At 39.9% G+C, this 135,752-nt stretch overlaps 5 protein-coding genes across 11 annotated transcripts in view; 4 read left to right on the top strand and 1 right to left on the bottom strand.

Annotated features, from left to right (window-relative positions):
• Positions 1 to 15,565: 15,565 nt before the first annotated feature.
• Positions 15,566 to 62,329, top strand: LOC115377865 (RNA polymerase II elongation factor ELL2-like). 2 transcript variants are annotated; one of them, XR_003930072.1, is made up of 13 exons: positions 15,566 to 15,711; positions 16,399 to 16,446; positions 36,161 to 36,288; positions 38,414 to 38,577; positions 42,250 to 42,494; positions 44,255 to 44,379; positions 45,514 to 45,628; positions 46,115 to 46,604; positions 47,461 to 47,512; positions 48,263 to 48,434; positions 48,948 to 48,992; positions 53,545 to 53,850; positions 62,319 to 62,329. XR_003930072.1 is itself a non-coding variant. In XM_030077928.1 (12 exons), the coding sequence occupies exons 1-12, from the start codon at positions 15,574 to 15,576 to the stop codon at positions 53,653 to 53,655; spliced, it is 1,833 nt and encodes a 610-aa protein (XP_029933788.1). In that variant the 5' UTR covers positions 15,566 to 15,573; the 3' UTR covers positions 53,656 to 56,065. The 2 variants fall into 2 exon arrangements, 1 of the variants encoding a protein (XP_029933788.1); XM_030077928.1 differs by lacking the exon at positions 62,319 to 62,329 and having other exon boundaries at positions 53,545 to 56,065.
• On the top strand, positions 59,788 to 76,838 carry wdr93 (WD repeat domain 93). 2 transcript variants are annotated; one of them, XM_030077917.1, is made up of 17 exons: positions 59,788 to 59,836; positions 61,341 to 61,478; positions 62,252 to 62,513; positions 63,052 to 63,253; positions 64,225 to 64,289; positions 64,666 to 64,744; positions 64,848 to 64,933; positions 65,092 to 65,176; positions 66,390 to 66,564; positions 70,279 to 70,349; positions 72,535 to 72,621; positions 73,118 to 73,243; positions 74,337 to 74,553; positions 74,685 to 74,745; positions 75,713 to 75,869; positions 76,056 to 76,242; positions 76,399 to 76,838. In XM_030077917.1, exons 1-17 carry the CDS (start codon positions 59,799 to 59,801, stop codon positions 76,520 to 76,522), a joined length of 2,160 nt encoding a protein of 719 aa, XP_029933777.1. In that variant the 5' UTR covers positions 59,788 to 59,798; the 3' UTR covers positions 76,523 to 76,838. The 2 variants fall into 2 exon arrangements, with proteins under 2 accessions (XP_029933777.1, XP_029933768.1); XM_030077908.1 differs by having other exon boundaries at positions 72,532 to 72,621.
• Positions 76,839 to 82,380: 5,542 nt separating this feature from the next.
• On the bottom strand, positions 82,381 to 90,987 carry LOC115377874 (putative gonadotropin-releasing hormone II receptor). The gene is made up of 4 exons (XM_030077945.1): positions 90,869 to 90,987; positions 87,925 to 88,528; positions 85,656 to 85,860; positions 82,381 to 82,883 (listed from the first exon to the last, which is right to left on the bottom strand). Exons 2-4 carry the CDS (start codon positions 88,471 to 88,473, stop codon positions 82,381 to 82,383), a joined length of 1,257 nt encoding a protein of 418 aa, XP_029933805.1. The 5' UTR covers positions 88,474 to 88,528; positions 90,869 to 90,987.
• Positions 90,988 to 116,868: 25,881 nt separating this feature from the next.
• On the top strand, positions 116,869 to 134,454 carry sppl2a (signal peptide peptidase like 2A). Of its 3 annotated transcripts, XM_030048131.1 has the most exons (17): positions 116,870 to 117,073; positions 117,830 to 117,949; positions 118,499 to 118,681; positions 119,188 to 119,277; positions 119,666 to 119,799; positions 120,073 to 120,233; positions 120,328 to 120,424; positions 121,469 to 121,570; positions 124,729 to 124,810; positions 126,133 to 126,207; positions 126,545 to 126,601; positions 128,378 to 128,431; positions 129,874 to 129,973; positions 130,513 to 130,590; positions 131,622 to 131,782; positions 133,094 to 133,124; positions 133,902 to 134,454. In XM_030048131.1, exons 1-17 carry the CDS (start codon positions 117,020 to 117,022, stop codon positions 133,940 to 133,942), a joined length of 1,620 nt encoding a protein of 539 aa, XP_029903991.1. In that variant the 5' UTR covers positions 116,870 to 117,019; the 3' UTR covers positions 133,943 to 134,454. The 3 variants fall into 3 exon arrangements, with proteins under 3 accessions (XP_029903993.1, XP_029903991.1, XP_029903992.1); XM_030048133.1 differs by lacking the exon at positions 128,378 to 128,431 and having other exon boundaries at positions 116,869 to 117,073; XM_030048132.1 differs by lacking the exon at positions 133,094 to 133,124 and having other exon boundaries at positions 116,871 to 117,073.
• Positions 134,455 to 135,439: 985 nt separating this feature from the next.
• Positions 135,440 to 135,752, top strand: part of trpm7 (transient receptor potential cation channel, subfamily M, member 7) — a 52,394-nt gene continuing 52,081 nt past the window's right edge. For all 3 annotated transcript variants that reach the window (XM_030079302.1, XM_030079292.1, XM_030079311.1), the window contains exon 1: positions 135,440 to 135,593. In XM_030079302.1, the coding sequence (XP_029935162.1) occupies positions 135,591 to 135,593 (3 nt within the window). In that variant the 5' untranslated portion in view covers positions 135,440 to 135,590. The remainder of the gene's footprint in view (positions 135,594 to 135,752) is intronic.

Genomic DNA, 135,752 nt, shown 5'->3' with positions numbered 1-135,752 from the left:
TTTTGAGCCAATAAACTATGGGCTGACTTAGATTTGAAAATGTTTCTTGCCAAGAGTTTAAAATTGAATGTTCTGCCAAACCATTATCCATTTCAACTACATTTTGATACAAAGTTGTGTGTTAGGTTAAGAGTTGAAAATTTTTGTCACCCGCTAGTCTGCTGCTGGTAATTAAATTTTACAACCCAGACTAGAGGAAAACTGTATTCAATAGCTCCAGTGGTGGCTAATGGAGATGCTACAAATGTTGACTGCAGGCCAATAGCCCTGAGAGGGCAAAGGATTAAAACCAGCTTTCTTTTTTTTTTTTTTTACTTCATAAGTCTGAAATAATGTTGACTACAAATCAGTGCTCAAACTTGGAATTCCAGACCCAAAAATGCATTTTGCTTTAATTTTCTCACTTCCTATACCAACAAAACAAGTGACACTCCAGGTCACTTTGAAAGACAGATCTCCTCCTTAAGTATTTCCGGAGTGCCTTTTTTTTCCCCTCTTATATGTTTGTGTGTGTATTTAACCAATGCCCTAAACAAGCCTGACAATTTTTTTTCTTTTTTTCAAAATAACCATGCACCCATAATAAAGCTAGTCACCTCCTGACATGATAGTGTATGGTATGAAATGACTTTGATTCCAATCTTGTTATTACAAGCTGGATAGGTAGCAAATAATGACTCAAACTCCCAGCCAGTGCACTTCAAGGGAATCATCAGATTATGCTTCATGCGCGTGTTGTTACATAATGTGTTATGTAACAACAATGTAAGATTGCAAGCCTGAAATAATGTTGAGTATGCTTATGATACAGACTGTGTTAAGTATTTTAGAATGATGTACAAGAACTAAGTTACATATTGAAGAACCCTCGGGAGCAGCAGTGCACCTGCAGCAGCATACTGTGTCAAACTCCACCCTTCATAATATTTGTCAGTGCATGCCAGCCCAGGGAAAAGGCGCTGTGGATATTTGTTACACTCTGAACCAACAATAATGGCCTTTACTGTACAGAGCCTGTCTTCTCTACCCGCCCCAGCACCCCCCTCGTCCCAGAGGTCCCGTGCCTAGATGGTTGAGGGGGGCCCTTGTGTCCCACTCCTTAGCTAATTAAGGCCTGGTAAAGCTGAGTTGCCATGGAGGAAATTCCCATATTGGCGATGTTAATTTTAGTGTCATCCCTCTGGAAACACTGACAAGCTCATACTTAACATTTTACAGTTAGCTCATAAATGATAGGTCGAGATTTCCTTTTTCTGCTGATCAACGGCCTGTAAAATGTTCTTATATTTTTTAGTACAATAACAGACATGGCATGACGTGACATGAAAAATTATAACTCCTGCTCGTTCCACTTATCGAGCCAGACTTGTGGTGACTTGCCACCCTGTTCCCAGGGAAAATGACACCAGCCGAAATATAGTTGTAAATAGTACCTACATATTTCTTTTATTTTTCCAAGGAATTGCATTCATGAATATAATTGTCTTGACGACTCTGTGTATTTTGGCTTTTGAATGTTCCATGTGTCGTGCTTCACGAAGCTGCATGAGTGCATGTGGATTTTTTTTTTTTTTTTTTACCATAATTTGGAGGGTTGACTGAGCAAACTTACTCTTTTCCATCAGCATTCTGCTTCTTTAATGTAGTTCAACATACTTCACACCTGGAAGCTGCCCAGTACAGCCACTCCTCCTGCTGGCCCCTGAGCATGAAGGTATGAGGAGGATTCACCCTCCACAACCACACTTTCACAGACAGTGCTTCTAGTCATGGAAAAGTCGGTGGTTCCTGGCAACTGTTGAGTCTGGGACACACCGAGACAACTTCAAAGAACTCGCAGCAATCAAGGGTAACACTCAAATTAATTTGCACCACCAGAACATGTGACAGACTGTTGTTTGTTCATTTCAAATAGAGCCAGGATGCATGAAGCGATGAGGGCCAAGGGTAGCTGGTGACAAGATCTCAGCAAGTACATTACACAGAACTGACAAAAGTTTAACTTTATGCAAATGTGAAACGACATGGGGTTGGAACTGCCAGTTGGAGGGTAGATGTCTGTAATGTCCACTAACTTTAGTTCCTCAAAGTCCAGTTGCAGCATCAATAACTCCAGCCAGAGGGATAGAGCCAGGGGACCCTGCAATCACCACATCATCAAACTACATTTTCCCACATACGTTCGTCGAACAACATGTGATCAGTTAAACCCATACACAAATCTGATATATGGCCATATATGTAAACTACATATTAAATATATATGTCCATGTATGTCTCATACATATATGATAATTATATAGGCATATATGACAAATATATTTTAAAATATAGCAAAAATGGCCACTTTCAAATATCTTCCATATATATTTCCAGATATACGCATATATGGCAAATATATTTCTATTGCATAAATGTTAATATATGATTTAGTCATATACTGTTGATCATATTAAGGATCCAAATCATACTTGCCAACATTGGGTTGTGAAAAATAGGGAGATTTTTTTTTCTTTGAATGTGCTTGCCACCCTTGCGACCGCATGGACATGTGGTAAACCAGCAGCCCTATGCTGTTTGTAGGTTGTAGCTCTTGCTCTGGTGGGGAGTTGAACCCTGGTCTCCTGCATGGCAGGCAAAGACACTAACCACTGTGCCAGTGGGGCTTGTGTGGGCAGAGCCAGAAATGAGGCTCTATAAAGCACACAGCATGAGTGACCGTGGTGCTTGGGAAAAAAATCGCCTAAAAGTAGTGGTCAAACAAATGCTTTTACCTCAATAACCGTAAGTCTAAGCAGAAAATATAAGATATCATGAGAAAGGTAAGGCTTTGGGCTTTCAAACTGTGTCAAATTATTTTCAAACTCCCAAAAATCCGTGAGATTCGGCGAGTTAAAAAATTGTGTGTTTCTGTTTCTCTCCCCAGCTTGTGGGTTCCAGATATAATGGGAGTCTATGGGGAAGAGAGCTGGCACTCCTGTTAGCTCCCGATTCTTTTGTTGAGTGTCAATTTTCTGATTAAATATTTATTATGGTCACATATAAAGCAAGGCAGCGCTGGTCTCAAAGTGACAGGGCTCTCGCAGGATCTCAGTCAGAATGAGCCCTGATATTAGGAAATGATGCACATTTATCTTCTTGGGCTGGGCCTGCCCCGTACATAGGTTGGACTTAAACACAACCGAGAATAACTGGCCAGTTACCCGGACATGGACAGGCCAACCACTGTCCATGCCTTGTTCCCGGAATGTGTGATGCTAGTGTGTGAATGTTGACTGGGCGTGTATCTAATGCAACAGACCTAACTAACAAGATAGAGAAAGTACATCTGGCTTTTACTTTGTCTGTCCTCTGTTTAGCAGTCAAGCTGTCCTGAACTATGTAATCCATTGGATAATGCAAGAAACATTGAACTATAAGGCCAATTGTAACACTCCTGCCTCGTTAAGTGTCACCGTTTAAAAAGTTGAAGCTACTTTGCTTTTGTATTTACATTTTTCAAAGCAAAACTAGTTTCCCTACTACTTTATCCTGAATTTATGCACGTGGAGTGAAAACTGTCTCTCTGTCTCTATCCATCTCGTCTGAACGCTGAACTGAGCGGAAGACAGAAACCCCACCAGCAGTATCAATGCCACTTAGTGAGTGACTGAGTCACGTCACCGTGACAGGCCAGGGTCGCCAGATACTGCGACAAATACCCCCCACAGTCTGACTTGTTTCCTTCACTGTAAAATCGGGAGATTAGCAGGAGAAATTACTGACCGGGAGCATTGCGGGAGATAGGGTTAAAAATCGGGAGTCTCCCGCGTGAATCGGGAGAGTTGGCAAGTATGATCCAAATATACAACGCATGTATGTGCAAAACAAATACATCTGCCACATATTCACACTTAAAGTTCTTAATATATGTAGAAAATAAATAATCCAGTAATCCAATAAACCAGTATATGCACATATATGTTACCTTATGTCAGAGACCAAATATTTATGCCACATATTTGCACACATATCCTGAAATATATGTCCAAATATGTGAACTTATATGTCCCATTATTTAATATATATGTTCATATATGGTCAAATATCAGATTTAATCCAAAACGAGCAAGAAGAAAACGCATTTTGCTCCATATTTTCACAGCTATTTAGATGCAAAGCACCTCTATGAGCTTTAGGTGAATGAAGATGTCCAATGACGATTTCACCATGAATTATCTATATTATGTAGTGTTGGCTCAGGTCTGTAAAACTGGCATTTGATTTAATTTAATTTTTAATATTTAGTATATTTAATTTGGGAAGCAAGCTTATTCTCACATGCAACTAAAATAAAGCTAAAACTGTGATATTAAATTGACCACATGAACATATTTTCAGTTCTCTTATCAGTTGTCTGTTGAGTTAGTTATTTATGCTACTCATCATGTCACTGACAACATTTTAATTATGACAGTGGAAGTTTCAGTGGAGCTTTGAGTGCACTTATCTCGACTGCACCCAGCATCACCAATCAGTGCTCCCTGGAGGTGTCTTGACTCACCGTAATAAACAGAGAGGCTACATTATATTTCGCTTTTCAGATTTGGTTAATGCCAAAAAAAAAAAAAAAAAAAAAAAGCTCATATATCAATTAGCATTTTCCATGATTATTTCCCATAGGTGAACAGAGAAGCGGCATTCATTTCAGTTTCCAGATTGCTTTTATTCAGATGCCAGTACAAAAAGTCCTTGGGGTGTCCACTTACCATAATTAAAATGCCTAAATGTGTCTAATTTATTGTGTTTTCTAAACCAAAATACATGAAATTAAATAAAAATGCCAAAAAGCTATGTTTCACACATTAACCCTAACACAATATATATGCAAATAAATAGTAGTAATAAATAGTGCTTTGCATCATTGACAGTGTGTGTCACTGTTGCAAAGCACTGATGTTCTATCTATGTTTGTTCTTTTTTCTCTCTTTTTATCTGTGTGTCCCTCTGCTTCTTTCTCTCCCTCTCTCATCTCTCTCTTTTTCCTGGAGTGTCGAGAAAAAAAAAAGTTGAGTGTTGAACCTGAGTGTTGTTGAACTGTGGTAATATGAAGGCACCTGCCCTGAATGAGATGACGTCTGTGGTCTGTGTGAGTCATCCGGAGGAGCTGCCGAAGAAATCTGGCTGGCTGACTGTACTGTCCTTTTCCCCCCACAGAGCTCTGGGTGAGTTAGTTCAAATTGTCTACCTAATCCCCAAAGGGTGGAGGAAAAGACAACGGATGAGCAGGATTAAACAGGGAGATAAGACAGTGCAAATGTTGTTGTTTCTCAATCCTTTGACATTTAAGTGTGACTTGGTGATATGGCTCTTGACAATGCAACTGACTTTTCTTATCTCCAGCTTTAAAGGAAACAACATATTCATGCAATGACCACACACACACACACACACACACACACACACACACACACACACACACACAAGAAAACTGGTCTACCTTGAAGCCTCATCAATGTGTCAGCCAACCACAAGGCTTGCTTGTCAGATTCTTCACATAGTCATAGCATAATGTATTCATCACATCACATACTGACGTCATAATCACAGAATCAAAGGATGTAGTGGTAAACAGCTTTTGATCTCTATTCATTGAGGTGTAAAATCAGTTTTAAGTGGAGATACTCATCTTTGCATTGCGTGGAACAATAAAGTATTCATTAGAAGTAGATGCTTGTTCCTGCATCAAACCCTGAGGTCGGTTTATCTCCCTGTTCTATTCTTGACACATCTGTGGCATTTTGGGTATGTGAGTCAGCCTGTAGTCAGTTTTGCCAATCAGAAGTAATGTGGTAATACGCCTTAATCCTCTCTCGGGCCGAGGTAATTAACTCATAAATTTGTGCTTTTAAAGGATGAGTATAAGGCATTGTATTTTTGTAACTGCTAATTAAAACTTTAAAGCACCTTTTGTAACTGTTTTGTGGTTGGACAATTTCAAGACCATTCCAGAAAAATGCATTTATAGAGGGTTTTCATGACGCGTCATCAGCACGTCAACAGTCCAGAAGCCGCCATATTTGAGGCACAACAAACCATACACACATAGTAGATCCCGAACGTCGTCAAGAAAAATGGTTAATTATTGCCTTGTTTTAGGATGTACCAATAGATCAGACCGAGAAAAACATTTGGAATATTACCGACTTCCAAAAGTGTGTGTTTTTTGTGTGTCAGATCTTACATGATCGAATAAAACACTATGAAACTAACTCAAATAGTGCACAGTGTAGATAGCAAACTGCGGGTCTTTGAAATTAAAAATAAAAAAGATTGACAGTCACTTGGCTACACCTTGAGTATCGGAATTACATCATACAGTTAAAGTTAGGATGATTAGGACGTTATTGCATTACTTATTTTGGCCTTAACAACACAATGGACGTTGATAGATAGATATATCTTTATTGTCATTGCACAATCATATACAGTACAATAATGCAACGAAATTAGGGCTCAGTACTTTCGGTGCATGGGAGAATAAAATGACAATAAATAGAATCAAATTTGTTTGACCATTTGACTAATGATTTTTGGTGATGACTTCATACTGCGTCTCCCTCACCCATCCACACACCATCTGGTTATAGGCCTCCAAACCTTTGTAGGATTTAAGGTCTTTCGCTGTGTATGGGCTCGGTGAGAAAACCAGGTAGTTGACTATATCGGGATATGCAACTGAAGGAAGAATCATCGGGTCGTCATCCAAGAGGATCCAAGAGGGAGAAGAGGGAGCCCACTCGTAGGGATCTGCGCCACCAATAAAGCGTAATTTCTCGAAATATCGCACCTTTTCTTGTGGTCCAAGACCATCCCTATATGCCTTTGCATCTTGTATGCATTTTGATGAGCTTTTCTGTTGTTTTGACATGGCTAAACTCACTTAAACTATACCAAGCACACAAGTCTCCATTGCAGTCCGTTCAGTTGTTTACATCGAGTACCTCCAATATGGCCGCGCATCCGGGTTAGCGCCCAGAACGTGACGTCTGTAAATATAACAGTTTTTGAGGCTGAAAACAAGTTACCCGCTTGGATTGTGTTGAAGAGCAGTACATTTCTCACCACAAAGCTAGTGGTGAGCTTTTACTATGTATGATTATTTTAATAAGGTCTGGGTTGAAAAATGTTGAATCTATCCTTTAATGCATTAGATTTGCATTAATGACTGTCAGGTACAGACACCAAAACATCACCCTACTCTGTCCAAACTGGCTTCAAAAAACACAGCCACATTCTGGCCTCTTGATATGAATGCTTCAGTAGTCTGGTGTCTGACTTTTATTTGATTGCTTTGTCACTGCGTCGCTGTGGTTATTTACTCCTGCTCCTCCCAATTATGCAATCCTGTTCCAGTGAAGGAGCAATTCATTGTAATACCAGACCATAGTGAGATTTCAACCAAAAATTATTCAGGTGTATACTTGATTGTGATGTAAAAACACAGACTTAGACCCGCCACTGAGATTTTACTGTGACAGAGGCAGTTCTCTTAGTTGACTGTCATTCATGATTAGAGTGCTCTTTAAGCCCGTATGTGTTCCATGAAGAAAAAAAGAGGGTTTGTGGGGGTCCAAGAAAGGCGCAACACAGATAGATAGACAGTTGTTCAGTAAGGGACATACCATAAGAAATGTTCTTCATCCATATCTGAATGAAAACTTGTCATTTCGATTTCAGTATGTATTTTACAGCTGTTATGAATCAAAGACACCATGTGGCGACACAAAGGACACAAAGGATTCTGCCAATGATGTGAGGATTACTTTCCAGATCAGCACAACACAGAGCAACTCCACTTCCACTGCTGTCTCTTTTCATGCTTGGAATGATCAGTCACACCTGTGGAGTCACTGTAAAAGTTGTGGCTGAAAAGGCCTGTGATCTCAATAAAACACCAAACACCTGGGTCTGCTTAAGAGTAGGTGTGGTTGGTGTTTGTGTGTGTGTGCATGTGTGTGTGCATGCATGTGTATCCACAAGCTTGGAAGTGTCTGTGCGTAGTCATCATTCACACACATTCACGCACACACTTGCACACAGACAAAGGAAGGAAGCGAAAAGCTGATTCCAAACTCCAGTTGTGTTGAGTTATGAGATTTGCACCCACCTTCACTTTGAAGGCAGTGAAAATAAACCTCAGATCTGAAATCTCAGATTTGTGCACAAATCTGTAGACACTGCTGAATAAGCCTACTTTTATTGAGGTAAAAATATTGCTGAGCCCAGAGGGTTTTTTTCAATTATTTTTTTTTCCTTGAGAGAGAATAGGTTGCTAGTTTGAGCTAAGACATAGCTTCTTAATAACTATTTCTATGCTCAAGAATAAGACTGGCTTGATTGCATATTTTCTTATACAGTATGTTCTTTCAGTTTGAGTTTTCTTCAGTTTCAGTCTTTTCAGGTAAATTTTGACTCCACTTGAGGCTTTTTGTACTTCATGCAAAAATGTAATTTTAAGGTTCTGCACCTGATTTGGGTAGCAGCGAATACTTTAAGATGACAAATGCTACTGGACAACTTGATTTGTAACTATTTGTGCCGTAGACTTGGGTGTCTATAGTTAGCTGCTGGAGGCTCAGTGTGTGAGGTGGAGTCATCCTGGGCCTGCTCACTGCCAACATGCCATGGAAATAACACTCAACCTTCACATTCCTCCACTTGGCCACCTTTTGAAATACTGAAGGCTTAGCTGTATCGTGTCTTACTGGAGCAATGTTAATATTCCTCACATGAGCTGATTGTCTTTCTGTGGGCCAGAATATACAAACACACTATAATTCAGCAGCCAGTATAATTGCCAACAATTAATCCTAGAAAATGCCTTGGTAAAAATACATAAGAACAGAATCAATCTGCAACACTTCACCTTAGCAGATTGTTTTCTATGGGTTCACATGCCTCTGTAGGGGCTCATGAATGGTCAACCACCACTAATGAGGATCATAGTTATCACCACTTACTTTTGTTTTGAAAATCTATGCTGAAAATCATACTTGTTGAATCTCAAATGACAGCATGCATACAATAAATACACAAACTCAAAGGTGCCACCCATCTGAGAGAGGAGGCTGTAGAGGTGCATATACATGTAGAGTAATCAATTTCAATCAGAAAAAAGACTGAAAGGTGTAACTACTATGTCCAGTGAAAGATGCTGTACCACTGAAATCACTAAGACAGTCATCTGTGAGGAGTATCTTAGTGAGGAGGAGCATTCATGTATAACTTGGCTGCATCAGAGGTCATTGAATTTCTGAGAAGTCAGAAGTTAGACTTTTTTTTTTTTTTTTTTTTACATGAGACTCGAAAGATAGCTGAGAATCAATGAGGATGCCCAAATATTTAAACTCAGAAACAACTTTTGACCTGATAACATTACAACTGGTTCTGGTGGTACATGGCTACCATTTAGTTATTATGTTGAGGGCATGATTTATTTAGCCAAGCTGTGATGTGGCCCAGTGCATTATTGAGTTTTGCTGCAACCTGTTGTTTTGTGCTGCCATGAGCATAAATCACTGTGTCATCAGCGTATAGCTGAATCTCCACATCAGAACACAGCGCAAGTTGTTTGTAAAGAGGCTAAACAAAATTGGACCTAGTACAGATCCTTGTGGAACACCAGTGTGAGTATTTAGAGCATCTGATTGGTGGTTGTGAACCTTCATAGACTGAGTTCTGTTATTTATATATGATTCTGTCCCCTTTAGCGCATCGTGGGTAAAGTTAAATTTGGAGAGTTTGGCAATGAGTACCTTGTGGTTTACTGTGTCAAATGCCTTTCGCAGGTCCAGGAATACAGCCCCAACAGTACCTTCCTTGTCCATCATTGGCTTTAACTTTTCTAGAACGTGGCAGTTGACAGTGTCTGTGGAGTGATCTCTAAAACCAAACTGCATGGGATGCAATGAGAGTAGGATATTGTTGAAATGGGAAATGAGTTGTTCTGCTACGCACTTCTCTGCAACCTTGGACACCATGGGCAAGATGTTGATTGGTCTGTGATTACAAATAGCCTGACTTAAATATGGGTGATATGATGGCTGTCTACCAGACATTTGGGAATGCACCCTGTGAAATTGAAAGTTTGATGATCTTTGTAATGAACGGTGCCAACGATTATTTAAGGCATTTAAGCATGGCTGAGTCTGTACCATAAATGTCTTAAGTTGTGGAGGATTTGAGTGAGTTTAGAATCATTTGTACTCTGCTCTGTGTTATGTGAATAATGTTAAAAGTGGGCAAAGTGTTATTTACTGCAATGAGATTCTCACACATGTTAAAAAAAATGAAGTATTTATTGAAGGTTTTTTCCAATTCTGCTGGATCTTGCAATATTTTACCATTGCTTTTGAGTTGTAGTTGCTTATAGTACCTTTGAGCAGTCCCCATCAGCTTTTAAATCTATCTCCAAATTAATTTTGTGTTGCCTTTTGCCTCATTATGATACTGAAGAAAAAAAATTGCTTTAGCTTTTCTTATCTCTTTAGTAGTCTTATTTTATCATGAAAGAAACAGTATATCATGAGTTTTATGAGCCATTAAAACCCACAGCTGTCATAGTTCTGTGCTCAGACTCTTGTTTTTGAACTTTATGTTTGGACACTGTTTGTCTTCTGTTTTCTCCCAGTGCTGTCTTTGTGTTTTTGGTGTCCTGGTTTCCTGTGCCTGCTCTGTCAGTCTCATTTGCCCAGCTTCCCACACATGCCCTGAGTTGACTTGTTGTCCCTGATTGAGCTGTTCCCTCTGCGGTGCTTCCCTCAGCCAATCCTCTGTGTTCTCTAGTCTCCACATGTGCCTCAGTTCCCTGAATTTATTAGTAAATACTTGCCTTCTTCAACACAACATGCCTCAGCTCCTGCATTTAGGTCCACTCACCTACCTCCACATGACAACAACATCGTGAGTCTACGGTGTGCACCTTTGCTAACCGAGCCACTAAGACACCTTTGTCCATCTTTTAAACTAACAAACAGCATAATGATATGATTTGGACTTTGGAGATCATACTTGTGTGCAAAACATCACACATACCGCTGTGAAAATTTAATTAATTAATCATGATTGCAGCTCAGACGGCATCTACACACTCAATATTCTCATAGCTGTCGTTTCTTGAATGGGGAGAACAAACAGCTCCTGAGAGAAAGTACATCATTAGCACTCGTGAATGTGTGTAAATAGCAGTATGATTTAAGGAGAGAGCATGCTGTGTGAGTCATTGATACTGACTGGAAGTTGTTTTGGCAACCTTGTTTATGTCTTGATTTGTAACACGTCATTAAAATAGATTAACCTTCCTTAGGTTTGAGATGGTTACTCAGAAGGTCAAAAGGATACAAACTGAACAGATATTCAAGTAAGGTACAATGTATTCAATCTTTGTGCTAACAATGATAGCATTGTTTATGATTCTCAAGTATGATATTACAGAGAATTAATGAGATCCTACTCTTTAAGCCAAAAATATCATTTATGACCTGCTGTCAACTATAGTACAATATTCTTCTTCTAAGAAACAGCAGCAACAACTGTTTGTGTGATTTCCATGTTTTCAGGCACTTGCTATCTCTTGGCCCTCATGTCACACAACTAAAAATGATGATTCCTACAAGTGCAGATTATATTTACAGTGTAACCTTTGTGGCATAAGCCGAATATGTTCTTTTTGTTATTGCTTGGATAGGGAACATCAGATTTTTTACATCTAATTTCATTTAGATTGTGTTTTTAAGGAAGATCATGTATGTGCTGTAAAAACTCAATTTTTTGTGCCTGTAAAAAGCCGAACTAAAAGTGCTGTTGTGTTGACACAAGGCAAGGCGTTAGTCTCACCTGAAAACGTGTCAGTCTGTCTAACCCGATTCCTTTCCCAAATTCAAAAGTGCCATCTCACTCTGCTAGACCCCTACCAGCTGAAATAACAGTGTGTGTGTGTGTGTGTGTGTGTGTGTGTGTGTGTGTGTGTGTGTGTGTGTGTGTGTGTGTGTGTGTGTGTGTGTGTGTGTGTGCGCGTGTGCGTGTGTGTGCGTGTGTGTGTTGGTGTGGACGCCCACATGTGTCTTGGGGATTGGACTTTGATCATACACCCTTTCTAAGCCTCAGCCTTTGAGTCATTTGCACTGTCTTTGTGGAAATCTCTGTTTGGATTTCACAATGAAACATGTATTAACTGAACTATACAGGGTGTGTGTGTGTGTGTGTGTGTGTGTGTGTGTGTATGCAGACAAATGGTGATTTTGATGTCTGTTAATGTATGTGCTTGAAATACACTTATGTTAAAATATATATATTAGTGACACTTCCACTGCTACTCTGCTGAGTTGTTTTATTACATGTTTGGTGAACATGAAGTCGTAGATGTAACTAAGGAGAAGCAGGTGGGTAGAGAAAGCGATTTAAGTTTTGGGACTACTGAAGTGTGTATTGTGCGAAAAGAGCTTCAGCTCATTGTGAGGATCCTGTTCTTGCATATTCAGATTGTACTGAAATGCAGCTCATCTCATCCTATTTCTCTGAATTGCAGAAAGTATTTCAAAAGAGCATACTCAAGTGTTGTAAAGCTATTTTTATGCACAATGTTGCTGGAAAGGTGTATTTTGTCAGATTTAAGTGTATTTTTGGTTATAATACAGGTTAAAGCTATCCTGTAATACTTAAAACTGAATCAGACTGCCTGGGTATGTTTGGTGGTACTATAACACCACATAAATGCAGCCTTAATATACTGAGTCCAACATTAGTGGTTTCAGTTTAATACATTCTAATTACCTCGATTGCATTTGCATCCATGATGACACTGCATGTACTGATAAGTGTTAACAGCATACTTTGTCTTCCTCAGAGTATTGTCATGTGCTATTTGTACTGAAGCTGATATTGATACTATACTCCTGTAAGCCTCCCCTTTATTCACATTGCTCTCTTGTTCCCCTCTTCTGTCTCACACCAGGGCCATAGATAAACAGAGTTGGGCCATAGCATTTTTCACTGACAATAGTGTTATCTCCATGTTCTGTCCTGTTCTGTTCCATATTATCTAATCTTGGTTGGTTTGGCATTCGCCACGGTTATGCAATGGAAACCATTACGCATTTTTGACCCACACTACTTAGTTATGAAAAGGGGAACCCAATTTCCCCTCGGGGATCAATAAAGTATCTCTGATTCTAATTTTGACTGTGGTACAACTTGATCAAATTCACAAGTGCTTAGCGGATCTACTTCACACCAACTGCAGGTGTCCTGGGAGTCACTGACCTCAGGTGTGAAGCATCATCCCCAGGGGTGGGGGTGCATTAGCAGCTTCTCCTGCAGCAGATGGCAAACAACAGACAGTGAGTGGATGAGACAGCCGAACCAGGTAAAGAGGAGGGTGGGCTGAAACGGGTTAATCTCCCATTATTCGGTTGTTGGACAAGGGACTAAAACCTCGAGGACGTTACGACTGCTTTGCTAAAGGGCTGAATGCACCGTATTTATCTCTAGGTCCTGTGTTTCTAACTGCATTTGATAAGGCACAGTGTTGGAGAATTGTAGGGAATTACAACATGCCTGACGGCAGGAAGAAATGCAGGCCTCTGAAAAACTCTGATTCATGGAAGTGAAGCATGACGTGTGAAGATTCAGCACCACCTGTTCTGACTTACCCTCCGGTGACCCCCTCACCCATGAACTTTTATTCAGGGAGGAGCTTAGCAATTTAACTAAATAAGCTTAAATGTCAGAATCATCTGCTTTGCCGAACTCCGCCCTCAGATGTGCTTTTTTTATGCAAACACTAAAGTTGTTTAGATTGGCCATCATTCAGCTAGGTTATGTGTACAGTGTCTGGCACTGTAGTGTATGGGGAGGTCCAGCATGTGCATGCACTATGACACAAAGTGACAGATCAAGCACGCAGTAGGATTTTGTTCAATAACAGATTTAGCTTTTCCTATTCTTGGAAAAGGATCTCCCTTTCACTGGTGGGCCTTATCCAAGAGCAAAGGAAAGGAAAGTTGGACGGACTGTCAAAAAAGACGATAACTAAGCCCATTAACCCCAAGGATAAGCATCTTTGCTGTCAAGGATTACCGAATGCAGTCTAACCCAGTTCCTCATTTGGGCTAGTACTCAAGGGTCTAATCATCAACTGATTAATAAAACTGATTCATTGGCATGATATACAAAGACTACTGCCTATATTGAGAGGAATTTCCTGATCTATTCCCTCAATGTGTGTGTGTGTGTGTGTGTGTGTGTGTGTGTGTGTGTGTGTGTGTGTGTGTGTGTGTGTGTGTGTGTGTGTGTGTGTGTGTGTGTATCTCTGTGGATGTGTAATGGTATGCCTGTGGTTTTATGTGAAATACAGATGGAAATAACTGAGCGAAGAGAGAATGTGATCAGCTGATTGAGGACACTAAACTGAATCAAATGGACAGTTTTTATCAGTGGTCAATGACTTCTTTCAAAAGCTATTTGCAGGAATAATGGCAGCATATTTTGAAGTCAGCTGTCACACTGAACAAATCAGGCAGAACAAATTTCTAATTAGATAAAACAGTCAGTTCTCTTATGCTGGCCATACAATTAAAAAGAAAATTTCATTCACTGCATACATGGAGAGTGTGCCATGCTACTCAGTTTCTTCTACAACAAACTCGACTGAGCATCAGATGCTACAGATGAACCAGTGGTAAACCAGTGATACCTCCTAGGCAAAATGACCACTGTTATGTTTATTCTTGAAGAATCTTATTTCCATTTAACTTAGATATAAATGAGACAATACATAATGGATTAATTTAATGTACATAACTGTAACACTGCTATTTTAACTTTCAAGTGCAAAAACAATGGTTAATCATTTGTGTAATTATGTATTTGTGTACTTATAGGAATGTCATACTAAATTATAGAGATATACTATTGATATCAATAAAACAAAACTGAGTCCTTGTAGGAATATCATAGTGATACCAGGAGATTTAAGAAAAAAATTTAAAAAAAGAAAAAAAAAATACCTTCTACCTTGATTACCTTCTTCAGTACCACAGACACACTCTATCACCTCAGGAATATTATAAGAATATTATGGTGGCACCACAGAAAATTGAAAAAAAAAATAAAAAAAAAATACACAAATAGATATATACTTTTATTTTCCTCAAAAGGAAATTAATTATCACCATTTGTACAGAGCCTCGCATAAATACAATATATAATTGCACATTTATATATTTATATAGTATGACAAGATCACTGTAAAAATACTATAAACAAACTATAAATAAACATGGTATGAATATGAACTCTATCACTGTAATTAATTATAACGTTTTTATACTTGTTTTTATACTTGTTTTTATAATATAATATAATATAATATAATATAATATAATAGGTGATTTTTCGGGACATCAGTACTGTCTGCCCCGTGCACGCCGTGCCCCCTCTGACGTTCAGGTCACTGTAGCCCCGCCCACTGTGACGTAACCATGAAAGCTGCGGGGAAAGCAGCTTTAATTGTAGAGAAGAGAAAAGCCAGCGATGGCTTCGCTGAGGCAGGAGCACCACTATGGGCTCTCCTGTGGAAAAATTAACAAAAACAGCCCAAACAAGACGCTTTACCACGTCAAGCTCACCGACTCAGCCATCAGAGCGCTGGAAGCCTACCAGAACCTCAAGGTACGATATCTCCTCTAAATAAATCAGAAATTACTCCTTCACAGCTACTTGTCAAAGTTGTCGCCTGTTTCTTGTACATTTCTATACCGCAGCGCTCTGTTAAATCGGTGTGCTGTTGGCTGTTGGCTTTTTTTTTTTTTTTTTTTTTTTAAATTATTAATGTTGCTCCTCGTTAATTTTATTGCGACGTGAAGTCTGGCTTGTGTAGTGCGCAGAGATGAGATTCTCTCCAACAAGTTTGCCACCGCGACCGTTCACTGCGCTAAGCTCAAATCAATTGGCTGCATCGGTGCATACCAGAGTTCAAGCCTGTGATTGTCGGGAAAGACACGGCGGTCAGCTGTTCCTTAGCAAATCTTGCATGTGCTTCAAAGTAAAGCAGAAAGGCTGCACCGCTGCGCCCGGCTGACAGGGTTAAACATTTTGCCTCTCAACTAGTTTAAAGTCCAGTCCAGAGACCATCAGCGGCACGCAGGCGTCAATTATCCTGCAACTTTAAACTTCACTGTAGATCCCAGCGATTATTATTTGTAATCAGCCAATTTAGATACAAGTGCTTTGTGACAACCTGCAGCTGTGCCGCAACAAATGTTACTCTCTTTTCTCTTTCTTTCTGTTTCTCTCTCTCTCTCTCTCTCGCTCTCTCTCTCTCTCTCTCTCTCTCTCTCTCTCTCTCTCTCTTCTCAGGGATCCTTACCAAGTCAACCTTCTATCTGTTTCAAAGGAAATCAAGGGGTAAGACTTGGCTCCATTATTATTTAAACAGAGCTGTGTTACACGGTTTGGCACATTCACTTCTCTGTGTACAGTGGCTTAATCTTTCAGCTGAAGTTACACAATGTAGGTGAATAAAAATGTATCACCAACTGAAGTTTCATACGGTTTCATCAGTTTTTTTTTTTTTTTTTTTTTTAAAGCTTTGTTGACAAGCCAAGTGGTATGAATGTATATTGCCTTGTAGCTCACCAGGATTTGGTTGTTTTGTTGTAATCACTGAGAAAGGCATTTCAGGGTGGGAAAGCTTTGCTTTTGTTAACTTAACACATTATTTTCTGGTAAGTCTCCTGATATAAGGCTATATACTTAAGTTTACACCAACACGTGAGATTCCATCTAATTTCCCCATGGAGGTCACTTTAAATCTCATTAAACCCAGTTTTAGTTGCCATGAAATTGGTCTTCTGAAAAGCAATTAAATGACTAAATTCTTCCCAATTCCACCACCTCTGAAACCTTTTGCTCATCGCCCGTTGGTATTTACTCATGTTTCCCATTTTGTTGAAGCAGTGGGAGCCTTCACAGCTTTTAAATGAGAGCTTATAGCCAGTTGTCTCCAGCCGATAGGAGCCATGCAGGTTACTGGGTCAGGCTGGTGACTGTGGAGAGGCTTTGTTAAGTCTGTGAGCCGCTCAGAGAGAGAAAGAGGAAGAGAATATATGTCACTGGTGGAGCAGTGAGAAGCGGTTTCATGACTCAAATGAAGAGCCACCAGTGATGCAGGGTAATCTTGTACACCTTGCTCTCATTTAATACATACATACAGATTTGTGTATCTGTGTGATTGCATGCCCTTATAACCCAGTAATGCATTAGCAATATGCATGATCTCCTGAAAAGGAACCTATAATTTATGTAGCCTAAGCTAAAGCCAAATATGATTTGGGATTATTTCTCTTTTCATCTGATCTCCATACTAATTCCAGTTCCATGAACTACATGGACACAGTAACAACCTCCTTCCTATCTTGACAATGAGCTGAGCAGCGGAAGGGTTTGTGAGACGACTGGTGTTGTTAAGAGATTGAATTAAGCTTTATGGCGTGGGTGGTGGCACACTGTTTGTGTGTGTGTGTGTGTGTGTGTGTGTGTGTGTGTGAGAAGACAGGTGTGGCCTTTCAGGGTGACAGGCAAAGGTGGGAAGCAGGGAGAGACTGTCAACCTGGTGTTCTTTATTTCCCTTAAAGTATAATCAGTATCACAAACCAGAAGAGAGCCTGTGTTTTGGATAGTAACTAAGATGTAAGAAAATTTCCATCAGTAGAATTCAGAATTGCTTAGATTGCCATCTGAAATCATCCCTTGGGGCAATATGTTCCCTGCAGTAGTTAAGGTGTGCTGCCAAACCTCATCGCTGTTTTTTAGCTAATATTTAATGAGATTACTAATGGTATGTTTTCAGCAGAAAGTAGATGGTGAGGAATAGATTAGGAGGATTACTATGCATACTGGCTTGTCTACCGGCCTTTGTGTGTGCCACACCCTTGCTAAAGATTTTTTTGGCAAGGGTGTTTTTGCTGTATTGTTTTTATGGGCCATAGTACCACCTGTATCCCCTGACATATGCTAATAGCCAACTCCTGCCTTGTCTGAACTTGAGGTAGAGGCATCATATTAAAAGATTAGGCTACTTTTTATAGATGGAGGAGGTACTGTATCGGGGAAATGAGTTTTTTTGTTCTTATATTTTTTTCATTCTTATTTTCTGGGAGGTGGGACTTCCTAATCAGTCTGGGAAGTTCCCGTAAACACTGACTTGGCTTCTGCCCAAGCTGTTGTGATACCACAGGATTGTCCGCTTAAGAAGCAGTTTTGTGCTCGGGGGCAGGGGCTGGAGGTGAGTTGGTGGTGGGTCAGCTGCTGTTTTCCCTTGGCCTGTGCACACAGGGCACTTCTAACTGCCTTCCATACAAGATAATTAGATTAGAGACCAGGCTGCTGAAAAACATCTCAGGGAACCTGTCTGGCCCTGAATTTGGGAAATGCTGCAAATCTTATCCATAACATAAGGACTTTGAGGCTGAGCTGAGCTGCAGAGTGTGATTACTGAAGCAGTTGCTTAGCCATAAAACTTGGCTTGATACTTGGATTAAGTCCAGGTGATCAGAAAAAAACTCAACATGCCACAGAGTATTTTGGACTACAGCACAATGATTGCTTAGCTGTGAGACAAACATGTGTTCTGCCAAAATCCTATGTCTTCCAAAGGCAAAGCGTTCAAGAATGAAAATGGAGTGCATTTTCATATGGACACAAATCCGTCTATTTTGTAATAGATCTTCAGTTGGCTGGCTTTGTCCCATGATCCCTTTTATAAGGAGCAAATGTCAGCTGTCAGTTTACAAAAATAACAAGCTTGAGAGCAGCACTGGAAAAATGCTACGCCTGCGCTGTTTGCACATAGTGTTTAATATGTAGCACTCAGTACACTGGTCATCTACACAGCATCTTCTTATGCTAAAGCAAATACTGGAAAGCATAAGTAGATCATCAACAACGCTGAATGTCTCAGAGACTAGATACTCTCTCTTTCAGAAAATTTAAACACAATTCGCATTTGTTTTTATGCTTTGTTAGCATGGAAGTAAATGCATGCAAATGCAAATCTGACACTGCTATCTGATGTTGTGGCAGTCTATGCACAGACTGGCCAGCGCTCAGCTATAAATGCTTGCATTGCTGTAGACAACTACTGTGTAGTTACAGCGACACAGCACAGAGCCATAAATCAAATAATTAGTGACACACACACACACACACACAGATACAAACAGGCAGAGTGAACACCTAATCCCTACTTGTGCTTTTTGCCTCATGTGTAAAAATAAACACACAGATTTTGCATTACATTGGCTTCACGATAAACTGTTTCACAAGTTAGCTGGTAAGACTTGATGTCACACAGCAGTGTATCAAAATACATTAGTGTTATTTTCTTATGTATATATTTTGTTGTGTAATCCAGTTGTGAAATTACAAGTTTACAGTGTGTGCTTGAACTCATTCAACCACTAGAACGTCCAGTTCACTACTGTGACAATTTCAGCAAACCTGAGTCAGTCCAGAGTTTTTGTCCTGTCATCTGACATGTGGGATGAGAGTATATCTCGAGTTACTGACAGTCATCGGGTTCATCTTTTGACCTCTGGTGTTACTGTGATCGCCGAAGGATAGCAGGGAATTTCACATACCACTATACATATGGTGCTGAGAGAAGAGCCATTAGCCAAATGAATGTTTAGAAGTAATTACAGGACCCGCAGTGCTCTTGATTACAGCATGAGGAATCATGACTTCAGTTTGTACCAGCTTTCCCCATTCGCCTGTCTCAGACATTCGTAAATGGGTGTATATCGTTGCAGCTCAGTCAAATCCTGGCACGGTCTTGCTATAGTAATAGTTTGGCAGCTGACGTGAACCCTGGCCTGCTAATTTCCCACTGCCATTCTCAGGTTGGAGGCCCCTTTTCCTGTGTATGTGTGTGTGTGTGTACAAGAGAGGGAGAAAGGCTGCACATGTTGTAGATGTGGGTGTGTGTGAGTCTACACATTCTCTCTCTGTGTGTATATTCATGTGTTAAATATTTGTATGTCACAAGTGGGGGTGCAGTTTCTGCTACAGTTTGTGTGTGTGTGTGTGTGTGTGTGTGTGTGTGTGTGTGTGTGTGTGTGTGTGTGTGTGTGTGTGTGTGTGTGTTTATGTATGAGTGTATTCATGTCTCACCTCTTGTGTCCTGCCCCTTCTGCCCATTGTGCAACAAGAGTCTTTCTTTAGCCTGGCTGGAGCAGAGTGGATCTCCTGTGGATCCATCCTGTCTGTGAGTGTGTGTGTGTGTGTGTGTGTGTGTGTGTGTGTGTGTTGTTAGTTCTTGTGTGTATTTGTAACTGTTTTCAGTGTATGTGTGTAGGTTTCGACTGCCTTTGCTCAGATCCCTGGAGTGCCCCCGCCCCCCAGTGATTGTTTGCTGTCTCCTCAGATTTGAATAACAATGACAAGGGGAATGCTGGCAGAATGTTTGTCACCCCTCGTAGATCACCCGAAATAAGTGGAGGTTTGCAGCCCAGCCCGTTACAGTCAGGCCAGATGTGTTTTGGTCCGCTTTGGGGGTTTTTATGTGCCCATGATATACACTTCCCTGCTATGGACAAAATGCAGCAGAGGCAAAAAATGAAGAAACTGCACCTTTCCTCCATTGCTCCCAGTCGTTTATTAAACTATATGTGCAAAGTTTTCAATTTAGGCTTCCATGTGGTGTATGACTGATGTTTTGCTTCCTGTAATGTAGCAGGACTTGCATCATCCCAACCTTAGATATTAGAGCTGGCCAGGTATCCAAATGTGGAGCATCTTTAGTAGTGTTGGGGGGGGAGGGGGGACCACCCTTAATTTGTGCATAAATCATTTTGATACATTAAATTAAAAAGTACTTAATCACACAAGGGAAAATGTAGGGCAATTAAGAACACATGCGCACGTGCCTATTTTCATATTTCAAAGAAGCCTTGAGTGTGTCTCAGTAATCTCTCCAGAGTAGTGTAAGTATACTTTATATTACCAGGAACAAATGTAGGTGTTTTTTTCCCTCTCAGATCACGTTTAATTTGTGTGGGCCCTCAGTTGTTTTTTTTTTTTTTTTTTTTTTTTAAACCAGGACAAAGGGGGAATTGTTGAGGGATTATGATGTTTTAAACACTGGTGGTTCTTTAAAGACATTAGCCAAGAAAGAAAATATTGTTGACCGACTGGATTACACATTTATTTAGGGAAGGTTTGAGAGCAAGACAAGTGCAAGAACATGCATTCTCTGTCCGAGTAAGCAGCTTTTAGATACAGAACACAACATGGCTCACTGAGGGACATGTCCCGTCTAATTCCCACATGTGAACCTCACCACCACCACCACCACCACCACAAGCTAATGAGACATGAAAGGGTGCTTGTTGCCTCTGTATCTGTGTAATGGTATGGCCATACACCTCAGGAAAATCGCATTTTTTGGAGTCCATTTTGCTTGGGGTGCTCTGGGGGGGGGGGTCATAGACTCGCAATATGTCGAAGCTGACAGTTTGGTCCTCAGGCACCTGCCAGAGACATATCGTCCTTGGCATTGGAGGGGGAAACCTCAGGGGAGGCTTGTGGCACTGCACCCCCTTGGTCTCCTCCCCATCCCTCCTCCTCCTCCTTCACACCCAACAGCCTTCTCCTTCCACTCTTCCTTCCTTCCATCCATCCATCCTCCCTGCCATATCTCTCCCCCAGTGCTAGCACCAGTGCTAGCAGCCACCTGGCCCTCTGTGAAATTGCAAATGAAAAGGAATGGAAGGTGATTACAGGCTGGGGCTTGATTACATGCACTGTCTCCCACTCAAGGCAGCCACATTAATCACCCTGTGCCATCACGTGTAGCTCGGCTAGAGGAGGGAGACCGTGTAGCTGGAAGCGCTGACTGATTGACTGTGGGATTGCACAGACAGAGTCTCACACACACACACACACACACACACACACACACACACACACAGACATTCACATACACATTCGCACCCATGAACACAGACAAAATCTCCCTCTGTTTCTCTATCTTCACGTCCCTTTCCCTCTCTCTGCACACACACACCCTCCTCCCCTCTCTATGTCACTAGCCCAAAGACACAGACACATTGTGTTTTGTGCCGCTGTCCTCCATTGTGGATGCTGGTGGTCGGACGGCCCCTTTGTGGAGGGGACTCGTCGAAAATGGCATGTGTCAACTTGTGGCCCTGGGAACGCTTTGGCTCCTTTGTTTGTGATGAAATGATGAGAAGTACTGTTCACCAGTGTGTGGTGAGGATGGAGGGTGGTGGCTAGCCGTCTGAGTGTGTTTGCATGTATGTCTGCAATCTTGTGTATACGTGTGTGTATGTGGTGTCTCTCTGTGGATGCGTCTGTGTGTCTAAATCAGTGGCTGAGATGTTTGGCTGATAACTGGAGTTTAGTTTTTAACCCCCCATGTCTTCCATCTTATGAGTGGCAGCAATGCTAATGACACCCTGGTGAGAGGACCTGGAGCTGAGCCTCTCTCTGCTCACGCCGGATTAGCTCGCATACACACACACACACACACACACACACACACACACACACTTAGATTGTATTAGCACCCAGCCCAGAGTGACTTGCCTCCTGCTGTTAGAAGGCAGCGACAGGTTTCAACCTCCCCTCCTCCTCCTCCTGCACCTCCTCCCTGTCCTCCTATCTCCCAGAAAAGGGGAAGCAGTGCCATGGCATCCCACTCTGGAGCCGAGGAGGCCAGAACAAAAGACAGCCTGTTTTCAGAAGGCCATTACTCAGACTGCAGAGGATGTGGAAACAATAGCCTGCATGAGATCTACACCCAGACCCCACATTCAACCAAAAGTGAGCAGGAAACATAAGCCCTGTCCACCGACAGCAGTCTCTCACAGTTTTTGTTCAATCGACTTTATCATTTGATAAAGTCAGGAAAGTGAGCCTTTCCCGTCCCCGTCTCATAAACGTGTGGAGACATTTATGACGGAGTGTCGGAGTGAACTGTAGCTCATTAAGACTGTGTTGACCCACACATAAGAGCTGGTACACAGGGACAGACCTGAGCGACAAAACTTTTCACTGGTTTTCTCGTCATTTTAACAAAAAGAAAAGGTGTTCAGGTGGTGGCTCAGTTGTCTTAAGACCATATCCACACTAGGCTGGATAAATAAGAAAATGTTTTCACACCGTTTCCATCAATCTGCACAGAAATGTCAGGCTGGCATTTCCAGATTCATGCACTTTGGAGACCATTTTTGAAAAGCTCAGTTTTCAGTGGCAGAAAACGCCGGCTTAGTGTGCCTGGACAGCTAAAACGGATTTACCTGGCTTAGTGTGGACATGGCCTAAGGTGTGCACCATGTAAATGAAGTGTGGATTTTGTCTCATGTCTTCACCCTCTCTCCATGCCAAAAACGCAAAAACAAATCTTAACATTAAAACATTGAAATTGGGCTGTGAAAATATTGAAAAGAGACGTTTTTGAGTCTTTGAACCATCTTGTACTGTTATGAGGAGTACTTGATTACATAATATGTGCTTAGGAATTTGTGTCAGCAATAAAACACTTTATTTATACATGACCCAATTTCCCCTCGGGGATCAATAAAGTGGGACACGGTGAAAACTTTAGGTCTAAGTCAGTGTCTCTTAAACGATGGGGTTGGATCCAAACTGGGTTGTTAAAGGTCTCATATTGTCAAAATGCATTTATTTTTTTAGTTTTTAACTCAGGTGTGTAAAATAATAGTTGTGAAAATGTGGTGAAGTTGTCTACTATTTCTATCCCTGTATCTCACCCACAGGAAAGTGTCATCCTAGTTTCACAAGCGAGTCAGAATTTGATCCAGTATCTACTTCGAAACAGGATAACTAACAGTGGTTGAGCTCAAATTTGTATAACCTCACCCCTTCACCTCCCACTCCCTTCCCAAAATTGGCTCCTCGGCCACCTGGTGGGTTGATCTGAACTTAGCCAATCCAGGGTTTCCCATTAGGGTGTAAGGCATGGTCAGCCTGTGGGAAACACTGCAATCACAGTGTTTGCTCATGAATATTGTTTACTGATGGGCGGTTACTTCTGTTTAGCACTCAAAAAACTGACTTGTGTGTGGGAGGACAGAGAGAGGCCTTCAGAGTAGCAGAGGAAAGACAAATAAACACTTTTAAAATTGTTAAAGCCATTACACAAATGTTGAAGATGTGTCTTGCTTAGTGGAACTTGTTTCTGCTCTCTCGCTCTAAGTTAATCTTGATGAGAGTATAAGCAAAGTGCCTAACAGAAGGTGAAACTGACCTTAAATCTTTTTTGTGTTAAATTTTTTTTTACCCTGGAGCGAAGTCTTAAGCTTGCTGTCTCTCAGTGGTTGTCACACAATCTTTTTATAGACTGAAAATTAAGTCTTAAATGGATGTTAAGATGCACAGTGGAGCCAGTAGGCACTATTTGGTAAATCGATTTCAGTTCAGAGTTTCTTCCAAGGCACTAAATGGAGCTGCTTTTACTGGATAGAAGGAAAGACAACTAGCTATGTTAGATCGGCAAAGAATTAGACAGTGCTGGAAACAGGGCCGGCTCTGGGCATAGGCGGTATAGGCGGTTGCCTAGGGCGCCATCTGCTGGAGGGGCGCCGGCAGCGGTTGTCACTAACTGCATTTTCTGGATTAACATGTTCTTGTGTGGACTGAATAAAATTCTGCAAAACCCAAGTAGATAAACTCAAAACTGCTTTGTGGTGGAGCTGAGAACAAGGCTGCTCTCTTGCACCCGGAGGAGCTGCTATTGTCAGGCAGGAGGTGTACACCTGACAGCAACGATATGCTCACATGCAGTTTTACAAGTGCAGAACTGATTCAAACACGTTTCACAAAGCATGCATTAACACAGCAGCTAAGTCTCTTACTGAGGTCCCATGTAGCTGACAAACACAGGGAACTGTAGGCAACAACTGCTGTATTTGTCTTCAAGTCTTCAGCTGCTGCTGCGGTATCCATGTGCTTAAGCTTGAAGGGATTAATGCCTCCATATTTATTAAGCCTAATTTTTGACATGATTAATCAATCAGTCATGAATTTGCACAATTTTGAAGTCTGGAGGGAATGGCTGGGTACCTAGGCTATTTGTGTTTATGAGAGACATAAGGGTTGTCCTACTCACTTCAGTTCACTCTCAGGCCAGAGGGCAGCTGATTTTCAGCATGTAGCATGAAAGTAGCATTCAATACAGTTTGACAGATTTGATGATTTTTAAAAAAAAAAATTTGATTATGTTGCTTTTATCTACTATAGGTAATTGCTCATCTCTAGAGAAGGTTCAGCTTCAGCTCTTCATACACACAGATTCTGGCACATTATCTTTACAAAGGGTTTCACTGTGCACAATAAATTCCTTGGCCTTTTCCACATGGACTGATTCAAACAGTTCATGGCGCTGGTCGCTTAAAGGGCTCAAAACGATGTGAATATATGTAAAATCTGAATATATGTAAAAACAGCCACAGTGGAATAGACTACCAGTGACTGGGGCCTCGGGGCACATATGGTTCCTTTTTTAGTTTTTACATGGCAAAAATGTATCGGGTTTCTGGTTCCCATTTGCCAATAATTTTGCCCTTTTTTAAATAAACTGTGACATTAGAAACACCACCGTGTGGATCTATTACATGTGTTATGGACTTAATGCTTTTTTAAACATATTCACTATCAAACTAGGGCCAGAAACGCATCCCTAGATTTTAACTTCAAAGTCAACTACCTCAGTGTTGTGGTTGCTAATGTTAGTGATTTTTGAGCACAAAACTTGTTCCACACCACATCAACAACTACAGCCATCCCCGCCAAATCAAAAAAGATATCAAAGGAAGCCTAATTGCTTCACAGGTTTAGGTAGATATAACCATACATGCAAATTACAGTTAGCATCCAATGAATGCAAAAACCTCCACCATCTAACTTTTTTAATAGGAAGAAAATTACAGAAAATTCAGAAACTGGGAAACACCATTTCTGAAAATCCTCGATCATGCTGGTTGCTGGCAAGGCATGTACTTGGGTGGCGAGCTCCCTGGCTGCATAATTAGTTTGAGAGGTCAGAGTGACAGCACCGCCTGTCCTTCCCCTCCATCTCCCCTGTCGTCTGTCAGACTCTACCTCTGCAGAATGACGTCGACATTTTTCAGGGGCTCTAAGAGGAACTTACAGTTTAAGGAAATTTAACTAGAAAACAACAAAACAGGACCACAACTGCAGAATGAAACAGGCATATTTGTGTTTAAACATTGTTAATGTGTTATACAATTGAATCTTTCTTTGCGCAGTGCAGTGAGCTTCACATCAACAAGGCACTGGCGATGGGAAGCCCCTAATCGATCACTTCAGTGTGATCCATGGAGGTCAGCAAACGCTGTTATAATGAAATTAATATTCTGCACAGGATGTAAGACTAAACTAAGACGTCTGTCTCCAGTCCAAGTATCAGTTTGATTGCGTGTCCACTGAGTCTGCTGTAATTGCATCTCATATATAAAAGTGTTTTTGCACATGGCTTGACATAGTAGTCTTGTAGCTCCTGTTCACACAGCTACCCTGTCAGGACATTCCTGCAAATTTGACTAGAAGACCAGTATCACTATTCTACTCCCGTTCACAACCATATTGTATAACATTACCTCAGCATTTCTGGAAAGAATACCTGTGTGAAAGGGGGGATAAACACATGGATGTAACAATCCCACTATTGGGGCAAAGGACATGGCAGAGAGTCTTTAGTACTGATTGATAGTATCAGCATGTGAACCCTAGACTTCCTTGGGACTACACGATACTATCTGACACCACCATTGCTACCTCCTGTTGCTTACCCTTGTCTATAGGCTACATCTGATTTAATTTGGGAATGCACCACCCTTCGAATTTGGAAAGACAGCACTAAGCCCTGTACATAAGATAAACCTCCATATAATTGTCATTCCCTGGAAAGACGCCGATGTTAAAGGACCATATGAGTGATTCTGAATGTTTGAATTAGCCCACATTTTACATTACAGCACACCATTTTGCAAATCATGTGGTGATACTACAGATTTCACAACATATGATCAAAATAAATCCCTCTGTTTCAACCAAAAATTCTAATTTAAAAACTTCTGTTCTGCATCAATGGCTAACAAAGTTGTCACCATTCATAAACCGTTTTCCTGGGGGCTATTTTCCAGTGGAGAGACTGTTACATTCCGCCCAGTGTTAAAACATCAAAACACAACAGTGCTGCTTCTTTTAGGAAAACTAATGGGAGCGACTTTATTACAGTGATGAAATACTGGTGTGAAGAAAGTTTGAAGTCTCTGAAAGTTCATTTTCATATCATCATGGAATGAATGGAAACCAGTGCCTGGATAAAAGGGAGGGAAAATGATACGACCACTTACAGAATGCAAAAGGAGTTAGCCATATGGGGACGAACACGTAGAAAGTTTAGAGATAATGACAGTAGTCCTGTACTGAGGTGACGAGGGTTAAGACATTCACAGACAGAGAAGACAGATGGACAGATGAGCCGATACCAACGGGAGGCAATGGAAATAAAGCATAGAGAAAGAAATGGACAGGCAGACTTATGGAAAATTGAGACTGCTGGGCAGACTGAGTGATTACAGAAAAGAGAGTTGGGGGAACAGACAGGCCGGAGTCTTCGCCTCTGCTGTTGGTGAAGACGGGAGGATCAGTGAAAGGACAGAGCCACTATGACTAGACTGGCCCAGTGGCATTAATTAGAATGAGAATGGGGAATGTGGAAAGTGAGACAGACATAGACGAAGGGCTAAGGCTGGCTATTCTTGGAGCGGATGTGTGGAGTGAGTAGGCGTCAGGGGCCAAGGTTTGGGTTAAAAGAAAGGATTAGGAGTTGAATCGCCTCACAGTCAGACTCCTGTAACTTTTACCGCTTGCCTTTTGCCCTTGAGGGTCACTGAGCATTATTGAGGTTGTAAGTCATTCCCAAGCGTAGGGGAATGTCGACTGCTGTGTCCATTTCTTAAGCACGGACCAGCGCTGATAAGTTCTTTGACACTCACGCACCTCGTAACTTTGCCTGTGTTTGGATGTTGGGTTCAAGTTTCCTTTCTTTTTTTTTTTTCATTTCATCAGACACAGCACATGGATTCCCTGAATATTTTACTTGAGAGGCAGACAATAAATATTTAATTATTCATGGTCAGTTGAATTCTTTTAAGTGCCAAGTCTTTTGTGTGAGCGACTCTCCGGGTTTGAGTTGCCATGTGCACCTCTCAGGAGAATGCTCCAGGCTGCGGTGTGGGGCCCAATGGCTGGAAATGAGAGAGTGCTTGTTGTGGTTCGCCCAGCAGGGGCTTGAGAAGTCCTGTGGAGGTCATAGGCAGAGCCGTCACTGGCTAAATGCCAGAAAGTGCTTCTGGGTGTACTGCATGACTGGGCATTTGCAACAGCTGGAATCCTGCATTTGCCTGTGGCACAATCCAATGAACAGGCAGCCCATCAATTATTTATTTCTGTTAGTGAAGGGGGAAGATTGGAAGGAAAATGTCCTATGATGATCTCCTCGCTGACTGAATCATGTCTTTTGTTGTTTTTCTCTTTTATTAATACTTGAGGGTGGGCATGCTAAACATCAAATATTGATGTTGCTACTGTACGAATTGCACTAAAGCTATAATTTATTTAAAACATTTAATTTTCACCCAGAGGTGACGCTTGCATCTGAGAAGGATGCAGGCCTCCTTCTGTTTTTCTGGAGATGAAGGAACATAAAGGGCTGTCCTGTACTAAGACAGGCTAATGTTGCTGCACAATCCTTTGCTCTCTGTTAGTATGAATCAAGAAAGCCATTTTAAGGTTGGGTTTGAGTAAAACCTTTGTAGTTTTATGACTTAGTTGAGTTGGCTCTTAAATTTTTACAGATTAGCTCCCATACTCTGTTGCTGTGAAATAGCATTTGCTCAGATTACAGGGACATACCTGTCTGCTTTCCCACGATTTTAACCAGGAAAGTATTGGTCATCCTTCATGCAGTTAGACTGCATGAGAAGTGGAACTCAAAACAAATAAGAGGGCTCTTTATCACCCCTCTGAGCAGTGCAAGTCAGCTATGTGAGGAGGATTTGCTGGGTGGATATAGGACTGAGCAGTATGAGCAAAATCATATATAGTGATATCTTTAACTGAATATGATATTTTATAGTCATTTTACAGTCACTAGTAATATGGACATGATGACCAAACAGGTAGCGTCATATAACAGAACAGCCATAATTGTCTGATACGTTTAGAAAATTGCCTCCATTTACTGTAATGCAGCTTTTAAAACCAGAAAAATATAACACTTATGTCATGTCATGTTATTATGATAACGCCAGGTGATATCTGCCAAAATGCCAGGTGATATCTGGTCTCAAATCATGATATCAATATAATATCAATATGTGATAAAGGTGGTGATGAAGCAGTGGGTATAAAGTGGTATTGGGGTCCATTCACTCTGATTTCAGACATTTAGATGAAGAGTGAAACTGCTTTTCAGTGATTATTGATGTAACAATTGTATTATCATTTTGTTTAGTGTATGATATTAATCATTTCTTGATTGTTGAAAATCCACTTCCTGAAGATATTAAATGAAAAGCAATTTGGCAACAACCCTGGCCTTAAACCCTGTTTTTCCTCAAGAGACGTCCTGTTCTTTTGGTGTAGAATTAAATAGATTATCTTTAGCCTCAGTGTGCCGAGAGTGGAGACAAGAAGTCTTGTTGTATAAACCCAGAGTACCAGCTGTTTCTCTGGTTTCACAGCTTATTCCAAGTTGCACAATCAGGAGAGGCAGATTGCTTTGACAGATGTAGGTGTTTTAAGATTGCTGGGCCTGACAGAGAAGAGCAAGGGGGTGGTCTTTGCTGTGTTTTGCCGTGGCATCTTTATTTATATCACTAAAGTGGCTGTTGATGCAACAAAGCTTTTAACTTCATTTTATTACAGTTAAGTAAATGGCTGTATCTAATAAAAATGAAGGTATGCACTTACTGTAACCTTGTCAAATGTAAACCAAAATGTCACATTGTGAGAAATAATGCATTGAGTGAGCTTTTCCAGTGCAATCAGGACAGTGCACAGCAGATGATTTCTGACAGTCCTGTGTCTCAGAAAGGATGCAAGGCAATGAGATGTTAATTATTAGATAGCACTATGTCTTATCAAATGCCTATGTGGTATAGCATCTGTAAGAAAACACAAAGATGATAAGCAGAGCACAAAAGCATCCTCAGGATCTCAGGACCTCAGGACTAGCAAAACCAACTGATGGTGCCCCGGTGCCGCGGCCGACCGGCGCTGCTAAATAATGGCGAATTTGGAGATTTTTTTTTTTTTTTTCGGGCTTTATCGGGCTGTCGGGCCTAAAGTTCGGCTAATTAGTCGGGTCGGGTCAGGCCTCGGGCTGGCCCAGTTGGGCCCGGGTCGGGTCGGGTCTTAATTTTCAGGCCCGATGAGAACTCTAGTGAGGACACAGTTTCTGTGCTTTAAGGTTGCCGCTTATGTAGCGCAGTATATTTGTGAAGGTAGGTGATCGAGATTCTGATATTTGTGATAATGAATGAATGAATGCAGAAGAAGAAAGAAGTGATAGTGAATCTGATTTACTGTTTATATACAAGATTATATATTTGATATTTTAAGTATTGATATTGAAGTATTGCTTTTACATTACTGCTTTTTTCTGGAATTGTTCATTGTTTTTGGATGTTTATCACGCAGGGCATTTAGGATGGTTAATTGCACCTGTGATCATCAAGCTTGTCAGCCTTTTGGTGTGCGTGATTTATAACTATGGATGTGGTTTTCATTGTGTAACATCCTGTCCTGATGTTGATCCAAGTCAGATCGAAACATCGTCATTAATAAACTTTTGCAGTTGAACACTTAAGTTACTTTCTTTTCGCTGATGACGTTCTTCTGATAGCGTGGCACCTGTGTGCTGTGTGATTGACAACACATTATATTACTGTGTTGCCTGTGTTATGTAATCTTAGTATGATGATTATAATTGAATGATTAATTATCATTATTGTCATTGTCAAACTCATTCATATTATAATTGACATTGGCTTTTTACCAGCAGATTTAAATGCATTAACACGCACCCTTTTTAATGGAAGAGTTCACACAAAAATGAAAGAGACTGAGGTTTGTGTCACTGTGAAACACACAGTGAAGTCTGCTGGCTGCTCCCTAGCAGCCATGGCCAACACAACTGAAGTGAATGGAAACCATTTCTTTAGAGCTCCAAGAACACCAAAAAATTACCATAAAATGACTTTAGCCAGCGCTATTCGAGTGTTCTGAAGCCAGACAAATACACTGCGGGTCTACAAATCCAATATTTATCTCAGAGATTTTCCACATTTTGAGTTTGATTCGCCCAGCAGGATCTGAGTCTTGCGGTTTTCATGTGCTCCTCATCACCTTGTCGGTTTCTTTTTCAGACATAAGTACACAACTCATTGTGCATTTGGGTTTTCAGAAATAAAAAATAGCCCCTGAATCAAAAGTAGCAATGCCAGAATGAAGAGGAGAATATGAGTTTTTGGATCGATACTTTAAGTTTATTGGCTAAGTGCTGGGTTAGGGTTAGGGCACCAGAAAGTTTAATTTAGTCATTTTTTTGCCCTTTTATAGAACTAAACAAACTCTTCATTCACTCAAGTTGTTGTGGAAAAGGACGCTCCTGGAGCAGCACTAGCTATCTCACTGAGTGACATATGACAGTATGGCTGGATATTATTTGACCAAATTTTCATTTTTGGATGAAACACTCAGTCACTTAACTTGTGTCAAAAGTTGACAGCCAGCCAACTCTTTGTCAATATATCTGCCTCTGGATCACCAATTGGACCACACTGTTATCAGACAAAGAGGAGATTCACCTGTGCAGCCACATGCAGGCTGCTCTGTATCTTTCTCTGCCATCTGAGCTCAGCCACAGATAGTTTTTGTGCAAGTTCCTGCAGTGAAAGCCAGCATGTATAGACATGTGCAGCCGGCTGATAAGAGAATAGAGTCAACGTCTGTTTTGCGTTGTTGCACAAGCTTGAAAGACAGATGTGAATCTGCAGGGAATTTCAAGGCAGAAAGGGAGAAATGGAGCACTTTGGTGAAACTGTGTTCAAATCCACTTTGTTTGTAAGACATCACTGTCCTGTCTTCTGTATACTACCCACTCATGCAGAAACGCCATTTAAAAATAATGACTAAATAATCAGACAATTGGGAATCTGAAATCTCTGCTGGATGACCTTGAAGACTGATTGAGTAAACATAATAACAGTTTGGACAGAATAAGAAAAGAAAATACGTGCAAAGTTTGCAAATTACATCCTTTTTCAAGATTTGTAGCCTGAGTTGCAAGATAAATGGCACCTATGCTCCACTCTGTGTTACAGTGACGCACACAGATAAAACACCCAGTACACTAGATAAGCTTTTTGTCACGTGATCCTGATGTCATTTTGAACTTTTGGTACTTAGAAGTCTGATGTGTTTCTTACAGAGAGTTCAGAAACTTGCCAACCTGTGATTTGAATTCAGCTGACCATGCCACAGCCTGGGCTACATCAGGCTATCAGCATTCAGCATAGTCAATAAAAATTATACTCTTTTCCTTCTGAAGATTCAGTTTTAAACATTCTGTGACTTTGAGAGAGTTGGGAGTTCTTATTGTGGATGTAGGGCTGGGCGATATGGACAAAATCAAATATCATATTGTAGGGATGACCACTGGTGCTTTCAAACAATCATTAATAATGTGGATATGATGGCCAAGCAGCTAGAGACAAATATTCTCTCTTGTAGCTGTTCTGTTAGTTCAGAAAACTGCATCCCCTAACTGTAATGCAGCATTTAAAGCCAGGAAAGGAAATCATTTATGTCATATCATGATGTTACAGTATCCAAAATCCCAGACGATATCTAGTCTCATACCACCATATTGATATATTTATGATAACCCACCCAGGCCTATGAATGCTAATTTTAGTGCATCAGTGATTGCCATTTCAAACTGTCACTCTTACTCAAACACACACACACACACACACACACACACACATACACACACACACACAAACACAAACAAAGATGGGGAAATCTTGACAGGTCTGGACACTGTTGGCTAACTGGAGCTGAAAAACAGAGCGACCAGAGCCAAGCAGTGGCAGAAGGACATGATGAGGGAAAGTAGGGGAAATGGCCTGTGATGATTTCCTGCTTTGAGCCAAAATGCTCCCCTCCCCCCAAATAATGACAAGGTTACTTGCGGCATGAAGAATGGGATTGCTGTGAAACTGCTGACCCACCGGCCAACTGTTAGCAGGCAGTGAAGAATGCCTCTGATGACAGAGTGTGGATCTCCCCTGCAGTGGGACTTTGGACGAGGGGATTTACTGTACTTATTCTCGCTTCTGACCACCCCCAGCCCCCTCTATTCCTCTACCTCTTTCATCGCTGCTCTTTCTCACTCCCCTTAATCATGCACACTTTCTCTCTTTCATATTTTCCTAAACTGCTGCAAACAGTCTATTTCTCATCAGGCTACCTGAAAATATTCGTAAAATAGCGCTTTGAGTCAAGGGAGAGTCATGCCTTCTTCCTCTGACCCTGGAGCTTCAAGGAAAGAAATGGAGAATTTTGATTGCATGGACATGTGTTTTCACTTCGTTTTCTTTTTTAGTGGTCAAATCAGTGTAGAATCTTATTTTCCCAGTCATTATATCTCTCAGATCTGTTATTATCTGTCAGTGTGTGTGTGTCCGTGTGCATGTGCGTGCGTTCGTCAGCCCTGAAGGTTGCAGCCTTGGCTCTGCTATGCTCCAGTGAGTCTGCCAGGGGATCTCATGGACGCCTCAGTGGAGCGAACTCTTAAAAACACTGTTTACCCAGGGAGATTTATTTAAAGTTGCAGAGCGACACCAAAACTCGCTCCACTCTGCATCCTGTTTGTGTGTGTGTGTGTGTGTGTGTGTGTGTGTGTGTGTGTGTGTGTGTGTGTGAGTGCATATGCGCCTGCTTGCATGTGTGCATGCAAATCCTGGCCAGCTTGTTTATGCGTGTGCACATGTGTGTATATGCGTGTGTGTGTGCATGGCACTGTGGGAGAGCTGAGATGCACAAGGCACCATGAAAACAAGAGAGGAATTGGGGTGGTTCTGTTGGCTTAAAGGAATACTGTCATTATCTGCTCATCCTCCATGTCAGACAAAACTCCACAGAAGTTTGTAGGACCATCTCACACAAAGCAAACTAGCTCCTGTCTTCCCATCTCAGCCTTCTCCCAAACTATTGAAGGTAATGGGGCGTCTATTTAGGGCTCTGAAACAGCATAAAATGTCCAATATGTTTCTTCAACATCTTGGCAGCATAAAATTGTTTAATAGTTAAATGGGAGCACTGTGGGTCCAAAAGTCTAATATTTACCTCATTATCTTCAACGTACAGCCAGAACATTGTCAGTCAGGAAAAATATTGAAGACAATGGAGCTATAAAAACATAGCCCCATTAGCTGCAGTACTTAAAGGCCTGAGGTGGAACTACAGGGGCTGACTCGCTGACTATGTTTGGATTTCCTACAAACGTCAGTGGAGTAGATAATCACTCAGTATTCCTTGAAGGCCCAACATGTACATTTCTCAATATCTGTTTTTTTGCAGTGGGCTGCAGGCCATTAAGAAAGTCCATTGATTTATGCTGATTGCAATAACCATAGCTTTGGAAGGTCCTGTGTTCTTGGCTGCCATGCATTTGGCATTGGAGAGTTTGTGTCTCAAATTCTGCTGAGTACATAATTGATTTTTCCCATGATAAGTTGACAGTTGGAGAGATAATAAAAGATGCATGAGCTGTTGCATTATATCGCTGAAGATACGTCAGGCAGCCATTGACAAGTTAAGGCTTCGGAATGAAACACTGGCCGGTGTCCAGCCTGTAAAACAATATGACCGTTCTCCTCCTCCATGATGGGGTTCATATGCACACAAAACAATACCAGTTCCCGGCTGTGATGGTTGTGATGTTTACATACATATTCTTATCACAAATATTCCTCTGTAACAATGTGAGGATGGAGGCAGAACTTGCATTGACTTGAAAAGTGAACCATTTACATACCGCAGCTCTATCCTTTTAGGCTTTAACAAATTAACTTATTCTGGCCATTGTAAAAGGGGAATACCGCTCATATGTGCCAACGGGGAATGCAATAGCTAACAATAGCTTTTAATGGTACAAGGGAAATTCAGCTTGCGAACAGGCACAGTAAAACCCTAACACAAATACAGAAAAAATAAAATAAAATTTAGTGCCATTACTAAAACATTTAATGGATGTACAAGAGAGGGCAAATAGTGATTAGCGCAAAATAACATGAAAAATGCAAATTGCAATATTTTTACATCGTATTTTGAAAAGTTATATTTCAGTGTTGTATATCATAGACAACAGAATTGATTAAGATTAAATTCAGAGGGGTTTTACCATGATTAATGGAGTTGTATTCACAAATCAGAATCTGATTTGTAGATGGATGATAAGCATTTTACAACTTATAAAGTCCACAGGTATTTAACGGCCTACTGTCAATAGAAATCTGCTCAAACTTTAAATGATTTAAAAGTTTGGTATACAGGCCAGTAAAGGATTGCCTTTATCATGTTTCATCTGGAGGCTGCACTGATGTACAGGGCCTACAGTCATTTTTTTTTTTTCATGAGATCATTTTAAAATTTTGAAGACAAGCCACAGGTTAATGGGTTAGTGGGAGGGTGTTTTCTTTCACTGATCAGGAATCACTCAAATAGTATTCCTGGTGTTTAACATGTAGTTCTGCCTTTGAACTTCTGTCTGTCAAACCGATTATTAAAATACCAAGCCACAACAGGTTACACGTGTGTGTGTGTGTGTGTGTGTGTGTGTGTGTGTGTGTGTGTGTCTGGTCGTAAATATATGAATACCTGTAAGTTAGTTTGTGTTTCCGTTTGTGTGCACATGCAGCTTCAGCAAATATGTGTCTGCATGTTGGGACGCTGATATTTTGCTGTCTGTCCTCCACAGTACATCAAGATCCCGGCTCCCACTCCAGAATCGCCTTCTGCTCTACGTGTCTTCTCCTTCTACCTGTCGAGTGACAGCAAAGACCAGCCTCAGGCCAGCTTCGACTGCATCCACCAATATGTTTCAAGGTACGGAGGAGGAAACAAGCCCCACTAACAAGAGCGGACTGGCATACGGGGATACCGGGGATTTCCCCGGTGGGCCGATGGGCCGGGCCACGAGACAAAGAAGAAGCAAAAGAAAAAGAAAAAAGGGAAAAATGTCTAGCGCAACGGCAAACAGCGCTGTTGTCCACTAGGAATTGGTGGTGGGGGGCCGGGTCGGGTGGCCATTGTTGTGATAGGCTATACCTGTGCTCACATATCACTGCCTATGCTGAAAGCCAATCAAATTTGGTCAATGTGGGTATGTCCACCCATTTCCTCAGGCTGTTGCAGCTGTCACTGTCACTTGTCAATCACCAGTGATGGGAATAACAGCGTTATAAATAAATAAACTCTCTGTCAGCAATCGGAGTTGCTTAAGCCCCGGATCTTTCATCAAAAGCCCCAGATCTTTTTTTTTTTTTGCTTTATCATTATTATTATTATTAATTTATTATCCTATATGCATGTCAATATGTCAATTTTCAAACCGATTGGACTTTGCAGTTTTTTCGTAATTTATCAATATGAATGCAGAATGAGCCCAAACTATAATGTTGCTATGTAATCCCAACGGTAGAGTGGATAGTGTCTCTGAGATCAGGGGTTTAATTCCCCACTCGGACAAGAGTCCAACACAACTTTATTACCTCACTTTTTTAACCATGACAATGAGGTGATTCTTATTATTTATTATTATTCTTATGATTCATTAGCTAGATGACACACACATGATGTTTTTTTTTTATCGGGTTACATGGGCTCCCCACACCATGCATGAAGTGGGCCGGTCTGTCATTGACTCCCGGGCCACTTTTTCCCCCAGTCCACCCCTGCCCCCTAATGATTTCAGTAGCATATGTAGCTTAGTGAAGATTTTTGGAACCGAATCCAGACACTAATTTGCTGCGATTCAAGGTCCTAGATCAGATGATGTTAAATGGTGATTAAATGGTTTAGGTGCAGGGCCATCTATCGTTCTTCATTTTGCACTCATTTTTTAACATTGCAGTGAGCCGCAGAGATCTTGACACTAAAACAGAAACAACTGAGTCAGTCAAGGCTGGAGATGGTTCCAGTCTCCTCTGTCACAACATTTTTACATTTTTAGCTCCAGGGCTTTGATCTGCTCAGCTGTTGTGGCACATGTGACCTCAAATGATAACACTGGGTCATCTCCACAAGTCCTCAATCTTGCACCACGTTCTTTTTCATGGTTTCTCATCTCTGTGTGACTACGTCGCCTGAGGCATCATTAGAGCCAGAGAGCTCGCTGTTTGTTGTGCACAGTGCAGGCAATTGTAATTTCCTGTATATTTCTGGGCAGACCCTTTCATTACCCGGACCTGTGAGGCCTTGTTTGTCGAGTGGCCATTCAGGGAGACAGAGGTTTATACTCTGGTGCTGCCTCCCGCTGCCAGCTGCCGAGCTGTGGTCTGAACTTGAGCTGGTTGTGGTTTCTAGGCAGCCGCCAGAGCCAAGAGCAACATCACAAACACTGGGCTTATGTGCCTCAGTCCAGCTCTGGCGTGGGGGCGACCTTGGACAACGGGCACAAAGATTTTGCTCTCTCTGCCTCCTGTTTGTTTTAATAATTAGAGGATAAAGAGGAGGACTGGACATTGTTTAGGTGTTTATAATGTTTTTTTTTTTTTTTTTTTTTTTTGTAAATATTGCTAGAATTGTTTTCAGAACTTGAGTGAAAGCTCTTATTTATCCAATATGGGAGGAGGTGTGCTTGACAGCGCTAATTATAGCATTGGTACAGTTCCAGGTTCCAGTATTAAACTTTTTACGTTTGTATCTTGCTTTGTAAGGGAGCTGTCAGGAGCCAAGTTAATCCCATTGGTTTTACACAGGATCTATCCAGCTTTGAACTAGCGAGCTCGAGAGCTATATCTGGACAGTGACATAACATAACCGTAGGCCTGTCTTAGCCAGCTTCGACCACAAAGCCACATTATGCTAAATGGAGTCCGTATTTGCCTTCTGCTCTCAGCTAGCTTACCGAACTGTATTGACAGCGTGGACTACTGTATATAGGGAGGCTGGACTTTAGCCAGCACAAAGTCCTGACTTCCTATATGATTGTTTTTGTTTGGTTTTGCAGTGAGGGCCGGGAGCAGCTGGAAGGCCAAGGCAGCATCCAGGACAAGATCACAGTGTGTGCCACAGACGACTCATACCAGATGACCCGGGAGAGGATGTCCCAGGTGGAGAAGGACAGCTGGAGCCGCTCTGCTATCGAGATCAAACCTGGAGCCACACATCCAAGTAAGAACGCCTCTAGAGGCCTATTTGGACCAGAGTGAAAATGTGGTCAGAATATGATCCATGGCTACATCTTTATGGGCAAAAGGGCATTCAGCTTGCAGCAAGACTAACAAATGGGATGGTGATATGATATGATATTATCATTTGGATATCCTGAGAAATGTTGCCTGTATATAATTATAATAACTTTTAAATCAAGAAGCAGATTTTTTTTTCTGGACACAGCTATCTCTATTCTGCTAGAGCCCCCTATGGAACCAGATGTGCAAGCCACATTTTTTTTTTCTTTAAATAGGGCCAAAGGCTAACTCTGCCTCTTATGTATACTTTTGCACTTTTTCAGAGAGAAAATGTGTTTATCAATTGATGAAGCATAACAATTAGTTTTGAATTTGGCAGACTAGATCTGCGTAGCCGCTGCACACATTTGATATCATAAATTGCTGTAGATCTAAGCATGTGGGGCTACAGGAGAGGTGAGTTACTGCAATATTAAGTAGCACTGAGAAACCGCAGCAAGATAAGCCGACATGTCATTTAAAAGGTTTTGACTTTAGCGGGTGAGATGATGATGATTGGTTGAGTCTGAAAAGCATGCCGGTGAGAAAGCCAATGAGTTAAGAGTGCCCAAAGAGTTTCCTGGCAGGCTGAACTCGTTTCACTCATTACTTCAGCTTGTGGCTGTCAACTTGTTGTTTATGCCCAGTTTACACAACAGTAAACAAAGCTTGTTCACATCTGGCCCTGAAGCCAGCTCTTGCCAAATGGGAAGTATTTTTTTTATGTCTTTTAAACCATCACCTCTGCAGGTGGTGGTCCAAGGTTAGATTCAAAGACAGTGTTTAGAAGTGATATAGTAGCTCATAAAAGGCAAGGCTTTCCACAAACCAGTTCAAAGCTTTTGTACAAAGGACTGGCTGATATGCCAAATACATCCGGAACGAGTGTATTGACGAGTTAACTAAAGGTTTTCCACAAAACAAAATTGGATAAATTTGCATGCAATACATTTTTGCTGCAACATTGAGCTGCTGCCACAATTTCTAACAAATATCTAACAATTATTTGGTTTTAGGTCTCAGTATCTGTATTTTATCAGTAAGGTTGCTTGAATTCAGCTGAGCCACATCTAATTGACAGCCTATAACAGCACTGTCCTGTAGGAGCTGCTCACAGCCTTCAAACACATGTTGTTCTCATATCTGGATCATCCAGGCGACCCTACATCAGTCATGTTAAGTGGCGTGCCCCAGCAAGCTATCTGTGGTTTTCCTGAATTTCTGTCTTTAATTCCTCTGCAACCTTTTGACGCAATTATGCAATATTGTTTCTTGGCATGCCTCTAGATCCCCCTGTCAGTGCTAAAGCTGCAGAAAGGAGGGAAGTTCTTGCTCCAGGCAGTTTAGGCCAGTTTTAGACTGGGTGTATTGTGTAATATCAGGTCGTGAGGTGACGATGACTTTGCAACATATGTCCCCGTAGGGAAACATTTAATATCAGTGCTGAGTATAGGTTCCTTTTTCTGCCTCAGGAGGTGCACGAAACACACTCATTTTATCAGGCATGCCAGCACCTATATAGCAGACACATACCACAGCATAATCGTTACACAATTCACTGTATTTTTATGATGACTTAATGACAGGTAGTTGACTAATGATAATGTGTAGTGTTATCTCCGAGCAGCATATGGTTTGACGGTGGAGGGGAAAGCCTTCTTTTCCTGTACCACTGCCCCGTTCTGACCTTCAAAGCACAGCTTAACGTGTAATGGGATTAGCACAGAGAGATAGCTTTCGCTGCCCTAACAGATCCTATCCTGCCCTGTCCGTCTGGAGCAGAGACCTCAGCAAAAATGAATGGGGATTTACATGTGAAGACAAATAGCCACTCATTAGCATGCACATGTCATTTGGGGAGAAAAATTCAGTTGAAATCTCTCTTCTGATAAATGTTTTCACATTAGTCATTCAGTTGACTTGGAAGTGCACTCCTTACAGCATGTATGAATCTTTTAACAGGCGACTGCAGCAGTGGCATAGGTGATAGTTTTACAATCAGGCTTTTTTCTCTGAGTATTGCATTTCAGGGCATTTCATATTTTCATGTATGAGGTCATAAACAGCACCATGTTTTGTGCTTGCGGGACACATTTCAATAAGTTCCAGTGGTGAATTTTCCTTGCTTGGGGCCTCTGAATTTGTTCCAGTAGGCTTAAGCCTCTTGTGGATTACTCAGTCATACAGCATGTTTGAAGAAAAAAGTGTTTTGATTGTAAAATTAACGCAACTGTACGCAACTTTTGCATGGAATTAAAAATTGTGGTACCTTTGATCCAATGCCAGAAATAATGCAAAGGGAATAAAGGTGGTGAAAAGATTTGTTGGCTGAAAAGTAATGGATTGGTTTGAAAAAGGACTGAACAAGTGAGGAAATGTCCTCACCTGTATGGCTCATCACGGAGGCAAAAAAACACAATTAAATCCTGGGGAAAATTGCAGCAGCACTGCTTTTTTTCACCTCCTCCTCCACTGTAAAAGCAATTTTAAAATTTCCTCCTCTTCTTTCAAATCAAACATATCATAAGTGGCAGCCATTTTCCTTTAACGGAGACCCACCTAGATGGTTACCATGGAATTGACTGCTTGTGCCACAGACATCTTTCGAACCTTTGTTTGTGCAAAAGTGATTACTCTTTACATTTTACAAAGTGTAATCACCCACCAGTAAAAGTCCCCATATGTTTTAATTATCACAGACATTGCAAAACTGCTGTCTGTGGTGACATTCCCGCGCTGGTGCACAGTTGACCTTTAGTGAAGTGTTTTACGTCAGCCGTGCTGCACAATTTCTACTGGAATGGTTTAATCAAATTCATTGCATGGCTAATTACATTGTCTGATTCCACGAGTCGCTGGAATTTTTACTCTCACATTTTTACATGTGGAAATTGAAAATGACAAGTGTATTATTCAAGCAGCATTTAATTTATTGCCACCAGAGGGAGCAAATCACACAGAATGTACAGAAGTTTTAAAGGTTTGCTATGTAAAATTCCTGGGGGTTGACAGAGGTACGAAGGTTAAACCTAAGCAAACAAAAAACAAGGAATAAGCATGTAATTTGATGGTTGAATCTATGTGTTTCTCTTTATTGGCTTAATTTACTGCCAGGTTACGTGCTTATTACATGTTTTTAGTCAGTTGAATCTAAATGGCCCTCACTTAAATCAACTCTCTGCAGTTTCAGGTTTGCTATGTAAAATTCCTGGGGGTTGACAGAGGTACAAAGGTCAACCCCCAAACAAAAAACAAGGAATAAGCATGTAATTTGATGGTTGAATCTATGTGTTTCTCTTTATTGGCTTAATTTACTGCCAGGTTACGTGCTTATTACATGTTTTTAGTCAGTTGAATCTAAATGGCCCTCACTTAAATCAACTCTGCAGTTTCACATAGTGCACCTTTAATACAGCTTATATACAAATTGTTTATGTTCTGTTTAGTGTGGGGGCAAAGTAAGCCAAAGGTAATGGGAAAAAAAATCAAATTGCATCACAGAGACTGATTTGTTGCCAAAGTTAGAGCAGATATGTTGTCATCTGTGACAGACTGTTGTTTTGACAGTAACCTTCCTGTTCCTGGTCACCATCTAGTTCTCCTGTGTATGCAGGTAAATGTGTCAAGTTGCAGAAGAGGTCAGCTCCTCTGTCTGCCTCAGACAGCAGCTTCCATCGGTACTCTCCCAACAACCGGCGGAACGGCACTGTGGCCCTGCTGACCCAGAAGCCCCTGAGGGAGCGCATCATCCATCTGCTGGCCCTCAAGCCCTACAGGAAACCAGAGCTGCTGCTGTGGCTGGAGAGAGAGCGAGCCAGTCCTAAGGATAAGGCCGAGCTGGGTGCCGTGCTGGACGAGGTACTCTACTTTCTGACAAATTGTTGCATGTTTACACCCACAGGTTAACGTACATTAGCATTTTGTCCTGTATATGCACTCTTAATTCTGGCATGTTTACACCTAAATAAACACTATCCACATTGTTGCTTATGCACTTAAGCCTCATACATGATTACCCGATTACCCACCCATAAGAACACACTCGCGGGCACAGAAACACACACGTACACACAGAAAAAGGCACAAAGGCTTTATACAGGAAGAGAAAATCTGACCTTTTAAGCTCATTGGACCCAGGATCTGAAAATAGAAGTCCAGGTACAGCACCGGTTATGTCAGGACAAAAGGAGAAACTGCTTACAGCAAGGGTCAGCCATGCTTTAATTGAAACCATGATCTAATTTAGGGCTGTTTACTGTATGCTGTTTTCCTGTATACATTTTTGAGTACTTCCTAAATGATGTTTGTGTGTGATTTCTCAAGCATATGTATGTATGTGTGTGTGTGGGTGGGTGGTTGGGTGGGTGCACGTTTATTTGCTTGCTGGCCCTTGTGCCTGTTTGTCTGTGTACATACATGTGGTTTGTGTGTGTATGTGTGTGTGTGTGAGAGAGTGTGTGTGTGTAATTAGGTCAGAACTGTAATTGTCTCTGCAGAGATTGTGTTTGCTGTGGGGAAGGCCGGGTCTGTCAGGATGCTTCTGAAAGATGGATGTCCTCGGAGAAAGGCAGGCTGGCTAGATTAGAGAGGAGGTTAAAGTAGGCAGCATGAGAAAGAAAGCTCCAAACCCATGAGGAAAGTCTCATACGGGAACCATAGAAATCTAGAAGAAAAAAGCTCCTGCTTTTCAGGGATACTGCATTCTGAAAAAGGATGCACCAATTTCATATATCTGTGTACAAGTGGTGACAATATGTGTACTTTTTTTTTTTTTTTTTTTTTTTTTTTGACCTGATGTAGTAATAAAAATGGAGATTGTGGATATGTGTTGCTAACAGGGGTGGGCTTTGGTGACACAAGCTGTGTTGTATCTAACTGGGCACACATGTAAACAATGAGCCGATGTTACTGTAAATACTGTTGCAAATTGACTTGAAGTAAATGGCGTAGTAGTTTTGTTTATCTGCAGGGACTAAATAAAAGCCTTCAATAATTGAAAAGTGTGGCTAATTATCATGATATTATGCATGCAGGGGGTTTTGAATTATTCATCAGCTGAATTAATACTCATTGGACTGATTTGAAGGATCAAAGCACGGGTGTGCTGTGTATGTTGAGAAGTAGCTTAACATGATGGTATCTAACAAAATTAGAGACCCAATACAAACAAAACAGCCCCATTACTGTGCACACAAAGTATGCTACTTTGAAGACTGGTGAGCAGTGGCAATAGGCTGAAAATCAGGAGTAAACACTTGCTGTAAAAATAGCCGTCTGTTGTAGCTCAATAAATCCCCCATTTAGGAATCACTTTTTTCCCCTGTTCCAACATAATGTGTACAGTTGCTTGTAAAACTGGGTTTTTAATTCTGATGGAGGTGAAGAAGTACTGGGAGATGAATTCAAGCAATCTAATGCAGCATCACAAGGGAGCAAAACATCAGATTGTTAACTTCTTGTGTCCCAGCTATGGTTGTTTCATTCCAGAGTAAATATGAGAAACTTACCAGCTCTTGTTCAAATAGAGTCAGCTATGTGTTATGGTATAAATACAGCCAAGAATGAACACCTTGCACTGAGAATTGAAAGTTAACCTTGTGCCTGGCTCTGTGCTTCAGGTGGCCAAAGTGAATCCCAAAGACAGCAGCTACCTGCTGAGGGACGATTTCTACAAGCACGTGCAGAGGGACTGGCCAGGCTATGCCGAGGAGGAGAGGCAGATGATCAGCAGGCTGCTGGCCAGGTGGGAATCAAGGAAGGATACAAAATTCAACAACAACAAAATAAAAAAAAAAAAAACATTGTACAAATCATCAGACTAAAAAAAATTACATGAAAAATTACATACAGACCTCCCTCGGAATAAGGGCAATAAATCAGAGAAAATACCAGGCATAACTTGGTCTGCAGTATGTTCAGTTGTTTTTCATTGGTACTGGCAAAGAATAGGTGTTGCTGTGGTTTTAAAAATTAAATGTGATGACTGATCTCGACAGGTAGGATTGCTGTAGTATCCCACAGCAGCCAACCCACCTTCTCTCTCTCTCTCTCTCTCTCTCTCTCTCTCTTCTACAACTCTCCATAAAGCCTGCCCGTACCTGCTGCACAATGGAGTTCAGATTCTTACCCATATAGTGGTATTTGCTGGTCCAATCCTACACTGATGCAAGAACAAGAGCTTCACAGAGAGTGTACTGCTGCAAAAAGAACAAAGTAGATACAGGCTGGAAACATGATTTTGAACGTCAATAGAAAGTTTATTATTTTTTTTATATTTATTTATTTATTTCAAGCATGCACAGCAACACATTTATTTTGGTTTCCTTGAGCACTTCTTTAAGCCAGCTGGTGTCCAAAACCGTGTAACTGCTTCTTGTCGTAGCACTGCCACTGTGTCGCCTCATAGGTTTGAATATGGGACCAGAGTGCCGCTGCATGGTGGTAGTGCTATGACAGACAATAGTTCTGCCATTTTGGAAACCAGTTGTCTGGAAAGAGGGCTCAAAGTAAAATCAAAATAAATGTGTAGTTGTGCGTCCTTAAACAATTTTCAGCTTTATATCGCTGCTCAGAATTGTGTTGTTTTCTGGTCTTTATCTACTTTGCTGATTGTGGAGCAGAATACACCCTGTGAAGCTCTCATTCATGTGACAGAGAAGGAGTTAATGTATGGTGTATGGTGGATGTATTACTCTCACATGGACCAACAAACACCACTATGTTAGATAAGAATCCCAACAACACTTAACCAGTTCTCTTGTAAAGCCCCATTACTTTGCATTGACGCCAAACACAACAAAATACTTTTAATGGCCACATATGAATTATCTATTTGTCTAGTCTCCCAGCTGCCATGTACTTTCCTCATGTCTTACAGGAAGTTACAGTTACACACCAGCAGCCAGTCAAGGAGTGTCCAAGCGAGTCCATCTGTACAGAAGACCTCAGAGGATTCAGCACTGCATCACAGCACAGGGAAAAATAATGCAGTGGTAAATCACAACCTTGTGTTTCTGAATATCTGTAAAAACAACTGCTCTGTGTGATCTGTGTGAACTCAGTTGTTTTCTTTTCTTTAGCATGACTTGTGTTCACTTCAGTCAGGAATCTGAAATTTCTGGTTTCTAAATTTCTAACTTGCTACAACACTGCGTTTGCAGTGTCAACTATATTTACTTGATTATTAAATAAACACAACAAAAGGTGACTTTGTTGCCATTTTTTGTGAACTAAAATTTGAGAAACCAGAGCTCTGAAATGATATCCAAATTACTATCTCATAATTCTAACTTGGATAACAATTAGGTTGTTTTGTCACCATTCAGAGGTCATTTTTACCAAGTTTTTAGTGGAACTGAAAGCAGTGTATCTCAAACACTGACATCCGATCAGTGAGCTGTTGCCAGTTGTGCTCATGGCATTGTATGAAAACACTGATCTGTCATTCTTTGCTCTTTATTTGCTTCCTTCACTTCCAGAAACGCCCAGTGCCTTCAGACTCACTGGAAAGCCTAGCTGTTAAGAGACAAAGACTCGCAGACCAGAGGCTGCAGCAACAGCAGCCACCTGTAAACGGACTCTTGAACAATAAAGGAGGACGAGACAATGCAGCTCTCTCTCTCAACCCCAGTTTCCATACAAAGACTGAATTTCAAAGGACAAATAATCATGTCGGGAACCAGAGTGGCTTCCCAGCAGGCCAAAATGGCTTCCCACTTATGCACAAACTGTCCAGCTCCTCTGACGCACCTATGTCGGAGATCAAGAAGCAAGCACCCAAAGTGAGCAGCCACGAGCCGCCGCAGGGCGACTCTGACTGCACAAACCAGCAACTTGCCAACAGCCAGCACAGAAAGAAGAAATCTAAAAAGCACAAGGACAAGGAGAGGGAGAGGTTAAAAGACAGCCAGGGCAGTGAATGGCTGGAGGCCAGTCCTGATCTCAAGCAGAAGCCCAGCAAACTTGACAGTAAGGGCAAATTATGCTTATCCCCTGCCTTTTGATCACGTTTATCTCCATTTCCCCTGCACGGTTTGATCACAGGCTAATGCCAACATGTAGCGGTGGGGGGTAAATGTTTAGAAATTAGTGCTGTATCCACACTTCCTGTGTAAGGCTACATTCTTTCCTCCTTTTGTGCATGATGTTGACTCCCATGTGGGAGTCAGGCTTGGCAGCAGATTGGAGATATCCCTTTATTGCCTCCAGAAGGGGACTGTTCTCGTGTGAACATTATATTCTTTATGTGTCATATTAAAAATGAAAAACTACACAAAACCAAAAAAAAAAAAAAAACACCTATTGTTAAAATCTGGCTGTGAACTGACTTGTTCCCTGACTTTGTCCCATGCACACGGGGCCACAGAGTAACACATGACCACACATGCTTTGAGCAGATGACCAGTGGTGATTGTGTGTGTGTGTGTGTGTGTGTGTGTGTGTGTGTGTGTGTGTGTGTGGTCTCTATGAGTGAGTGTTTGTTTGACTGGCCACTGGTGCACTTATACAGTATTATCTCATAAGCCTGTCTGTGTTTGCTCCCTTAAGCCAATTCTCCTGAGTCCTCAGTGTGTTATGTGTCTGATGGACTCAATAACAGCTCGAACAGTACATTAGGTCTCTAAGCCAGGCTGTCTCCTGATACCCACAGGCTCTTTGCCCTGCCCGCCTCTGAGAAGACTAGCAAACGCACTCACACACAGTGACCCGCAGCACAGCAAAAACACACTGCTAAGCGTTTAGGCAATGACAAAGTGTCACTGGGATGGCTGTACTGAGTTTGTTCAGGCTAATGTCGTTTACCTTGTCTTGGTGCATTTTTCAGATCCTGACATCACAAATGCCATGGCCTCTGAGGAGAAGCCGGATTACGTGCTGTGAGTGTAAACAGATGATGATTTATGACAGTGTTGTTTTCGTTTTCCCACATGCTGTCACTGCTACAATTGTCTTTTCACGTGTTTTTAAAATATGTCAGTTGTTGAACGTGTTGGTGGCAAACAGCAGGCTCAGAAATACAGATATAACAATTGCAGCTGTCCCACTTTTTTGCTACATGTTACCTGAGCTACTCCTGGATTTTTCTTCACTAAAAGGATTTTTTAAAAAATAAATTCAGGTTGCTGCTGTTTAAATAGTGAGACAAACATTTTTTTTGTTTGTTTTTTGTTTTATTAAGGTTTTTTTTTGGTGGTGGGGGTTTGGTGGAGTTTGTCTTTTGATGTAGATTTTATTTTTTTCTAACCCTAACCCTTTTACAATATGCCTTGGTTCTACTGGAAATTTCAAGAAATTATGGTCTATTGTGCTAATGCATGTACAATGGCTACCCTCTGGCAAGAGTTGAAACAGAATGGCACTGTGTTGCCACCTTGTGTGAAAAAAAGGGTACAACAAAAAATGAAAATGAAGACCAGCAAAATGTGAGGCAGTGCTAATAACACAACATCATTGCAATAGATCAGCCTCGAAATTAAAAAAATCTTGTGAGGACACAAATGGTGATGGTGAAGAAGGATTTTGGTATAGATGCTTACTCCACATTAAGCAACAGTTAGTCCCAGTTGATCACTGGTATGTCATCACTTACTGTATATAAATGAGTTTGTCTCTGTGTCTGTGTTTAGGACATACAGCACCATAACCAGTGTGGAGCAGCGTCAGAGGTATCAGGACGACTTCTGTGCCGAGTATGACGAGTACAAAGACCTCCACTCGAGGATCGCCACCATCACTCACATGTTTGTTCAGCTGGGGTCCAAGATCAAGAGCCTGTCCCCTGGCACACAAGAACATAAGGTACACACACACACACACACATGTGCGCATACAGCTGAATGATTTATGTATGTCCCCATGAATCTCAAAAAGCCACTTGGGCCATGAACAAATGAAATGCAAATATTTTGTGAAATTGGATGGAGGTCAGATTTCTTGTGTTTAAATCCTTGTTGCCTTTACTGGCTTGATTTCTTTCATAAACATTAAGAAAAAGCCAATGAGCAACTTAGCAAGAAATGACTCAAAATGTTGGGCTAATTTTTTTTTTTTTTAAGGACTTTTTTCCCCCTAATTTACTAGTCATTTTCTTGTAACATTTTACTGACGTTTTACTCGTATTTTGGGGTCATTTCTTGTTAAGTTGCTCATTGCATTTTCCAGTGTTTTTGAAACAAATTAATCCGCTCAGGTTTCAAAGTGTTAAATGCCAGCAGTTGGGATTTGTGATAGGTGCTAGAGGTTCATGTTTGTTTGATTTTATTTTACTGCTAAGTATATACTGCTTAATGTTCTGTGTTTGGCACTCTTTAGATTATGGAAGACCAAATACTGGAGAAGTACAGGAAGTATAGAAAGGTAAGACATCGCACTTCTACCGTCACTTCAGATAAAAGTTTTGCATTTTAGAGAAATGGCATAGGAAACTGTTTCCTGTACTTGTGAATAACAGTTCACTGCCAAAAAACCAACATTGTACATGTACATTATATGCACATACATATATATATATATTTTAGCTTCAAATTATGGTTTAATTTTTGAAAATTTTTTATAGCAGCCACCCATTGCTGATGAGACTCTTGCCCACACCAAGTGTGCTTGCATAGGAGTACTCTCTTTGACCAGTATGGGAATGCAGATACTAATGATATTTGTGTCCTGACAGTGCTGATAGCTGATATTTGATGTGAGCAGCCAGTAGGTTTAAAGTTTCATGACAAAATAAAATAGGATGGAGTGTTTGCCCCAGACTTTAAATTATGTCATGGTGGGAAAGGTTTCTGAAACAGAAGTTTCACTAGCGAGGGACACTAAAACTGACATTTGAAAGCTAGACTAATTGGGTTAGCAGCTCTTTATGGCAGGATGACCCACCCTGTCTAATCCACACTAATTACAAAAACACATAACCTGATTAGTGAAAAAAGAACAACTAAAATGTGCAAAGAAAAAAAAATCAACAGTTTTCCAAACTGTTGTTTTGTAACTGTGTTCAGGGAGAAAGCTCCATCACACTGACTGGGTGATATCCAGTATCTAATAAAAGGATAATTATCTGTTTGCCAGTATATTAATCTAAACCTGCCTTCAGTTAATACGCAACATTCACATGCCAAGCATTTTGGATTGACTGTGCAACTGTCAGCCGACAATGATTAAACATTTTATTATGGACTCAGTTACTTGTAGCAAGACATCAATTATCTCTATTAGGCTCAGAACATTATGGGTGGTGTGTGTGTGTGTGTGTGTGTGTGTGTGTCAGTGGCCAGTGCACTGAGTTTTTAAAAATCCTCAGTGTATTAACAGAAAGGATGTCTTTAACAGTGGGTTTTTCTGTGTTTTTCAAAATTTGTGTGTGAACCCAAAGTCAAATTGCATTTACAAGTTACAGTTACATTTGAAACTGTTGACTAACAGTTTTCATTGGATTATTGATTTTTTTTTTTTTTTTTTTTTTTTTTTTTTTTCAATCAAGGCATTGTAATGCCACATTCACATCCTCACTAGATGGTTCAGAAGCTCCTGTGTCTGAGTTTGGGGTTAGAAGTACAACTCAAAAAAAAAAAAAAATCATGGGCTTTGGAGCTCTGAAGAAACGTTGTCATTAACAAGGCCAGCCTTAGCCAGCAAGTGTGGGCACTTCACTAATTCACAAAAAAAAAAAAAAAAAAAAAAAAAAGAAAAAAAACATGGCAGAAAGCAAAGCATTTAGGGACTATATGTATCAAACATGACTTTACATTACAAATTATTAGTTGTGGCTCAAAGCTACAATTTTTTTGGTTTTATTAGATAATTCTTGCCATTTTGAAATGTCAAAACTTGGCCAGTTCATGTAACAGAATCCTGATTTATTTGACTTGATTGTACTACTTGGTGGGGTGTTCATGTGCACTCCCTGCTGGAAAACTGGAGCATGATAAACACACACATGAGTGAGGCATAAGCCTTTCTTAGCCTCCATAACTCCCTGAACTTTAAAGATGAGTCCCTGGGCACCCACACAGGTGTTTTCAGTTATGTCGGCTGATTAGCCGCCTACGTAGGACTGTCTGGGTGTGTCTACACTTTTGGATATTGTGTTCACCTTGGTCTAAACCAGGGGTGTCAAACTCGTGCCATGGAGGGCCAAGAGGCTGCAGGTTTTCATTCCAACCAACAACTCCACCAGGTGATTTCACTGATTAGTCCCACCTCTCTGTTTGGAGGTAGGGTGATCAGTGAAATCACCTGGTGGAGTTGTTGGTTGGAATGAAAACCTGCAGCCTCTTGGCCCTCCATGGCACGAGTTTGACACCCCTGGTCTAAACTGACGTCACCTTGGACCAAGCATATCTCTGCCCACCATCAACCTGAATAGAAGTCTAATCATCCAGCATAACTCAAAACCCCTGTGTGGGCACCCAGGGTCTTTAAGATGGACTTGTTGTGTACACTATATAGCAGGACACCTCAGACACAACTGTTTGATCCTCTGTCTAAATCAATGATCTACCAAAATTACATACATCCATATTCTTGTATATAAAGACTGCATCCTAAATATAAAGCGACTGCCTGCTGCCTTGTTGCTCAGTGACACAGCTCCATTACAACTCCATGAAGACGGCTCCATTACCAACACAACAGGGACCGTATGTATCAAGGCTGTGTACACATAAAAATGATGCTGAGCAAAAATCTACGCAAAGCTCGGTGTGTATCATGAGGTGCGCACACAGATTTTCAGAAAGAATGTAGAGATACTCGGAGAGATTATGCAGAAACAATTACAGATGTGATAATTTTTAATATAATAGATAATAGTCTGTGTTCTGTGTCCAAAACGTTTCAGAGCAACATTAATGTTTGTGCGTTTTAAATTGGTGTATTTTACCCAAGATCAGATATGACTATTTTATTTCTCATTATATTTACATGACAGAAATGTGGAGTTATGGTAAAACAGACAGGCAAAAACACACAGTTACACAAGGGTGCGATTTGTGAAAAAAAAAAAAAAAAAAAAAGTTTTAATTTGTTTTTAGTTTTTTATTTCTTTATTTTTTTTTTAATAAATCAGAACCACAGTGTGCCAATATAGATTAGCATCTATTTTAGTCCATTAAAAAGTCATCCAAGTAGTGCAATATTTCCACTCTCAAGTTCACGCCTTGTCTTTTATTTCCTCATCCATACACATAAGAGATTTGATCATTTACAACAAAACAAAAAGTCAAATGGTAATTTAACATGCCGGAATTAAATCCCTCAGTGCTCAATACAGTGCTGTGGACAGACGTGGCAACAAGTCACAGTTTAATTCAGTTCAATATGCAGCAGACTTCAGTACACTGCATCACCACAGGGCCTGGACACGCTGTCATCTCCACTGTCACTCACTGTCAAGTCCATCTATGATTTTATTGTTTTTGCACTATAGACTGTTCTCACATTGTAGCATAGATTTTGAATAGCCTATTTTATTTTAGATATTTTGTGTGGTCTTTGGGTGAAGAAGCATAAATCACTATAAGGAGGATACATTTATGTCCAATCACAGATAAAAATAATTCAGCAGAGGGAGGAAATGGGTTAATTATGGGAGTTTATCTGACCAATAAGGGGCAAAAATGGGAGTGGACACATGCAATTCCACACTGATTTCTCCGCCTCATGATGAGAAACAGGTGTACACGTCTTCTCATACATCTGACGAAAAACCTTCATACGGAGAAACTCACAAAGTTAGTGTATGCATCCATTTAGTGCGGATGCTGCGCAGTCTTTGATGCATATGGCCCAAGGTGTCTGGGGCAGTAATGACCAGTGGCAGTGACAGCAGGTGGCAAATGTGGTATCTTAGCAACAGCCTCGCTAGTCAGTCTAAAACCAGAGTCCTTCTGAAGTACCTTGTGTAGAAACGCTCTCTGCTCTCTGTCTTAATGGGCAGCAAGGTAGCAGGCAGCTGCCTTGTGTTTGGGACCCAGCCCTATTTTTTCTGTTTTGAGATTTAAAAGAATATGTTAATGCACTTCAATGAGTTTGATAGAGTAAATCTGAGATAAATGATATACTTTGGGCAAGTATATTTGTTAGTAGAAAAGTAAAATTTAAGTTACAATAACTTACATTTACACACAAAGGCAGCTTTTATGCAAAAATGCCATTGGGACATGACTTGATGCCTTCCTGCCACAGAAGGCAGCATTTTTTCTGTTTGGGATGCAGTGAAATGTGGGACTAAATGGGCTTTCAGGTCACTTTAAATGACTAGCTGGTGATGAAGCCTTGTGAAGGCACTAGTCTCAGTGATAACACACCCTGGCCCGTTGTTGCAAAGTAACTTCAACATTATAATCCCTCTGACATTAGCTGGCTCGAATCAGTTACAGAAAGACAGAGCTGACAAAGCAGTTATATGGTTAAAGGTGTTAATATTTATTCAGAACAGTGTGGAAATACATAATATTTTGGCTGTCAGCTGTCTTGCTGAGGCAGCAAACGGGGGCACGTAATGCAAAACAGCAGAAAGTTGCAGAGGTGTTATTTTCTCCAAAGTAAGCAGTGAAGTGAGCTCAAGTAACATTTATTTTATTGTTAATCTTTTTGGCTGTTTGTACAGAGAAGATGGAAACCCTTTGAGGTGTGTGTGCTAAATTCGATTCCATTTGAACGGACCCCAGAAACTCAGCTTCATGTGGTCCTTCCCAGCCTTCCCATCATCCATTTAAATATTTTCACACATTATCAGGCGTTACCACTTACTTTGCTTAGTAACACTAATCATTTACTGACTATAAGCTGGTCTTTTGAAGATTTGGGCCACCGTTGTTTGTGTTTGAATGTACTGTGTGTGTGTGTGTGTGTGTGTGTGTGTGTGTATGTGAACCTCTGATTATAAAGCTTTCTCTTGTCTCCGCAGAAGTTCCCAGGCTACCGGGAGGAGAAGAAGCGCTGTGAATACCTTCACGAGAAACTGTCCCACATAAAACAGCTCATCACAGACTATGATGTCACTCAGGTGTCTTCATAGCCTTGGCTGCCCCTCCTCTGTTTGGACCGCTGATTTTCTTGCGATGGGAGGTCCTAATCTGCATAAAGATCAAAGGTTTCAACAGAGGTATTTTCACATTAGAGCCCTATAAGAGCTCTGGGATGAGACTGCGAAGCTCGACACAAGATGGCTGTCACTGAGACCATGGATGATGACGATGATGATGATGATGATGTGTCCACCAATTATTAAAACACAGTTGTTGGTTTTTTTTTTGTTTGTTTGTTTTTTTAATTTTGCTTTTTTTCCCTCCCAAAGTAATCACTACTGTCAGATGTCATATTGATGTAAAAAGCCCAAGAAAGGTAAAGAAAAAATGTCTCAGCCCCTCAGAGACTTTCCAATCAGTTATCTCAGAAAGGATCATATTACCATGACCGGTTCATCATCGTATCATTTTTGTCAGCCCTGTTCAAACCAATGTCAGTGTCAGCCATTTGGTCCTAAATATATCACAAAAAAGAAGTATTTATCAACCATTCCCTTTACTTTTGAATGATGGTTAAGGGACCAAACAGACTAGCCTTGATGACTGATGGCACAAATTTGGTGGAGAAAAGACACTGAATTTTTGCCTCTCCACTCTGTCAACTGGTAATTAGTTTTGTACCACCATGTTAAGTGTAAAGTATTTTCACACAGTGGGCGTTAAGTGTCTCTCTTTCTCATTCTCTTTATGCTCTGAACTACTGATGTATTTATTTTAAGCAGCCTTCTTCTGCCCTGTTTTTTTTTTTTTTTTTTTTTTTTTTTTTTTTGATGTGTTATTCTGCTCTGCTTAGCCTGAAATGTCACGTCTTATCAGATCAAAGTGTTTTTTATGCAAGCAGCTACAAGAACAAGGTGGGAGAGCTTGTGAATAGATGAAAGATTCACCTAGCCTAATATATTGCATATTTTGTCTCGTGTTTAACTGAGGCAGTTATGATTTGTCATTCAGAGTCACTGGGCAGAAGATGTCCTTGAGTGCTAAAGTCTTCTAACCATTATTGTTGAAATGGCAAAAAAAAAAAAAAAAAAACATGGCCTCAGATGGGAGCATAGTGGCCACTTTACCCAACACTTATGACAAGTTGGTCTTCAGGGAAATACGGAGCCATATAGGTAGGAAATTTAGATTTGCCGGTATGTCATAATGTCATAGCCAGTTGTGGTACTTGGGAATTTTAAGCACTAGCCTGGAAGGCTTTGTAACCTTCCATTTCCATGGTTAATCATTGCTGCCCATTCAGTTTCTGGGAATTTTGCACTACACCCACATTGGGGAAAAAAATGGGGCCCGCAGGCTAGACAAATTTCCAGCCAGATTGTAACCGCTTACATTGTGGTTATAGATTTTTGTACTGAATGTTCACACACAGTCGACGATGTAGAAGCCTTAAGAGTATACTTTTGTAGGACTCACTTTTCAAACAAGCTGCCAATATCACAAATGTCATTATCCACATACATCTCTCTATCTGCCTTACATTATTAGTGTTAGCTGTTTAAAAAACTATCTCAGCCGTGACACGGCTCTACAGTAAATGCCTCTCTTAATAACAGCTCTCTGACCTATATTTAAATATTACTCTGGAGGATATATTTATGAGTTTCTTGATTGAAAGTGTTTCCTTTGAAATTATTTTTCAGTGCAGAGATTGATAAAAGATTGGCTGTATTGACATGGCTTACTATCAGTTGCATTTATTATTCTTCAGGTACTTTTTTAAATCATTTATCACAAAGCTAAGATGAGGCCAAAGTCAGCCTACCATAAGGAATACCACAGTGGTTTGCACCTCTGATGGCATTTCTATCTAAATGACTTGGCTATGAGCACATGGAGCAATTTGATTGAAAGACTTAAGTAGTTTGTGGTCTCATTTAAAGCACAAAGAGCTGACTGTTTTAAAATAAGATGACTCAATCACTTTCAAGTGCGGGGGTGATAATTACGAGATGGACTTTGGATGGAAAAGGTGTGATAGTGTTCATTATAGTTCAAAGTGCCACAGTGGTTGATTGAAGGCCAAAATGAACTGTGGATTGTCAAGTATGATAAAAGAAACACTGGTTTCGAGTCAGAATTTTACATTCAGAAATCACAAAATGAATTTTATTCATCTGTAAAAGTCATTTACTCACATACAGATAACTGGCTCATAAGTTGTTTCTTGTTTTTAAGATATGAGCACAGATCCTGTAGAAGCTCACACGTGTGTACTGCACAGTAGGTGTTTTTATTTACCATATACCTGCTGAAGGGAAATCTAAGCTCCATTTTATTCACAGGTAGAGTGAACAGAGACTGTGCATTGAATTGCATTGTTTATTAATTACATTTTTCAAATGGATACATTCTCTTGTCTTGTTGTACCAAGTTAAAACAATAAAAACCTCAAAGTGACTTTGGTCTTGTGTTTTCATATGGAAAGCATTGGACTGTGTTCTGACTTCTCTCTGTTTTAGGTGATCAGCTTAAATGATGAATTATAAATGTCTAGATTAAACATCTTTTAAGATGTGTGCAGTTAGGTATAAGAGAATAGGGACTTTGAAGTGATGTCTTTTTGCTGTAAACTTAAGACTCTATGATCAAAAGATGCAGTGAGTTTACAAATTGTCATGTAATACAAAGCCAGGGATTAAAGCAAAAAAAAAATATATTTTAGGGGGCAAGTTACAAGAGATCCTTCCCTGAGGGGCAGGGGTGAACCCGCCCTCCTCTGTTTCTGATTGGCTAATATCAAGGCTCTGGCTGGCTTTATTGGTTTACAGCAGCATCAGTTTAATGCCTAACATGATTTCATTGGATAGTCAAAACTGTACCACAACAAAATGCATGTGCAATTTTTTTTTTTTTTCAAACTCAATAACAAAATGGGCTCTATTTAAAAAAAAAAAAAAAATCACAAACGGGGCCCACATTTTTGACCCATGGAAGTCACTCTTTTAATTAAAATATAGCCTGTGAAAAATGAGTATTCATTCACATATATATTTTATAATAGTAAATGTAATATATGTATATATATATATATATATATATATATATATATATATATATATATATATATATATATATATATATATGTATGTATACACTACTCACAAAAAGTTAGGGATATTCGGCTTTCGGGTGAAATTTCAGGATGAACCTAAAATGCATTATAACCTTTACAGGTGAACTTAATGTGACCTTCTGTAAACTTTTGAATGCACATGTCCAACTGTTCAGTGTTTCAGTACTTTTTGCACAAGTTGCTGTTCTCTAACAAGGACTTTAACGGCAAAATTCACATCAGGTGTTTGATCCATGAATCGACCAATAAATTTCCTGGTTCAATTAGAATTGGTATTTAAACAGTCCTCCTCATTATGCTGTTCACATTTTGACATCATGAGACCAAGACGACACCTAACAATTGATCAGCAGCACCTCGCCATTGCGAGGCTTCAAACAGGATGTTCTCAGACAGAAGTGGCCACTGAGCTTAGAGTGTCACAGAGTGTCATCAGCAGGTTGCAACAGAGATACAGAGAGACTGGAAGAGTCACAGAAAGGCATAGAAGTGGACGTCCTTTGGCTACATCCCACACTGATGACCGCTTCATTGTGAACAGTGCCCTACGGAACCGGATGATGAATGCCACTCAACTCCAGGCACGTTTAAGGGAGGTGAGAGGCACCCAAGTGTCACGTCAGACCATTCGAAACCGTTTACATCAGCATGGTCTGCGTGCTAGACGACCTGCAAGGGTACCTGACCACACCACCAGGCACAGGTGTCATCGTCTTGCATGGGCCAGGGAGCATTTACGCTGGACGAGGGACCAGTGGGCCTCAGTGCTGTTCTCTGATGAAAGCCGATTCGTGTTGAGCAGAAATGATGGCCGCCAACGATGTTGGAGATGTCAAGGAGAGCCCTATGCATCAGCCACTGTTGTCACCAGACGAGCCTTTGGTGGTGGTGGTGTTACAGTGTAGGCAGGTGTGTCTAGTCAGTACAGAACTGCCTTACACTTTGTGAATGGTACAGTGACAAGCCCATACTACCTGAATAACATCATTAATCCAGTCATTGTGCCCCTGCATGAACAACACAGGCCTAATTTCATCTTCATGGACGACAATGCTCCAGCTCATCGAGGTCGCATCATTAGGGAACGGCTGCTGGAGACTGGGGTACCTCAAATGGACTTGCCTGCACTTTCTCCAGACCTGAATCCCATAGAAAACCTATGGGATCAGCTGTGTCGCCGTGTAGAGGCTCGGAGCTCTGTACCCCAGAACCTCAATGTCCTGAGGGCCACCCTTCAAGAAGAGTGGGATGCCATGCCTCAGCAGACAATAAGTCGACTTGTGAACAGCATGAGACGTCGTTGTCAAGCTGTAATTGATGTTCAAGGGCACATGACAAGTTTTTGAGACATTGACATTTTTTGTTGTGGTATACCCACCACTGTTGTTGGCTTTTGTTTCAATAAATTGTTTGAGATGAGGAAATCACCAGTGCATGCTTCTACTTAAATGCCCTACTTTCATGATATAATATCACTGTAGCGTGAACTTTTGACATTTTCCGTAAATTTCACCCGAAAGCCAAATATCCCTTACTTTTTGTGAGTAGTGTATATATATATATATGTATATATATGTGTATATATATATGTATATGTATGTATATATATATATATACACATATACATTGCAATTTTCCGGACTGACTGACCTTCATTTCTTAACTCTTTTGATTAAAATATAGCCTGTGAAAAATGAGTATTCATTCACATATATATTTTATAATAGTAAATGTAATATATATATATATATATATATATATATGTGTGTGTGTGTGTGTGTGTGTATATATATATGTATATGTGTGTATGTATATGTATGTGTATATATATGTATATATGTATATGTGTATATATATGTGTGTGTGTGTGTGTGTATATATATATGTATATGTATACATATATATGTATATGTATACATATATATGTGTGTGTGTGTGTGTGTGTGTGTGTGTGTGTATATATATGTGTGTGTGTGTGTGTGTGTGTATATATATGTGTATATGTGTATATATATATATATATGTATATATATGTATGTATATATATATATACATTGCAATTTTCCGGACTGACTGACCTTCATTTCTTAAAGTAATGATGGCCACTCGTTTTTCTATAGTTAGCTGATTGGTTCTTGCCATAATATGAATTTTAACAGTTGTCCAATAGGGCTGTCGGCTGTGTAGTAACCTGACTTCTGCACAACACAACTGATGGTCCCAACCCCATTGATAAAGCAAGAAATTCCACTAATTAACCCTGATAAGACACACCTGTGGAGTGAAAACCATTTCAGGTGACTACCTCTTGAAGCTCATCGAGAGAATGCCAAGAGTGTGCAAAGCAGTAATCAGAGCAAAGGGTGGCTATTTTGAAGAAACTAGAATATAAAACATGTTTTCAGTTATTTCACCTTTTTTTGTTAAGTACATAACTCCACATGTGTTCATTCATAGTTTTGATTCCTTCAGTTAGAATCTACAATGTAAATAGTCATGAAAATAAAGAAAACGCATTGAATGAGAAGGTGTGTCCAAACTTTTGGCCTGTACTGTATATATACAATAAAAGAATAAAATGACTGGCTTGCAATGAGGCCTACATTACAGATGGGAATGAAAAGTAAAAAAAGTGCACACAATTTTTTTTCCCCATTATTACAAGTTGTATGTTGTCTTCTTTCTTTCCTCAGGTGAACAGAAAGTTGTAAAGTGCTATGCAGCTCTGTCTTCCTTCCATACACCAGTGTTTCCCAACCGGGGGTACGCGTACCCCTAGGGGTACGCGAGCACATTGCAGGGGGTACGTGGAAACATAGGCGGAAATCCCGGGGGGGACAAGACCCCTCCATCCATAAATTTTGAATAATATAGTAATATTCAATGAAAGCACAATGCAAGCGGTGCTAATTATAAATGTAAAATAGTGTGTTTTTAAGTGTTAAAATGTTATGACCTCCCCCATGCCTCAAAGTGGTTTGGTCCGCATCCTGCTGCCCGCAAAGCGGCAGCTCGGTAACTTTCAGTCCGTCCGTCAGCCTGAGAGGCAGCAGCCTGATGAGAACTAGCAAGAAAACCTCCTCAAGTGAAAGCCAGTGAGTCATTTATCACACCACTTGTTCACCAAGCACAAGGCTGTAATATGAAATGCGATATTTTTCCCTGCTTGGTCCAAAACCTGCCTCTTTCAGCTCACTGTTTAAGCTAATAGCTAATGATTGTTTACAGGCTGAAGCGAGTGCAGGACAGTGAGGGAGAGAGAGGACAGACCACAGGAGGAGCAAATACTGAGCTTTTTATTCTTTCAAAAAGTCTGTCAGGATATTAATGTCAGAAATAGTTCATATTTTACTGATATTTTGAGTTTGTCTCTAGATAGATATCTACTTTTTGCATTTTAAACTGCATTATTTTGTGGCATAGTTCCATTTCATTTTCTTATTTGATCTAAAAGGGACAGTGTACAGCTCAAACATATACTGTATGTCACTATTTGATGCCATATCTTGCTTTGTTTTTTGTTGACACTACAATAAATCTGTTTTTTGAAGAATAGTTTGATGTAGTTAGATTATTCAAGGTATTTCCTCTAGTTTTAGAGCTTATTTTGAGTTTCTAGTTCTTGTAAAGCTACTTTGATGGACTGTAGTGGAAATAGAACAGTGAGTAAAGAAATTTGGTTAGAGGATTATTGCTCTTAATAGCATTATTTAAAACATATGAACATACTGAGGGCTCAGCACTGTACTGCAAATTTCAATGGAGCATAAGAGAGTTCAGAGAGAGATGTGCAATCGTGCCAGACAGCAATTTTTTCATGTCCCCCCCCAAGAATTACTCTCTGAAATTTTGCTGTTTATCCCCCACCCCCCAATAATGAAATGGGATTTCCACCCCTGCATTGAAACATTTCATAACATAACATAACTTATAACAAATGAGTATAACGTATGAGTGAGGGGGTACTCATGGTCTGACAAAAAGGCTCAGGGGGTACACAAGACAAAAAGGTTGGGAAACACTGTCATACACTACAGGCCATTGGTTGTCACACTGTCAATACATTTTTCACTAGAGGGCGCTGTAACAACACTCTACCACAGCAACGTGCACCTTCCGCAAGACCACAGTTTTCCTCTCAGCTGTCCCTTAATTTTGATTTCATTTCATTTAACGTATTTCTTTATTGTATCAAAACACTTTTGGGAGCAGTTTTTTTACTCAGAAAAAAAACTCTGAACACGGTCTGGATTGAAGCAGTCGAACATGACAGAAACTTTTGCTGTCGCCATGTCACCAAACCAAACTCGCTCTGACGGTGCAGACGGAGTTATGTTTTCACTGGACGGTTCTCCTATTTTACTTAGTTTCTTGGGCAAACTAAGTACTACATTGGGTTAGCCGCAGTGTTAGAAATATCTTAGGAAAGGGCTCGTTGATTCAAAGCTCACACTACCGTTGCTAAACGAAAGCTACATGCCAGTCACAGAGAAACACAACCTAATTATGTGTTTCAGGTGATGTGAACATTCATAATCATGGCAGAAGTTCATTAATGAGTCTCGCCTGATGTGTGGTGTGTTGCTGTGGTCAGCTCAGCCGTCGCTCGGCTCCGGGTCAAGCGTCGGCCGTTACGCTAATGGAGCTGAGTGGGGGAGGAGGCTGTTGCTATGACGACGCATCACCGCAACACTCACCACCGTGTCCGACTGAGACCAAAACAAACTTAGGCTTAAGGTAAGACAGAGTGCCAAGCAGACGGCTTTTACTTACAAAATGTCGACCAAGTGTTGTGTGGTAGTGAACCAGAAGTCAGCCCAACTAAGTTCACCTGTACGTTCACCTGTGTTAGCTAGCTAACCTAGCTGGTGTTGCACCGCAAACCTAATGCCACTGGTTAGCCCGTCAGCTTCGTCCTATGAGTTGATTTTAGCAAGCTACGAAGGGCAGCGACAGTTACCCTCGCTTATTTATCCTACTAATCTGCTCCAGGCTACTCATAGGCAGTACCAGCTGCATGTTTCTTAGTATTCGATACTTTATGTATTTATCGTCTGAGTTTAGTCACTTTTTCGTAATTAAGTATGAAATGGATTTTTTTCTGTGGTATAAGGTTTACTTGACGTGACTGTTTGATATTTCCGTGTTGGCTATGAATGGTATCAGTGATGAGGATTAGGAGAGGCTCAACTTTTATTTATTGCTCCTAAAATGTAATCAGCTACAAATTACTTATTTGTTAGTTAAAATAATCCAGTGGATTGTTGTCTTTTTTTCTCATATTACTCAGTATCCTGAGGTGAATAAGTCCTTTGTCTATGTTCACACTGCCTGTGAATATTGCATGCAGAGTAGACAGATGTAGTTTGTGTGTGGTCCATCAATACCTCATTGTGCACACTATTCCAGCAACATCACAACCCATCAAGCTCAGCTATCAGGTGTGTTGTGCCAGCTCTTGTGATGTTACATTCATTTCTGTAATCTGTAGGTAACATATTTCTCCAAAGGATGCCTGTGCACACCAGAAAAGATCCTATGGACATCCCAGAGCCCTCAGATCATTACATGTGTGAGGAGGATGATGACAGCTTTCTGGTTGACCCTGAACTACTCAGGGATCGGCTGCCTCAGCCATTTCGTATGATCGACAAGGTCCTGGACAGACTGCTTGATATGGCCTGGGACACCATCTTAAAGAGAGAAACTGCTAGGATGGCAGAGGAAACCAAAAAGAAACCTCCTGTTGTGGAGCTGTCTGCAGCTACACAGGTACACATATGAAGCATAGCTGTTGCCATGATATCAAAACTTTTGACGTTGTTTGGTTGTTTCTATCTAACCCTCTAAAATAAGTCACAGGGTCACACTGGATTTGGATCACTCTATGCTAACCTAAACTTTTATGAAATGACTATCCAATCACTGTCTGGGATAGGATTAATCATAGGGCTGTGTTTAGGGTTAAAATGGTGTAAAGGTTAGGGTTAGGATAAAGCTAAGATAAGGGTTAGAGTTACATAGTCTGAGGAAATATAGTAAATAGGCAAGTGATTCTTTGCTGCCACCTGCATTGGACCGTTATCCATTTCCATGTAAGTTGAAAAAAATATATGCGTATATATAACTATCATAGGATACTGGAAAAGAAAAAAAGGTGTGCAGGCGAGGTGGAAACATAATATGGGCTTATATAAAAACCTCACTGTGAAAACTAGCCAAATGAAGTGCTACCATTTGCTTTGAGAGAAATAGGGACACTGAGGATAGCAGTGAACCTTTTTTGTTACTGTTGTCACTTGTACTTCAGCTTCCCAAGAGTACCAACTGCCTGGCGTGCTCAGAGGATGGCAGATACATCAGTATGGGTCACTCCCAGGGCCTGTCAGTGAGCTGTGCATCCTCTTTCATCTGTGTCGCCACGTGGCTTGAGGACAGGCTTGAAATCACATCCATTCAAATGAGCTCTGTTGGTGGGAATGCCTATCTGCTCGGCACTGTTGATGACATGGGTGGGTAATTTTCGTTTGGTCATTACAAACTGAGTTCCGTTTTAGCTGTAAACTGTAAACACAGTTTGTAACTCCAGTGTTCTGAGACAGAGGGTTTCATCTACTGCTATTACTGTAGTTCACTATTGCCATTCATCTGCCTAATCTGTATTAATATGCCAAATGTGTCAGCCTACATACCACTGTTCAGTGAATGCCCAACAAAGGTAGGACAGCTAACAAGCAGCAGGCAACCTCATAATAAATAATTAGCCTAATTCTAAAATTGTTTAAAAAGTATTTTTACATTGAAATCTTGATATGGTGATATCCAGAGTTGCAATAGTAAATTGGTAACACTTTACAATAAGAGTACAACAATTAATGTTAATGCCGTAATAAACATTAAGTAACAGGTAATAAACATTAAGTAACAGTTAACTAACTAATCATATACTAATGCTGTTCATGCTAAGGTATTAATTTATGTTATTTAAGGGTTATTGTAGATATTATTAACATTAGTAAATGCCATAATAATCATTAACTAACAGTTAATTAACCATTACGGCATAAACTAACGTTAACTAACGTTACTTGTTGTACTCTTAATGTAAAGTGTTATCAGTAAATTTATCACAGAACATATGCATGATTGTGTCTGAAGTACAATATCACATTAGTATGTTGTTTTTTTCCTCACAAATTTAGAACTGTAATCTCAAGTTTTTTCTTATAAATTTACAACTTTAATTGAACATTTTCACAGATTTTTTGAGCTTTTTTTCTCAGAATATTAACCTCACCCCTCCACCCCCTGCTCTGTAATTTTTTTTTTCTCCTTGCAGGGCCCTTGCATGCTGTCATATTGACATCCCCTCTGTTACAAGTGTCATCAGGACACTGAATCCCCAAAGCAAATAAAGAAATGTTATATTTTCAAATAAATCTGTCATCATGCTAAGACCAGCTTCAATTGTCTGTCACTGCAGGTGTTGCAAGAGTCTTTGCATATCACGCTGAAAACATTCACCTTCTCAGAGTTATTAATGACACGGTATGTATTGTTCGTATGTTCTCAACTTGATTGTTACAGGGATGGGTGAGCTGAGTTAGTAGAGACTTTTCATACAGAATGAAAGCCAGTTGTGTCATCCGTGTGTTTTGAAATGCATGAGACATGTATTTTTGCAAATGTTACATTTTCTTGTTTGTCAAAGGTAGAGGTAACAGAGAAAAGTTTATTTCCACTCTGATCGCAAATGAACAAATTATTTTTCAAGTGAGATTGTTAAAGTTGCCTGTGTCTCCAGTTTCTTTTAATCATTTTGCAAAATTTCACATGCACTTTTATTGCATATTGTTTGCCATTTTTGCATTTATCTGATCGAAAAAATAAAGTGATGCCAAGAAAAACCTTTCAATGTCACCAGGAAGATATCAGCCAAAGGAGCATTTGCATGACATTTGAACTATCCAAAGGAGGAGATTACGGAGCTGCATCAATCAGTTGTAAGGTCTTTACATTCCGTTGAGATCTTCTCTGTGTTTTATTTTAATTCAAGGCTTTGCATTCCACACTCCTGAACCACATAATTTTCACATCCCCTATCAGGCGGTGGTGCACTTTGGCTCGAAGTCTATCGCTTCCCCTTAGAAGCATGGCTGAAAGATTTAGAGCTGGCAGCATCACACAAACAGGTAATATTAGTTAAATCAATGAGCTGGTTTAAATGTTTAATGGATGTTAGTTTAAAGTGACTATCTCCAGTATATTTATTATTAACTGCTGCCAGATTGCAAAGTTAAGCAAATTGGTTTTTGGACAACTGGAATTTAAATACACCAGTCTTTTTCAGGCAGAGAATCCACCTGGAGTTTCAGACGTGAAATGGTCTTCAGTTGCACTGCTAATGAAGATTAAGCCACCTAAAATCCCAGCAGGTACAGTTTTATTGAGAGCAAGAAATGTCTCGATAACAACATGGATAGTGCAATTGGACAGAATTACATTTCGGTGTTTGAATGCATTGTGTTTTTGTTTGCTTTTTTAGTGGTGAATGTTTATTCCTACAGTCTTGTTGGCATTCACCACCTTGCATGTTTTGTTACTCAGTCTTTGCATGTCCCTCAACTTTTTGTAATGCTGTGCATGTACTTGTTGTGTTGTCTCTGCTTTGATGATTTGTAGTGGTTTGGGTCTTAGGAGAGCAGGTTAGAAAAGTATTAGAACACAAACCCTGTGTGTGTGTGTTCGTGTGTGTGTGTACGTGCGTATGTTTCTGTACGCATGTAGAGAAATAAGGGTATTGATTCAATTCAATTAAAACTTTATTTGTCCCCTAAGGGAAATTTGCAGCCAGGGTTAAAACATACACTAATAAATTAACACAGTGATTCATTACAACACATTAAAAAGTTTAAATAAAAAAAAAAAAAAGACAGAGAGAGCATCATAAAAAGGGAGGAATTACCAATGCAAAGTACAAGTTTCTTCTATTTTAAAGTGCTGTTTTTTTGCTTTGCTTTTTATTCCTGCTTGCACAAATGGAGTAAGTTTTCTGACAAGATGCTGTGATAAACTATTCTCTGTGCAAATTTAGTAAGATTATGCTCACTGGGACAAACGACTTTCTCCATGTCTTTGTTCTCATGTGAGTCATTCTAAGACGACGTCCTGAAGGCAGGAACTCGAAGGCTGTCTGTAGCAGGTGACCAGGGCAGCCAGGGATAGCTCTTGCTTTCCTGATCACATGCTTGCTATAGACCTGGTTTAGCTGGGCCTAGTTCATGCCAGTGACCTTTCTAGCCACCTTAGTAATACCATCCGGTCTGTTTCCACTGGTCCCATTCAGTTTTCCAAACCAAGCAGGTTACAGCAGACTCAATGAAGCTTCTGTAAAAAAGGGGTCATTATTGAAAAAAGAGTCCTGTGTGTATGTATGTGCATGAATGTGTCTCTGTAGGTGGTCACTTGCTCACATTTTTCTTTAAAGACTATAGATTAATTGTTTCCTCTCTGCTCCTAAAGGCATTGGTCTTCATATAATGGTAATTTCGCTATTGGTAATACAAGCACGAGTAACAGCACGCATCTGTGTTGAGAATGCAGTAGTCAATACATAAGCGTCAATATCTTTGATCTGTTGTTTGACAGGGACAACACTGAAAAGTCCATTTGAGGTTTTGCAGAAGACAGGCTGTGGCAGAGTGTTTGGTTCTGGGCGCAACCACATGATCAGCAGTCACCAGTGGGAGGAGCAGGATGCTGTGTTTAGGTCCATGTATAGGAAGTACCTTAGTACTGACACGGACAAAACAAAAGAAATGAGGTACAGTCAAGATTTCAAAGATGACATCAGCATTTAACGTCAGCTGCTTCCACTGATAGCTTTACTTGCTGTACGTTTAACACATTTTTATCTTCAGTGTGTGAGATGCCCGCAATGTTTACTGTAAGTCTATAAAATAAAAAATGTTTCACACCAATGAAATTACAATACAATATTGAAAGTGGCTGATAAAGCACTCAGGATAAAACCTCATCAGTGTGACAGTGTATGGTGTTATCAATGAGAACAACTGAAGTTTAATTTTAACCACATGTGGATGTTACTGTAATATTTCTGCATACTGAATGTTAAGTGCTTAGAGTGTAAAATGATGATACATAGGTAGCGATTCGAAGCAAATGAGATGTGCGCCATCATTTGTAGGAAGAAACTGGTATTTGCAGATTGGATGATCTCAGGAATCAAAGGAATCAAATTATCCATGGTATGTTTTTAGGCCAGTTGTCTACAAACTAGGTTCCAGGGACGCCCAGGGGTCCTTGAGAGGCTTCCAGGGGATCCTCAACAAAATGAAGCTTAATTTTATTTCAGTAGCATTTAACTTATTAGAATGTATGACCTTATATATGAATGATTATTTTAAGTTTATGTTTTAATCTCACCCCTTTGAATCTATTTCTTAGTCTCAAGTATGACATCTAAACAATGTAATACTTAATTCAAATTATTATATCTTTTCATATCAGAGCCCCAAGGGTAAAATCACCTCAAATGGAGTTCCTTGGTTTAATGTAGGTGAACTTAGGACATGAACATGACAAACCCCTGTTCCAGGCAACACGTACTCTACCTTTTTGCTGATTTTGTCTTTCCATTCCTGCCATAGTGCCTAGCAAGGGATCTGTTAGACATCCAGTGATATTGGTGTTTACTGAAAAAAAAACATAAGCCATTTTTTTCTTTTCTGGGATTTATCCACATTAATATCTTTGCTAGTAAGTCCAGCAACCGCAAATACATAGACAGCGGAGAAAATGGCCTAGGTGCAAAAAGCCAAAAATTGTAAAAAGGCATTTTTTCATATTTCTTGTTATCACTGATTCTTGGGAATTTGGATAAAACAGGTTTTAATTTTGAAAAAAAAAAAAAAGTGTGTTTAATTACAAAATCTGAAGGTATATCATTATAGGCCAAGGTCTTGGCTGTTCAGCAATGTACCGGTGCAACCTCCTCATTTTGCATTTTTTTCATAAAATAGGTTTTTCCAGTTATTAGGCTACTTTGTTTTTGTCAACACCGTCACCGTAATGTTTTTTTTTTTTATTTGAAAAACATATTTTTGTATTAAAGAGACTAATACTTTAATAACTCAACAGCACCAAAGAAACATATTGTAAGCATATTCATTTAAAACAAATATAACTGCCTCTGACGGTGGTGACACTAATCTGACAGTGGTGACAGTCGCCTCATTAAAACATACAATTCCAAAATGTATACCACTCAAGTCAATGGTTTCTTGCTTAACAACTTTATTTAACTATTTGGTACAAAAAAACAATCCTGAGGACTGTTATAAGCATTTTTCAGACTTCAGTCATCACCGTCACACAGAAAACCTGACGGTGGTGACGTCTGACGGTGGTGACAAAAACCTGCTCTTTCACATGATAAGCATGAGTTGTTCACATTAGCCAGCTTGTTTTCGCCCTGTTGCTACCTGCATCAGACCACTTCTTAAAAAGTATACATTTATTTCATAATCTAATTTAATATTTTTTATACAGAAGTGACGGTGTTGACAATTTATGGTTGTGACAGTGGCAGTGTCCAAAAACATGAAGAGATTTAACCCTCCTGTCGTGTTCGCGGTCAAATCTGACCGGTGTACAAGTTTTCTCTCCAAAAAATGCAGTTAATTTCATCTGTTTGTCATGAGGTTCCATGACTTTGTTCATGGAACAGGAAAGTATCTCTCAAACTTCTTTCCCACACCCCAACATGTAGGTGTCTTTGAGCAGGCACACACACACACACACCTTATACCCCTTTCTGGCTTCCATGGCAACTCCCACGGGAAAGTATTTCTCACACTTCTTTCCCACACCCCAACATGTAGGTGTCTTTGAGCAGGCACACACACACACACACACACACACACACACACACACACCTTATACCCCTTTCTGGCTTCCATGGCAACCCCCACGGGAAAGTATCTCTCAGACTTCTTTCCCACACCCCAACATGTAGGTGTCTTTGAGCAGGCACACACACACACACACACACACACACACAAACACACACACACACACACACACACACACACACACACACACACACACACACACACACACACACATGGACACAGACACACACAGACACACACAACTTTGCCCCTTTTTGGCTTCCATGGCAACCCTCACGGGAACCTACAACAGGAACTGCCAACACCTGTCACCTGACACCTGACACCTGTCAGGTGTCAGGTGTCAGGAAGAAGACCCAGCTGAAGTTGTGATCACCTTTCGGTCCAAAAATGGTAATTTTTCCTGGACCTCATCCCCACCTGAGAGGAACGGTCAGCTTCCATGTGAAAATGTCATGAGGATGACTAGCTAAATCATACTGGTCAATGCTGACGGGAACACAAAAGATGCTATTTTTTTGCCACTATTTAGAAAATTGAAATGTTTTCAAAACAGTGTCCTTGGAAAACATTGAAATGAAGTACTCTGTGATAAATACTACAATATGTTTCATATGAGTATTTGTTATAGTCAAAATAATATCTATATAATGTTTTTTTCCCTAAAAAACGAATGGTATGATCTCAGGTAAATTAGGCCTACAGCACATACATAGCAAATAGAAGTTCAAAACTTGTCATTTTCACAAGCACAGAAGTTGATAAAAAGATCTAACACAACATTAGGTGATAATATGTATCGTAGTGGATTTATAATCAAATATAATGTTACCGGTCACATGTGACCGGGAACCTCATGAGTGTTAGCCCAAAATGAACAGAATAGGAGGGTTTAGGAGGGCCTGAGTGGTCTTGAAGCATGCAGTACAGCTGAAGGTTTGAAAAGGGGTCCTCAGGAATGTAATTGACCTTGTAGTTTTTTTTATTATTATTTTTTAAATAAATATCTGACGGTAGTGACGAATATCTGGGACACATTTTGAGCAACCACAAAATAATAGTAAATATTGTTCAAAACCCATCGTTTGTAGTTTTTAATACATATTATGATGTACTCTTTCATGTAGTAAAGATATTATTCAATCAAATTATTACTTTTTGTTGTTTTAATCAAGTTGAAATGATTATCTCCTATCCGAAGACAACTGGTTTTGTAGGGCATGGGCCAACATATAATCATTAAATTAATACAAATTAAAAAATAAACCTATAAAAGAACCTTACAAATGTGCAAAGGACCCCCTGATTATGCCCTTGATTCTTTTTATTCATCAAAATGTTGTAAATTTCCAGCAGAAATAGCATTTTTCTTAGTGGGACATGATTTATCCAAATTCTCAAGAATCAGTGTTATATTGACACATCAGCATTGCTTTCTAAAGTTGCCTGTAGATTTTGGAGACAAGGGGGGAAGGTCGTCTTCAAGAGTTGAGCTCCCTCAATGAATTTCAATTTTGGGTTCTCAGTCTAAATGGCCAGGCTGTTGCACTCTTTGTAGATTGAGGTTGTTTCCCGCTAGACACTTGACCTCTCATCTTTTTCAGACATTGCACCAAGCACTTTCTGCTGCCTTGTGGTTTGTTTCCGGGCCATAGTGAAGGAAAGTCTCAACCAGGTTTGTAAAGCTGACTGAGTGTGTTACCTGCTGGTATGAGCTTGATGAAGAGCCCAAAGAAACACAAAACTGTGTTCCCACACAGGGCATCAGTGAAAACAAATCCTCAAATACTGCCCCACCCTCCAACAATTAGAAAAGTCATTCTGCATGTGGGGACCAGTCCTGTTCAGAGATTGCAGTCAGAACTGCTACTCTGCTGGTTTTCTATTTTCTGCTCCAGCTGTCACTCCACTCAACGCAATAAATATTCTGCTCCAGGTTGTCAGCACTTGCACACTGTGTTTACCCTGCTGTAAAATTCTTAGATTTTTTTATTTTTATTTTTATTTTTATTTTTTTATTAACACCGTGGCACTTTTCAAAGTTGCTATTAGAGAACAGGTGATAAAAAAAAAAGTTGTGGGCTCTTTTTATTTGTGATACGATTCAGAATCGCCTTGGGTGGGCATAAATTGTTCAGTGCATTCTAATACTGTTGCAGGTGGAAATGTTTTTTGAGGTAAATGATCTTGGAGCTAAAGAAAACAACACCACTTGAACCTAAAAAGCCATACCTCACTCCAGATCAAAACAGCCTGCTCTGCTCCTGCTGTTGCTATCTATAAACCTCGCTTCTTGCTGCTGCTAGCTGCAGGCGAAATCAGCATTTTCTGTTCCCCTCTCAGCTTCCCCTCAGCACTCTCATATTCTGCTACCAACTGTTGGTGGAGGAACTAATGAGTTTAACAGGCTTGGCTGGTCTTCCCGCCTTGCAAATTAAACACAGTGAAATACATGAATATCTTGAATCTGTTCTAGTGATGCTGACACATTTTCAGAGCAGATTGCATCCAACCAAATACGTTTGGAGGTACTACTAATGGACAACCCTCTCTAGTTTCTTCCTCACCCATCTGACACGCACCTTAATGGCATACCACAGTCCCAATCTCAGCAACAGTCTTAGCTCCAGGTTGACCATTATGACCTACCACAGCCTTAGTGACAGCCCTTACATGCCCATCCACATCTCCAATGTCAGTTCCAGTCTCCCCATTCTCACTGTTCCTTTTTTCCCACTCACCCGCCTCCACTTATTTGGGAAGAACTGGTGAATCCTGACATCAAATTGATCCTCTGATCCTTTCCATACTCCCTCCAAGTCAGTCCTTGGGCTCTTCCACGCAAAACCTTGCTCTCCAACACACTCTTAGATCCTCATATACAGGCAGCTGATATTCACAGGGTCCCTACTGGTGTAGAGATGGAACGTGTGTTTTGCTGCCCAGTAAGACAGCATACTTAGCAGGCAGCATTTCCACACATGCCACCTCAGAAGGACTCTGGTTTTAAACAGACTACCAAGGCTGTTGCTAAGATACCACATTTGACAGCAGCTATTACCACTGGTTCATGCTGCTCTATGACTGACACCTGGTTTGTCTTTCACTGTTTTTTTTTTTTTGTTTGTTTGTTTGTTTTTTTTTTGTTTGTTTTTGTTTTGTTTTTTTTTTTCATTTTAAAATGATAATCAGATATGTTAATCCATCCCAAGGGATTTGAAAGGGTAAACGTGAAAGCGTGAAAATATAGTGACATATTTCTGGTTAGAAAAATAAAATTGCGGTAACTTACATTTACACACAAGCTGTAGGTGTAGTTTGGGCTCACTTGTCCATGATTTAGTGATGAGTTAACGTCTTTAATGTGTCAAACCATCCTATCTTCACATTTATGAAACTGTTAGAGCTGTTAGACAGGAGGTAGAGTAGTTTTAGTTCAATGCTGTTTCAGAAGCTTTCCATCTAAAAAAAGAAAGAAAAAAAAATACAGGAGTCTCCCACTGTTATATTGCATGCCTTACATTTTAATTAATAACATGAGGTGTTTTGAGACTTGACAGACACCAAGGTATAGCTCTGATAATTAGTTCCACTGCTTTGTATCCATTGCATTCATTCAGTCTTTTCAAATGCATTTACAAGTCTTTAATGAGTGGCCATGCTCCTAGGTGGTGTAGGTTCATTATGTCCTAAATAAATTACCGTAACGTTTTTCTTTTTACGGACAATTTTAGAAAACAAATGTTTTATAACTGTCAAGAAGGTAAAAAATTTGTTTTCTAAAATTGTCCGTAAAAAGAAAAACGTTAGGGTCATGCTCCTGTTAAAGTTATCTTTAATCTCCAACCTTTTCTCAGTAGGCTTGCCTGTTGCCTTTTGTGTCTGGTGGAGTGGCAGCCATAATCTTCTGCAGTATTTGCTGTGCAGAACACCAAAGGATAAACCAGGTAGGCTCTTTACTCATTTAGGGATTTTTCTGCTGGATGCTCTCAACCAGATCTATAAAATTGAGCGGGCTGCCACACAAATTTATTGACAGCCTGTTGTTGGAGGCTTCTGTGGACTTTCTCATGTCATACTATCAATCAATCTCAATCAGTCTTTATTTATATAGCGTCAAATCACAACAAAGTTATCTCATGACGCTTTACAGGTAGAGCAGGTAAAGACCACGCTCTACAAATTACAGAAGGAAAAAAAAAACAAAACCCAACAGATTCCCTCCTGAGCATGCTCTTGGCTACAGTGGCAAGGTAAAACTCCCCTTTAACGGGAAGAACCGTTAGGTAGAACCAGACACAGGGCTGGCGGTCATCTACCTCTACCAGTTGGGTGGAGAGGGGGAGAGAGAGAGACAAAGAGACAGAGACAACAATTGGAGCAGCAGGCCTCAATCTCCAGCAGGAATATCAAGCTTGTGGTGTTTTTCTCTTTCCAATGCAGATGTGGAACCTGATATGTTGTGGCCAAATGCACATGAAATCCTCTGCTCTGCTGTCAGTGTTTGCACCCGTTACATATCTCTGGGCCTCGATGCTGCCTTAGTGACTGTCTGGGACAGGCTGTTGGGTGAGCTAATGTATTACCAATCCTGAACAATAAAGTTTCTTAGTAATTCTTTATTGTGTCATAGAAAGTGTACATTCAAAGATACAAGGATACAGAGAACAGCATTTTCAAAACAAAGCCCACTATGTGACTTATTATTGGTAATGGTCCTGCCCTGTACTTTCACCAAATCATCATCATCATGTGGTTGGTGTTCCTAGTCATTCCATTTTCCTCTTTTCCTAATAGTGCCATCCGTATCAACAATAGTAGCTGGTGACAGTGGGCACACTGGACTTTTAAGTTAAATAAAGAATCCACCCTAAAATGAGAATGTTGTCACTATCTACTCATGTTTATGTCAGTTGAAACACTGGTGAAGTTAGCTGGGACTGCTCAACAACCCTCTCCAAAACAAATGAGAACAAAACAAAGAAAGGAGACATTTTCAGTAGAGCTACAGAAAGGGCAAAACATATAATAGCTCCATACAATGTACACATGTATTGCAAAACCAAATGCTTGACCTCTGAGTCCACAGGTCTGGTATTTACCTCATTATCTCTTTGATTTTCCTCACTTATTCTGCCCTAGCCTATTTTGGCATTATCCATCCCTAATCTCAGACAGGTGACATTTTCTCAGCTGTATTTACTTCACCTCACCACCTTTAGCACGCTTGACAAACAATACAGAGACAGCCAGCCACTTGCTTTAATGTCTTTATAAGACCATGCAGGGCTGTGTCTGCATTGTGACTTTGTGGTTAAATACCCCCACCCCCCCCACCCACCCACACACACACACACACACACACACACACACACACACACACACACTCACACAGACATGAGAGCACAGTTCACTGAATCCTGACCTGCTCTTTTTTCAGTTAGCTATGAGGTATTTTTAGGACTCCCTCAAGATAAACTCAGCTGATTAGTGCTTATGAAGCCAAAAAAAGTTTTTCAAAAGTCACGCAGACACTTTTTTCCCCAAGCTGTGACTGAAAAGCGAATATAACAACCCTCTTCGCTTGTTGAATATTACTGGCCTGAACAAGTGTATAGGCTGTTTGAGTGACTTTCTGTATTGTTCTGCTTTTTTCCATCAGGGCTCCCACTGTCTGTTGTCGTGCTGTCAGCAGCAGATAGTGTTTTCACACAGATTCTGTTTGTGGACCACAGACCTGTGTCTGCTGAGGAGTCCCTGCTCCCCCAGGCTGTGGCCTCAGCCAAAGTCTATCTTTTGGTTGTTTGTAAGAGTGGAGCAACCCATGTAGTCACCACAGGACGAGGAATAGAATCCTCCACCATGCAGATCACTGAAAGGTTACCTATTTTTTTGCACAGTAACCTATTTGGATGTGCTGATTTGTGTATGCAGTCTAATTTATTTTAGCTGTATGTCTTAACAGAAATGTACCAATGAGAAAATCCTGTATTTTTCTATCACTATTTAGGCCAAAAGATTGTGGAGGTGTCCCATCTGTCATTTCATCAGTGCCATTCTTGCAGGGATTGGTAGGAGTTATTTATGTTGACTATTACTCTATTCTTTTGAAATTTATTAGTTTATATTCTTGCTTTTACAGGATATTGTTTAGAGTTTTTGTTAACACTGCATGGTAAGAGGATAACCCTTAGATGCATAAGTGGATCAAAAAGGACCCACATTTCCATTTCCTACAGAATCTAACAACATTTAATCCTTAAAAAGTAAGACCATTTATTGTTGAGCACACTTCAAATGTCAGTAGTGTAACCACTTATCAAGACTATTTTATACATTATTTTTAACTAATGTCGTATCAATATGATCAGTATTATATACATCTTTTCTGACTTCTGGAACTCTTTCATGACACTATGTGGATAACAACACAGCACATTTATTTCCACAGGTTGTACAAATATTTTTATGATGATTAGTACTACTACTACTACTGCTACTATCAAATCAGCCTTTATAGATAGCCAGCTAACACCATGTAGCTAAGTTAGCTAGTTAGTTAATATGATAGCAGTACATTTATTCATATTATATAATATTTTTCAAAACAGCTGGCTAACATTATTATAGGTTTGGTGGGTGTTTGAGAGGTAGATGTTAAGGCCACTAGCCTAGAACATTTGTTTTAGAGTTTTAGAGTTTTTCATGGCCACTAACCTCCATTGTCAGTTTAGACCTATACAAAAGGTGGACTGCTAGATTGATTTGATGATAAATATACCTATTGTCCACTAGTTATTTTCTTAATAATAAATGAGTTTCTCTAAAAAAAAAAAAAAAAAAAATTGCAGTCCATACAGGAGAGTTGCACCCCTTCCCTTAACTATGGGAGGTCCTTTTGATTACACATTTTTTCCCAACTACTCCTGTCCCAAAATGAAGCCTACAGGTGCCATCACACCCTACGAAGTTACCTGAAGAACTAGAATTTCAAACTGTTTGAGTCCTGTCATCTTATTTTTCTTGCTGGTTGGCCAGTCTCTCGTGGTGCAAAAAGATGGAAAAATGCTCCTCCAAGATGTCATCAACAAAGCCACGGTGTGCTGTTTGATTCCTCCCACATCTCATCTGCTTGCAGCTCCCTGGGATCCTGTTTATGTTCTCAGCACGAAACGGCAAACTCTATTCATAAGAGGTAAGTGCACAGCAGGGTATTGATCCCTCATACCCACAGACAAAGAGCTCCTCCTGATAATTATTCAGATTCTTTCATGTTTTTTTCTTTGCTCAGACCAGAGTTTTATCACTGTGACAAGTGTCAATGAAGCTGCATGAAATTGAAATATTTACTCCAGCCCTCAGTGTGACCTATCTCACCCAGGTGACCAGAACCTCAGCCACGGTGATTCTTCTACAGGAGACTGTCTCAGTCAGCTCCTCATCTGTCATTTTGGAGAGTCTGCCATCATCGAACCATACATCACTACATCTCCAGACTCCTCAAAACAGCAAACAGGAATCAGCTATGTTGCTCTTGAGGAAGCTTGCAATCTCTACCTCCAGCAAAGGTTTGCATTCTCTCTGTTTCACTGTGCCTTCCCTCTCATCTGAATGTCAAATTGTTTTGTTTATTAGTTAAACCACTGATGAGGCTCCCATGTCAGATGGGCAAACCACATACAGTGTGAGAAGTGCTCTCAACCCTTTTTTTGTGTCATGTTAAGAGTCCTGACTGCAAATGAAAGGAACGGAGCAACGACTCAGACGTGGAAGCAGCTGCAGGAGCATGTGGTGGCAGTCCAACAGAGGCAACAGAGACTCAGAGGTGCTGCAGCTGTTTCTGAATAACAGCAAAGAAATGTTTTGCATACAAGTAGAAAGAGGGATTAAATTTCTTGGGAAGGACAGCATTAAATGAGGAATTAAATGAAAGAATGATAACTGCAGTGTAGGTGTATATAGTTCATAGCACAGAGTTATCTTAAAACCTTTGCTTACAAAACAGATATGCTTTTGACAACAAATGAACATTGTATGATGAAATTCAACCTCAGGAACCTTTTACTTGAATTCAACAAACTATATATTAATGATAGGATATAGCATTTTTGGAAAATGGAATTTTTATCTGTCACTATGTTTAACTTAATTAAATTACATTTGACATTCATTAATGTGCATTTCAGTATATCATGTTCAAATACATCAATAGTAGTTATAACGTCATTTATACAATTTTCATAGTCATACGTAATTTATATTTCCAAACAAAACATTATGAAGTGCTTCACCGAAACAAGTACAAATGAGGTAATAAAATCAAACAAAAGCACACGGCAGAAAATAAAAGTGAAAACAAGAAAATGAGTCATTGCTTAAAGGAACAAAAGAAGAAAGCAAGAGCAAGAAAAGAGCAAGAAAATAGTGAAATAAAATCCACAAACTGCAGCAGGTTTATGTTAGTCTGGTTATTTTTGTGAAAATGGTTCTTGGTGTGGGCCTGGTAAAATATTGTGACTTAGATTTGAGATATGAGTCAGATATGAGTTAGGGATTAAGGGTTAGAAGCTAAGAGCTGTGAAGATTTTGAAGACAGAAGCCATTAGTTATTATGGTTTTAGTGTTTGGCAAGTTGTATTTTGTTTTTTAATAGGATATCGAAGTGTTTATACTGGCAAGTTTGTAGTATGTGTCTATTGTAGAACATTGATTTACAAACATTTTTTTTTCTTCTGCTGAAAAAGAACACAAACTCAGGATTGAAATGTTTGGATCATGTTGCAGTCTGGGGCTGAGTGATATGAATGAAATCAAGCATCAATCTGACCAAATCTTCGATCTTTGACCAAATATCGCAGTATCGATATTGTGATGACACTGGTACAGGGATGACTATTGGAGCATTCGCAAGATATTTACAGAGAGAGATTTCTGATAAACAGTAATATCGACATGATGACCAAGCAGGTAGAGACAAATAACAGAACAGCTGGGACAGTCTCTAATAAGTTCAGAAAATGGCATCCTTTTACTATAATGCAGCCTTTAAAACCAGGAAAAGACAACATGTATGCCATAACATGATATTACAATATCCAAAATCCCAGATGCTATCTTACCCATGAATGCACACATTATACCAAGGACACAAATCCTGCTTTAACTATGCACTTGGAGGTCTAATGACAGCCAGCGTGTTTTTATAAGCAAACGGGGGACTGGAGGATGCAGTTAGCAGTAGTGTGTTGTAGCATATGGTTGAATTGTGATTGAAAATTAAATAATCAGGGCTAGAAGATTCCAAGTATTAAGGTGAGGGGGAATGATTAAACTGATGCACAAAATTCAATGAAACTCAGGACACAAAAGTGATGCAGACATGGTACCAATGTATTGGGAAAATAAAAATAAATAAACAAATAAACAAATAACAATACAAATAAAAAATTAGAAAATGGCCATAACCCACTGTTAACACTGTTGTTCTGAAACCTTAAAGTATCAGCATAATTCAACTCATTCATTTAGCATTCAGCCAATAACCCTGGTTAGAATCTTTATCACTCTAATAACACTTCAACACATAGCATGGTATTCTTCCAGCTCCAAAAAAGGAGAAAAAAAGAGAAAAAATAAATCCAAAACCAGTCCAAAGTCCATAAGTCCAAAAGTCAGTCAAAGGTGGAGTGGCGGCAATGTGTGTGTATGGGGGAGTGAGAAAGAGGCAAGGGTGGAACGGTGGCTGGTGTCCTACCACACCGGCTCCACAGGCTGTTCTCATTCAACGTTCGTACAAATTCCTACGAAAAATATTGCACTATAATTCGTATATTTCCCACGTAATTGTGAACCAGAAAGTTGTGATCACGTGACCTATGCGCTGCAGGCTGGTCTTACTGTGAAAACAAAATAAATGGCGGACATTCCTTTTATTCTCAGTGGAAAATGCAATATTTTAAGATAGCTTATGCATTCGAATGCGTTTTGATAACATTTCTTGCGGGAAATGTGCATTTTATTTCCAAAATCTTCGTTCAGTTAATGTATATGATGTTTACTTGGTTAGTTATTACGAAGATTCTTTCAGGTTTCTATCGTTGCTGTGGCTGTTGCTATGGACGCTGCTACCACTGTCGCTGATGTAGCTTCCGCTCGGAAGTATTGTCTTCACTGTCACTGTGGAAATCTGGGGAGGGAGGCGTGCGGTTAACCTGCTCTCATAGAAATCCGTGAAATGAGCATGACTTCCTAATAACGCATTGCGTGCTCCTCGCACGTAACCTGTTTTAATCTATGGTTTTAATTCCGTGTGGTCACCACACAAAGTGTCCACTGAAAGTCAGCGAGGATCCGTGACGTCACGCTGTGGGTGGTGGTTCATAGATCCCGGAAGTGCAAATTTAATCGATATTCCGGAAAAAGGTCTGATTATTAGCCATAACGTTGTAACCATCCAAGGCAGACTTACCACGAGCTATGAGGATGTGTAACGATGGCATGTGCTTCAGCCAAATCCACAAGTCCCGTATAATATCAACTTTATTTTAAGAAAACACGTTTTATTTGCGATGTCATATCACGGAAAAGCACTACATCACCCATAATCCTAGTGTTTATCAGCGACGTGTCTGATTTGACTTTCATCAATAAAGTCATAAAGTGTAATAAAGTGCATGAAAGTTGATAATATGCTGATATGTTACGCCATTGAACACAACCCTTTCAGTCAGCGAAACAGAGCGGGTGGAAAAACCACGGAAACACGTCAAAATAGCACTGACTTTTTTTTTTTTGTACAGCTACTGCTTTTTCTCAGAAAATTTCATATTCATAAGAAAAAATGGAATGACTCTAAACCCAGCTTTGATCACTTCCTTAATGAGCTGAATCAGTACTGCACAATTATTGATGGACTTGAAAGCAAGAAGGCTCTAAAAACTGGCTCCATTTGGGAAAAATATTATAAAAATTGATGACTGCATATCATGCATCTCTCTATGTATCTAATCTGTACTCTGGTTTATGTTTTATGTTTTTTTTGTTTGTTTGTTTGTTTTGTTTTGTTTTTTGTTGTTGTTTTTTTGTTTTGTTTTGTTTTTTCTTTGTCCTTTTGATGTTTCTTTCTCTCTTTGTTTGTATTGATGTTTTGTCTCTTTTTCTCTAACCCCATTGTATATTGTATATTGTACGTTGTTAAAAAAAAAAAAAAAAAAGGACTACCCACTTCTACTTCCGCTTCCGCCCTGATAGAGTGCCTCATCCGCTGATTTACTGCAGCTGCTCTGATATCATAATTCTAATGTAGTTAAATAAATCATTCACATAAATTACAATAACAATTACAATGATGATAATAAAAAATACTAATAATAGCATGAGTACCAGTAACCTGGGTTACAGTGTGCTCCAGTGTGATGTCTGCCAAATAAAGACACCCGCTCACATTACAAGGAAGCATAATCAACCACTACAAAATGGCCATACTTCACCTCACTTTAAGTATCAGAGAATAGAAGCCAATTACATGAAAATGGGCTCCATGTCCTCAGAAGCAGGAAGGTCATAGACAACTTCTCATTCATATACAATCAACACAGACTGCCTGTTGAATAAGGGGGTGGTTTCATTTTAAACTGGTGATAGAGAATTCTTAAGCATTAAAAATATCAATTTAAAGTGCACCTTATTGAGCACTTCTCTGATATTCCTTGAATAGTAAGTACAGACACATTTTTAGTCTCTTATTTATCTCCCGGTGCTACATTCTCTCTCTCTCTCCAGTGCTTACTAGTCATGTCTGCTTATTCTGTGCTGCCCATGAAAAGGAACTGATATTGATTTTAACGCACCTGGAGTTCCTCATTTGAATTTCTAAAAAGGCTCATTAAGGTCGGCACCAACGGCCACACATTATTTGGAGATTTGATATCACAGTTGTTGTATTTCAAAGGACTTGTGTTGTGATTTTATCAAAGCTACCCCCCCCCCCCCCCCCCCCCCCCACACACAAAAAAAAAAAAGCATTGTATTGTACTGTATAATGTCTGCTGTGTGGAGAATTTGTTTTCAGATTTATATTTTTGTTTATGCTTGTTTTTTGCGTGTGTGACTTGCTTGCATTTGAAGTCAGCATGGGCATGTTTTCTTCCCTTCCCAGAAATGTCCATTCATTTATCTGAATACTCACAAGGAATACTAAGTATTATTATTACAAACGCTCTATGCAAATTTCCCTTTTTTCCCCTCCTGCGAAGAAGAATCCATTAACATCAAAAGCAAGGCTACAGATTGAGCAGTATGAATAACTGACAAGGCTGTGCTCATTTCCGGTTTGGAGCCAAATGAAAGACTGATTTAGATTCTGTGACATTTGCAGGGTTGAAACAATGATTGGCTGTGCATTACAAAATCAGTTTTTTTTAGAATGCAAATGTTTTTTAATCCACAGTCACCAAAATTCAGAAGCGTTTCCTTGACTTTTGATACCTTATCGCTCTTGTGTTTGATGAAATAGAGTACTGGAAAGGAGTATGTCACCTGCAAGAAAAGCCAGCAATCACAGGTGAAGCAGAGATCAATTTAGAGAGGCAATTTATTCCTGGCATTGCTCCTCTCCATTTGACATCACTTTAGCAGCATGTGACCTACAGACGATCCCAATAGAAACCCTGGAGGGTAGTCTGACCAAGTTGTTTCACAAGCCGCTGGATTTCATGTTTTATGTCCTCTGGCTAAGTCATTAAGACATCTTAAAGGTCCTAAAGTAAAAAAAAAAAATGTCCTTAAGTAAGTGTTGTTCAAGAGGTAGCTGACATGTTTGCTAAATGTCTCGTACTCTGAAGGTTTTTTTGGGCTCCTGAGATTTAATGTATTCCTCCTGATGTAGAAATAATTACATTTACATTACATTTACAATTACATTAATAACATTTTACTGCCAAAGTGTCAGTGTTTTCTCACCAGGACATACTAGGACTGAATACGGTGAAATGCACCTGAACCTACTTGTCTTAGTCATGCTCTATTTTTGTATGTGGTTAATGAAGGCTATTTTGAAGGTAGGTTATATTCATTATCTTGTCAGTATCTCTCCGTACAATTAGTTGAGACAGAAATGGCGAACTGTTGGACATTGTGACTCATCCTCAACTACACGACAGCAGTTCCCTCAGGGAGCTTACTGCTACACATCCGTACAGCGAGAGAAATGTGTTTACCAAAGAGATCTGTCCAGAAATGCAATCCCAGTTTGCATGTTTACAAGCACAGCTATGACTCTCAATTTCCTTATCTGCCAAGAGGGTTTCTAATAATTCTGCTCTCCTGACAGCTGGCAACATTTTCAGCAGTACACAATGTACAAGATCCAGTAGATATAGAATAACAATTTACTGAACATCTAAGCATTCTTTTAAATGGCAGCTGTGTGAAGCTCATACCATTTCAAGGATATACAATCTGTGTAGTCTGTCTAGACTTCCCCCCCCTTCTGGGAAATATATGTACCAGATTCTGTAGATTCCAACAATTAATAATTGTATTTTTTCACATACAAAAGTCTTGTACACATGCAGCTTGTTTGAAATTGATCACATGACATATATGATATTCAAGGAACCTACATCAAACACTGAATGAACCATACAGTTGACAGCAGTGTGCTAAATATTCCACCCTGTTTTCTCGTCATATCATGTTCTCTGGGCTCACTGGCCAGGATAACTTTCTGCATCACTGCTTACTGTTACATAGCTGCTTCTGGTGGACTTTGACTTTGCTCGGCAGGAATCGCTGCATAATCCAGGCCTGTCCTGGCCGGCAGTGGTCAGCTGTCTTTTCAAGGGCAGAGAATTGGCAGCACACACAAAAGACCCAGTTGTAATTGTGCTGTTGTCTAGGTTTGATGTCACGGTGGCATTGTGGTAATACCTCTTGAGCCCCTTTCGGAAGCGAATGGTGAACAGACCGTATATGATGGGGTCCAGGCAGGCATTGAAAAGCCCAAAGATGAAGAGAATGTGGGTCAAGGAGTGGGAAACCTTTCCTTCCAGGTCATCAGGAAAGAACCAGTACCACAGGCCGAGCAGATAGTACGGAGTCCAGCAGATAATGAAAGACAGGACAATCACAATGCTCATTTTCAGAGTTCGCATTCGGGCTTTAGGGATGTTGTTCTTGGAACATCGCAAATGCACTTCATTGGTGGATACTGGAAGAGCAACGGAGGACAAGAATGAGACATTGTTAAAGGATGGTTTGAATGCAAACAAAAAAGCAGATTTATTATTTAATAAATGCATGCCATAGCACCAGGGTCCTCAAATCAAAGTATTTCATTCCTAAAAAGAACATCACCCCCCATTTATCAAAAGTTTGCATGAACAAATTCATTCATCAATTATGAGGCATACAAACTGAACTAATAATATTTTGGTAAATATTTTATGAACATGAGGAGGAAAGTGTCTATGAATGGGGCCTGTTAATCAACCATCAGTTTCTACAGCTAAAGGTAAAGTATGGATTCTGTCTGCGTACCAGGTGGCTATTGGTTTTGGATTTGTCTTCTTGCAGCTCCTAGACCTCTTGTTTTGTGCTAACATCACCTTCTATGTTTTATCATGTTTATGCGCAAATTATAAAAATCAACCTCTGACGCTGTCCTTTCACTTTTTCTTTTCAAACAAGTTACACAAGCACTTCGGCGAGGCAAGGAAAGTTTATGTGTATTGTACCTTTCAAACGCAAGGTCAGTCAAAGTCCTTTACATAAATTTTAAGCAGACATATAAAAGACAATAAGATGTACAGTACAGGCCAAAAGTTTGGACACACCTCATTCAATGTGTTTTCTTTATTTTCATGACTATTTATATTGTAGATTCTCACTGAAGGAATCAAAACTATGAATGAACACATGTGGAGTTATGTACTTAACAAAAAAAAGTGAAATAACTCAAAACATGTTTTATATTCTAGCTTCTTCAAAATAGCCACCCTTTGCTCTGATTACTGCTTTGCACTCTTGGCATTCTCTCGATGAGCTTCAAGAGGTAGTCACCTGAAATGGTTTTCCAACAGTCTTGAAGGAGTTCCCAGAGGTGTTTAGCACTTGTTGGCCCCTTTGCCTTCACTCTGCAGTCCAGCTCACCCCAAACCATCTTGACTGGGTTCAGGTCCAGTGACTGTGGATGCCAGGTCATCTGCCGCAGCACTCCATCACTCTCCTTCTTGGTCAAATAGCCCTTACACAGCCTGGAGGTGTGTTTGGGGTCATTGTCCTGTTGAAAAATAAATGATCGTCCAACTAAATGCAAACCGGATGGGATGGCATGTCGCTGCAGGATGCTGTGGTAGCCATGCTGGTTCTGTGTGCCTTCAATTTTGAATAAATCCCCAACAGTGTCACCAGCAAAACACCCCCACACCTTCACAGTGGGAACCAGGCATGTGGAATCCATCCGTTCACCTTTTCTGCGTCTCACAAAGACACAGCGGTTGGAACCAAAGATCTCAAATTTGGACTCATCAGACCAAAGCACAGATTTCCACTGGTCTAATGTCCATTCCTTGTGTTTCTTGGCCCAAACAAATCTCTTCTGCTTGTTGCTTCTCCTTAGCAGTGGTTTCCTAGCAGCTATTTGACCATGAAGGCCTGATTGGCGCAGTCTCCTCTTAACAGTTGTTCTAGAGATGGGTCTGCTGCTAGAACTCTGTATGGCATTTATCTGGTCTCTGATCTGAGCTGCTGTTAACTTGCAATTTCTGAGGCTGGTGACTCGGATGAACTTGTCCTCAGAAGCAGAGGTGACTCTTGGTCTTCCTTTCCTGGGTCGGTCCTCATGTGTGCCAGTTTCGTTGTAGCACTTGATGGTTTTTGCGACTCCACTTGGGGACACATTTAAAGTTTTTGCAATTTTCCGGACTGACTGACCTTCATTTCTTAAAGTAATGATGGCCACTCGTTTTTCTTTAGTTAGCTGATTGGTTCTTGCCATAATTTGAATTTTAACAGTTGTCCAATAGGGCTGTCGGCTGTGTAGTAACCTGACTTCTGCACAACACAACTGATGGTCTCAACCCCATTGATAAAGCAAGAAATTCCACTAATTAACCCTGATAAGGCACACCTGTGAAGTGAAAACCATTTCAGGTGACTACCTCTTGAAGCTCATCGAGAGAATGCCAAGAGTGTGCAAAGCAGTAATCAGAGCAAAGGGTGGCTATGTGTTCATTCATAGTTTTGATTCCTTCAGTGAGAATCTACAATGTAAATAGTCATGAAAATAAAGATACCGCATTGAATGAGAAGGTGTGTCCAAACTTTTGGCCTGTACTGTAAATACATAGGTGCTTGGGCAGAGGGGTATCTGCGTGGTTGGAGTGAGTGAAACTATGTTGAATTTAACCTGTTCAACTTGAAATTTTGGAAATATTGAGCTGCACAGCTTTGTTGTAACTAAGAGTCACTGAACAAAATGTGTAGTTTGTATGTTGCTTTAACTATTGTATTTACAAAATCGCAGAGCTTTTCCCTGTTAGGGATGTGAAAGCAGATTTTTTTTCAGTGTTGACTGGTCAGTGGGTTTTGAGCGATTAGTCAACAAGCTGGTCTCAGGAAAGACCTGTAGTAAAAGTTGGCTGCATTTATAGACAGGAATGAGTTTCTTTGCTATATTAATAATGAATGCATAATCTGTTTACTTTTAAATTAAGAACAAAGGGCAAACGAAATGGAAAAACATCATTCTTGTCTATTTTGGCCATTTTGGCTGTGTGGGCCAAAATATAATGTACTTAAGGTAAATTCATGTGTAAGACAGCTTCCCACAAGCTTTACATTTTATATATACTATTGGGATGGCAGGAGAGATCAGTTTGCTAAAGCATGTTATTTGCATTGTCCATTGTAAAAAAAGAAAAAAGAAAAAAAAAGGCACATCCAAATAGTGGTGCTCATCCCAAGCACTTTTTGAACTTACTGTTGTCTTTTGTCATTCGCTTTGAGATCTCAATGAAGATCCTTGTATAGCAGGTGATCATGATCGCCAAAGGCAGCAGGAACAGGCAGCAGAACGTGAACATGTTATAGGCCGTTTCCTGCCAGCGAGCAACAAAACTCCCACGTGTGGTGCACTGAGTGAAGTCTTCGGGATAGGTGATGGTCACGCTGCGAAAAAGGAACATCTAAGGAAGGAAACAATATTCAGATAGCAACTTCAGGCCTGTGATATATATAGTCCATTACTAATCCCTTGTGTGTGTGTTTGCGGTAACATCACTAAGCATTTACTTTCTCCCTCTTTGGTTGACCAATAGACCAATAGAGGCCACCTCAGGAACTGAAAGGGAGTAAGAAATATGATAGCAAAAGATAACTGGCACTTCATTTGTTCTTCTAATCAGCCATAATCAAATTGTTTAGTTTAGGCACTGCATAATTACAAAGTGAAATTCAATTAGAAGTTGATTAGAATAACACAGATGAAGAGCATGTTCTTATTTTATTTAATGAAAAATAATTGGCCAGAGTATCTGAGAATACTGGCACCATGTTTTCTCTGGGATCAGGGACAGCTTCATCAGTTTCAGTTTTTATAAACACAAAATTAGAAACCGAGGTTCACAAAACATCTTATCGGTGATTTCAACAAGTGATGCTTTTTTGTGGCTGCTCTACTGACCTCAGATGGGAAACCCACATGGTGGACCCACTGCATTTTTGTTTGGGGCTGAGTAGAACAATTTCTTTGTGAAACCAATTCCTCAAAGTGTTGTCTCAAGACCTATATTTGGTCAGATAATTGTGTACTCAAAATAATCATGTCTCTGTTCATGTAAAGCCCTTGGATCTCTGGTGGACAGACACTGTGTGAAAAAAAAAAAAAAAAAAAAATTACAATGACTGTATTCCATTCCAAATGAAGGGTGTTCTGAGTTGATTTTCACTTCAAAACCAAAAAGGCAAATAGGCATGGTTGCATAAGACCCATATTGAAATTTAGATTTATTTAAATCATTTATTTGATTTATTCAAATGATTTATCCAAGGGTGCTTTCTCTTTGTGTATTAAGCCTTTATCCTTCACATGAAAGACAGTGTACATTCAAATACAGCTCATAGTGCTTAATAAAGCAGGACCAATAAAAAAAAATAAATAAATAATGGCCAGTTTTTGTACTGTGCAGCCAGGGTCAAAACTCTCACACAAATAAGATGCCACTTAAAAGCGCTTATTATTGTGATTAAATCTGAACAATTTCCTCAAAGGGGAGTAACTTGGAATATTCCATTCATACTCAACTGCATGGTATCAAATGCTCATGTAAGCAACTTAACCTGACTGAGAACTTAAGCAGTGTGTGGAAAATAGGTGGGTTACTTCATGCATGTAAATATATGCAGTGTTGAGATCATTCATCTGAACAGTTGACTTTTTGGAGATATTTGGATTCTGCAGGACTTTAAAGATACAACTCCAAGACTGGATTAAGACTCGGTGGTGCTCCTGGACCACAGCACTCTGGTGCCCCCATTTTCCTGTCCTTTCTTTTTTTTTTTTTAACCAAAAAAAGGTAGATACTGCAGGCACACTAGGTAACACTACACTTTTTCTAGCTAGTTTTTGTTTTTTAAAATTACATTTACATTTTACATTTGCAATCACTCAGCTGTACACGTTTGTCTGTTTCGTTTTGAATGATGAGAGCATACAGCGAGCAGAGGGTGAAAAAATATGGTTTAGCTAACAAGCCTATACACCATCCAGAATTTTGTTTTTAGTTTCAAAAGAATTTGTTGAAATATCTTTAGCTTTGCAAGATAGAGCCAACAGTTTTATACAGGATGTTTTTCTGGTGCTCCCTAGTGGGTGACTGTGGAGCTTCTCGGTCACCAGGTCATGGTTACCTGCTGAGATGAAGTGAGGGCAACTGGACTTGTTTGCAGATTCTACATTTCACTGTAACGTCCCCATGCAGATTATTACCTGGGACTCCCCACCAGTCTGTCAGAACTGAAGAAGCTTCTTGAATGAGAAGTGAAGCGTCTTCAAGAATCTACAAACAAGTCCAGTTGCCCTCGATTCATCCCTAGTGGATGAAATTGTCTGGTGCCCCTGGGCGCTTGCCCAAGTTACCATATGGATAAACTGGGCTTGTGAAACCCAATGTGTAATATAATCAAACAAGACAAGACTAGCAGTGTTTTGACCCCAGGCCCAAGATGCCAACTGGGATATCAAACCTCACCTGAGGGACTGACAGCACGGCGCTCATCCCCCATGCCAGAGTCAACATGACTCTGTTCCTCTTCCTGGCCTTGTTGATTGCCAGAGGGTTGAGGATGGCTGACTGCCTGTCCAGACTGATCACAACAGTGACGAAGGCGCAGGAATACATCGCCTGCAGCTTAAGAAACATCAGCAGCCTGCAGGCAAAGTCCCCGGCGAGCCACTGGACCGTGATGTTCCACACGGCATCCACAGGCATCACAATGAAGGTCATCAGCAGATCAGCCACCGTCAGGTTGATTATCAGAACCCTGACGTGGGATTTGCGCTTCCCATTGCTGTTTGCTGCCCACCACACAGCCAGGTTGCAAAAGGCTGAGGTGCCACATAGAATGAAGGTAATGATCACCCTCACTTTGGCTGCAGTGGAGAACGTTGGCAGCTGCAGAGCATCGCCCCCTGATGTCCAGTTGCACGGAGGTGAGGACCAGTTGCAGCTGGCGTTCAGCTGGTATCCTGCACTTGGCTGATACATAGCCACTGCAGGATCATGGAGAGTGGTATTCATTTTCTGTCTCGTGCGAAGGAAGCAGCATTCTGCTCATCCGGCATGAGGGTCAGCGCTGGCGACCGTGGTAAAAAAAGGTAAAAGATGAGTTATTTGTCAGTGAGTGGTTGTACAGATCAGTGCTTTCCATGAATAAAACATGCAATGTGTCATCATGAAGAAGTATTTTTTATGCTATATTGTGTATGTGAGCTTTATTTTTGCTATCCAGTGAGAAAGAAAGGGGACGCAACTGCCTCTAACAATCTGAGGAACATGGGAAACACATTTACGTTATATGCAATAAGCACAAATCGTTTCACTGAAGTCTCTAGTAATTACTCACAGATGACCAAAGGTAGTTTTGTGCTGGTTGTAATAAAGCCATAATTTGACAATAGGGGTGCAAAAAAAATCAGTAGAGCCGATTGTCACATTATTACTTCTCACAGTATTGTACTGAACCACCAGCCCAGTGATGTGCCATGGACAGCCAAGAGACTGATTGGTTCCTCCTCTGAAGGTGAGGTATAATCAATGAAATCACCAGTCATCAGCTGATTGGAATGAAAACCTGCAGACTCTTGGCCCCTCAATCACACTCACCTTGCCAGCCCTGCTCTGGCGTCTGTACCAATATGTAGCGTTTATACACTTAATTTGAACATTGAAACATGACTTTGAGACAGCTGCAGAATAAAAATTATAATAATAAAAGTTGTATGGCCCTTTTCTAAACATAACTGTGCCAATAAAGCACAATAAAACAAAGATAAAACGTTTGAAACATCTAAAACTTATACAGAAAGGGCTGACAGATGCAGAACAAATCAATAAAATTATGAAAAGACCTTGCCATAAAAGTGACTTTTAAGAGGTGATTATATAGATTTTGCACTAAGTTCCACAAGTTAGGCTCACTGGACAGATTCTGCCGCTGTAAAATGGAGGAACCTTAATTAAAATCAACAGGTGTTTACCCGGCTATATCATGTAAAAATGGCTGCTGAGAAAAAGGTCCAACCCTCTTCTACTCAGTCATCTAACAGATAATTTAGTGAGGTTGGTCTGTTCAGCGAAGTTTGAATTGACAGAATCAAACACATTGGTTTTTGGTGATAATAACATAACACTGTAACAGTTATTGTCTGCAATTGGAACACTGCCTATTTGTTCTTTTTAATTATAAAGGAAAATATATTCCAAGCCTCCATAATATGAGCTTTTCCAACTGTACACTTACCTTAGAAAATAACGCACACAGCATATGATATGGAGTGAGCAAAGGCTCACTGAGACACACACACACACACACACACACACACACACACACACACACACACAATCACCAGACTATAAATGGCATAGAGTCATTCCAACTACATTCTGCGGAGCCCTGTATAATAGGCTATATTAGACCTATAGATGTTAGACGCACGCAAAACACGCAGCCTCCGACTCACACTTGATGCTTATTGATTTGTGTGTTGAGTTAGCGGTCTGTCAGGTTCTGTTATGTGACAAGACGGTGCTTCACTTGTTTCTACGAGTGTGAACCGAGCGAAGCGGACACACGAGATAATTGGTCTTTCTTTAGTCACATCTGGCCACCCCATGTGGAAAAAAGACATGATCCCAGGGCGCTTGCGTGCTTACAATTAAGCGCCTATGAGTGAACGTGTGCCGACTGGACGAGCATCAGTAAGACGCGCAGCAAACAGTCGCGTTATCTTTCCAGCTCCATTCACTTTGTTACTCCTGAGAGTCTGGGAAGGTTGTGTCGGCTGCTGCGCTGAGATAGTGCGCTTCAAAGACACAGCAGCCGGTGTACTTTACATTTTCTATTAATTATTGATATTAATTATTTATCATTTAATTAGTTATTTTAACCGATCAAAACGGGAGTTTTTTTTTTTTTTTTAAATAACGACACACACAGGTCTAAGTAAATTTCATATTAACAGATAGTCAAAGACCATATGGATAACTCAATTAATAATCCATGCAAAAAAAAAAAAAAAAAAAACTTATAATTTCAGGCTCCCGGTTTAAAACACGCTCCTCTGCAGCTCACATAGACTACTGTACAGCAAGTATCTGCTGTCCATGTTTTCCATCTAATTCACCTGCTACAGTAGAACTACTACATCGCAGGCAAGCCTTTATTCGAGGAAAAAAAGAAATTTTACAAGACTCAACACTATATGAAAAAGATTTTAAAAGGCGTAAAAACAATAATAGTTAGGGGCTACAGCAGATATTTGTCTCCAAGATGACAAATGTTCAGCTCTGCATAAGGTTTGTAAAAAACTGGCAAGGGTATTTTAAATTTACTGGGTATTTTCGTTCAATAGCCCCTCCGCCCCCACTAAAAAATAAAAAAAATTAAAAGTCTGAAGAAAGTCAGCGGACTCACGTTTGTATGAAGTCCAGTGGGATTTAGTCCGTTTGCTCACATGTGCCCGGGAAACCAAAGTGTTTAAAATCACAGACAGAAAGAAACTCCGCTGGTGGCCCGGTGTGTTTACATAGGTAGGCTAAATCTGTTAGGGATGCACGGTTATCAGCACCCCCTCCGTCCCCCCCTAACGTCCAAGAGCCTTCCTCCTGCTCCGCTGTGCGTGTCTGGGCGCACGGTGATGGAGAGATGCTTCAAGTCTCTCTCTCCACCTCCTCTCACGGCTGTGACTGCGTAGTATAAAACCTCGGGGTGTGGTCACACCACAACGCGAACCCTTCATCTGACCTCAGACGAGAATTCATGAATCTCTCTCTCAGCAGGGAAGAGGAGTGGCCAATCAGATGAAGAAAAAGTTTATTGAAGAGCAAGATTAATTAAGAAGATAAGCACAGTTTCGGCTGCAGCTCTGCTGTGCTACTCTCTGCTGTGGCTACTCATATTTAAATAAAGCAGCATCACAGGCCTGCAAGACTCATGCCTGTTTGAAAGGCAGCTCTCTTTCTGATCATGAGGTGTAGAGTCTGAAAACAAGGTATGTTAAGACTTTTAATTGCACAATAGGGAAGATTACAGTTAGTTTGGAAAAAAAATAATCATTAAACCAAAATCGCTATCAAGTCAAAATATGTCATAAGTAACCATTAGTCCTGTGTATAGTGCCAGTGTGTAGTGAGTGAAGGCCAGATAGGCTACTGATATTGATACTGACACTGATTCATTCCAATCAGTAAACTCAACAGTAAAGGGGATGTTTTCCACGTGTGTGGACTCACTGGGACTGGGCCACCCTTGGCAGCCCTGTCCTGGCTGAAAAAAAGAACACTAGGTTGCTGAAAAAGTCTGCCATCCAGAAAAAGTGAGACTGAACAGGAAATCCACACAGACTGAGCTGGCCGCTCATATGGGAGCCAAGAGGAGCACACCTAGGGAGAAGAATGGAAACTGATCTGCAGGTGGTGTCCACGACAGATGTTTCTGAAGCACTGACTGCAGGATACAGTGAGGGCTTGTGCCCTGGTGTTGGCTGAGTCCTCCATGCCCCTCTAGATCAGAACTGGTAGGGACCCCCCATCAGGAATAGTCAGGCCTTACACCGATATCAAACAATAAAATTCATCTTTCCGAGTTCATTAACAGCAAACAATACATGAAGAGTCAATCGGTCACTGGGGCGAGTTAATGGGGCCCAGAGACCCATGCACTGACATGAGACAATTGGCCAGTGATGGCCTTGGAGATAAATACATTTTATGTCTCTCAGCTCTCAGTTTACCAGCAAAGTTGTATACATAATATTTAAATGAAAATTTCTTACCAGATATCAAGATATTTTCATTCACTCCTTTAATACCCTTTTAATTTTTTGAGCCATCCACAGTTGGCATATGAAGGCTATCAAATCTGATATCTGTAGCTCTACTCAACAGCATGAATTTTAATTTCAGGAACTAATTAAGTGCAACCTTTATTGTATCAAAGGAACATTGCAAGTTGCCAATAACAGATTGTGCAGTCTTCAGTGCAGCACAGCATTGCATTATTGCACAGTTAATATCATTAATACAGATTGTGAACAAGAGTGGACCCAGAATTGAGCCTTGTAGGACACCTTACGTTACTGATTAAAGAAGGAACATTTCTTGGAGCTACACGTTGCAGTCTATCCAAGAGGTTGGTCTGAAGCCACGCGCTAGCAATACAATAAAAAAACAATGTGGAGAATGATCAAGTGTATCAAATACTTTTCATAAATGAGCAAAAACCACTACAGTGTTTTCCTCAATCTACAACACATATGAGGTCGTTCAAAAGTAAAGAAGTGGCAGTGATAATTCACAAGGACTCAACAGAGAATGACAATGAAGAAATTATTTAAGATGGTCATCCACTATTGATTTTTTTTTTTTTTTTTAATCTCAGCAGGATAATTTGGAAATTGGTGGATAATTATATGATCAGATGTCTCCCATCACTTGTCAACAGGGAATCACACAAGCAGCCATCCTGTAAGAACTCCTCCAGAGGTGAGAAAAATATTCAACAAGTTGTATTATGGGCTCTGTGAAAACTGGAGAACAGTGAAAACCTTCAGGAGGAAAGCATCTACTTTTATCCTTGCTGGTTGATTTCCTGGAATCAATAGCATGTGATGTCTCAGCAAAAGAGCAACAATAAAAAGCATGAAGAGAAAAGAGAGGATTTTGATTTACGGAAACTACATGGCCGGCATTAATAAGAGGGAATCTCTTGTACATTTTATTGAATAGAAGTCCAACAGTTATATTTGTGACAGTTGATTAGAAAAGAGTATGCCAACAGCACATCCAAGTTGAGGAGTGTTTTTTGTTTTTGTTTCTTTGTTTTTCATTTTGCAAGAATAGGTAAACTTAATCGTCTCTGCAACTGTTTTAATACAATACATGAAATTTATATCTGCAAATAATTCCGAATATACCACAAAATTACTTATGGTGTTTGTATAGAGACAGTCTATATACATGCATACATACATAAGTAATAATGATAAAAAATAAACAAATAAAACATTTTTTGTCTATTGTAGTGCCCAAGAAAGTGCTACAATCATATTTATATATTTTATAAATATTTTATTTGTAATTGTAATTGTAATTTTAGTACAAGAATTATTTTAGTTGCCTTTCTTTTAAATATATGAGGGTAATGGGGGAAGAATATGGCGCTGATTAATAAAAGTAGGTGATGATTTTCCCTGCAGCTGCGTGGTCTAGTGTGTCTGGTTGTCTGGTTCAATGTTTTCTTTACTGTGACTGCAAAGCATTCAGCTCTGAGTCATCATGTGTCTTCAGGCTTACACTCCTTTTTTCCTTTGTTTACTCTTTAGACTTTTGCTTACAACTTTTTCCTCCCCATCTTGCCTCTTAATGATACCATTTTTTTCTATTCAACCCAAAGCAAATTCATTGAAAGTTATAACAAATAATGTTATAAACACCTATGAGAGGTTCACTCCTTCCCAGGGAATGGCCACTGTTGTGCACGAAGTGATGCATTTTGTGCTTACAGAAGCAATTACAGTGGTTTGTGTGAATAAATATAAAAAGCCAGAAGAATTGTGAGAGGCCACAGTCTACACTATGTCTTTATCACTGCATTATGTTGGACCAGTGCCTACACTAAGCACAATAGCCCAAAGCGATAACTGTCAGAATCAAGGAGAAAAAAACATCTTGAAAATCATCGCTTTAACTGTGTACTGTTTGCTCAATTACAAGACGATGTCTTCTAATTGCCATGACTGATTTTACTTCTACTTCAGTTGCATCGAGACCCCAGTGTTTACCCAGATATTGAAAGCCTGGGGCTTCAGATTCCAGGCTCAGTCATTCAGAGCCTCTTCTCGGCTCTCAATATCAGTCAGCTGCAGTGAGCCATCTGAATACCAAAGTATTTATTGTGGAAATTTGAAAATATCCTGGTATTGTCAGACCGCTCACCCTGAACAGTCTAGTGCCCTGGCCTGGTACGGTAACATGTGTTGTGACTGCATAGCTTAAAATCTGACTTATAGCCCTCTAAAGCCCATCTCAGCTATGGAAGTCGTCATTTTTTAAAGTAAAACGTTCAGTTGAGGGCAGAGAATTATTTCAGGCATACATGCAAACAAAATGTTGTTAATCAGTGTGTGTAGTGGGGACTTAATTTCCCTTAATTGTTCTTTCTTTCTCTTGTTTATTCACTCTGTATGATCAGAAATGAACAAAATGTTCAGGGGACAGAGGTGGTGACATTTGCTCATATATGTGACAGATGAATCCCAGGCTAAGTAGCTCTCAACATCTCTAAATTGCTTCAGTGATCTAGTACTGTACTTTAGTACATTTTTGACGCACTTGGAGTTTTTCAATGTTGAACTTCTGTGAAAGACAAGTGGTCTGGGAGTTTATTTTCACATTCAGCCTTGGTTCATTCAGTGGTTAGTAATTCAATTTGAGTCCTTCAGAAAGTGTTAAATGTCAACATGCATGGGAAAATGTGGCCAATTTTATGGTCTAAGATTCTGAAAGGCTTAAGTTTATTACAATATAAAACTGCATGGAAATTGCTCATTATATATCACTGATTCTTGGGAATTTGTATAAAACAGGTTTTAATTTTGAAAAAAAAAAAAGTGTGTTAAATTACAAAATCTGAAGGTATATCATTATAGGCCAAGGTCTTGGCTGTTCAGCAATGTACCGGTGCAACCTCCTCATTTTGCATTTTTTTCATAAAATAGGTTTTTCCGGTTATGAGGCTACTTTGTTTTTGTCAACACCGTCACCGTAATGTTTTTTTTTTTTAATTTGAAAAACATATTTTTGTATTAAAGAGACTATTACTTTAATAACTCAACAGCACCAAAGAAACATATTGTAAGCATATTCATTTAAAACAAATATAACTGCCTCTGACGGTGGTGATACTAATCTGACGGTGGTGACAGTGGCCTCATTAAAACATACATTTCCAAAATTTATACCACTCCAGTCAATGGCTTCTTGCTTAACAACTTTATTTAACTATTTGGTATAAAAACTAACAGTCCTGAGCACTGTTATAAGCATTTTTCAGACTTCAGTCATCACCGTCAGACAGAAACCTGACGGTGGTGACGTGGTGGCAAAAACCTGCTCTTTCACATGATAAGCATGAGTTGTTCACATTAGCCATCTTGTTTCCCCCCTGTTGCTACCTGCATCAGACCTCTTCTTAAAAAGTATACATTTATTCCATAATCTAATCTAATATTTTTTATACAGAAGTGACAGTGTTGAAAATTTATGGTTGTGACAGTAGCAGTGTCCAAAAATATGAAGAGATTTAAGAGAAAATGGAAAACTTCCAGGAGCCTGAGTGGTCTTGAAGCATGCAGTAGAGCTGAAGGTTTGAAAAGGGGTCCTCAGGAATGTAATTGACCTTGTAGTTTTTTATTATTATTTTTTAAATAAATATCTGACGGTGGTGACGAATATCTGGGACACATTTTGAGCAACCACAAAATAATAGTAAATATTGTTTGAAACCCACCGTTTGTAGTTTTTAATACATATTATGATGTACTCTTTCATGTGGTAAAGATATTATTCAATGAAATTATTACTTTTTGTTTTTTTAATCAAGTTGAAATGATTATCTCCTATCCGAGGACAACAGGTTTTGTAGGCCATGGGCCAACATATAATCATTAAATTAATACAAATTAAAAATAAACCTATAAAAGAACCTTACAAATGTGCAAAGGACCCCCTGATTATGCCCTTGATTCTTTTTATTCATTAAAATGTTGTTACTTCCAGCAGAAATAGCATTTTTCTTAGTGGGACATGATTTATCCAAATTCTCAAGAATCAGTGTTATGCAAGATAATTTGAGGGGCTTTTCAGTATCGCTTTCATATGTTCAGAAGATAGCTTCAAAATTTTAGATTTATGCCTTTTTCAGTTAATTGAAGACATGTAGTAATCCTTTGCTCAGCGAAAATGTAACCCAATCTTAAACACTTATGGAAACCACTGAAAGAAAATAGCTTTGTCCTGGATCATGTATGCTGTGACACCGGATAATCAGTTTCCTTTGGGCTCTTTAGAATAACTGATCTCACACAAGACACACACACACACACACACACACACACACACACACACACACACACAATACATGTACACTACTAGTCAAAAGTTTGGACACACCTTTTCATTTAATGTTTTTTCTTTATTTTCATGACTATTTACATTGTAGATTCTCACTAAAGGCATCAAAACTATGAATGAACACATATGGAATCATGTAGTAAACAAAAAAGTGTGAAATAACTCAAAACATGTTTTATATTTTAGATTCTTCAAAATAGCCACCCTTTGCTTTGATTACTGCTTTGCACACTCTTGGCATTCTCTCGATGTGCTTCATGAGGTAGTCACCTAAAATGGTTTTCCAACAGTCTTGATGTCACAGGGGGCTGGAAGGTGGAGGACCCAAAAGCAGGAGCCGCAGGCAGGAAAAATGCTCAGTGGCAAACAAAATATTTAATAGACTTACAGGTGATGCAGGGAACACAAGAAACTCAGGCGGGAAGCGGGAAGCAGAATGCAACACAACACAACACAACACAACACAGCACAGCACAGCACAGCACAGCACAGCACAAGACAGGAGAACACAGAGGATAGGCTGAGGGAAAACACTGGGAGGGATCAGTACAACCAGGGATAATTAACAGACACAGGACAGGTGTGGCACTGGGAGGAGCAAACAAGACACAGGTGAAATCATTAAAAAGAACCAGGCAAATGAAACACAGGAAACAGATACAAACAAAACCATGACAGACACATGAAACAGAACCAAACAAAGCACAAGCAACACAAAACCATGACACTTGAAGGAGTTCCCAGAGATGCTGAGCACTCGTTGGCCCTTTTGCCTTCACTCTGAGGTCCATCTCATCCCAAACCATCTCGATTGGGTTTAGGTCAGGTGACTGTGGAGGCCAGGTCATCTGGCACAGCACTCCATCAATCTCCTTCAAATAGCCCTTACACAGCCTGGAAGTGTGTTTGGGGTTATTGTCCTGTTGAAAAATAAATGATGGTCCAACTAAACACAAACCAGATGGGATGGCATGTCGCTGCAGGATGCTGTGGTACCCATGCTGGTTCAGTGTGCCTTCAATTTTAAATAAATCCTCAACAGTGTCACCAGCAAAGCACCCCCACACCATCACACCTCCTCCTCCATGCTTCACGGTGGGAACCATGCATGTAGAGACCATCCATTCACCTTTTCTGCGTCGCACAAAGACACGACAGGTGGAACCAAAGATCTCAAATTTGGACTCATCTGACCAAAGCACAGATTTCCGCTGGTCTAATGTCCATTCCTTGTGTTTCTTGGCCCAAACAAATCTCTTTTGCTTGTTGCTTTTCCTTAGCAGTGGTTTCTTAGCAGCTATTTGACCATAAAGGCCTGATTGGCGCAGTCTCCTCTTAACAGTTGTTCTAGAGATGGGTCTGCCACTAGAACTCTGTGTGGCATTTATCTGGGCTCTTATCTGAGGTGCTGTTAACTTGTGATTTCTGAGGCTGGTGACTTAGATGAACTTATCCTCAGCAGCAGAGGTGACTCTTGGTCTTCCTTTCCTGGGGCGGTCCTCATGTGAGCCAGTTTCGTTTTTGCAGTTTTTGCAGTTTTTGCCAGCTGCACTTGGGGACACATTCAAAGTTGTAAAAGCTGTCAGCTGACAACCTGACTTCTGCACAACACAACTGATGGTCCCAATTTCAGCTGACTACATCATGAAGCTCATTGAGAGAAGGCCAAGGGTTTGCAGCGCTGGCAACAAAGCAAAGGGTGGCTACTTTGAGGAATCTAAAATATAAAACATATTTAGAGTTATTAAACATTTTTTTCTTTGCCACATAATTCCATATATCTTGCTTCATATATTTGATGTCTTCAGTATGTATCTACAATGAAGAAAGTAGTAAAAATAATGAAAAAACATTGAATGAGAAGGCGTAACCAGACTTTTGACTGGTAGTGTATATGTTTGAATGCCTGTGTTATTTCATTGGCAGCAGGCATTTTTGCCTACTGAGCAGAGGGAAAATACAGTGGCACTGCCCCCTTCTACGATGCTCAGAAAAAACACCTGAGGAGTTAAACAGGTTTTTCAAAGGCTTTGAATCACCAAAGTCAGAAGAGGTCCTTGATCATACAGTCATAATTGTGTATAAAAAAAAAATGAAGCTGATCGATCCAGTAGTATGCAAGATTAGCTGCAGACAGATAAACTGACGGTGACCTATTAGATTTAAATATTACATAACCCACCATATATTTCAATATTATATACACTGGTGAACCTAAAAGTGGAAATTACAATTTACATGTCTTTGCCATCTCTGACGTTAACAATGGGACACAGACCATCACTATTGTTACCGTGCAGCTTATGAACTCTTTCATGTTCAGCTTTACAATTACAAGGAACCATACTTAAAAAAAAGAAAAAAAAGAAAAAAAATTACATGACAACACACAAGCTGACCTGTTTCAACAGATAATATTTCCAGATACTGATTGGAGAACATTCCCAGGTCTGTGTATTATTTTCCTTTAAATCAGAGAGCTACCCGAACAGTATCTTTGTCCCTCCCCACCATTTTCAGCTGTCATGTACAGTATAATGTTGCACTTCTTAAACCAGAAAACACTCTTTAGACTGGATAATATGTAATTCTAACAGCTCAGAACTTTATTTGAATGCTTCTGCAGTCAAATCAATACTTACAGACAAATCAATACTTCCTCTTTTCATGGGTAGTGTCCTTGTATGCCTAGTCCTTGCATCCGTTTTGAATACAGAGGTGGATTAAATGTCCTGGTTGCTATTTGGAATAGAAAGTTATGGCGTGTTCTTTTCATGGCCAGTGAGGGCCAGGGCATGCTGACCCGAAACACAATGTTTATTGTCATCTAAGCCTTCATGGTTCATTCATCAGGGAATGCAAGGTGTCACAACAAAGCAGGGGAGTCAGTAAGGCCATTTGACTTTCAGATCCAATGAACTCTTTATTAGTCTAGTTGGAAAGGGGGGTCCACGCGCATGGGGTGGGTTTTTTATCGGGACCTGCTTTTTCTAAATCCTTGAAGGGTGTATTTTAAGAATCTGCCAGGTACCAAGCTGAAATAATGTCCCATGGGGTTCATTTTTAACCCTTTCTTACAAAACCCTGGTACAAAATCCGAAAATGGAAAACATAGAAAATAGCATATCTTTTGAACCATACATGCTACAGGGACAAATGAGCACATTTTTCCATACAATTTGGACCCAGGGAATCCATTAAAAGATACAAGCACATTTTGACTCCATTTCAGGACAAAAACTACAAAAAAAATAGGCCAAAATTGTTAGATGACATCTGTATTTCTCTGTTTACTAAATATTTTGGGTGGATTTTTCTTGCCAATTATTTTTTCTCAATCCTTGAAGGGTGCACTTTAAGATTCTGCCAGGTACCAGGCTGAAGTAATGCCCCATGGGGTTCATTTTGAACCCTTTCTTACACATATCCTAACCAAACCCGAAATAGAAAAAGTAGAGAGCAGCATAACTTTTGAAGTGCTCATCATAAAGAGACAAATGAACACAGTTTTCCATACAAGTTTGACCAAAGGAATGCATTAAAATGGTTATTAGAAAGATTCAAGCACATCTTGACTCCATTCTGGACAAAAATCACACAAAAACAACAGGCGGGCTGATAGTCCAGCAGCTACGCGCAATATTTCAACAATTGCATGGGGTGTCCGAAAACTTTTTTCCACCACTGTACTGTACATGTTTTCTAAGATGTTGACAGATATGCCATGAAATGCATGTGTGTTTATGGCAATGGCCAAAGTGGAACTATACAGCAGTACAGAGACAGGATACCATTTAGCCTAAAGGCATATTTAATAAAGCCAAAGAGGAAAGAAAGTGTGACAACACAAAGTTGCGTTTGATGACACAGTCCACCACAGTAGCAAAGGGCAGTGCACTGAAGTGCTGCCTTGGCACATTTGCATCTTCTACAACGCCCCTTTTTGCAACCACAGTGGAGGAGGTCGCAACATGCCAGGCTTGCTTCTGGTCGTGTGATCCAGTGAACTTCCCATCCACCTGTCAGAATCAGAATCAACCTTGTTGTCATATGACACATTTTACAGGTGTAAAAAAAGTGGCAGCATTCAGCGTACTGCCCTTTGCTACTGTGGTGGACTGTGTCATCAAACGCAGCTTTGTGTTGTCACACTTTCTTTCCTCTTTGGCTTTGTTAAATATGCCTTTAGGCTAAATGGTATCCTGTCTCTGTACTGCTGTATAGTTCCACTTTGGCCATTGCCATAAACACACATGCATTTCATGGCATATCTGTCAACATCTTAGAAAACATGTACAATATACTCTACCAAAATAGATATTTTGATGGGTTTTACTATTATTTAATTATCTGAATGCCAGAAATATGTAGTTAGGTAGTTGCTAGCATGTTGAATATATTATCACTGTATTCCTCATCCTTGAAAATGATCAAGACCCTAGGTGGTCTAGAACCTGAGTTACAGGTAAAATCACAGCAGGTGGCAGCCGTTTGGAAAAATGGTAGTCACGGTTACCACGGGACAAATCTGCGATGGCCCTATAGCCAAAAATGATCCTTAGGGCATGCTCTAACAGTGTGCCAAATTTCATGCTTGTATCATAAAGTGAACGGTTCCATCGAAATATTGCGCATAGCTGCTGGACTATCAGCCCGCCTGTTGTTTTTGTGTGATTTTTGTCCAGAAATGGAGTCAAGTTGTGCTTGAATCTTTCTAATAACCATTTTAATGCATTCCTTTGGTCAAACTTGTATGGAAAACTGTGTTCATTTGTCTCTTTATGATGAGCACTTCAAAAGATATGCTGCTCTCTACTTTTTCTATTTCGGGTTTGGTTAGGATATGTGTAAGAAAAGGTTCAAAATGAACCCCATGGGGCATTACTTCAGCCTGGTACCTGGCAGAATCTTAAAGTGCACCCTTCAAGGATTGAGAAAAAATAATTGGCAAGAAAAATCCACCCAAAATATTTAGTAAACAGAGAAATATAGAAGTGATCTGACGATTTTGGCCTATTTTTTTGTAGTTTTTGTCCTGAAATGGAGTCAAAATATGCTTGAATCTTAATAATAACCACTTTAATGGATTCCCTGGGTCCAAATTGTATGGAAAAATGTGTTCATTTGTCCCTGTAGCATGTATGGTTCAAAAGATATGCTATTTTCTATGTTTTCCATTTTCGGATTTTGTACCAGGGTTTTGTAAAAAGTGTTCAAAATGAACCCCATGGGGCATTACTTCAGCCTGGTACCTGGCAGAATCTTAAAGTGCACCCTTCAAGGATTGAGAAAAAATAATTGGCAAGAAAAATCCACCCAAAATATTTAGTAAACAGAGAAATATAGAAGTGATCTGACGATTTTGGCCTATTTTTTTGTAGTTTTTGTCCTGAAATGGAGTCAAAATATGCTTGAATCTTAATAATAACCACTTTAATGGATTCCCTGGGTCCAAATTGTATGGAAAAATGTGTTCATTTGTCCCTGTAGCATGTATGGTTCAAAAGATATGCTATTTTCTATGTTTTCCATTTTCGGATTTTGTACCAGGGTTTTGTAAAAAGTGTTCAAAATGAACCCCATGGGGCATTACTTCAGCCTGGTACCTGGCAAAATCTTAAAGTGCACCCTTTAAGGATTGAGAAAAAATAATTGGCAAGAAAAATCCACCCAAAATATTTAGTAAACAGAGAAATATAGATGTCATCTAATGATTTTCGCCTAGTTTTTTGTAGTTTTTGTCCTGAAATGGAGTCAAAATGTACTTGAATCTTAATAATAACCATTTTAATGGATTCCTTGGGTCCAAATTGTATGGAAAAATGTGTTCATTTGTCCCTGTAGCATGTATGGTTCAAAAGTTATGCTATTTTCTATGTTTTCCATTTTCGGATTTTGTACCAGGGTTTTGTAAGAAAGGGTTAAAAATGAACCCCATGGGACATTATTTCAGCTTGGTACCTGGAAGATTCTTAAAATACATCCTTCAAGGATTTAGAAAAAGCAGGTCCCGATAAAAAAACCCACCCTATGCGCGTGGACCCCCCTTTCCAACTAGACTATATGAATTAAAGTTAGAGAGTGATTCATATTTCATATTTAATCACATTAACAGCATGTTGTCAAAACTCACTGATACACTGGTAGCATGAGCACTGCCTTATTGTATATACATCACTTACTGGCTTTAAAGGAATTTTTGATTGATTTGTTAGTCAGTTTATATATTAAGTGACGACATCAGAGACATCAGAATCATCCACGTGTCCCTGGTATGTTGTCTGCCTTCGTGCTCCATGCTAACTTGATAACACACGTCATGTTGTGTCCACATTGGCATGTACAGACTGTGATAGGGTCAAAGGTGAAAATTGCTACAAGGGTGGCACACCAGAAATACTGAATACTGGGGACTATTTTTCCTCCAGGGAGATTTTTTTTCTTTTTTTCAAAATTAGCTTCATTAGTTTCATTGTGCAAAACTGTCAAGGATCCATTTGAGAGGGGATGTTTATACTAAACTGACTAAAATGGAATAAGCATATAATTTGATGGTTAAGTCTATATGTTTATCATCATCCCAACTAAATAACAAGCTTAGTCCACATTTTTTGTTTTTTCAGTATGACAATAAAAAAGGCAGGATGACCTCCCTGTCCACATCCTCTCCTGTCATCCCAGTCATGTTATTTTATGCTCTCAGTACTACCCCCCACCCCTTTATTTTCATTACATATCACATTACCTTTACATGCACACAGCATTCTGACTAATGCCTCATGTCCCTTCAAAACCTGATTAATCTACACAAATATCACTGAAAAAGCCAATAGTCCCAATCTTATGTGGGAACTGTATTTTATGCAGACCACAAAAACCAACAACTGTCTGACTTGGATGAGATAAAGTGAAGAAATCTCTCATGATCACAGCTAAAATGATTCGGTCCAATTGGGTTACTTTCTTGCTTAAATAAGAGCTTACTTGGGTTATCATAATTTGAGATTTATATGCAGTTAATCAAAAACACAACACAGAGCAGCTGGGGATGGCTTTGGCATAAATTCACCCACTGAGTTGAATTAGAGATGCTGCTAGATACATTATTACATTTTCATTACTCTAGCACTTTGATATTAAGGCACTCAAAATTTAATGAATAATGATTATGACATGGTTCATTGAGTAACTTCAGATCTTATTCTGAGTATTAATTCTTTGATTAAGACTCATGGCTTAGTGCATTATTAGACACATTTCTGGAGGGTTGACGGCACATGTGAAATCCAGACTCAAAGCAAGCCTGCTCATCCGACTTTTCACAAATTGACCTTTTTTCTTTCTTTTTTTACATTCAGCTGTCCACATGCAGTCCCAGCACTGAGTGAAACAGGAAAAGTTACATGGGAAACACCATGAGAGCAATCTGCCAGCAGTTGATGATAAGCAGGAAATGACTGATGTTTTAATCTCATAAAAGAAGATGCACATAATAATAAAGTAAATTATTTATCTCAGTGTGCAAAATAGGCATGCTAATACAACCTTCAGTGTTTTTAGAAAGCCAAATTGAACTGCATTCTAAATCAAAGAAAGGGATATTATTAGATTATCATATGCAAATGGAGTCAGTGTTTGTCACTGCTGTACACAGACAGCCCAAGCTGCCTTTTCAGGGTCACATGTGCAGCACGATACAGCATCTTGAAGTCAGCCTTTATCACAGTCCCCTCTGCTGGAAAATGCCAGCCAATTGATTGCCCAGTATGACTGTCCTCTCATACTGAATCTCAAATGCGGTGTCCTTACTTTGTTTGAGATGTAATGGGAGCTCACAGCAGTATAGCCAACTTGAGCTGACTTTTTTTTCTTTTCTTTTTTTGAAAGTTTTTTTCTTGAACCTTCTTTTCTTCAGCCAGACAGAAGTGAAGGACAAAGCTCTGACAGGCATCAATTCTAGGCCAGCAGGGGTATACTGTATGTGTAGTTTCAGAGGGGACTTTGTCACCCAGCCATTACTGCATGCATTGTTTCTGATTCAACTTCACCATTCAAAATTTCCAGGAAACAGCCACACTTACAGGTATTCGGTATATACCAGTAAGCTGAACAGGATGCACTGGGGATTTTGTGGCCTTCTCAAAGACCTGATGTTGAAGGATGTTCCTTCACCATGAAGGAACATTTGTGGTTGCACAGAGCTAGGCTAGCATATAAAATGTAAATTGTCAGTGATTTCTTTTGTGTGTGTTTGTGTGTCATTTGGCCCAGTTTGGGAGTAGCAGGTAATAGCAGGTGAAAGCTCAACATGCTCTGCTTTGAGTTTGAACAGCTCTACAAAAATACTTTTTGATGAACATCTCTGATGATTCAAGCAGCATTTTTCTCTGACCCTGCTGTAACACTTTGGTTGTCTAGAATGGAAAGCTCCGTTGTTGTTAGTCCCACTCCAAGTATAGAAATGTAATCTGCAGAATAGTTAGGCAGGTCGTAGCAAAGTCAGTGTAAAATACAAAATTATACTGCAAGAGGCAAAATTTTTGTATGTACAGATAATGTAAAGTAAAAGTAAAGTAGCAGCCTCCAGAGAGGAAGTGAATAAATTAGACTTAAATTTTCTATTCATTAAATAAATTAACACTGCCAGTATGAGGACCTGGATCAAAGTCCAGTCTGTTCCCTCAGAAGTTCACAGTCTACAGCTGCAGTAGTGGCTCAGTGCAAAGATGATTTCTCTTCGATGTGACATTGACTGTTGATGTTAGGTGTCACATAATGCACAGGCCCATCTAGTTTGTTTGCATGACTTTGGTAACCACAGTGTATTATAGGTTTTTTTGTCATTTGCCCAGCACACCTGGTACACTGGCACTGAATTAGTTAGGAAGTGCCACAGGTGAGAGGGACAGGTCAATATAATTACATCACACAGGGACACATAATATTAGGTGTTTATTATATATATCTTAGATAATAAATTGTAGGCAAGGTGATACCAGTGGAAAGAAGGGTGAAACCTATGAGCAAAATAGTATGCTTTCATTTTCCTAAATTCCAGGGAGTTTAATAAGGTTGAAACATTTGCTCATTATTTTGGGACTGGAATTCTCTCAATGACCCTTAGGGGCCCCCAGACCCAACGTTGGGAACCGCTGGATTACAGTTACCATTTTTGTCATAAGTCTTGCTACATGTGATCTGTCTTTCTGGGCGTCTGTCTAGCTAAGGATCTGGAGGGCCTCCTCAGTTATGTGCAAGCATTATCTACTGCATTTGCTTTAATGGTTATTAGTGTGTTTCTGTCTAGCTTAGCCCATAAACTGTTGCTGCTTACCAGCTAAATTACATTAACTGTCAAATAAACGTGGAAAACTGTTGTGTCAGTAGACTACAAGGGAGTGTATCACAAATGCAGGCTGTTACTATTAATTATGTTAAATTAAAACACAGTGGAAGAAAACACCAGACAATTAAATAAATTACATTCAGGCTTGTACATTCAAGACCAAAGCCAGAAAGTGTACTGCTGCCAGTGGTAGGAATATACTTCCATCACTGCGTAGTCCAACAGTTTAATTTGTTTGCTGATTTTAACATTAGCTTAGCTTCTTTCTGAAATCAAATTTCATGGATCAGCTCTGAAAGACAAATATTGTTTGAAAGACTGAGGGAGAAAAACAACAGAAGCAAGTTTTGTCATCACCCTTTAACCTGACAAATCAAACTTAAAAACAAGATAAGACACTTGATTAACAGGTTGCTGCATCAGTGGTGCTGAAGTTTCTTGAAATAAGTAAGAATCAAAAGTATTACGTAAAGTGAAATGTATTTTGAACGAAGAAAGGAAATAATATCATGAGGGCATAATTTATTGAATCATTGCCATTTGTAACTTTTCCACTTTTTTCACAGTGTGGTCAGAAATTACAATCATACATCAGGCAACATCTGCATTGTGTATTGCATAATGCATCGGGTTGTCATATTTTAAAAAACAGTAGACAGACTGTCAGTATAGGAAATTGATGAGTGTGAAGGCACGATGACTCCATCCTCAGGGTGATACAAGATAAACTAATGGTAACATACCTCAAAAAATTAGATGGAGCTTTATTTCCACCCCTGCCTGTTTCACTGTTTATCTTCATAAATGTATTTTCCTTACATTTGGTGGACAGCCATTGGCCCAAGGTTGCATTCATTGTTCAGATTTGTTTTTTCCTGTTTTAGCCAGAACATTTGAGCTGCATTCATACAGTAATGGAGACATCCAACATTTCTGACTTCCAAGTCAGCTGCATTCTGTTTTTTCAGGAAATCAAACACTGAACACAAACATTGTTTCCATACTGAACTTTTCAAATGTGAAACCACTTTTGGAGAACTCATCTTCAAGAGGAACTCCCAACTGAGACAGGGATAATGACAGCAGCTATTAATGCAATTAGTTTCTCCTTCACTGACAGGTTTCACTTGAGACTCAAACCAGGATCACTCCCAGGAACAGCACATCTTATTTTAGGAAAAATCCCTCTGACATTTAATTAACTTAAATCATATGTGTCAACGGATAAAGAACTGTAAAAGTAACATAAATGAAGATTTACTGGAGAATAGGATGTGAAAGTTATGTAGTAATTAATTTGTGTGTGACATTCATAAACAATATATTAAAAGAGCTAGAAGTTGTTCCTCCATCATTCTTTAATTGATGCTGTTTTATGGTTTTGAATGTGATCCATGCAGCACTGATCTTTCCTCCAAGTTGATCATTTTATGACATCTGGTATTTATTTAACCTTTAAAACTCTCTCATATCTCAGACGTAAAGCTTAAGGCATCATGTGTTCAATGAAGCCACATCACTGTTACTCAGTTTTGGATGACAGTGCAGATTACAAAATTTCTGATGAACATGCCATTCAAGCTTAGTAGGAAATGTGAATAATCAGATAATGAGTTCCCAATTAAATGGTGATGTAACACACTGAAGGCCATCCTGCTCCCATATTGTTTCAGCATTTTTTTTCTTAGTACTCTATTGAAGATTTAACAGACAGTGAGTAACAGAGCAGTTCTCAAAATGAAAACTGTTCTCCATTCAACTCTCCTTGGACAACTGGACAATTGCTTCACAAATCATTAAAAACTGACGAAAATGACATAAAATGGCAAATAAAACAAAACAAAATAAATTACTGGACATTAAACAGGATATTACATTACAGCACAGAAACAATATATATAACCAGCCTGCTAACAGACCTGACAAGTACTGTATAAGGTACTAATAATGAGGTATTGTATAACTATGCATCTATAACTGTTCATCAGCCATCTGGCAAAGCAGATGTCTGACGATAACCAAAGAAAAACAGCCTCAATAAAGTAGGTCACATGCAATGCAATACAACACAAACATGAATTCCCACGGTAGGCTACCCAACAAACTGTGTGCACCTTTTAAATATAATTTATCTAACTATCTGTCAAATAATTCCTATCCATCAAATCTGACCTAGTCCTATCCCCAACTATCAGGTCAGTCAAATAATTCCTATCAAGCCCTAAGCCATTGCCATTATTGGTCATCTATCTCTGAGCATTAGAAATTATTTATTTTCCCACATTTTTCATTTTCAGCCTTCCATGGACCAGGCAAATATTTGGATCTGGTAAATTAGAAATATCACGGTCAGCAAGCACACAATTACATGTTGGATGAGTGGGCAGGCCATCAGCTAACTATAGGCTATTGCAGGGTTTATGAACAGATCAGCTTTAAGTTTTTTTGTGGGTTTGTTGTGCTGCAGTACACTGCAAGTTGGAAGCCGATAGTTTCTTGTTGGTACTTCTGACATCCGATCTAAATCCGTCCCAGTGCATCTGCTTGGGAAAATACGGACACCTGCAGCAAAGTGATGTTTGTTTATACAGATGAGCAAGAGACGGAAGGAGTAGGCTAGCGCTGCATGCTTGCAAAGACTTCTATAAAGGTCAAACCAACTGAATTTGTAACATAAATGGCAACTGCAAAGTTTTTGTTTACAAATGTTTTTCAACTTTTGCCACAACACAACCCAACGTCATGCTGTGGTAGCCAATCTTGTTGCCGGCAAACCGGCCGAGCGGGCAGACAATGGATAGACAGACTGGACAGTGACACGCCCACTCCTCTGCACAAAGCATGGTGCTGCAGTGCCTGATCCTGTGTGAATGCAGTCTTACAGGTAAAAGACCTGTGACAGAATTCCTTCACCTGCTCTGCCGGAGGGTGAAATGGGGGGCAAGGAGCAGTGTGTGCCTTTTGCAGTGTTATTCTGTGTGCATTAATGGGCCTGCACTGAAATCTACCTTTTTATGTGCTGTATGCATTTGAATTCCCTCAAGGTTTGTATTGTAAGTGTACAGTGAAGTTACAAGGTAGAGTTAACAGTTCATCCTGGATACCCGGCACTGCCCTGCCATATTCAGTGTCAACCCAGGAAAGGTGTCATTTGGTTTTTATGATTAGGTACAATGACATTCAATGGATGTTGTCATGAAGATCAACATTGGCAAGGTTCAAGAGAAAAAATGGCAAAAGCGCTATGCCAATGACTTTTCCTGTGGAAGTTGCGTAATATCACAGTGGTAATATTTAATAGTAATATTTCTAGTACCATATGTGTACCATATGTGTAGGTTTCCAATGGCGGAGGCCTTAGCTTGATGCTCTAAACAATTCAACCTTTGCCCGCAGCAATAAAACTTAACAATGTTGAACTGTTTACTTAAACACAGAAGCAATTGGTTCAGAACATTTGTCCACTTTCAAAGTTATAAACTGAGCCAAACTCAAGAGAGAATTGTCAATAAAAGGAAAGATGTCAAATAAACTGTGTGGCTCCACTCTCCACTTACCTGACTGACTCCAGGTTACCACACCCACTCTTTTCTCATGAGAGGATTAAAGAACCACCAAAGGGTCACAGCCAGTTAAAAGCATCAATCACATTCAACTATTCCTAACTATTACACATGTAATATAAATGAGATTTTATGCATTTTAAATTATCTGCACCTTAAGTGCAATGAATCATGCAATGAATCATGCAATGCTGTATTTGCAATACTGCAAATATGAGCTGTAAATACATCAATGTGTAGATACTGTAAATATTATTTCCACTACTTAACCATGTAAACTAATGTAATTGTCTGAAGTCAGGAGAGGGACAGAAACATCAACTGATCAGTTCAAGTGTTGCCCAAAACATTGTATAATCTGCTTGTCAGAGAAGAAGCAGGTGTATGCCACAACCTGAATACTACAACAGCCACTTGACATGTGAAATGACAAAGTGCCCTTGTGTAATAGGGGAAAGCATTTGATAAAGTAATGTGTTAGTAACACTAATATGTGTGAGCTTCCCTGAGCACACCCCATGCTGTTATTGTTATGGTCTTACATTGGTTTCTTTGTGCATTTGGTTAAAGCTCAGTAAATTGAAGAGAAGCTCGGAACCTTCTGATTCTCATGAACAAAAATGTCTGTTTTGCTACTGTTAGTGCTCAAAAGTGAATAGCACTTCAACAAGCAGACAATAAACAGACTTGGTTCTCTATTTCTGGTTCCCTGTTCTGTACTGGTTTCTATTTCATGTGCATGTACTCTCATCCATTTTGAACTGCTTTTTGTCCTCACTGATTTCATGTGGTTAAAGCTCAGCGACACTTCCCTTTTCCATTGTAAGACGATGACAACTGCCTAACCCAGAACACAACATGCATTGTTGAGTTATGTTACTGGAGCACATACAAAAAAATCACAAAAAAGTAACCTGAATAAATGCATAAATTTAATCAATTAATTAATTAATTGTATTGTATTGGTTCAGCATATCCTTTCTCATGTCCATTAACTTCTATTTCCAAACTAAGCTCTCCCCCATGCCATGCAGTTAATACCAGCCACATAATATGAAGGTAGCGACAAAAATAAAAGAAACATTTGAGTAAATCAGTGATACAAAGTACTGTATATTGACAGAGTTTGTTTTCACAGAGGTGTGATCTCTAGGATAATGAAGCAATCAACTCTTAATCATGTGTGGGGGATGTTTGTCAGGGTCAAGATGTAAGACGTTCAGTAGGCATTACAATCCAAATTCAACATTTTGGGAAGGCACTTGAGAATGGAGGGGATTAGGAGCACTGTGCGGGTCCTCGATCAGGCAAACAGGACTCAGGTGTTCTTTGGAGAGGCTTGAATCAATGGAAAATATATTTTTAATTTCATCTCCTTTTCAAATCAACATCCTGTGTAGAATATGACTGGAAATCTTAAAAAACTTCCAAGGCACATTGTTCCATTAGTGTACCTTGGATGTTTTTAAAGTTTGCCAGTCATATTCTAGACAGGATGTTGATTTAAAAAGAAGACAAACTCAAAAAAAATATTTACTTTGTGGAGACAACTGACTCACTGTCATGTAGACGTCCCGATCTCAATAAACATAAGCAGCGACGCCTCCTCATGCTTATTGTGTTGACTTATTTGACCAAATTAACAGAGACTAAAACTAAAAATATTGACTGTATTTTTTTTTCGTTTGTTTGTTTTAGTTAGCGTCTTAAGTACACAATATTGTTTCTGTTAGTTTTTTTTTTTTTTTTGAAAGTCCATTTTTTTATTTCTGTGTCAATTAACTAAAATGTTTTTTCACATCTAGTTTTAGATTTTAGTTTGACACTGGACTGATATTTGGAGCAAATTTGCCAGGAACTGTGATTAGAAAGACTGCTCATCTTGCTGATGTGTCATGAAGAACTGTGGTCAAGATGACAGGCATCAAAGCCGTGAGCTGAGCCAGCACTGGAAACTGCAACTTTATGGTTTCCTTCATGCATGATTCCTCATGTGGGTCTTGATATTTCCAGTTTTCAGAGCATATACTTAAATCTAAAAGTGTATGGTTTGGCCTTTGTATGAACTCTCTTGTGATTAATAAGAACTGACTTAATGCTGAAACTTTGTCCAACTGCAGCTGTACAGTTTTTTGCCCATGTGTGTCCTCATATGGATATTCAGATGCTTGACTTGGTCAAACTCCTTCCAGCAAACAATCAACAGCCAAATTTCACTACAAGCAGTATGAGAGTTCATGTGTCTCTTTAAATGTGAATGTTGAATAAATCCTTTACCACTAACACTACAACTGAATCACTTTTTCCTGAGGTAATTGCGTCATGGTCTGTCAGCTTACATTTAATTTCTTGTTTCAGACGCGGCACTATATGGTTTTTTAACCCATATGAATGCTTGAATGCTTAATTAAATCTGACATTGTTGTGAAGCTTAGCCCACAATCACTGCACTGTATCCTCTTCCCCCTTTGTTATTTCACTTGGGCTCTCGTATTTCCAACCTAACTGCTGAAAATGCTACACTTGCATGGCCTTTTGGCCTGTGTGAATTCTGAGGTTTGCATCTTTATTCCACCTACAGCTGAAGTCTTCAGGGCTCTGTGGTGGATTTGCCAGTGGAGTGTGTGTCTCGTGTCAGGGCTGAGACCTCGTGGCCTGGGTATGATCCCAGACTGGGCCTTTGGCTGTGAGTCATCCCTTTTCTATCCCCTGCCTTTCCTGTCCCTCTCTCTGCTGTTGCTATCAAATAAAGCAGACGTGCCAACTGAACCTTTTTCTGCTAAAGTTGCATGTTCACACTGTTAGGGATTTTTTTTCTTTTCAGACTCACCAACAAGTCTTCCAACCCTTACAACCACATAAGCTGTTTGCTGCTACCCTCTAATACAACCCACAGGAGCGTTTCTTAAATCAGACTCTGTGTTGTCTCAGGCTTTCCACACTCAACACAGATTGATGGTCTATATTTGACGTGTGTTTGCACAACCTTCATAAAATAGGGGACACCAGGACTTCCTATTAGACCTGATACCAGTACACTGACTCTTTACTGCCTCTGTTTTCTGTGTGTGTGTGTGTGTGTGTGTGTGTGTCCAATCCTCATCATGATGACCATTCTCACTCACCTGTGGGATGATCTGAGTAGCAGGTTATTGACAGCTCTTCTTTTCCTCTGTGCAGCTGAGGTTCTGGGTGGGACATCTCTGCCTTTGTTTTTGCTGCTTCCTAAAAGATGCAGGGCTGCCTTTGTTCTCTTCATGGTCATACTGTAAATAAATTATACTGAATACGGAGGTTTTGTTGTAATCCTCAAGCACTTGGAGCTGCTCTCTCCTCTGGCTGATTTCACTGAGAAGTGTCCAGCTGTTCCTCCTTATTTTGTGAAAGATGTTCTTTTGGTTCCCAGCTGGGGCACATTGGCTGCTCACTGTTCTGCAGCTGCCTGTGAGCAATGCTTTCTGCACAAAAAGGAAACTATAGTGGGTGTGTAGGGGCAGATGAAGGGAAATTTTGAACTAGTTGCTTAAGTCATACATAACTCAATTGTGGGTGTTATGGCCATTGATAAAATATGCATCAAACCAGACTGCAGCAATAACATGCAAGATAAATGATATTAAACATCTGGGGGGTGATTTCCTGAATTTTTTTCAACTGTCTAGGTTTGGACTATGTTCACCACATGAAGTGGACTCTTATTGTCTTGATTTGATAAATCTCCTATTGAAACAGGATGTTTGGATAGGATATAGTGTAGGCAGGGATCATTCACAAGTGCAAACCAATAGGATATCAGGATACACTATATTATTTGACGGGATAGGTGGATGACAGACTATATTTAAGGCCTTACTGGTTGAAATTTTAATTTACACCCACTAGTGTGCAGGATGATGTCCCTATGTAAGATACTCTGGTTTATAGGTAGAGCTCATGTGAGGTCATTTCATGGGGGTTTTAAAAGCTCCAGGAAGGGGTAGAGAAGAGTGGGTCATTGGTCATTGGTTTGACTGGAATTATTTGTACTCCTCCATCCAGTAGCGGTCTCAATTGATCGTTAACGCACTATAAGAGGAATACCACTCTATATATTTATTTATCTGTTGGTCAGTTCAAGGCTTGTAGTATTAGGCTGTTGTGTGGATGGTAGAGCATGCTGTGGCATATTGGGTTTTGAATGAAAACAAGCCACAACCTGTTGGGAAAGAAAAGGAAGTCTGTACTGGGTGACAAGCGGTAGTGCTCGATGCATGAATGTAAGGAATCTTAAGAATCTGAAGTAAAACTGTGCTTAAATCAGCATACATGTTAAGCAAGCCTTCCTTGGGTAAACAAAGGGTTAACGTTCTGCAGACTGAATAAGTGAACCTATTGCTTGCTTGCTGTGCTATGCCTTATCAGTCTTATTCCAAATCAATGAGACCACCTCACATTTAGGTCACTATAAGAGCAGAAGTTTGACAGTATGAACAAACAAACAAAGGTTCAAGGTAACTTGTATTATCCCCCAAGGGCAAATACGTTTTAAGTTCAGTAAACAAGCAAACAATCACATGAGAGCACACAAAAACTTGGTGAAGAGGAAGAATATTAAACTTAAAGTGGTCTCAAGAGGGATTTAATAATAATAATAATAATAATAATAATAATAATAATAAGCAGGTGGTTGGTTTTAAAATGTCCGGTTTTGCAGTAAGGGTGTGATCCTCCTAGTGGATCTGGCAGGTAGTGGCACCTCAGCATCAGCCTGTGGTATCTACTGGTCTGAAACTGGCAACAGATTTTTCAGAACTGAATTTTCATATCTTTTAACTGGATTTACGTGCCAAAACTACTTGGTTACGGTTAGGAAAAGAGTATGGTTTGGGTTAAAATATTTCATCAGCAGAGGAAATAAAACACTGGTCTCACTTCACAAGGGAATCAAACTCAGTTCTCCCACCTAAAAGTCCTGTCTTTTACTGACCCATCGTCCTCATACTAATCCAAGAAGTTATCTTAGGAAGTGTGTCATGTTGTAGAGCCAGTATGCAGCACCACAGGCTGCCACTGAGGTGCCACTACCTGCCAGTGCCACTAGCAATGCTGTAGCTACCTGTGTATTTTTTCTGGGTCTTTTCAAATTTTTAAATTGCTTTATTTCTTAAAATGTTAAATTAAAGTGATGAATTCCTAAAAGTGCTTAATCATATGGTGTGTTGTGAACAAAGGCTGGCATCATCTTGCCAGCAGAGTTGAACAGATCTGTGTGCACAATTTACATTATGTTACATACACATAGTTTTGCATGTCAAGCACTGTGCAGTCATTCTATTTTCTCCATAGGCGAGGAGGCTGTAACCCACACACATGCAACACTTAGTACAAGATTAGATTGGATACAGGTTCCACTTTTAGATTGGATACAGGTTCCACTTTCAAAGCACAAATGACTGGCTTTACCAATGTGGTAACATGGGTGATATAATTGTAAACTATGCCCTGGGATTAGGCACAGATTTGTAATCGGTGACCTCAGATTGCGGACCCATGCCCACGGATTTGCCCTTGAAATCCAAGAGCGCAGTTTGAGCCAGTGGGTGAGGTACTGAAGCAGCAGCTGTGTTCAAGATCTGTTTTGTTTTGAGTCATCGACTACTGCATCAAATACCACAATCCTCCCTCTCCTCATTCATCAGAGAGGATCTACATGAAAGATGCTGTTATAAGAGTAGCGTTGCTCCTTTAAGGAACAGGGTAGTGCATAACGTGCATAATGTGAGTGTGTGTGGCTGAGTGAGTGACGGTGAATAAGAACAGAGCAGTAAGTTGTAAGTCTGGCAGTAAATATACACTATAGGCTACAGTGTGTCAGGAAATACATGCTGCAGCTTCTCAGGAGCAGGAACAGTCACCTTTGTCATTTCCCCAGCCGCTGAAAAAGAGAAGCGGTCAGTCGAAGCAAACATCTTTCCTGACTTTAATGAGCTGGGTTGGCTCCAGAGGTGGCCCTTGTGCGAGGTCCGTGGTGATGAAGGACTGCACCAGGGCATTTAGCCCATGTCCAAAATTAATATGTTCAGAGGTCTGTTTCTTCTGCGTCATTGTGCACAATAGATACTCGGAATGAGAATTTCTCCTAATTTGTTCTCTGTTGCTGCTCCTTCATGCGTCATATCCTTTAGAAATACAGGAAAAGAGGAACAGATAGATAGTTGTGTTCCGTTATTATTAACAAAATGTTTCAGTAGTACATCATATCACTATAATGCATTTGCAAAAAAAAGTCCTCTCTTTTATTTTGCATTCTCATGTTGTAGTTTGGTTCAGGGGTCCTGGCCATAACAGTCATTTATCTTTATTACTACCCTTTCTTCAATATTTTATGCACAAATTTTTCCCTGCCATGCCATGTGTAACTTTTAGATTATGGCTTATTGATTGGATGAATTTAGAGTAATGAGCGGCAAAACATTCACTAACCTAAAATATACTGCAGCTGTGCTCCTCTGCTCAATTTGTTTGACAGGGAAAACAATAAGAAACTGAACTTAAAAAGAGTAATTTCAAAACTGGTCATATTTATGACTTATCTTGTATTGGATTCTAGTCCAATTTTAATCTTTGCGTTGGCACTGATGGAATTTCTGTTGTTAACCTCAGAATACATTAAAATGCATTGAGTTATAGCACTATAGTCTTCCAATTTTTTCTCTGGGAGGAGGGAGGGGAGATACTGCTGGCTCTCCAGCTTTGCATATGAAGGATTGAGCCAATAATAAATTACTGTGACAAACGATATAAACGTACATCTAATGCAGTTCAGTGCAACAGCTCTGCCATAAATTCTACCTTTTAACAAAATTTATCATGTTCAGTGTTTGTTGACATTGTGGAGAATGTGTAAATTTAAGTCTGTGTTTATAACTGAAGTTGTAGTTTGCAGAGGTCTTGTACTGGACTACATTATATTGAGAGGTGTTTCTAATTTTTTGTCCTTCCTACGCACGCACGTACACACACACACACACACACACACACACACACACACACACACACACACACACACACACACACACACACACACACACACTTTTTTAACATCGATTTCATGGTAAACTTATTGATTCTATGTGGTTAATTTCATATAGCCGACATGAATGACAATTATAAAGATTACCCCCCAATTTCATTGTGTTTATGTGAATTCAAAGAACATATATAATGACTATCAAACTCATAGACGCTGATAAAAAAAAAAAAAAAAAGAGGCAGTAATAAACTTGTCAAAGAGTGCTCTAAGTCTTTATAGAGAAATAAAACCCGATGTGTGAGATGTCAGTGGTGGCACGGTGACGCTCCGAGGTGAAACAGAAACCAGTCGGTCAGCGCGTCACGTGGCTCACACAGCGACACAGGAAGCAGAGCGGCCGGGCGGCTAGCAGCACAGCTCCAATAAAACCATGAATATACGACACACATAACTTGAACTAATTAACTTACGGTTGATGCTGCGCGACTCAGTGAAGACACGAGTGTTACCAACATGGCTAAAGTTGTCAGTGTCGTTATTTTATCGGTTATTTTCTTGGCATCGAAGGTAAGTTGATAGAGGAATTAACGTTAGCTTTAACTGAATCTGTGTCGACGGCAGCAGATGAGTAGCCCGATTAGCTAGCTACAAAAGCGTAACCGCTGCCGTCCTGATTTTATATCCCATTTAAAGCTAAAAATTATATCCACATCTGTTAGTAAGGTTAGTTATACGCACACTGGTAGCCAGAACTGATAAATACTATCTTCTGTTGTTTGTAAAGGACTCGTATAAGTTTCTGTATTCTTACGTCAACAACAGTATCAGCTGTTCTAGTAAAACGAATAATGAATTGTCGTTTATGTATTGTTGACGTTAGCTTCGTCGTTTTGACGACTTTTGAAATGCCATGACAGAACACAGATAACTGCTTGATTTTTTTTTTTTTTTTTGCCTTTTTTTTAATGTAAAACGGGAATTGAAATGTAGCGAGCACTCAAAGGTTTTGGGATGGCGTCTCAGTGGCTGTAAATACTAGTCTTTAAACTTTTGTATAAGTCGTTTCTTTTAATGATCAAGTGTCTCCGGTGTTGTGTCGAAGTCTGTTTCAGTCTGTTGACCGATTTTCCTCTGACTGACATGACTAGCTGATATTAGCTACCACACACTTAGCGTGCACATTGGGGTATTTCCGCACTGATCAAAATATGGAAATACCCTGACAGCCGCAGGTTTGCGCAGCTTGAGGTGGGCTAGTGTGTTTGCTCAGACTCACATTTTTATTATGCTAAACTGAAGGAAATTATGTTTCTTCTTCAACAGATAAATTGCCAAGAGGCAGTGCTGCACATTTCAAATGTTTCAAATGGAACTGCGAGTATGGAGTATTGCATTGTCCATAATCGCTCCTGGACCCCCCTGTCAGAAACTCTTGACGCTGCAGTAAGTTTTTCATTAAGTTTGTCATCATAGTTCATCAAAGTTTACAAGTGTGACATTGGCCTCTAGTCTTCAAGTATGTCACCTAAACAAAATACTAATTGTAAATTGGAGGAACTTTATGAAATGTTCTGCTGTAACAGTAAGTACAATGATGATTGTATGATTATATGCTCCCATTTAGAATGGTGTGGCTGCAACTTTAAGTGTTTCAGTATTTAAATATACAGGCTAAGGCTGCATTAGAATATTAACACTGACTTGCCCAGTGAGTTGGCAAGTTGTGTTGATAGTACAGGTAATAAAAACATGAGTGTTGGTATCGCTTTCAAGATTTTGGTATTGACATGCTGCCGAAGTTGTCATTCTTGTGACATCGGTAATAGGGGATATTGATGTGCTCAAACAACATGGCTTTGTTATTTTCAGCACGAAAATGTGATACATTTAATGTTTACTACATGATTACAGGGGGAACATGGAGGGAAATTTCTTCACCATCCTAATTGTGACATTTTACAATCTTCAACTAGTGTCTCTTGGCTTCTCCAGGTGCAGTATCCCCTGGTGAATGAGACATCCACTTTGCTGTGTGATCCCTCAGGGGTCAGCCCAGAGGTGGTAAGGGGCAAGGCATTGGTGGTGATGAGAGGGGACTGTCAATTCAGCCAGAAAGCTGTGGTTGCTCAGGGACTTGGGGCTGCAGCTTTACTCATTGCCAGCACTGACACTTTGGTAGGACATTCATCTTCATACTCATACACAGGATGTGATTTTATTTGTTTTCCCTTTCAGGATCTCAGGTTTTTGAATACACAACTCTGATTTAATTTCCAATAAGAAATTATTATGTCCTGATTTGTTCGTGTGCCATCACAGCCCTAAGTATAGAGCTGTTATCAGTATGCAGTGATCTAACATGATAGATAAACAGAGAGGTCGATAAGTGAAAAAAGAAATGGCATGACAGTGGTGTAAACTTGGAGATTCTCATTCTGATATATAGTTTGTAATCTTTTGCATATTTGTTTGGCTTCGCTGCCCTCAGGCTTGAAAATGGTAAGATTTTTTTACTTTGTAAAGCTAAGAGAGAAAGTGGTAACATTGCAGGGAAGCTGGCTTTACCCTGCAAGTACCCAAATGGTCCAAATGTATCTGTAGTGTGTAGCTTTTCAAGTGAAACCTAAAAAGGTTACTTGATGTTTTATTTATTTAAATTTCATTTGCTCCTCGTTCTTCAGGTCACTCCATCAGCCAATACCTCAGAGTATGGAAAGGTCCACATCCCTGTGGCTATGATGAGGTACAGGGACTTCCTCAGTGCACAGCAGGTCAGTCAACTCTGTTCTTTATTTCCGCTGGTGCAGGTGCCACTGTTGAATATGATCTTGTTCACTAGAGCATGTCATAGTCACATGTAGGGCTAAGGGCTCTATATTCACGAAAATATGTGCACTCATGCCACTGGCTGATAAATAGCCTGAGGCTCTAATTGCTTTGAGGGCCTTGTGCTGAGCTTCCTGAAGAAATGCACATATCTATTGTGTGGGCACTATGTGCCGCAGGTTTTCGTCTGTATTCTTCAATTGCCTTGTGCAAAATAGCAGATTGAGTATTTAAGATCAAGCCTTAGATCATGTTTATAGTGCTCTCTGTTGCTTACTCTTTCACATACTGCTAGTTCATTTTAAATGTTTTAAATTTATATTGTGTTTTTAGTTGTTTGGTGAGGGGATGCAAGCACAGCTGTACGCTCCAGTACCCCTCAAGGTTGATCCAAGCATCGTGGTCATGCTCCTCATTGCCATTTCTACGGTTGCCTTGGGAGGCCTCTGGAGTGGATCATGTGAGAGGTGAAATATTGCCTTTCCACATATTTATACATATTTATTTATACATATTTTTATGCATATTTATACTTAGTTCAACTCTCTGTTTATGGTGTTTTTTCCCCTTTCAGACTAGCACTAGAACAACAATGCTTATTGTATTGCTCACAAATAATCCCATGAATATATACCAGAACACATGATGGAAATTTGCTTTGTACATGAGTGTCAACTTTCCACCAGTTTCATGCACACTGGGAAAGACAAATAGATTTCATGTTTTTATGTCTCTGACAGAGATTATTGGAGCACTGGTGCAGCAGGAGGAGGAGGAGGAAGGGCTGAAGGCAAAGCAGACAGCGGAGACATTTCCCTTTACTCTCCTCTCAAAGTGGTGATCTTTGTAGCACTCATATCTGGGATGCTTGTCCTCATGTACTTCTTCTACAATATCCTTGGTGAGTGGGGCCAAAAACTGTTTTGAGGTTTTCTAAAGGGCTGATAATTTAAGTTGCCATCTTTGATATATTTTGTGCTCATTTTTCCCCACAGTGTACATCATCATTGCCATATTCTGCATAGCATCTGCCACAGCACTGTTTAGCTGTTTAGATGCAGTGATGGACAAGATGGGCTGTTACCCAGGGAGGTATGAGCATGGCCATTTCAAAAAAGGCTATACACCTACACTTTCTATCTAGTGATGTCACGATAAAAGAACTTTGGTATTTGATAAATATCGTTAAAATTACATGATTTTCAACACCTGATGCAATATCTTGGCAAAAACAGAAATCCCATTCAGCATATATTAACAAGTAAACATATAATTTCCCGTGGACCAGTTGATGTACGGCTGGGTGATATGGACAAAATCATATATCATGATATTTTTGACCAGATACCTTGATATCAGTGTTGTGATTTTAAAAAATGTTTTTTGTAATACATCATCATTAGTAAGGTGGATATGATGAACAAGTAGGTAGAGCTAAATAATGCAACTGCTAAAATAGCCTAATCTAAGCTCTGAAACTGCCACCCTTTATTGTTCTGCGGCTTTTAAAATCAGCAAAAGACAACACTTCTGTCATATCACGATATTACGATATCATAAGTCAACTATAAAACAACTAAAAGTCCTCATTTCTGGAAACTTTCATGCACTGTTGTCTATTTTTCGCATTTTAGCGGTAAAGGATAGTCTTTGAATATTGCACTTTTAAAAAAAATGGGTATACAATTTTAGCAAAAGCTACTGAGTAAAAGTTGGTTTACAAACTCAAATTTACAAAAAAAAGTTCTCAAATCAACTTGCCAACTAGTGAATCTGTTTTCCTCTGAGCCATTTTTCCTGTGTGCGTGCCTTTCCTTTGAAAACAAACATGCCTAAAAACTGTTGCTTTTCTCCTTGACCCCAAGTTTCTTAGTAAATAGCCGTGTGCCATAAATGTGCTGTTTCCCAGTTAAATATGACAAGTTCCAGTTACATTGGTAATTATGGAAGATGTGACTCATGCTTGTGAACCGCTGTCTTCTCTGGCCCCCAACATTGTATGTCTCTCTGAATTACACTGTGGCAAGCAAAGCTAAACTGTGTGTGTGTGTGTGTGTGTGTGTGTGTGTGTGTGTGTGTGTGTGTGTGTGTGTGTGTGTGTGCGCGCGCGCACGTGTGCATGTGTTCTTTCTCCAGTTTCTCTATCCGAAGTTGGAACCTCTCCGTGAGGTCTCTCATACTGGCTGCTTTCTGCATTACCATAGCTGTGGTTTGGGGTGTTTACAGGAATGAAGACAGGTACTGTCTGGGCAAACACACACGCACCAGCACAGTCTTTCTGTCTGCCTCTCACTCACACGCAGACATGCCAGTGCCGCCACACACAGGGAACTGTTGTGCAGTGGTAGAACAGGAAGTGATTCTTTGAGTCCAGCCATCTGTTTAAAAGAGGCAGGCCACAACATTAAAGCGTTTGCCAACCAGCAGCTGCATCGTCTGTGAAAATAAAAACTGTAGGTAGCAAGTTGAGAAGCCAGCTTACCAAGAAAGGTAATTGTGAGGTATTTTTATATGCTGCTGCTGATAGACAATAGAGTAGATGATTTCATCAGGTATTTGTAGCACCTTGCTGCATAGATTTATACAGTGGGAATTTTTTTCTTGAAACTACTGTAACTCCTTATTGCCTCAAGATAGAGCATTTATATTAATACCACCTGCCTGTTATGTGAGCATGTTGATGCTGAACTGTATAATAATTAAAGACTGAGGGGAAAATATGTTTTCCTTATGTTTATGTCCCCTAAAATGTCTAACATTGACTATACTGACTTATACCTGCAAAATTTGTCAGTAGAAATGTGTTTTCACAATCCTCCACTGAAGGTGGAGGAGTCTATGCACACCCCTTAAATCTGAGATTCAGACGTACCCCGGGCCAGCTAGATTTGGTATGTCACAAATCTAACCCAGCCAGTCGCACATATGCTTTCCATATCATTAGCACCAGCTCAACCATTCATTGAGTGCTTATTTTCCAAAAAACGACAAGACCAACTCCATGTGGCTGCTTCTCATCAGCAATATTAGTGTAACCAAGACATTAGGTGAAAAAAGTATTTTTTACATGGTTATATTATCAACTACGGTGCGGCTTTCACAATTGCTGTCATAGGGACATGACCAACTCGAAATGGCCACTTCACATGAACAGTATTAGTGTAATTAAGAGATTCACTGGAAAAGAAATCATTTTTGACATGGGTAGACTATCAAAAACGAAGTAAATTATGAGCCAGTGTGCCAGCAGGCAGGGGAGTGGGTGTGGACTATTTGCATATTGATAGAGCTGCGCATAATTAATGAGTTCAAGGTGCCGTTTTAAGGCATGAATGGACGTTTTATTCATGGAAAAAATTCTAACTATGTAATAATGACTGCGTTTACATGGTCTTTAGTATCCCGGTTTTGATCTGGTTTTTTAAGTATCCCGTTTTTGTGTTTGTGCATGTAAACACCATATCCTGAATTCAGAAACCGGGTTATGACCTTATCCCTGTTTCAAGAAACCCGGTTTTGCTACCTGGAGTACTCCGATAGAAGCCGGGATACTGGAGCATGTATACACCTTATCCCGGTTTCTGACGGCTGCCCACCGTGTGTGCAGGCGCCAGAGTGACGCACCAGATAAACAAGCAACATGGCGGCAACGAGAGCTTCCCATTTTTGGAGCGATGAAAAGACTGAAATTTGCCTGAAAATAATGAAAGAACTCAACATGACTACTGGCGATTTTCTGCTAGCATCTACTCGGCTCCACTCGGCTCGCCTCGGTTTCAGTCGTACTGAGTAGAGCCGAGCCGAGTGGTGCCGAGTGGAGCTGAGCAGAGGGGTGTACTACGAAGCAGGTTTAGTGGGTTAGCGAGGTATGTTGAGTCTAAAGCCAGGCTTTCCTGTATCACGAAGGTGGCTCTCTTTTAACCCGGCTAGATCACCATGGTAACTTATGCTTAACTAAACCTGGTCCCGACCAGGTTATGAGCTAAGTTTAACCCCGTCCGGCTATAAAAGCGGCGCTATCTCACCATTTAACTCTTTTGGAGATGGCGTCACCGTTCATTCATGATCCGGTGGACCTGGGAGCCAGGACTGTCCGAGGCTCATTACGGAGACAAAAAGAGGATTTAGGGATCGCGCGGATCCGCTGGCATTTCCTGACGATATTCTCCATGAGCGGTATAGATTTTCTTCTGAGGGAATACGCTACATTTGCTCACTTGTTGAGCACCGTTGAACAACTTAGGTCGCGGTGGAAATACTGAAGAAGCACTACTGAGTATTTATTGACGCTGAGCCCGCTAGAAGCCACAGAGGTCTCATGTTTGGCTTACTTCTAAATATAATAAATATATCACATTTCCCGCTCAATCTGTTGTAAATAAAAGACGTAAAAGACGTACGACACGCCTGCGCAGAGAGAATGCAGTGATCAAAAAACGGGTTACTGGTATTTATCATGTATACAGGGATATGAATAACCGGGTTTCTCTGTGTTCCATGTAAACATCATATCCCAAATATGCTCAAAGCCGGGATAAGCCTCAAAACCGGGATACTAAAGTCCATATAAACACAGTCATTGATGAACAAAGATGACTTTTTAGGGGCTTGATTAATGAAGGGGGACTTGAATGCATTCAGTAGCTTAATTAATGGCCTTAACCCTTATGTTTAAAATATCAAGGTGATTATGGCAGGACATTAGGCAGCTTGGTCACAGGTAACCCCTCCTGGCACAACATAGATATTAACTTTTCTGAAAATAAGAGCAGTGACAGAAGTAGTTTGTATTCTTTGAATTAAATTTTAAAAACCCTTAAAACATGTAATTGTATGTTCTTAGTCAGGCAAATGGGTTTAGGTCTGTGAATGTGAAACCCTCCCCAAAGCTAGAAATGTGACTCGCTCTGTAGAATGGGTGATGAATTATATGGGCTTATGTTATAAAGCCACAAACAATTGTTCATGAAGACACAATGTCAGCTTTGTATTCAGCCATAATGATGCAGCTCAAGGCTTTGTCTCATGATTATCAGCATAAGGTTTCCTGTCACAAAGCATTGGTCCTGATTATGTGGGAGTTTTGTTCCACGTCCTTCCTGTTGCACAGGAATAAGATCATCTTCAGAGCTAGACTGCAAGTACATAATACAAGAAGTTTCTCATTACATGTTTTCTGATCAATTCACACTAAATTACTAAATACTGTAAGGTTTTAAGGAATAACCCATAAATTAATGTATTTGATCACGACCAAAGAACATATCAGAGGATGCTAATCAAAAAATTACTGAGGCAAACACAGTAGGGCTTGACAAGTTTGTGTCAGCTGTGATCCTGATATCTTTTTTTTTTTTTTTTTTTTTTTTTAACAAACCTTTGTTTTGTTCTTGCAGATGGATCTGGATCTTACAGGACCTTCTCGGCATTGCTTTCTGCCTCAACTTCATGAAGACCATTTCACTGTCCAATTTCAAGGTACCCGTGGACTGATACTCTTTTTAACACATCACAAATCTTTCTCCCATATCCTGCCTCTGTACTTACTCTAGTACGCTCTTGTATTAAAGAAAGAAAATCTTTTGTTCTTATGTCCTCAACTCTTATTTCCTGTCATAGAGGTTGATCCATCGTCATTTTAGGATCACATGAATATTTTTGTTGCATCTATAGTCAGGATACTTAGGCTCTGACCCTTGTATTATGTGTGCATTACTTGTAACAGATTCAATATGGTCTTTCCAAGAGAGCAAATTGTCAAAAACTTGGGTGTAGTTTTTGACAATTTGCTCTCTTGGAAAGACCATATTGAATCTGTCATCAAAAAGACAAAACAAAAAGTCTATTTTCTCCGCCGCCTCAGGTCTGTTGGAGCGAGCAAACGGATTCTCCTTTTATTTTTTACTTCCGTTATTATGAGCGTTTTACAGTATTGCAATACAACATGGTACAAGTGTTTGTCTGTTAAGTTAAAATCAAAACTGTTCCATCAAATTAAAATTTGCTCTAAGATTGTGGGTCAGCCACTTGTGGAACTTTATGAGTCAGCCTACCACAATAATATGTTGAGGCTGGCTAACAGCATTGTTTCGAACCCCAACCACGTCCTGACCAGTGAATATAAATTATTACCATCAAACCGAAGATACAGAGTTCCACAGTTTCATAAGATCAGACTGAAGCACTCTTTTGTGCATCAGTCAATCCTAAAACTGAACACAGAGCTTAATCCTCGATCTGAGGCACGGTGAAGGGTTATTGTTCTTCAGTCACTATGTGTTTTTTTTTTTTTGTATGGTGCTGTTTGTAAAATGTCATGTTAAATGTGTGTCATGTTAAATGTTTGTAAATGGAGCTACCAAGGTGCAAGACAAATTTCAGACTTGTGTCTGACAATAAAGTAAAGTAAAGTAATATTAGCATTGTGGAAATTTACAAGGTTATTTTAAGTTGTGCTGGAGTATCAGATACAATAAAATACAATTTAAAAAAAGTCACTTCAAAACATAGCACTTTTACAAAAAATGGTCTCTTAACTTATTTACATATATTTATTTTAGCATTTTTTCCTTCTGCCCATAGTGTGTCTTACACTGTTGTGTTTAGTGCTGTTGTCCTTGATTCATTAAGACAAATCCAAATACCTGTGCATTTAGTGGAAATTAAAGGGATTCTGATAAAGTGCACGTCAGTGAAAATATTTGAAGCCACATTCTTATTTTTTTTTTCTCTGCTCTGGAATTTACTATTGCTGAAATGACTCACTTGTGTAACTTGTTCCTCCCTCCACTATCTCACAGATCTGTGTGATTCTTCTGAGCCTCCTGCTTCTGTATGATGTCTTCTTTGTTTTCATCACTCCTTTCTTCACCAAGGTGAAATTTAAGAGTATCATTTTCCTACCTTTTTCCAGCAATGACCCCTGCTTTTCAGTTCAGCTCCTTTGTTGTCCTTAAACTTAAAAGTCATTTTCACATTACATCATGCAAGGGAAATGCAATGACATTGTATGTAGCACTAAAATAAGTTCAGAAATATGATATATGTGCTTAACAACTACAGATTTAAGACTGTATGCATTTAACCGTGATGTTGATAAAGTCCATTGCTGTTCTGGTATTGCAGTATGATGTACAGTATGGTGGTTTTGTAGACTGTAGAACATATATATAACATGAAAGCACAGCATGGTCTCTTGCTTTCTCTCAACAGGATGGAGAGAGCATCATGGTGCAGGTTGCCTTGGGCCCTGGTGCATCTGGAGAAAAGGTAGGTCACCCCTCTGCTGCATTGCTTCCTATCTTCTTCCTATCTTCCTATATTGCTTCCTAAGGGGAACTTCTCCAGAGTTGTCTCTTACAGTGTTATTTTGTGAAAGTAGACATTTCCAAAAAAGTCCATTTTCGTGTGAATTTTGAGTTATCAGATAGTTGAATGAAAACCTAATGGACAGTCACTCATTTGTACATGGTTATACATGGTTGCACAACCCAATTCCAATAAAGTCGGGATGGTAAATGAAATACACATAAAATCAGAAAGCTGTGATTTGTAAATTTACTTTGACTTCTTTTCAAAGAAAACCAGTATAAAGACAATGTATTTTATGTTTTACCGAATCATTGTCATTGTTTTTGAAGATATACGTGAATTCTGTAACACATGCCTGCAACATGTTTTTTTTTTTTTTTTTTTTTTTTTTTTAAGTTGGGATAAGGCCAGTTTTGGGCCAATAATGAAGTGACAAGCTCAAATAACAAGGTGATGTGAAACAGGTGCTGTTAAACAGGTGAGACAGTCATGTTATAGTATATAAGGAGCTTCCAAGAAAGGCCTAGTCCTTCTAAAGCAAGGATGGGTTGAGGCTCACCAATTTCCCAACAGATGCATCAGCGAAAAGTCCAGCATTTCACCGTCTACAGTGCACAATACAACAGAAATTCAAGGAAACCAGTCAAGTCTTGGTGCATAAAAGGCACGGCTGAAAACCACCTCTGAATGCGCGTGATCTCTGATCCCCCAGACGTCAGTATGTTTACATGCACACCATATTCCGGTTCGGCTCAATATTCTAGCTAAGGTAACTGCGCCGCGGCAACTGGAATATTCCGTTTACATGTCACTTGGCCTGCCCCCGTGTTTCGGCGTATTCCACTCTCTGACATAATGCGACACTCAGCCGCGGGGGGCAGCAGTACGCGTATAGGCGTCTGGTCTGCCGGAAAAACACACGAAGAAGTCGTCTTCCTCGTCCTCTTCTTCTTTTTCTTCTTCTTCTGTCGCTGTTTCTGTGTTTTCTCCCATCGATATCCTCCGTGATATTTAAGTCTTTCATTAGCTGAAGGTGGACTGCAGTCTCCTGGCTCTTGCTGCTGTTCGTCCTGCCGTTTTCCCTGCTTGCAGGTAACCATAGCAACAAAGACGCCACAGAATTCCTTGTGAGTCGAGCATGCGCAGTCGTGACTGAATATTCCGGTTCGGGGAGTTTTCCGACTAAGGTGTTTACATGCCCCAATATTCCGGTTGGAACAGGAATATTCCAGGGGGCTTATTCGGAATTCTCTCCAACCGGAATATGACCTTAATCGGGTTCGGTGCGTGTTTACATGACACGTGCGCAACCGGAATATTTCGGTTAATACAGGAATAAGGTCTGCATGTAAACGTGCATAGTGCATACAGGTGTGTGGCTGCTTGCACCACTGGAGAACACAAAATAAAAAACATAAACATAAAACATAATTTTTTTTTCCAACCATCTGAGGAACTATGATTTGATATTAATTAAGGATTGCATTTTCCTTGATATTTAATGCTTTAAACTCAAGCCATCAAAAGACTATCCAAAGCCCCTGAGAAATGTCTACTGTTGCAAAGTAACAAGTTAAAAGCCGACTTTGGTGGAATTCCCTGTCATTTTTGCACTGCCTTTATTAACATCCTGGCTGATCTGCACTGCTGTGTAGTATTTGTGCTTAATTCCCTGAAGAGACTGATAGACTGATTGACTAACTTTGCGTTGGGGTTGGGTGGGCTCTGTCGCAGACGCAAGGTAACATGGTGGCGGTCCCTGCTGAACCCCAGGCTTCCTCTGAGAAAGTAAGGCCTACCTTGTTACCCGTCTGCTCCTTTTTTTCTGAACATGCTACATTTTTAAAAGGGAGGGCAGGGCTGGAAGCTATAGATGTGTTGATGTGAGACAGATTTGAATGAGTGCAACTTTCTAAAGCATCTCCAACCTCATGCACACTGATGAAAAAAAAACAAAAAAACATGCAGTTTATGATGTGCTTTTCTTTTGTGTGGCATATACTATTGTCTATAGATTGCATGGATCTTCCACATAGTTCCAGTGTCCAGATAACTTGCTGGCAGTTTGTCTTAAATATTATTTCATCCTTACATGCTGCAGTCTGTTGACTGGAGCGATTATAGTGTATGAAAAACATAACACAACCAACAGTTAACAGAAGCCTGTGCGTGTTATCAGTTTTTCCAAGGAAATTTCCAAATATGTATTTTTGCATTGTCAGTGTTTATTAATGTTTGACAATCTAAACAGGCAAGGATAAATAGATATAACCTATAACCTGTCTAGATGATTAGAGAGCACAGTTATCTCTTTTTTTGTTGATAATCTCTTCCTCTCCAGGAGTCTATGTTGTAGGAGCCACTTTGTAACTTGACCTCAGCTGATGCTGATAGATGGCGCATATTGCACAATCCATCAAAGCAAAGCTTTCAGCATTCAGCTGAGATAACAGCTAGACTAGAGCAACTAAAAGTATAGCAAGATGTTCCAACAGCAGCCCTTAAACATCTAATCAGCGCATCCAAAAATCCACTGAATGATGTTAGCTGTGTTTTTTCAAGGAATTGAGAAACTAATATGAACTCATTTTCGCAATGTTGCAGTGCTTTGCACAAGCTTGCTCAGGCCAATGTTACAGTTTTCAACATCTCTGCTGTCAGATTATCCCTGATTGAGTCAGTTTGACACAAAACACACACAAAAAAAAAAACACAAAGCACAGTCCATGCATCACAACATTTTTTTCAGCTGATGTTTTAAGAGAACCAAAACAGTTCTACACCAGCAGGAGCTGGAGTTCAAAGTGAAAGTAAATGAAACTTTGGCAGCACCAACCTAGCTGTCATTCAGTTTCAGGTCCTGATATGAACAGTAGCTTTCAAAAGAACAATGTTCTCCTGTTTCTATTTTAGAGATATTGTACACTTTGGCCCAGAAATGACATGGGTTCCTTGTTGCTTAGGTTACAAACAAGCCACTGTGAATTAATGGGCCATTTCATTCTGGGTACGCTGGCAAAACATGTTATAACAGCATCCCAAGAGATCCAGTAGATTCAGATGCTTCTGTGTAACATCTGACTGGCTGACACACTCACTGAAGGATGAATTTGAACATACCAGGTGAAGATAACTGACAGACTGAGATCCAAAATGCAATGGTGTAAAGTTAATTTACCTCTCTGGTTAAGGGATCTCATTTGCCACTTCCTGTCCTTCATTCTCCTCAGCTGCCAGTCGTGATGCGCGTCCCACGGTTCTCAGCCTGGGCTCAGAACCTGTGTGGGATGCAGTTCTCCATTCTGGGTTATGGAGACATCATTGTGCCAGGTGAGCTTAAAACTTCACCATCGATGTTAGCTTTAATTTTCACAGTTTAAATACACAGGCAGTCAAGGAGAGCAAGCAAGACATTAAGGAAAGCAAGGTCAGAATAGGGATTTGATTAATTTATGCACAATCACTCATACACATACACACACACTGTTTTTCCAGTTTTAGCTCAATGACTAATATGTCAGTAACAAATAACACAATCCAAGTGCCTAGAGAGCTTTCAAAAAAAAAAAAAAAACAACGAATCATGTGTTCCAGTTCTCTATGTGCATGATTGATGTAATGAACTTCTGCATTTTCTCAACCGTGCAGTGTAGTTTCTGCTCAGTTTCTTTCCATGGCAACGCTCACAAAACAAAAATCAAGCCTCACTGTTTCCTTGTTGCATTGGTGTAAGAAGCAGCCACACTATCGTGAGAAAAGCAATCAAAGTTTAATTGGCTGTCATATGTAAAAGGGCTGCACGTGAATTGTAAAAAGAATTGTAACATGTTTGAAAACCTCACACTCTTCCCTCCTCACCGGTCTAACAGGTCTGCTAGTGGCGTACTGCAGCAAGTTTGATGTCTGGGTCAACAGCTCAAAGATCTATTTCGTCAGCTGCTGCATAGGTATCTTACAACACAAGAATAACACTGCTGAGTTCATTTACATACACATTAATGTCATGTTATTCCAAATTCTCAAATACTGAGAGTTTATGTTACCACATTTCCCCCTGGGGATCAATAAAGTATTCTGGTTCTCTGACATTTGAATATCATATCCTGCTAAGAATACCTCATCTTCACTTAGTCAGCAAAGGTGTCCCTCAAGGATCTATTTTAGGCCCTATCTTATTTTCTGTTTTTATAAATGATTTAGGTCATGGAATAAATCTAGCTTAGATCCACTTGTACACGGATGACACAGTCATCCATATCATGGCACCCTCTTTGAATCAAGCTATAGAGCTCCTGCAGGCTGCTTTCCTGACACCCAGGCATATGGCTTGGTGAAGAGTTGGCTTTAAGGTCCATATTGATAACCTCTTGAAAATGCTTATGCCTAAACTGGGCTTCTTTTTCTGTATTTAAAAAAAAAAAACTTTTTCTTTTAAAGCCAGAAGGAAAATTGTGCACAGCTCATTTCTACCTGTATGACTATGGGGGTGTTATATATACAACTTCATCCTTGCTTAAAAAACTGGATTCTGCAAGTGTAACAAGTGCAGGCTCATATATTCACCATTGCATTTTATATGAATCTTGAGGATGGTCCTAAAAATACACATGTTGCTCTTTATCACCAAGGCATTGTTAGGTAAACTCCTGCTCATATCTCAAGCCTTTTGTCCTTTCATACAAGGAACTTTAGTACTAGATCTACTAATTGGATTCTTTTAAATGCCCCCAAGGTGCACTTGGGGGCATTGCACTTGCACTTGAACTTGGTGAAACCATTTTCTCCTTTTATGCGTGGAACGAGCTGCAAAATATCATTGTTTTAGAAACACTCCCTAATATTTGTAAAGGTCTTTTGCAAACTGCTGTGAACGAAACATGTTGTTTTACATACATTTGCATTCTGCTTGTCTTCATGTATGCTGCTACTGTCTACAGCTGCAAGAGTACAAAACTGTGTTGTGTGTCTCTTCCTGCAGCCTACCTGCTGGGGATGATTGTGACATTTGCAGTGATGCTGTTGACAGGGATGGGTCAGCCTGCCCTCCTCTACCTGGTGCCCTTCACCCTGATAACCTCCGCCCTTGTGGCTGTGCGCCGGGGGGAGATGAAGCATTTCTGGGCAGGAACGACTTATGAGGTTAGAGAGCCAGGAAGGGGAGATGCCGATTTTGTTTAGCTCAATTGTGTGAAAATGACGTGAGCCTCTGTCGTGGTTGTGAACTTCTAACAAAAAATTATCTCTGTTTTTAACAACTTTAAACTTTAGTGCGGCTGTCTTTTAACTAACTGCATGGTCTTTACAGAGTGCATTACATGTTTTCAGCTCTTGAATTGTCCAAATTTTATGTAGATTAGAAATCTTTCATGGAGTGTGTGTTTCTTGACAGTTGAGTTTTAAAGGTATGCTACCTAATATACTGTTTTAGCCAAACACTATTTTACCTGAGTTTTTTACATTCAACTCTGTGTAACTTGAGGTAACGAGTGTTTCAGTGGGGAATGCTGATTCTGTCTTCAGGCCATTCTCAGCCCTGTCCTGACCTGTACACAACAACACACAGTTGATGTTGCATCTACACTTAGGCTTACATTTCATAGTAGGGATGGTCCCCCTGATACAATTCACTTCCCAATACTTGGGTGCCAAATTGATACGTATTGATGATTTGTGAGTCTGTAACTATTGCAATTTTCATAATATTTTTTTTAAAACACTGGACTGTGGAAAACAGCTGAATCATATTTCCTAAGACAATTATCATGACCATGTCAGTCAAATTTTCTTTGAGCTTTTAACATTGATTGGAGGCCCAAGGATAAGGACCGACCAGCAAAAAACAAACAAAAAAAAAAGCTTTTTCCCTGAGTAATCTGAGCCTGATATGGCCTCGAATGTATTACTACGGTAATACTTGACTTCTCTGTGGCATAGTTTACATACAGCGGTGTACATATCTAACATATTTACCTTCTAAATGATTAAAGCCACAGTTGTTGTAGATTTTTGATTTTTGAAGTGTGAAGGTTCAGCATGAATCTCTCCTGCCAGCCAGGCATTACGTGTTAGGTGTCTCAGGAAAAACAGAAAATCACACGCAACCTGCTGAGGGGATCAGGTCAGGGATTGACATTTTTGTTTTCCATAAACCTGTGCCTGTAAAGCCCTTCTAGACTGTAAGACTGATTAAGGGCTCTAAAGAAACAAACTCTTCTGCCTGTGTGCCACAGCATCTGGTGAAATCTTACATCCACCTGCTAATTTCGCTGTTTTACTAGTAATTAAATCAAATCCAGGTGGTGGCTAGTGGAGAGGACAAACTCATCAACAGACTTAATTTTGCACCATGATTCAAAGACATAGATGCATGGGTGTGTGATTTGACATGTACTTTTGTGTGAGAGAACCGGGAAGAGAGATTAAATTCTGACCTGGCTTCATCTTCACCAGGTCTTGGACTCCAGGAAGCCTTTGTTACCAGGTGTGCTTCCCTCCAACCCAGACCTGCCCCTGTGACTCTCCTGCCATCCTGCAGCGTTGCTTATTGCAGTGCCTTTTCTTTTCACCAGCTTGTTTTATCCACTTGTCTTTTTCCACTGACCTGTTAACTCCTGATTTCCAGGGTCAATACAATATTTTAAGTTAAGGTCAAACAAACTCAGAACTGAGAATTGTAGAAAACATGGAAATAAAAAGTAGTTTTGCTCATAGTTTCTGGTGTTTTGGCCAGTAGGTGTCGCTAGACCATTAAAAATAATCATGCAGTTATTCCTCCTAATGAACGTTTCAGCCACATGCCAAAGTGGACTCAAGATTCAAAGTCATGGCCCTGGAATATATCTCCATTCACCATTAACTTTATCTCTTTATTTCTGCAGTTTGATTTATTTTCAGTTTGTTTTGTCATCCTCTGCTTCCTCCGCTCATCAATTATTTCCAACCAGCATTAATACTCTTCTGACTCCATCCTTCATGTAATTAGCAACACGTTATGTTGCCTTGGCATGCCGTTGCTTGGAGTTAACCTGCGAGAGCTGTGGAATGAATTTTGGATATATGGATTTATGTGTATGATTTGTGTTTGTTTTTTTTCTGGTGTTTGTGAACTGTACTACTCTTGCTTTGCTACATGTAGTGCGCATTACAAGTCTCAATTCCATCTAAGTGTCAATGTATGTATGTCTGTAATCACTATTGTATGGACAGACATATTTCTATTTTTTTCTTTACTTAAAGTTTTTCTTGCTTGTTTCCTCAGAGAGAAGAGCTGACTGCTCCGTAGCAGGAGAAAGATGCTGAGTCACACTGATGATCAAAGAGCCAACTGCTGGAGTTTTTTTTAAAAAAAAATAAATAACTGAATAAGAACATTTGCTAAACAAGGAGATGTACTTTTTTTGATCAACAAAGACTTTAAGACCACTATGGGTTGATTTTGACTGAGTGGGTTAAATGGTCTGTGTTTCAGTAGTTGTAAAAAATTATGTGCTGATGAAACGGTTGCTTTAATAATATGAAAGGCTTGTTTGTGCCTGAAAGTGCAGGGTGTACATTTTGGTTCAGGTTCGGAAAGTTGTAATTTTTTTGCCTATACATGATGCCTTGGTGATGATCGCATACAACAAAATGAGAAAGCACTTTACAATACTTAGCTTGGCAGTTGTTTCATGTGTGGGGTGGGGTATCAGTGACTTGTAGCCAGAGTATAACTTTTTAATAACTTTTTTGGGGATTTCTGGCTAACCTATTTGTATAATTGATTCATGTGATTTCTTTCATTGCCTTATATTAAAAACAACTTATTTCGGTTTTGACTGTGTGTTACTTGTATCATTTGCATCTTTGTTATCTCCTGCCCTTTTTAAGCTCCAGATTGTGACTTGCACCCACCCACTCCACTCAGGTGCCCTGCAGGTTTGGGAAAATAACCAAACGCACTTAATCTTGTGATAGAGTATCTGCACAGTATATTTGTGCAGATACAGCAATCTGGAAAGCAACTGTGCAAAGCTATTATTGTAAGACAAGCCCAGGAAAGTGGAGGGCTAAATTGAGCAAAGTCTTAATAATTTGTCACTAATTCTGCAGGTAGGTGACTGCCTGTGTGAAGAGGCCATTGGGCTGATAATGACATGTAGCTCTGAATAAGACTCACCTGGTCTTATTACAGTTTAATAACATGGGGACAGATGCACCAAGGTGTAGGTGGAGGAAAAGGTAAGACATGCTCAGTGCATTTGTAGTGCAGTATTTGCCTCTAAGTTAATTTAGTTAGGTTGGAAAATGTCCCTTCATTACAGTTTATGCACATCCACGTTTTGTAATTCTATAATATCTAAGCATATCCATTGTAAAAGTCAGGGAAATCGACAGTGCAGACTTTATTTATACATCACTTTTCATACAAATATATGTAACACAAAGTGCTTCACAGTAAAAGAATATTCCACCTCCTCCAAAAAAGACAAACAAAATAGATAGCTGCAGAATGCAAGATAAAATAATAAAATAGTAAGAGAGAGAACATGTATAGGAGTGAGTAAAATCAGAGTACTGGGTTATTAAAACGCAACAATCGAAACCCCTCTTAAATCTTCAGTTCTTCTGGTCACTGCAGCTTCATTGCTCCAATAATCGCAGCTGGAAAGCAAGGCCTGTTACGTTCTTGGTGTGTGTTTGTATTTATTCCAGTCTAATACAAACGGAGCATGTGGTCGGTGGCCCCGCCTCGGTCATGTGACTGTGTGCTGACTGAGTCAGCCGGCTCGTCACGCAGCGTCAGTCTGGAGTCGCACAATTATGAAAAAGCAACCTTCCGTTGGAGCTGCAGCCGAAGCGGATTCCTCCAACGTCAACCGGGCTTTCCCTCCACGGCTAACCGGGAACACCGCCGATAGATGGATAAAAGCCACGACACAGCTCTTCCTGAGTCTCAACGGTGAAGAGAATGGTATGTGTTAGCCCTGGAGCTTCCTCCCGTGGTTTGGTATTCTTGTCAATTTGCACCGCTGGCTGCGGGGGTCGTCGTGACCGACTCGGGGCTTTGAGTGGCAGGTTCCCCCCATGCGTTTCTGCCTGCTCGCCTGTCAGACACCCAGCCGTCATCTAT

Source organism: Myripristis murdjan, chromosome 3, assembly GCF_902150065.1.
Source record: "Myripristis murdjan chromosome 3, fMyrMur1.1, whole genome shotgun sequence".
In the NCBI taxonomy this organism is placed as follows: Eukaryota; Metazoa; Chordata; class Actinopteri; order Holocentriformes; family Holocentridae; genus Myripristis; species Myripristis murdjan.
Note: the sequence above shows the minus strand (reverse complement) of the source record. Positions and strands in the feature narration are given on the sequence as shown.

Bases quoted from the DNA above. Each gene is read 5' to 3' on its own strand.
- LOC115377865 (XM_030077928.1), top strand. From the start codon at position 15,574: ATGGCTTCGCTGAGGCAGGAGCACCACTATGGGCTCTCCTGTGGAAAA. The intron at 42,495-44,254 runs GTACTCTACTTT...TCTGTGCTTCAG, and splicing joins TGGGTGCCGTGCTGGACGAG to GTGGCCAAAGTGAATCCCAA. The intron at 47,513-48,262 runs GTGAGTGTAAAC...GTCTGTGTTTAG, and splicing joins GAGAAGCCGGATTACGTGCT to GACATACAGCACCATAACCA.
- wdr93 (XM_030077908.1), top strand. From the start codon at position 59,799: ATGAGAACTAGCAAGAAAACCTCCTCAAGTGAAAGCCA. The intron at 73,244-74,336 runs GTGAGCTAATGT...TTTTTCCATCAG, and splicing joins TGTCTGGGACAGGCTGTTGG to GGCTCCCACTGTCTGTTGTC. The intron at 74,554-74,684 runs GTTACCTATTTT...ATCACTATTTAG, and splicing joins ACCATGCAGATCACTGAAAG to GCCAAAAGATTGTGGAGGTG.
- LOC115377874 (XM_030077945.1), bottom strand. From the start codon at position 88,473: ATGAATACCACTCTCCATGATCCTGCAGTGGCTATGTATCAGCCAAGT. The intron at 85,861-87,924 runs GTGAGGTTTGAT...TTCCTTCCTTAG, and splicing joins CCGTGCTGTCAGTCCCTCAG to ATGTTCCTTTTTCGCAGCGT. The intron at 82,884-85,655 runs GTAAGTTCAAAA...TTGCTCTTCCAG, and splicing joins GCGAATGACAAAAGACAACA to TATCCACCAATGAAGTGCAT.
- sppl2a (XM_030048131.1), top strand. From the start codon at position 117,020: ATGGCTAAAGTTGTCAGTGTCGTTATTTTATCGGTTATTTTCTTGGCA. The intron at 131,783-133,093 runs GTTAGAGAGCCA...CATCTTCACCAG, and splicing joins GGGCAGGAACGACTTATGAG to GTCTTGGACTCCAGGAAGCC. The intron at 133,125-133,901 runs GTGTGCTTCCCT...TTGTTTCCTCAG, and splicing joins CAGGAAGCCTTTGTTACCAG to AGAGAAGAGCTGACTGCTCC.